The following is a 144,179-nucleotide window of genomic DNA, read 5'->3' on the forward strand; positions in this document are numbered from 1 at the left end:
GCATCTAACAAAACCGACTGCAGTCTCACAGGTTAAACCGAGGAAGGGAACATTAAGTTATATCAGAACAGCATCCTCTGTGTGAGCTCATACAAGTACATACACATTGGAATGTGTGTTGGTAAGAGGCATTTGTATCAGACTATTTTAGAAACAAATATGGAATACTTAACCAAACTGCAAAGAACTGGCCAGAAAATCCTTTACAGCAAGTAAAAATAGAGCTAGCACTATATTCATACTGCTTTCAAATCCACTGCAGCAAGATCATTAAATTCAACCAGGTTTCTAGTGAGCAGTAATAAGCTAGAAATATAGAAAATACACATTATGAACTGATGCAGCAATAACTTGTCACTGGTAAAGCAGATGTTCATCACATTGACAACTTAAAAATCAGTGCTCTTCTTACAACACAGGCAAAGTCTAGTATATCAACAATTTGTAATCAAATATTAAAGATGCTTTTATTATCCAAGAATTCAAATTTGAGACTCCAAGATCATAATAACAGCATCATATCTGATACATTTTAGACAAATATAGTGCAAAGACACAGAATCCCATAATTCTTCTGCACTCACCTTTTAAAGTGAAGCAGAAACATCAGAATAATCTTAAACTACTGCAAAGATGTACCCCCAGGCCTCTCCAGCAGTCCTGGCTGAGGTACTGTCACACACCAACAAGAGCACAACACAAAAGTGCTGTGGCTCAGCTGAAAGCCCCTCAGCCCAGCCCTCTATGTGGCAGAGACTGTAAGTATCTCAGGGAACACTACAAGGAGTGAACACACCACTTTTCTCCCCACCCTCCAACTCAGCACAGAATGTAATTGCTATGCATTTAGTAACACTCAATTGGTCAGGCTTTTCAACACTCAGCCACTATAACTAACCTTGAATTTACGTAAATTCTTAGCATCCACAAAACCCTTTACCAATGAGCTTGACTCCTCCCTGCAAGAACCACTGCTTGTTCAGTTTGAACCCGACTCCTGCATCTTGCATGGAAAAAGGCAGAAGTTACTTGTCCAATCCTCGTTTTTGCCTTTGACTTACCACATCTCTTTCAGCACAGAGTCTTGGCTTATTAGACAACTTTTTGCATCAAAGTTGTTCCATGTTTTTGATCACCCCCTGTTGCCCTCATCTCAAAACAGAGAGAGCTTTACTACATTTCTTGACAGGAGATAAGGACTGTAGCCTTCAAAATGTAGGTTCAAGCTGGACTTACACAGCGCTGTGGCAACCTTGTCTGGTTTACCCTTTATTCCTGTTAGTAGTTCACAACAATTACTTGTTGGACTCCATTGTATATTGGTGTACCACTAATTTCTCACTCCTGAACAGTTATGGTCATCCTCAATACATCTTCGTGTCATATATATCCATCTCCATGTCACCTTGAGAGCTGCAAGCCTTAAAGAGCTGTCTGGTTATTTGCTTCATTAGGTTTACGGTGTGTTTATTTGCTTTTTTCCTCCACCTGTACTTTTAAATAGCATCTTTTTGAATGAGAGACCTTGACACAACGTGTGATGTACGCATCAGAGATGCTTACACCTTTCTTAAAAAAAAAAAAACAACAACAAAACAAACCACCACCACCGAGTCTGCTCTCATCATTTCAGTCATTTTATGTGATGACAACTGTGTAGTAAGTGCAACGGGTATACAGTACTGGTGTTGCAAAGACACTTCTATTTATTCTTAAAAAATGTGCCTCAGCCCCTTAATAAAACAGGTCTGAAAATCCAAAGACGGAAAAACATGAATTTGATAAAGTTACTTTTATGGCTCTCAAAAACAATTTGGACAGCGATTTAAGTGGTAGCTGAACTTTATTGTCAGCCAACTCCCTACAATAGATCTAGTTCCCACATCAGTCATTTATATTTTAATTAGAACAGAACACCAACCCCAAACTCCACAGTCTGGGCTCCAGACAGTGGGGTACTTCGCTGAAAGCCAATACATTCGCACACATTGACATCTCCACGTAGACAGGCCCCAGGTGGATTTTTTTGACCAACTGCACAAACCCACAACTTTGTTTACAAACCCAACCTGCTACCAGGAAACAACTGCAGGACAGGAGTCTGCAACAGAGAAGTCAGCGAAAAGCAAACACAGCCCTTCTCTTCACCCTTCTGAAATGGAGACGTGAAAACTATCATCTTTTGGTGACTGCTACATCTGAGCACTAGTTAAAAAAACACATCACCACGACAGGAGACAAAAAGCAGTCCCACAAACAGCAATCCAGCACACAGACACCAGAGCTAGAGCCCAAACAACAGCCTGCATGAGGAGCTGGCAGCACACAATAGCTCCAGCTCAGGTGAACAGCTCACATTAATTACAGGCTGATAATCAAGTGCAGCTGTGAAACCATTTGTGTCCAGTATACTGCAGTTCCTGAGAGCAGACCACGTCCCTGCCAGTGCAAGAAACTCATTTTTCTTCCATGGTAAGTCTACCTTTTCATGGCATTCCTGACACTGATCAGCACCATGCATCCAAGAAGAGCAGGGCCCTCCTTCATCTTGCAGCCATACATCCATTAGCCAAGCCTCAAGCAGAGAGGACTCAGCATTGCACAACAGCAGGCAACTGGCCTTTAAAAAATAAACAAGGAAGTCAAGATCCTGGCTTAAACATACGAGAAGTCCAGGAGGGAGCAGACTATTAACATTTTCAGCAGACATTTGCCATATTTAACTCTGAAGATTAGATTTACACAGATTTTGAACTGAAGCATTTCCTAAAAGAATTAGTAGCTGCTCATCTTTAACCTGATCCTTTAATACGTACTGGCCCATATGCACAATTTTGCAGTTAAGTCTCTCCTGCACCTGAGGAGGTTTTTTTTGTTTTTTTTTTTTTTGTTTTTTTTTTTTTTTTTTTTTTTTTTTTTTTTTTTTGCTAAGAATACTTAAAATGGATTACTTAACAGATTTGAAAGTTACATAAATCAGTAATTTAAGTAAGCAAGATGAGGCTGTTTTACAACTAAAGCCGATGAGATACAAGTTACTTAACATTTTTATTTTGGTCAGATACTCTGAATAACTGATGTGAGCAGCAGAAACAAGAGGTAGGGGATGTAGTTCACACCAGTGCACAACATCTGGAACAATTCATGTACAGCCATACAGGACAGAAAAGCATAGCTCAATATTTTCCCAGTGTAATCACTGCAAAAAAAAAAAAAAAAAATCTTATAAAGTCTCACTGAAGATGCCTTAAAAAGCAAACCCTTAATGACATGTGCTGTACACACTGCAAGAAAAAAATCCTTTTTGCTAAGTCTTTTGGGAACACAGATACTTCAACTCAAAAACCAGCGCTGAACAGTAGTTAAGAGCTAGACAGGCCTGAACAGTGCCATGCCTCCACCGTGCACCACTTCTTACATAGAGAGGTAACGGTATGTATAGCACTCCATAACATTACATTTGTAATAGCTATAGAACTAGTTCCGTCAGTTTCTGGAATAAAGGTGCTCACAAAAAGGTTAATATATTTCAGAACAGTTTCTTACATATCCAGAGTTAGAAGGGCACTGTTTCACCCACTAGGCACAGAGGAGACTCACAAACACTAAAACCAAACAGTTTTTAAATCAAAGCCACCCCTCCCCTCCAAAAAAATCCAAAACTAACCCAGCATTTGAAATAAGATTCACAATATTTGGCACATTTAGCATACAAATAACATTCATGCTTGGCTTCCAAGTGTTAAGCATTTCTTCAGACAAGCAGTAGGACATTGATTTTAAGCCACACTGAAATAAACGTCCACACCGTGTTCACATCGAAACATCAAAGTCACTTAGTTGCATGTTTTTTCCAGTGACTGACAGAACGAAGCTCCCTTGTTTTCACCTCCTTTAGCCTTAGCTTTAATTGTCTTAGTCTCAATAGAAAATAGTTTTTCTAACCTCCCTGCACAACATGCATTCCCGTGGCCCTACCACACAGGATACTGCTTTGCACACCATCACCTCCCTTCACTGTACAACCTTGACTCACTCATCAAAATAAAAAATGCTGAGCAAAGAACCTTGTTCAGGGATGTATTGCTGTAGTCTCAGCAGAGGTGCAGTGGAGTTGAGCAGAGCTGAGCAGCCTGATCACACAAAAGCCTATCTACTCACCTCCAAAGCTAATTTGCAAGGCAACTCAGAAATTAATTTTACTAATCAGTGCAAGGATCAGAAGTCAGACCAGAAAGAAATGCAGTAATGAACCAGACAGATCTTTTTCATGAATAAAAAACCAGTTATTTAAAGGTCAGACCTCCACAATAAGATGGTACAGCCTATGTAACCATGCACTAAAACATGGCAACTTTATTGCAGATTTTAACATGTCTGAGGGAATGACAGGAGTAGTTTAACAATGCTGGAAACTACTTTATACAGTACAGTGACAGAACTGAGGTGATGATGCAATTACATACAAGTAATTGGGAACAAAAACTGAGCGAGAGCCATAAACCTAAACAAGTTTTCACATCATTCAGACATGCAAATTTTATTTCTTTTTAAAGAGAGCTTCATCTGAAGGCTCCTCAGACACTTGTCCTTACACAGATGTCCTTACAGGCCTGATGCATGCCCATTCACTTCATAGACACCTACATGTCCGCACCAGCTGCCTGAAATGTTTTCCAGAGACAGCATCACCTCACCTTTCATCGCTCCTGCATTCAATTAGATTGACTCCTTGACCTGACAATCCCTTCATGCAAGGAACTTCTAATACACTTCTACAAAGAGAGCTGAACTAATCCCACATCCATTCAGCAATCATGGCAGCACTCCTGCAGATGCTACAGTAATCTACTTCCCCCCTCTCCCAAACTAGTAATGATATCAGAATAAGAACCATTTGCAAGAATTTTCACAGGAAGGCACTTGTACATAACTACCTTCATCTTCGGCAGCAGCCTGACAAATCCTGTGTTTATTCTTTGGAGTCTGAAATTTTAAGTTTTGGGTCTGAAGTTCCCCATTTCTTGCAAATGAAGCAAAGAATAACATCATTCTGCTGCCTTGCTTTAATACGTTCTTCGCTTTATGGACGCATCCTGAAACGAGGGCTGGCCCCACCATTCCATTCTGTCACTGCCACTGCATCAGCAGTAGAACAGCTGGGACAATAACAGATCCAGCAGGCTCGCAGCCAACCTGCACAACCTACGTCCTGCCAAAGGCCAAGGATACACCACAATCCTACAACACCGAAATTTTTGTTTGCTTAAAGAGCTCATTATACCAGCAATAAAACAGAACAGACTTCATAACTAATGCAGCAGTGTTTGCTGGGAGGATTTCAGGCCGCTGACAAATATTTTAAAGCTTCTGAAATATCCAGGTTGTTTTGAGTGTGTGTGGCACCCAAAGAAACGTAATGCAGTGGGCTACATCCTCTCACTCAAACAGCACTGATATTTCAGCCCTTACTGTTCTTAACAGAGATAAGATCCACATCATATGGATACTGCATGCCTCACCCTTTGAGTATTAGAACAGGTTTTTAAATCAAATCTTAGTTTTAAGAACAAACACATTTTAACAGATAGAAATACGCAGACTAAGAGTCAGTGGCCATAGTTAAATTTAATCAAAATGCACTCTATTAGCACCTGGAAGTTTTCCAGCAGCCTCCTGAGTCCTTGGCCATCTGCCAAGACAGCTGACTGTGTTTCAAGCCTGCTGAAATTACCAGGCTGCATGTGAATATGCCACTCTCCAGTTTCAGTAGGGAATTTACAGTTCTGTTGCACATACCAGAAGTAGCTACCTCAGCACTGCTATTGCATTTGCACTTCACAGACACAGCCAGACATACTTTGTGTCACCTAGATTTCAAATGTTGAGAACATTTTGCAAAGCAGCAGCTATCCGTCATACTTCCAAGTTTCTTCAGCCATAGGAAAGCAAGGCATCAGGGACACCTAACATGAATAAACCATAGCTAGAACCAAGATCTGAATTCATTTATTCAGTATGACCTGAGAAGATAAAACTCGATTCCCTTCTACAAGTATACTATAGCCAAGCATCAAAATTCTTGTTTAACAACTTCATTCAAGTTTACTGCTTAGCAGATCCATAACATGTGACAAGAGACAGCTCTCAGGGTAGCACTGCATGGAAAATGCTGAAAGGAGGAAGCCTGGAAAACAATCACAATAACTGTATTATGATGCATCAAAATGAGGTAACATATCTCATCTGTATTCTGAGAACATCAGGAGTGTTATACCTCCCAAGAACACTTATACATGTATGCAGTTGCAATTCTCTCTGGAGACCTTCACATAAAAATATATTACTTATTAAAGATATCAGAGAATACTAAAGATACAAAGAAAAGCCTCCAGGTAGGCTCAAACAACTCTTGCAAGAACTATGGTAGAAAGGTTAGCAACAAAACAAGCAAAAAAAACAAAAAACAAACAAACAAAAAAAAAAACAGAAAACAACACCAAAGACAAAACAACTGAAAGACCAGCACTCTGGTCCTGAATACTCTGTATTGTACTCTGAATATTTGTTGCACAAATCCTATACAGAGCATTTTCAGCTCTGAAGATTCCTCAGGCCCAAACGAGGGTTTGCTGTCACTGAAACAGGAAGAGCTAGAACATTTGCACAGAGCAGATGCACCACAACTCATGCACAGCCTGAAATCTGCTGGTGAAAGCATGCTAGCACCTAAGTACTGCCAAGTATCAGGCTTGACGTATGGAAGCCTAACAGAGTAAGAAGTGAAAATGCTCACTGTCAGACCAATTCATTGTCAGAAGAATTCTAAACTCAGACTTTGCCATAGAACACAGTACTACAGCGTTCACTCTGCTCGTGCTCCACTCTGGCTGCAGCTCCAGGGCTGCCCAAGTCTGTGCAAGCACCATCCTGCACTCCCAGCCTGGCATTCATAGGTCCTTTCTGAGCCTGCTTGGTGGAACCAACCTGAGCAGCAGCCTGCATAGCCCTGGCTGGTGTTCTGCTGCCTTTTCCTACGTGGCTGAGCTGAACTACACAGCTTATTACTTAGCAAGTGGGGCAGCCTCCACCCCCTGCCTTTCTCCAACAACTCTGCTCTACCAGAAAATAAACTGGTCCCATCTATGATCCCAGGAAAGGCAAGAACAAAAAACTAAAGGTCAAACCAGCATTTTTACCAGATTAGTTTCTGGTCTTTTGGCAAGCTGAATTGATTTACTGGATGATCAGACAAACACTAGAGCCAGCATGAACTAAGCAGGAGGCACCAGGCCTCCTGTTATTAGAAACAGATGCAGCTGGGAAAGGCTCAACTGGAGGCATTTATCCCTTTACCTTCCATCATAGGTAGTGCTGTGACTGGCACTGACTGACATGTCTTGGTGGAAAGCCCACCTAAGAAAAGACCAGCTGCAAAAGCAGCTCACTAGCAGAGCAGTCACTTGAATTTAAGGTACATCTGCTGGAGTGGCAGATCAGAGTCTTACGCCAGCCTCAACAAACACAACTTAGTGCACTGGACAGCAGTAGGTGCAGAAGCAAAGTTTTCAGTAAGCTGATAAACCATTAAATGCACCACAAAGCACATGGCAGTGTATGGTCACCACACAAAAAAATGCATGCCATTTCAAGAAGAGATTTTTGCTCCTGCTTGCTTGAGACAACTATAGAATAGTACTACTGTGAGAGTTTGCAAGCGTATCGAGTGTAAGTGAGGTTAAAATTGGGAAGAATGAGGCTGAAGGAATACCATCCAAATCAAGCATCTGCTAACCTGGTGAGGGGACCGGACTCACTTCCAGCTGTTATCACACCCCCCAGGATTGCCCTGCTATGCCTTCTGCACCACCAGATTCCATCAGAAAACAACTACTTGCTTTCCTAGAAGTATCTCCTCCTCCCCAACGAGCTTTCCCCGCTGAACTTGTAAGTTAAACAGCTTGATCAGGGGCATGATACTGAGGACAATGAAAAAAATGAAAGAAAAAAACCTGAGCTACTGCTGCTGGAAGGGGACAGAAGTGAAGCAACACATCACAGCTGTATTAAAGTTACCCTCTCCAGAACTGCTATTGACACTCAGATTCCCACAGCACATGGAGATGCAAAAAAGCTACCAGTGTGTCTGGCAAATTGTTACTTAGCATAAGCAACACTCATCACTTGCAGGAAAGATTTCCTCCAGTAGTCACAGACCCAACAGAGCCACAGCCACAGAAGTAGAAAGCAATGCACATTCAAAACTAGAAGCAAGAGCTGCCATAAGCACGGAGAGAAGGGTACCGTATCATTTCTGTAAGGAAGACCTTCCACAGCCCAATATAATGCCAGGAAGGAGGCTCATACCAGAGAAATAAATGAAAAAAGTGGCATCTTCTAAGTTGTGGACAAAGATTCAGGAAAGCAGACTGAGGTTTCTGTACTACTGCTGCAAAAGCCACAGCACTAAATGCCGCAATCTAAGATGGATTAAGTTTAACACATTGACTGTTAGGTTCAGCAACAACTCCAGTGTCAGTCTCTATCACTGGTACAAACAGAAGCGTTTCCAAGATCCAGAACAGTTACTATGGATTTGGACCATCTGCAGTCCGGTTTAAAAATAACACAGACTGCACACCTCCATTTCCTCTCCATTTCTGTTTGGTTAACATTTGCAGCTAGGAAAAACCCTCAGCAGAAAGGAGTAACACAGCCGGACTCACAGCATGTTCTCCTGCCCACTAATTGCTACCACCAGTACTTAGAAAGGCCACGAGGAGAATTAAGTCATTTTGGAAGTTATTTTAAACTAAACCAACTTGCATCACGTCTCATATCTCTGTTCCCTCCCTGCTCCACACAATGCTAATTCCCAGGGACTGGAGCCATGCCTCATAGCCCCCATCTCAGGCAGACATCACAAAGCACATAACACCGCAGCTTCACATTCATACTGTGCTTCCTGAACTTGAGCTCTCCTTGGAGGGAGAAAAAAGCAAGATAATAGACATTTGAAATAGTTCATTAGTAAATGATTTTATTCTACAACTCTAAATCACCATGCAAAATTATCAACGTTAATTAAATGCCTTCGGTTTAACAGCACAGGAATTAAATGACAAGGAAAAAGCCACTGGTTTATATTAACACAAAATATTTTATATTTCCAATCAAGAAATGCAACTACTCCCTGGAAGTGTTCAAGGCCAGGCTGGATGTGGCTCTGAGCAGCCTGATCTAGTGTGGGTAACCCTCCTGGGTTGGAACTAGATCATCTCTGAGGTCCTTTTCAACCCAGGCCATTCAATGATTCTATGATATTCTGCAGCCACTGTCTGGATAGTTATAGATGATTAAAGAGATTAAAGTGAATTGTCATTAGTTGTTAGCTTAACTCAGAATTGAAGCAAGTCCTGCACTATTTTTTTGTTGCTCCCAAACTTCTGATGGGAATTACCCAAGAACTCCAAAATTTGAGATATCCACCTAAGCATCACTATCTGATATGTCACCTTGTAAACATTTAAGAGTGGATTTCACTACCCGTATCTTGAGCCAGCGTGACCAGCCCAAGCACAGTTACCTACCTTGGACTGTTTGACCATATACCAACTGCTAGCCATGCAGTGTGCCCAGAGGCAGCTGGCTACATGGCAGATCTCACTTTCCCATTAACATTACTCCAGCAAATATATGCAAATACACAGGACTAAGACCTCAGGAAGCACTTGACAAAGCAGTAGATTAATCAGACAGAAAATGAGCTACTCTGTCCTGGAGGGTACAATAAAATTCAACAATGCCAATCTTTTGACTAGTCTGTTTCTAAAAAAGAAAACAGAAAATTGCAAGCTGCCATCAGTTATGCAGCAGCAGTGCTATGACTCACAGCACACTATGTATTTTACAGTCAAAGAGTCTAATAGCTGAGCATTTTCATTCCTGGTTTGTCAGACTTGTTGGAAAAAAAAATAACCTCCAAAGCCTCAGTGGAAAAGCTATTGCAATGGCAAAACCCTCCAAGCCACAGCCAATGTGGCTGCACACTTCTGTCTGCTCCACCTCAAGCTCCAGGCTGATACATCTGAAAGCTTTGCCATTACTGGCAGATCTCTGAGAGACATGTGTGTTTTTAAAAAGATGAAGGTGGTTGGCACAAGTTGTAGCTATATACTGTATGACACAACTGCATCAACAGCAGGACTATGGCAGGTTTACACTTCCAGAGCTGAACTCTTCCACTTCTAAATGTTTACCTTCTCATCACTGTGCAAGATAAGAGTCTCAGTATTATTTCTTCTTACACAATCTGCCAGATTAACAGTGTTGTTCTCAGGATGCTAAGGTTCTTGAGGAATCTTTACAACAGCACACACAAAGTGCTTACTTGAACAGCAAAGTCCTTGAGTTGCCAAGACTAAAACATATTTCAGAGAAATGGAAGTGAAAATGGAAGGTAATACGCAACTTAAATGAAAAGCTTATTTCAGGGTTCACTTCCGTAGTCTATCAAATGCAGGGGGAAGATGCAAAACATAACTGGCAGAAACACGACAAACCAATTCTCAGACAAACTTGTCAGCTAGGAAGGTAATGGTAAATAATGTGAAGCATGAAGCTACATGCTCTGTCTCACTTCTCTCTTACTTCTTCCACCAACCTGAAGATGTAGGTATTAAATCTCTTCCAAGTGACACATGCCAGCTAGCATCAGTACTTGAATTAAGTAAAAGAAAAGCAGGGCGATCTTTGCACTTTCAAATCCTGTCTAGACATGTGGCTATATAATTTCCAATCTTGAGAACTATGCAATCAAATCTATATTCTTCCTTTAAAGAGCCCAGGCTTTTTAAAAAAATTATTCAGACAGTGCTTGCCATGGAAATATTAATTAGAAATGAATTAGCTTAGTCTCCCAAGTTAACTCTTCCCAAAGACCATGACCTGCAAGTTCAACAAGTAAACACAGAAGATCCATGTTCCTTTTTATATTAAAAACATCCCAACAGCTTCCAAGGAGAAACATGCAATATACCTTCTCTGAAAGAATGAGCAAGTACAAAGAATATTCTGAGAAGTAATTGGTTTGCTTTTCAAGAGAAGGTGACCACTGCTAACCACAGGTAATACAGTACTTGGGGAAAAAATCCCTGACAAGTGGTACTGGGAGATGTGGTAATGGAAATCTCACCACAAAGATGGTGCAGAACACAGACACAATTCAAGATGCTCCAGGTTTGAATGCTGTTTTGCCTTGCCACAGGCAGGGAAGCTAGGTTCAGTGGGAAGAGGGAAGGAGTGTGAGCCAAGAGACATCTGAACCATATTACATCCCTGCACCAGCACAGCCCTGGGGCACAGCATGCCCTAGTGAAAGAATCTGCCAGAGCCGCCTGCTGCTGTAGGTAGGAAGGAGAAAGCAGCATTGTTGAATCAGCTGAAGACCAAAATAACAGCTGGGGAAACTGCTGCATCAGGAGCTTGCAGCATCTATAAGAATGGACAAAGACTGCTGAGAACAGGGGTTATAAGACTTTGTCTGTGAGCTGCTGGCATTAACAAGCACCAAGATTCTGGAAATTATTCTCCCCCCAGCCTGTAAAAGACAAGTGGTAAACTCAGAAAGAGTTGCATGCATTTGGTTGCGCTTGCTGTGCACGAGCAGAAGGCTGCCTGGCTCACCGCAGGCCGCAAGTGCAGCATGAGTCAGACTGAAATCTCGCTGTGCTGATGATTCCGCTCAGGCCCAGGAAGAACAACTGTGCCAGAAAATCTCTTCTGCCCTCCTCCACCAACCTGATCTTTGCAACAGGGGAAAAAGCACTGGGTGTGAGAAGCAGCCAGCCCCCGGCCCACATGAGGCATCAGCAGGGCCTGGCGGGGTTTGGCTGCACCTCGGCCTTGAGTCACTCCCTGGGCTTCCATAGCTGGGCTGTGGGGCTGGACACGGGTTTTCCCAGTGAAGTCAGTGTGTTTTAGGCTGCTATCTTTCCCAGAAACACGACCGCATATTTCGAATAGCCAACAGAGAATAGGTTTAGTAAGTACTTCCTCTTGGAGGCCTTACAGTAAAAACCCTTACTTCAAGCAAGAGCTTTTAGATGCTACCACTACTTCTACCAGGCAGCCTCTAATATGTATTTCACAAATGGAGAACTGATTTGCCTACCATCTTAAAAATTGAAGTTGTGTATTCATAGGCTTTATAATCAAAGTCTGGAACAGACCATGTGATTTTTTTCACAATTGGAAAAGGCACAGGAAACCCCTGGAAACAGAACAGCACGTGACAAGTACAAACAACAGAGGAGAAACTATGAACAGGATCTGAGTGATGGCTTTTACGATCTGCTAAGGAAAATAATGCTTTCTGAAATAGGAACGATCTATTAAAGAGACATAAGTTTTAGGACTGATCATCTGAATCGAAGTGTTCATTCTGCTGCTCTCAAAATTACACAGAAGCAAAAAAGTAACTTCATCCACCACCAGCTGTTTACAATAAAGAATTCCTAGGATTGCAACGTACAAGTCTTTAAAAATATCCCAGTTCTCATTCAAACGCCCTCTCAATTTTTGGTAATTTGCAATTTGATCACCTAGATCTGGCTCTAGATTTAAATCAAAATACAGACATTTAAAAAGACAAGACTAGCAACCTCGCTTTTGTTACATAGATTGACTGGTTTTTCAGACACAGCCAACCATGTCTGATTCACACACCATGGCAATTGCATCCACGAGCTCCTCTAGGAAGATTTCATCCATAACCCAACCCATGCTTAGGGCTACACTACAGCAGAATACCATAAAATCCTTTCTAAATGCAGACAGTTCGCATCACTGAGAAAGAAAACCAGTACACAGAAGAAACTCAGCCTGTAACTACTGCAACATTTCTGGTACCCAAGTAATCTTGGAAGAAGTCTACAATACACTGGGCAATATGATCAAAGCAGAACCAACCACTGCAAAACAGCTGTAAGTCTACCTTGCACCATGATGCACTCCCCTAGATGAAGGGCACTGTAGCAGTGCTATCAGTTTTGGTAACAGAGTTATGGAGGCTTGGCACCAAGCTAATCAGATATTGCTCAGTTTCAGCTCAATATAATAAAACCCTTATTAAGCTGCCTTCTTCAGGCTAGTCTCAGGCTAACCAAGATTGTTCTCTCCTCCACCCAAGAAGAAGGACTGCTATAACCACAGCCTTGATATTGCTCAAGAGAATCTTTAAGATAGGACTCTCATGAAGTATTGCTGAGAAAGTCTTCTGGCCATTATCATTTACATCTAAGAGCAACTTCAAAAACTGCAGTCACTACGAAGCCACTGCAGCTTTTCTAAAGACATCTGTCATCTACCCAGATAGAAATTGAAAGCTTAGATGCCTCAGTGCCTTCCATAAGACCAAGGAAGCTGACAGGTATAACAAATTATTGCATCTCTTACAAAACACATGCCCACACGCATGCTTAAAAAGGTTAAAATAATTGGAAAGGCTTCCAGAGTGAGGGCTCTCAAGTACTTTGCCTAGACGCAACGGTTCACCTCCAAATGTGAAACTGAACTGCTGACAGGGAAACTGAAGAGCACAAACCAGAGCTAAGAGTCCCTCTGCTTGTCCTAAGCAACTAAGACAGTCTTCACCCTCCACTATTACACAGCATTTGCAGGTGCTCTTTTAAGCTGGGACTGACACTTCAGGATATGGCTTATTCAGCTACAAAACACACCCTAAAATAGAAACGTGAATAATGTAGTTTTCCCGCCTTAGCGTATTGTCCTAGATGAACTCAATACAGGATCAGCTCAGTGCCAAACAGCAGAAACAAGTCCAGCAACAGTTACAGAGGTTGTGGTTTGATTAACCTTATTGTAGTGTAAATTCACACTTCCTTACACAGCAACAGCTTTGTACCACCTTTTCTGCTTCACCGCAGTCTGTGATGGCACTGCTGTTTGAATGGCTACATGATGAATTCTGAGCATGATGGTACATCTAAGAATTGAATGTATATTTTTGCTAGGCTATTAGTTAGTAGCTGAATAATTACTGATCGGGAAAAGCAGATACGGCTGAGCCTGTCAACCAGGAAAGCTGGAACAGCAAAGACATGATTGATAAGATGCACAAACAGGAACAGCAGGATTGTGAGAGGTGAGCTAGCACATAGCAGGGACAATAAGAGGGGAGCCTGGGAAAAATGGGACTCAGCGAGTTAGTTCCGATAGTAACAGCGTCGTTCTGCAAATCCCAGCCCCACCGGGGAGTTCCACAGGCTTTCCAGTAAGGCAACAAATGGAATTTTTCGTTTGTTTTAAGTTTTCTCTTAGAATCTAAAAGGATCATGTATATACTCACAGCCATGTTATTAAGGTTGCCTTGGGAACTTAAAATGCTCCCCCCAAAGAGCTGGATTAGACTAATTATCTTGTCTCAGTACACAAGGTGGTAGTTCACCAAGTGAGATGAAAAATAAGTATTCCAAAAGGTGCATGGCCAGAAGTATTTCCATTGCAAGCAATTCAGCTCTGCTCTTTGATGATAGATCCAATGTTTCCTTTTCAGTTTGTGACATCCATCACTACAGCATTCAGCTGCTTCCAACAATTTTCACAACACCATTATTAAGCACTCTCTCTCAGCACAAAACTAATTAACTTATGATCTTCCTACAGAGCCTGGATTCTACAATAAGACAGACATCCACATAGCAAACCACATTCAAGAAGTTACCATCCCAACAATTCAAAACTAGTCCATTTCACCATGGTTCCGGGATGCAAACCTTGAAAGCTAACAAGATTTCTCATTACCATTCCATAGCAGCTATGTTTTTTTAAACACTGTTGCAGCTCTTTTGCAAAAGAAGATGCACCTCACCAACAGTGAAAAGGAAGGAAGAAAAAGCAGGGCTTTTGTTAGACATCTAAATAGCAAGCATTATTCAATGATAACACCGACCTTTCAACAAATCAAGATATCTTTAAGCCAACATGACCACAAGCCTGAGAGGCTAGGCAAAATTAAACACAAGGTTAATAAGAGGTAGTTCCATCTTATTCCCAACGTCTGAGGTAGCTCCATACTGCACAGATGGAGCTCTGCATCACAAAGAATGCACAGAATGAGTGTGCACAGCAGGTACTGCACAACAGGTGAGAGTTACAGTAAACAAAGCTCATCACCATAAAGTGTAGGAGGTAAATAAGTGTTTACTAGTCTGTAGCCAAAAGGCATAACGCACTGCTTTAACGAACAAGAAGTCCTGAAACAATCCACCACAGAATTTCTTTCAAGTCATCACGATACTCAAATAAGATGACTCAGCTGAGTCAGCAAAACCAATTCGCATTGCCTGTTTGCTTTACTGAACATTGTCCAGCCCTCCTCATTGAGGTTAATGAAACCCAGTTTCAAAACCATGTAGGCAGAAGAACCTCCTCACCTCTGCAGTGCCATATTTTGTAGAGGGAAAGAAACCACAGAGCACAGTTTTGAAACTGCTACGAGATCTCTTTCCATCTCTCCTCCTAACAGCAGCTACTGCACATTTCCCTTTCAGTAGTTCAGAGGACACCCACACAAAGTATCACTCCCACCTTTATTTCATGTAAGACCATTTACTACCTTCAATCCAATCACAATAAATACTTGCAATTTGTATTTTTAGTAGTCTGTCTACACAGATGCAAAAAAAAAAAAAAAAAAAAAAAACAATATTCAGTGAACTTCAACAACACAGAGCTTAACACCCAAAAAAGAACCAAGTTCTCAGTAAATAGCTTTTCCTGTTCTACTTCCGTCTGTATACAAACATCTGGGCTGAGTGCCCAGATGACTTTTCAAAAATAGTTTTAATTGCTTTATTATCTCCTCTACTGTAATCAATGCTTTTTAATACGTAGTTTCTCATTGCTTCTTAGAAAGTGCCTTCTCCCACATAATCTACCACTACCTCCTTAAACAATTAATAAGAAGGGCTTTTTCCAGCTTGCTGTTAAAAAATCTTGAGTTTGGAGTTGACTCTAAGATCAATAACTCGAGCTTCATTACTTTGCCTCACTCACTTTGAAAACCCGCTATCAGAGCACATTTGCAGCAGTGATGCTCTGCGTTAATGTAAACACCAGCCACAGAGCTGACAACATCACCCATGGGCAGCCCTGCCCTTCTGCAGCTCCCAGCCAGTCTGCTGCGCTCACAGCTGATGCCACGAATCAGCCCCACAGTTCCGTATCCTCAGGGTTTAACTACTCTGTCATGTAAAAGCATACGAAAAATGTGGAGCCAGAAGTTGCAGTAAGTTCTGCAGATGTATAACCAGTAGTAAACGCTGTGTGGTTTCTTAGCTATGACAAACATAAGCCAATAGTTTTTACTCCAGAGAGCATAACCTATCCTGTAATTATTTTGTATCTCTGCAGAACTACAGGTTTCCTGATGTGATGGCACAGATACTAGGACACAGGAGGTGGAAAGTCACACCTCCATGTCACGCTGGTTTTATTCTCCCCTTGTTCAGCTCTAACAGTAGAGATGTCACACTGGCAGACAGCAGAGCTCCATAGCTTTCGCTCCTTTTGTTATGCCCTCATGTTGTTCCACTTTTCTTAAAAAGATCAAGCCAGATTACAGCTGAGAGTGCAACAGTAGCATCAGGCTTTAGGGTGCCTCATGTAAGCAGTTGAAGGCAATTTTGCAGTTGATTATCTGTTGAATTATTCGCCCACATAAAGTATAGTCTTTCTGATGTACTCCTCAAATGTGCTGGGGGAGAAAAAAGGCATTTGATCCATGCATTCTTGTTTCACTTGCTCATTACGCAGCAAGTGCCACTGCGAAGTCAAGCGCTGGCAAATTTTTAGATCAGCTTGTAATCATCCCAAAACAGATGGCGATTACAGATTCTAGAGGCTGAGTTTTAGTGCCCTTTTTTTTTTTTTTTTAAACTTGCACATTCATTATTCTCAAGAACTTCATTAGGTGTTCATTCTCTTCTGTGTTAATCACTAAACAGTCTGAAGGTGAGGCCTCCAATGTCTCACTCTTTACCTCAAAACTAGTTAGCCAAAATCCATTTTTATTATTCTATTTTCCCCATATTTGTGGGTGGTATGTTTTGAAGGAGCTAAGCACAGCTTTCTACAGATTTCCAGCCTTCCTAACCAGCTCCTAATAGAAGCAGACAGCCAACATGAGAGAGAAGACCCACCAATGCTGGGAACAGAACAACCACAACAGGTTGCAGAAAGCAGAGCCCGTCTTCCATTTCTGGCATTTCACTTTGTGAAAGTTTCATAACAGCATCTTTCAGCAAACCAAAAAAGTGAATGCCTTGCTCTCCATGTGAGCACATTTTCATGCTCCTTAGGATCTGAGTAATGTTTACATGTTGTGTTCCCTCAGGCGCCCTCTGAAATTATTCCTGAACCTGACTGCAATCTCAAGAAGGATTCTGCCATCTCTATCTCCCTCCTATTCAAAGGCTACCAAAACAATTTCCTCACAGCCTGCTGGGGAGGAGGTGCTGTGTTTAGGAGCCCTGGGTAGCACACCTCCCTGCAGACCTTCACACACTTGCTTTATGCCTTATCACTTTGTGATGCTGATGTGCAACACTTCCCTTTCTAGTCATATTTCCTTCTAGGAGGGATAGGTTAACAGCTCTTGTCACAGTTTCTTTGTATGGCTCTTCTTCACACTTGGATGATACTGGATTTTAAATTGAAAACTTGGCCATCAAGTGTATCAGCATTCTGGCCCTACATTCAAAAAGCCTACAGAAAAAAACTACTTTCCCCATTTTATCATCACCAAGTGCTTTATACCAGTGTAAGCCACATTCTGCTGAGATGTAGGAGCCACACTTCAGACCCCATCCTTATTCTTGAGCCCTTAAGGCTCAGAGACTATGTCATGAGTCGCTGCATGCAGCTCTGGAAGCAGTCTTAAAGTTTTTCAGATGAGTGCTACGTTCTAAGTTTATTTAATTACTATCGTCATTAACTATAATTTATGCTCATTTCCTAGTCTAACCTTTTCTTCTGTGGGTTTCTGTTTATTTTGTTAAGAAACATAAGCGTGCCTAATTCCTGACCTCAATGAGCGCACATAGGTGCTCTGTGCTTTTCCTGCACAAAGTTCTGACTGGAGCGGCTCCCATCACAGCAAGCACTCATTTTCATCTGTCAGCCACTGCTGCACTCAGTGTTACACACCAAAAGGGTGAGCACCTAACCTGGGATCCAGCAGCACTTCAATGCAGCGTTCCTAGCCAAAGAGATACCTGGATTTGCACACATCAAGTTATTTTTGCATGCTCCCTGACTTGGGGGGGAGACAGCTTCCACATGCTCAAAGCATTACTCATGGTTACACCTTGTTTGCAAGGTGAGGACATCAGAGAGCATCCACAGCACATACTCAATTCTACCACCTTCCTTCATACAAAATCATACATTCCTACATCTCTCCAAGCTTGCCATACTCCCCAGCTTGCCCTACCCTTCCAACCCCCCTCACCAACTCCAGGCCTTCTATTTGCCATTTTTAGCACTACACACAAAGGCAAAGTGTGCCTTTATGACATTTTCTAACTGGATCAGCCGTGCACTCCACAGCAGCACAGGATGGTAGGAATCACACAGCACTGTGCTGGTCCCAATTTGCTTTGTTATTTGGTACAACCCTTGGGAGGGCACAGGACTTCCCTCGGTGAGCACTGCTGTGCCCAGAGCAGACACACAGCAACAGCTGGGGCTGACGCACACAGCACTGCGGGCTCTGCTCCAAGAGCAGCTCTGCCCCATCCAGCAGCATCTCAGCTCGGTGTCACCAGCCTGCTGCCCTCCAATAGCTCTGCCTAGGAGATATCTCTATAAAATAATCACGTGCATTCAGAAGGGACAAGAAGATCCTGTAGGCCTAATTCCGGCAAGCAGCACCCCGTACACTTCCACAACCAGAGGTTTTAAGCAGCTCGCTCCTTCCCGGCCCGTGCCGCAGGATGCCACCGCTCGCACCGACCCACCGGCAGCGCTGCGCCACCGCCTTCGTGGGGTCACCCGACCGCAGCGACACCCGCGCCCGCACCGCCGAACCGCGCACAAAGAGAGGCGGCGGATTTGGATGGGTAGGAAACAAAGGCAACACCGAGGCGACGCGTCGCCCCTACAAAACCGGCCTCATTTAAAGGACACACTGACAACTACGCGTAGAGCTCCGGCACGGAACGATGCGAGAACACATCTGGAGACGGCGGCTCCGCAGCGGGGCGGGCGCCGCGCACGAGTTGGGCTCAGCGGCTGCCGGCGGCAGAAGGGCTGCGGGAACGCCGGAGCCCGCCGCGCCGATCCGCACCGCCGCAGCGCCGCGCGCCCGTACCGCCGCCCGCGGCCATGTGACGCTCCTCCGGGCGCGGGCGGGCAGGGAGCGGGGGGCAGAGCCGCGCACCGCCCCGCCGGAGCCGGCCGCGGGAGGACGGGGAACTTCGCCGCGCTATGTACTTCTTCCATCATCGTCGCTTCACAATTTTTGGTGGAGGGGTGAGGTGGGGGGGAGGGAACTGCAGTGCATTTCCGCACCGCCGCCCGGGAGGGGCCGGGGCAGCTCCCGCCGCCCGCGGGCACCGCGGCACCGCCACCCCCGGTCCCGCCCGGCCCCGTCGCTTACCGAGTGGTTCACCCCCCACATGAGGACGCTGAGCAGCGGGTCGCTGGCCCGGAACAACTTCACTTTTTGCGCCACGAAGTGTTTCTTCTTGGTCTTGGTCTTACTCGCCATGACGGAGGCGACGGTGCCGGGGGCCGCCATGGCGCGGCAGGCGGGACGGGAGGCGCGACAGGCGCGGGCTCAGCACGGCAGCCCCGAGGGCGGCTCGGCGCGGCGGACGGACTGACTGCCGCGGAGCGCCGCGCGCATCCCGGCCTCTGCCGCGCCGAAATGGCCCCGCTCGCGCGCCGCGGCCCCGCCCGCCGCGGGGGAGCCGCCCCCGCCACGCACGGCGGCGCCCCGCCCCTCCGGGCCGGCGCGGGAACGAGCACCGAGTTTCGGTTCTCGGCGCCCCGTTGCGCACGCGCCGCGGGCTCGGGCCTGCGCGGTGCCTTCAGCGCTGCGAGGGGAGCGGCTGCAGAACGCGGCTGCTCGAGCGTAGTGCGGTTCCCTGGTTGGAAATGGATTGCAAAGCGCGTCCATCGCGCTAATCGCTCACATCTCCGCCATAAATGGACGCCTCAGGAAACGACCTGAGACAGGACCGCACACCGTCTCCTGACGTAGCCCTAGCCTGCAAGCTAAGCTGTCCTAGCTGACAGAAAGCAAATTCTCCTTGAAAATAGCACTCTCCGGCAGACTCTGTGCAGCAGTTTAACTGTTTAGTGAAGTCCATACACCCCACAGGCTGCATTTGCCAGCTGTACCCAAAGCAAAAATTTTGAAGCGTTTCTTATCTGGCTCGGTGATCACACAGGATGTGGTCAGAGCCATAAGACACCCTGCAGAGGCTGCATTCCCAACTTAGAAACACTGCGCACAAAATACACTTCTCCTGGCACACAGGGCTTTATGGGCAGCCCCAGCTGTACTAGAACCAACTCAGAGACAGCCGAGAGTCACAGAATCATGATGGTTGGAAAAGACCACTTAGATCATCTAGTCCAACCCCTATCCATCCCCACTGTGCCCCCTAATCACATCCCTCAGTACCACATCTGCACAGTTCCTCCACGCCTCCAGGGACATTGAGTGACTCCACCACCTTCCAGGGCAGCCTGAGCCAATGCACCACCACTCTATGTGAGAAGGAACTTCTCCTACCATCCAACCTGAACCTCCCCTAGCACAACTTGAAGTCATTCCCTCTCACCCTATTGCTGTTACCTGGGAAAAGAGACCAACCCCCACCTCACCACAGCCTCCTTTCAGGAGGTTGTAGAGAGCTATAAGGTCTCCCTGAGCCTCCTCGGGACTAAACAATCCCAGTTCCCTCAGCCACTCACCATTAAACTTGTGCTCTAGACTCTGCACCAGCCCAGTTACCCTTCCTTGGGCACACACAGCATTTGCAGTAGGTCCCCCACTGACTTCTTAACTATTCAGGTGTACCTGCCTGCTGTAGTCCTGGCTGCATGCACAGGCTAATCGTGAAGCAAGATGACCTTCAGGGAGCAGCAGCAGCAGGGCTGCTTTACGAGGACAGACAAGTGAGAGATGATGGCAATCCCAATCTAGGCAGCGCCCCCACCAGTGGGACCTGGTGCCATAAAGGTTGAGTGCAGGAGCCAGCATACATCAGCAGTCCCACAGAGGCATTGAACCAGATCCATCCAGAAAACAGAAGCACAAGGTCCATCTGCAAAGTAAGCTACTTTTGGAGAAGGGCCAAGGTGACCTAAAAGACAAGTTTACAAACACACTTACAGCACAGCTCAAGCAAAGAGCAGGCCTAACTCCATCTCTGAACTTAAATAGAGGTCCTGGCCAGAGGCTGGGGCTGGTCCTTCCAGGTGAGGCTGCTCATTAGGGTCTGCAGGTGGGCTTAGGGCCCTCCAACCCAGACCTACACTGGTGCTCATGGATTGAGAATCTTGTTGCACCTAGCTCAGTGGTTGTTTCATGTTCTCTGCTCTTTGGCTGTTGTGATTGCAGTAGCAAAGTTATCTAAACTGGTAGTGCTTTATATTTCTGCTTGCATTTGTTATACAGTCTTTTTTTCTTCAGCTTACTGAGAACAGGAGAGAACAGATAAGCCATATTTCATTTTTAGTTACTTTTATTTTTAGAGCGTAAATTTATTTAGGAGTTATAGAAGGATTCTAAGTGATAGCTTTTGTTCTTGGGGGAAAAAAAATCTTAAAACAAAAATTCCTGCCCGTTCTGCAGTCAATGGAAGCAGCTGAATAGTCAGCACCTCTGACTAAAAGCAGGTCACTTAGATGTCTAAATATAGATTTGAAGTCAGATTTTTAGGAGAGATCAGAACCCATTTATTCCTTACATTATGCTTAGAACATGACATCTGATCACTGCACACAATGCTGCACACATCGGTGTGACATCTGTCACATATTTGTCTGCCATCTTCTTTCCAGAATAAATCCGTATAGTGAAGCATTTTGCTTTTTAAGTATGTAACATGCAACAAATATTTTGGTAGGTTTATTATAGGGAAGGGGAGTCTTGGGCAAGAAGTTGTTCTTTTCTTTCTTCCAGGAGACTTTGCTGTCTTCTTGGCCTAGATTCTGAAGAGCTCTTTCCTGCGAATGTGAAACCTTTCTAAGGAAGACTGGGTTTTATCAGTGGATAAAAGTGGTAAAAGTTTCTCCTGCAGATTTGTTACGTTCTCGACTTCCATTTTAAAACCCTTTGAGTTGGAACTTTGGGCTTTCCCTTTCCTCCACCCCTAACAGTAACCCTGAGAATAAGCCTCAGAATAATAAGTTCTACGCTAAACCTCCACGCACGGTCCCAACCAGTGTCTGCATCAAAACCTTCTCAAAGCCACCTTCTTTTCAAAGTCCACCTTTTCCTTTGGCACGCTCCCTGCATCCACCTGCGGTTCTAGGCTGTCCCTGCCTGAATACTGGGCTTAACACAGATCTAAGGACCAGGACTCCCAGCCAGCGCTCATAGTAACATGTTCCTTTTGCTGTGTTTTCTCTACACTGTGCCTTTTCTCTTCAAGTTTCCTTTCTAGCTCCAGCCCAGCTGCAACTCCAGGCTCCCTCTTTCAGCCCTAACCTTACCCCTCACGCAAACCCTCGCCCTTGGTCATGCTCCCCTGCCAGTGCCTGCACCAGGAGGTTCTTGTGGCCAAGTTTTCCTTGCAGCCTACACTTCCCTGTGACAGCCACTTTCTAGCCCCAAGCCAGCTGCAGCTCTTGGCTTTCTCCTTCTCTTAACCACAGACTCAGACCTCACCCTACCCCTGACAGTATGCCAAGCCTTAAACTAAGCCCCTCAGCCTGTGCAAACACCCACGTGTTCTTGCAGCCCATTTATTTTTGTGGCTCAGCCTTTCCTCCAGTGAAAGCTTTCAAGATCCCTTCCAGCTGGAGCTCTGGGCTCCCTCTTTTTCGCAGCACTGACCCTACCACTCACATCAGCTTCATGCCAAGACCAGGACTGCCAGGCAGAATAGTTTTATTTCAGTCCATTGACAACGTTGGTGTTTTTTGTTGTAATATGACGCTGTCAGTATATGTTGCTGGTTCATGGTGCATATACAGTGGTGGAAGATGAAAGATATTCTGGGATGGTACTGAAAAGCTTCAGAAAAACTAAACCTAGTGCATGCTGTGTGTGATGCCTCTGGAGAGGTCTCTCTTGGTCAATGCAGCTCCACAATTGCATTCATGTTCCATTGTAAGTCAGGATCTGTAGGTTCCAATCTGGTAAGAACAGTTTCTGAGAACAGGAGATTAATTCTCTGAGCTACCGCGTATGTCAAGTCCTGAGCAGCACTTCCCACTTGACTTTAAAGAAATCCACCCCCCACAGATTTATAGCATTTAAGACTCCTTCAGTGCATCCAGAACTTTTTGATGGCTGAATATAAAGCTTTTGAACTGCATAAGGACTGAATAGGAGGGCACGGTCAGGGTCAATTCACAGTGTTTGGGAACTCTGTTAAATGTATGCTGGTGGACTAAACTGAATGTACTCAGCTCCTGGTGAAGCAGTTTACTATTGCCAGCAGCACTGAACAGTTTTTAGAAGCTCCAGTGGAGAGGAAACTGTTTTGTTTTGTCATGCCTGTATAAATTGTTTTCTGCCACTGGTAAAAGTCCTTCTTCCTACATCTGCTACAAGATGCTCAGCTGGAGCTGGTGCACGAGGGAAAGCAAAGGAGAAAATGAGCTACCAGGCCCATGCTAATGAAGGCTTGTCTTTAACTGACTTCATCAACAGTATATATTGAAACACAGGTGCTAGCCCTCTCATTAGCATTTAAGAAAAGCCTGGGATGAGCAAGCTCACTGTTAAAGACTATTTACTCTTACTGGTACCTCCAGCAAGGTTTTGTTTAGCCTTATTGTCTAAACATAACGTTTTCTAATTTGACACTTTATTTCAGCATGTATAGGAATGACTTGGTTTTTGTTTCACTGGTCATTAAGAGCAGTTCCAGTGGTGAGTTAGGCTCACTGCTTTTAGGAGAAGGGATATCACAGTTTGTAATTGAGGCTTTGCCTAGCTACTGGAAGGTAATATTCCCCTTTACAATTATTTTCTGCAGCTGCAAAGAACAGAAGGCCCACAGAGTTTCCTTGGGAGAAACTAATTTCAGCTAAGGCAGACTCATAAATTGTTCCATTACTCTATAAATTGGTCTGAGCACATGTCACTTCAAGCCGAGCTGGGCTACTTTGAATCTAGCCCCTAGTTGTGAAATACTGCTGCTTTTTTAAAGAATGCATCTTAAAGAGATGATGGAAATAATAACAGCAGTCCACACAGACAAAATATTTCATTTATTTTCAAAACAGAAAAGGAGAAATAGAAAAGCAGTAACTATCAACTACTTAACATGCAGATTCTTTAATTGCTCTGATTTTAGAAGAAGACATACATTCTGTATGTGGAAATGATTACTGGCTCTATGCACTTACAGGCAGAAAGCAATGCCTGCCAGCCTTCAGATGTGCCACCAAGAGTTAGAGAGTTCACAGAATGTCACATCATTGCAGAGGATTTCAAACAATCTCTGGAACATAACTAAAAATGCAAAACTAAAATTAATTTACAGAGATCAGTGCAATAATTCCTTAAGCAGAAAAGATTCTGACATTTCATTTTAAGCATTACCAATTTTCTTCTGTTTCTCAACAGGAAGCATAACACATAACCAGAGGCCTACAGAGAGGCCATCAGCCCTAATTAGGGACCAGGCATCTGTCCTAAGTGATGCTTTGGGGCTTTTTTTTTTTTTTGGAGGGGGGGAGGGGGGTGTGAAGGGGGTAGAGAGCAGGATGGGCTGAAAAACAGTAGACAGCTCACTCCAGTATAGGCTTAGGGAATTATTACAGCCAGAGGTAGCTTCTTTAGTCACCACCCTAAATGAGATGGAGGCCAGGACAGCTTCTTCTTCTCACCTTGTTTGACTCTCCATAAACAAGCCAACTAAAAGCCTTACTGCGATCAGCATCTAGCAGTAGCCATGCCCATTTTAGTTCAAACAAAGTAAATTCCCCCTAGTGAGAGAAACACTAAAACTCAGCTATCCCACTCCCTCTGGGGCCCTCTGCTTCCCTTTTATGACTTCCCCACTTAGGCTGCACAGCCGTCAGTTCCACCTCCCAGCAGTTTAACAAGCCACAACTGCCAGGTTTTGCAGCTTATATAGTCTTTAAGGGCTAACCTCTTCCTTCTTATTTAGCAAAGGCTTTTAACCCTTTCTAGGTTCATAGTGACTACTTGAGTTGTTTATGTGCAGTTTCCTGAAGAAGATGGGATTTTCTGAAGTCTCTGAGTTGATCCAAGCTTCTGTTTTATTGGGTGTAGTCAGCTGCAGAGTTGCAGAACTGCTCCTATGTGCTGTTGCTCCAGCTTAGGGGTAGAGAATCTGGACCAGCAAGAAGATAAAGATTGATAGATTCCATTACCAGAACTGTGGTATCTTATGAACAAGATTGAAAATGTATAATAAGGACAGTCTGTATATACATCTTCTTGTTCGTTCTTCAGCTTGAACTGTATTTTGGTCAACACTAAGTTTAATGTTCTGATAAATCCATTAATCATGTCTGTGTCTGTCTAAAAGCTGATGTTTTTCAAAATACTTTTTTTCTTACTGAAAAGGTGTTGTGCTTCCTGTATCTAGCTTTAATAACCTTTAAACATGCAGTCACATTTTAAACATATTTAAGAAATAAAATGTAGTATTTACTTTCTTTAACTGCATATCTTTTAGTAGATCCTGCTTGGTGCAGAGCTCATCTTATTTGATAACACGATTAAGTTCCATTTTGCAACAGCTGTATTTTTAATATTTGTAACATTTCAGGGACATTTTCCTTCCTGCTACAGGACTTCAGCAGCGTTATCAATTTCCAGCTGAGAAGCACAGCTTCCTTAGTATGTGCCATTTTAGAGTTTCTTGCTTGCTGTGGTTACTCACAGGAACTACCATAGGTGATGAACTGTTGAAGAACTGTGGTGGTTCCCACATGTTCTAATTTAGACAGCTACCACTATTACTAAGGGTTTTGTTTTAAAAGAATCTTTATGCTCTGTTTCAGTGTTGCTAAATAGCTTTCTGATATTTTTCTGCTGAAGATATTAAAAAGTACCACTAATGCCAATAGTGAGACATAGTTCCTAGAAAAGTATTGTGAAAGTGCAGAAAATAAGGGACAGTGTTTTCAGAGCTTAAAGTACAAAAACATCCTTCACTATTGGATGCCTCTGTTTTGGATGGAAAGCACCAGGTATGAAGACCCTGATCGATGATAAACCCAAGTGAACCCTGAACCTGTAGTGGCACAGTATTTGTGGAAAACAGATCTCCCAAGTATGGCATCTAAATAAAACAATCACACACATTGGCTTGCTCCATATCTTGTCGATTTGTGTTCTGAAATCTCCAAGGAACTTTACCAGATTTGGCCACCCCTGTGTTTTTTCTGTATTTCTGATAGGAATTCCCCTGCTCCATTTTGTTTGTGGCTGCTTGTCCCATCTCTGGAACAAAGCCCTACGAACAGCAGCCCTGTCCTCCTAGCATAGCAGCTGCTACCTCCAATGGCATCTACAAACTTGCTGAGAGTGCACTCCATCCATCATTCAGGTCATGAATAAAGATATTATGCAGTTTTATCTTCACCATGAATCCTTGAGGGATGCCACTTGTATGACCAGTCACCAGTTCTGCTTCGCATGGTTGATTACCACCCTTCGAGCTCACTGGCTCAGCTGATTTTCGACCCATGTTATCATCCACTTACACAATCCATATCGCACTAATTTGGCTTTAAGGAGATAATGGGAGACTGTATCAAAGAATACAGTCCTACTAGAATCAAAGCATACAACGCTCCTCCCTCCACCACTGAACAAGTCATCTCATCACAGAAGGCAATCAGGTTGCTCAGGCATAATTCGCCCTTGATCATTCTGAGCTGGCGGTTCCCAATCACCTTCTTATTTCTCCCATGTTTAGAAATGGCTTGTAGGAAAATTCTGCCCATAACTCTTGCAGAAAGTGCAGTTGAGCTTCTTGACCTTATTTCTCCAGATTCTTCTTCTTGCCTTCTTCAGGATGGATGTGAGTTTGCATTCTTTCTTCCTTATGGCTCAATCGTAGTATGTTTTTATTTTTATAAATACAAAATTGGCAATGGGACCTTAATAGAATCTATCAAATTCCTCCTTTAAAGGATATTTTATATCTACAGCGTAAAAAAAAAAAAAGCAATATTTAGGGTTCAGTAAAATACAATATGCCTCCGCTAAATACATTTTTACCGCATGTAAAACCAATTTCGCCTCAAGTTCTTCCAATTTACATATCAAATACACATTTTCTAAGAAATATTCTGTAAGAAAATGGAAATTAGAAAAGTCACTTCCTTAAAACTTTTTTTTTTTTTTTTTTCACTAAATCTCTTCCCTGCTGCTCACAAGAGCAGAAGTGAAAATGCTTTAGGAGTTGGTTAGACGTGAAATTACAACAAATCTCCAAGAAACTGCGTAAAATGCAGTAGACAAGAATCAAGAGAAAGGCTTCTCAGTGTGTGGCACTGTGCTGCATGCCCATGACTGTACCACCTCCGTGGGTTCAGGAGCTGCAGGCTGCAGCAGCACTGCCATTTTGTGTGCAGTGGGGGTTGGGCTGAGTTCCATTTAGGGAAGCTCTTCCCTCCTGTATGAGTTTGTTTGAAAATACATATGTAAGAGGCCTGATCTACACAGGTCTTTACTGTAAGTACATGAGCAGCGCTGTTTTAACATGAACAGTTACTCAAGTGCAGGCATTACTGCAGTTGTTTATGTTCAACAGCTGCACTGGTGAGAGTGGCCTGTTTCCTGCTCTTAGCAGAAACTATGCCATGAGAGCACCTTTGCACACGTATGACATCCTCCAGCTGTAAGATATTGTTGTGCATTGCTTGTTCTGGTGTTAAAAAGCAGGTTAAAAGCAGCAGCCCTATCTATTCCAGGCCTGAAGAGGGGCCTGTGCCCCAGCCTTTCTCTCTGATGCATGTAGCAGTGGGGGTGGCACTTCCTGATGATCTGGAGGCGATAAGGCACTGCTACTTCTTCATGTGTGGTTTGATGTTGTAACCAGAGTCCTGGCAGCTACTGAGGATTAGCAGAGCTGTTAAGAGTGCAATCTGTGTGCAGACAGGGCTTTGGTTGTTAGACACTGTCACTGAAAACTTCTTAGCAGTGTTCTCTCAGGTCCATTGCACATGAAGCAGGCTTGGAGATTAATTAATGGGAAAGAAAAAGAGATGGAAATGACACACAAGAAACTGATGTTTATGCCCAAAGCTCTCTCTAAACTATACAGTTACGTATGTGCGAGCTGTGCAGGATAAGAGTGGCAGAAAACTGAAGCAGAAGACAGACTGCAAACCTGCAGCTTTCTTCTGCTGTCACTGTTTCTGCATTTGCAAATGAGGTCACTACCACATTTCCTCTCAAGGTAGGCAGAAAGGGCAGATTAGAAGCTTGCAAACTGTAGAGTAAGTGTAGCACAGCAAGAGTTTTCCTGTTTAGATAGATGTTAGTTCTGTGATGTTAGGCACGGCACAGTCCTTGCAGAAATGCAGACTTTCCATCCTACGTGGAAGAATACAAGGAAGCCAAGTGGTTTTGCTTACCTTTGAGGTGAAGATGTATGAAGATTGCTTATAAATAAAAGATTTGTGTGTTCCAGCGTGTTTTTCAGTTTCTTGAACATCCAAGTTGAGCTTGATCTTCAGAAATGTCTTCAACAACTACCACACAGCAAGCCAGGCCTTCTAGACCTCACTGCTATGTTGAATATAAAGTCAAGGTATTGGTGAAACTGAACCAATGCCAAACTGACTGATATAGACCCCCCCTTTTCTGTTTAGAATCAGTATTGACTCACAGAATAGTATCAACAAAAAAAGATAAAACCCAGGCATGCTGACAGGTCTGCTATGGGGAAGGAGGCCATCTCCACGCTGCTCCCAGTGTGCTCACCACACAGCTTCTGTTCGGGTTCCTGCAGAAAGCAGGGGGGAGGAAAGAGAAACAGTGGCTCCCCTGTTTTCAAGACTGAGGAAACTCAGGAGACATAACCAAGACACCTGGTATTTGTGTTTGTTTCCCATTATTTTGGCTGCTGAATATTGCAGAGGAGGGGTGTTAGGTCTTCTCATATACAGTAAATGGGTGAGTTCTTCCCACTAACTGGCAGGCAGAACCTATTTTTCAGGGCTGCTATCTGACTACCTACCAATAGCATGAAGACACCATTTTAAAAATACGAGAAAGCATTATTCCTTGTCACTTCTTGATTGTGACAATATGCAGACACACACGCACCAGCCAGAAAGAAGGACTGGCACAGAAAAGAGCTGACAAAAAGGGAAATGGAGGAGAGTGTAAGAAACAAGGAAATAATAGAATGAAAAGGGAGGGAGGAAGCAGCGGGGGTTTGCTTTCGTCTTCCGCACACTCTCTGTGACAAGAAAATTACTCAGAGGTGCAGGCATTAGACGGATGTTTAAAAAGGAATAGCAGAGAAAGCTTGAATGAGACTGATCTTTTGAAACAAACAGTGCCTTATAGATGAAATCAAATAGCTTTTACTGGGACAGTAGGTCTAGGAAGACTGCCATCAAAGTGACCTGCTCAGTCAGATACTGTCATGTTTCTCCTTTCACTCAGAGCAAAGAAACAATTTGTATGACTTATCACTTCATTATTTTATTCATTTGCTTCTTCATCCATTGCTGGGATATTTTCTGTCAGTTACCAGGTTTCTCTTGGCTCTGTCTTCAGTCATGTTCACTGGCAGAAAGTGCTATTAGCTTGGAACAAATCTCTCAAGGAGAAAGATGTATTTCTCTATGCATCCCGGTAAGTCTGAAGTACTGCTGCTTCTAACGATCCCTAAGGAGAAGTAGGCAGAAAGCCAACTCTAAGCAACTTTTGCATGAGGAACTATTTAAAAATGCATGCAATCTTTTGTGTATTAATCTGGTTTTTAGGACAAAAATAATATTTGAATGTCAGCATAGAAAATAGTGAAGTCCATGCTGTGGTCAGCAATAACAAACTGGGCAGGGAAATGCAATCTTCCCTCTTCCATCCATGGGAAACTACACTGATATTTTCTTCATTGCATTTTGAAGTACCGCAGGCTTTGTCCCCAGGGCACCATTCCCTGTCAGTACCTGCTGTCTGTAGACTATCCCAGCTGGTACACAAGAAAATGACCTTCCTTTAAATTCATAGCATTCTTCCAACTGGCATACCACTTGTTAATTGACACCAGTAGTAATGCTTCAATAATAATTACTAATATAGTAAAACAAAAATTCAGAATATTTAGTAATTTAACAATTACTGAAGCAGTTAGCAAAGTATGGGAGAAAGTATTTTTTCTGTAGTGCAACTCAAATTATTCTTACGTGTAATTGTTTTAAGAACTATGCCTTAACCATTTAAGCAACAGGCTAACAAAAATAGATCAATTAAATATAAGATGAATATAGGATTTGGGTGACAATTTTCAACCATGTACTATGTCCTAACACACGAAGATAAGAGGATTAGGGTTGATGGCTGAACCAGTTAAAATCTCAGTTTTCTAAAATCTCTGCCACTGACCCATAGTGTTTCAGAACTGATTTTTACAGCTGCACAGTGCCTATATTTGAGGTTTTAGAATCCCACCCTGAAAATTGTCCATAAATTTGTCATCATTTTTTTTTTCTAGATGAAATCTAGGAATCCACTTCCTAGATGAGATCTGTCAAGTTTGCATGATCAATCTAAAAGTCAGTCTGGATTTTGAGAGTTTTTCATAGAATCATAGAATCCTTAGAGTTAGAAAGGGCCTTCGAGGGCCATCTAGTCCAACTCCCCTGCAATGAACAGGGACACCACAGCTACATCAGGTTGCCCAGGACCTTATCCGGCCTGCCCTTGAATGCCTCCAGGAATGGGGAATCAACCACCTCTCTGGGCAACCTGCTGCAGAGCCTCATCACCCTCACTGTAGAAGATTTTTTCCTTACATCTAACCTAAATCTGCCCTCTTTGAGTTTGAAATCATTTCACTTTATTCCATCACCATAGACCCTGCTAAAGAGTCTGTCCCCTTCTCTCCTGTTACTCTCCTTTAGATAAAGAAAGGCTATCAGGTATGTATATCAGGTGTATATCAGATATAATATCAGGTCACCTTACAGCCTTTTCTACTCCAGGCAGCACCAGCTTGCTCAGTAGAGAGAGCTGTCCTTGTAGGGGAGGTGTTCCATTCCATGGATCAATTCTGTGGCCCTTCTCTGGATGTACTCCAACAGCTCCGTGTCTCTCCTATACTGAGGACTCCACATCTGGATGCAGCACTTCAGATGAGGTCTCACTAGCTCAGAGTAGAGGGGCAGAATCACCTCCCTCACCCTGCTGGCCATGCTTCTGCTGCGGCGCAGGATACAGTTGGCTTTCTGCGCAGTGAGGGCACATTGCTGGCTCACAGCCAGCTTCCCATCCACCACCAGTACCCCAGGTCTTTTTTGGCAGGGCTGCTCTCAATCCTTTCAGCTCCCCGTTTGTATTGATAATGGGGTTTGCTTTGACCCAGGTGTAAGACCTTGCATTTGGATTTGTTGAACCTCATGAGGATCACCTGGGCCCAGTGCTCAAGCCTGTCTAGGTCCCTCTGGATGGCATCCTGTGCCTCTGGTGTGTTGATCGCACCCCACAGCCTCTTTATTTATTTTTATTTTTCACCTATCCTTTCTGATGCTGAAAGTTCAGCAGCGTAGATGATAGCCTCATTAATTTCACTTGGTCAGCTGACAGGGTTGGACCTTACCAAGAATCCCTGTGCCAAACATATGCACAAAACAGGGAACTGAGAAGTAGGAAAGCAGCACTTACAATATATTTATCACCAGATTAGAAGTGCAATCAAGAAACATTCAGATAAAAAGAACTACCTGAAAAATAACTAGCCTGCGGTAAAACTGCTTCAGACTGCTATCTGAAATGAAGAAAATGGGAATAATGAGATCTAAACATTCTTTGGGATTTCACTCAGGAGCATTCTACTTAAAAAAGCATGAGACCACTTGGGTGACTTGGCGTCTGCCTTGGTAAAAACATTTTTGCCTTGGAAATGAAAATGAATGGCCTAAAGAAAAAGCCTGAGAGGAATGGAGACCAGGAATTAGTATGGGACCAGGCAGAGGCAAAGCTAGGGACACAGCAAGGGGTCACATCATTGGAAACCACTGGAGGGGGAAGAGGAGAAGGGAGCAAGGCCCAGGCATCCTTTATGTCTGAAATGAAGTGAATGCATACACCTCTACTGCTAAGCCTAGAAACTACTATTTTGGACATTAACTCCCTGAAAGGAAGAAATTTCCAACATCTTGGCCTTTTCAAAGCAGATATTTTGGCTCCGTGGCCATGTTATACTAAGAGAAATCTGAAGTTTTAGCTGACAGCACATCCTTCCTTCCCTGGGCAGAACCTGCTATCTGGGAGAAGTTTTATGGAGTATCTGAAAGGAAGTTCCCAGTGTTATTCAACATTTCTGTATCAGATCAGGTTTTTGAAGTACAGAACAAATCACAGTTCACTTGTTAATTAACTGAATTTCAGCAGATGGGAAAAACAGACATGGAGAGGTTAGAATAAATTGGCCGTGCAAGTTAATGGCAGTCAGGAACATGAAGCAGTATCTCCTGGCAAACAGGGCTCAAATCTTTGCCAACTGTGCCACTGTGACAATATGGGTTTATCTGCTATCATGTGCTTTCTCTCCCCACGTGTGTCCCTTGCCAGAGGCACTGTGTAAGGCCACATGCCAGAACATCCCTCAGCCTGGCATGTAGCATGGCCCAGCCACAGCCACCGTCCTGCCCCAGCCTTCTTCCCTCAATGAAGAACTCTATTTTTCACAGACAGAAAATCTTTAACAGTCAACTTTTCACAGCTTCAAGCATCTTTCTTCACATCATTGTCAAAAGCCTTGCAGGCATGATCCACAGCAATTAGGTTTACTAGTGCATTTTAATCCTCAACGAATTTGGACGCTTTCTAAAAAGTCATCCAGTTTATGAGATTATACATGATTCAAATTATTAACTTTTTTGCAGCCTTTGAATTACAGCCAAGACATTTCAGGTACAATGGACAATTGTTCAATACAAACTTCTTCATTAGTTTATAATCTATGACTTAGTCTGCCATCCATTTGTTAAACGCTGTCAAATCTTCCTCTTTTAGAAGATTGCCCAGAATGAGACAATTCATTTTGCACATCTCTGTGAATGATGCACAACTTTTAAAAAAGGTTTAAAAACCCCTTTCTGATGCACTCCCCTACTCTGTAGAAGAGGCTCTCCTCATCCATGCCTGTGGATGCCAACAAAGAACCATCCTATCTGCCAGGAGGGCTGCTGTTTTCCAAAGTCAGCCTGTTGAGCTCAGCCAGCAACCGGGCATAAATACACCTACATGGGCAACTGCTGATAGAGGACTTAATTTAGGGTTCCTGAGCATTCATGTCTGGATTAAAATCTAGGTCCTTGGAAACAGTTATAAGTGCTCCAAGTATCTTTTCCATCTCCTAGCTTCTGCAAATCCCAGATCTGTACTTTCTGCAGGTATTCAAAACGTTTCTCTTATAACCACTTGGCCCATCCTCATTCTTGCCGAGGAATTAACTTGCCATGAATCTGTTGCTTCACATGAGTTTATCACTAGGGAGCTTAAAATGAAAACAACTGTTTATTTATTATTGTTTATAATTACAAAATAAAGGCAATTGCAAATATAAAATGTACCACTACCAATCCTTTGCCTTAACTTTACCTTAACTATGCTGCTGCAGTTCTGTCCCTTTACTTACTCTTCACCCTTCAGGCCTGCCTGTTTCCTGTTCCCTCCCGTGTGCAGTTACTGGTGTGTGTCTCAACTCAGAGTGATCCAGTTCAGAAAAATAGTAATTTTTCTGCTTGTTTAAGTCTGCAGACTGATATGCAGTGCTCAGATGAGTAGCAGCATCAGCATGAGAGAGGCAGGCCTGACTCAGAGCAGGATTAGTTTTAACCTATCTGGGAACGACATCCTTAGGGATGCTTTGAAGTACCTTTCGGCTGCAGTAGTCAGGAGATAAGTCAGCAGCATTTGCCTCTTAATTACTGCTTTTAAGAGTGGGATCTCTTGAAGGATACCACTTAGAGGTTTTCTGTATACCCTGAACATAGAGAGGGCCAACCTGTGTAAGATACTACTCAATATTAATAAATGAGTGAGAAGCTGGTCCCTGGCTCTTTGAACAGAGAAACTTGCTGTGGTGCTGGCTACAAAGACGTCAAAAGGCACTGAGAAACCATACTGCTACAGATCTAGCCAGAATCCCTTTAACCACATCAAAACAAAGTAGCTTTTCCATGTGTTATTTCAAATGGTACAGAGAAAGACAAATATTCTTTTCTCCACTCCACCTAATAATATTAATATCAAATGTTTTACCTCTTCTGGTTCTGAAAAAAAAAAAAAAAAAACAACAAACAAACCAACAACAACACTGAATGATTGGGTATTAACTGCCATACCACAGTGTGTTATTTACTGCTGCTGACCTGGCAGCTTACGGAGTAGATACTCAGACAAGCAATGGCACTGAGGAGTTACTCATAGGCCAACTGTGTTTTTTGCTTCGTTTTATCCTGTGCACCAGTCTGAAGCACTTAAGTCATACTTCATCCTTTTGCTCTGTTCAAGGCTGACCCTACTTTTTAAATGGAAAAATATATTAAGAGAGTCATAATCATAATGCTCCCTCTGGTTCCATTAGCTTCAGAGGAATTGCATTTTATACATTACATGTGACCAAATTAAAAGGCCCAAGTTTTTTGTGTGCAGTTCCTGACTTATAGAGGCTGGGTATAATTACTTCTTTTAGAATATTGCTATTATACTGTAATTTGCACAAGGGTCCAAAAGCCTTCCTATGTGCCAGCTGAGTCAAAAACTCCACCACTTTACAATCAAGAGCAGCACTGCTGCTTTGCTCATTTCAGCACAGGTGGACAATTAGGTAATTAGGGCAGAATTAACCCCTTCACCCCCAAATTATTGTACTGCATTGTACTGAAGTATAAAAAGAAATGCTGAGTTTGGAATATATATATTGATCCCATTTCATCAAAAGTGAGGAACATATATTAAACCACGTATGCAACAAGTATTTTTAAGTGTGCAGCTTGAAATGCTGAAAAGGCTCTACGTAAGATCTTCATACTGAGATTCATAAAACCATTCCCTCTGCAATCTTAAAGAAAAAGTCATTCTTCCTGTTCTGTACTAAAATGATGCACCATTAAGAAGCAGCCATCTCATTGAACAGAAACAATTGTTAGTACAACCTGAATACCCTCATATAAAGCATTTTAGTAACGTCATGATTTCAGGTATCAGCTTGACCTTCAGCTCAACAGAACAGAGACACTCACAAGGTGCTTTCAGTCACGTTTCGGCAATTTGACGAGCTAATGAATAATCAAATGATAATAGCTGAGATCAAACCAAAACATTTGCAGGACATCTCCAACTTACATTTATGTTATGGATTGCTATGGAAGTTTGAAGACTGAGTCTTTTTTTTTTTTTTTGGTCTGATTAAACCTTGACTGAAAACTGAATGTAACAAAAGCAAAAATTACAAAAGAAAACTCAACACATCAAAACACAAAACGCATCAAATCACTGCAGAGTTGGTATACATGGGCTCCCCGTTCATTTCCAACAAAACGCAGATACCTTGTTCTTTGCCCCACCAGCACTTTGAATAGTTTATTATAAAGTTCTCTTGTTCCACTGCTCCCATATAAAGCAGCACTTTCCCAAGACTGGATGAATTCAATGAATTGCCATTTTCAAGAGATCGGTTGAAATGGAAAAGATTTTGACAGATACATATTCTGAAATATTAACGAAGAAAAATAATGAAGGAAATTTTTTTGCTTTGAATTCTCAAACCAATTATTTAGACTCTCATTTCAGTATTTTTTAGTGCACTTTCCCAAGATACTCAGAAATTGATGGCAATTATTCTGCATTTGCCCCTTTTGTTGCATATGGCAAGTAAATGCTCTGTGAAGCTTATCCTATTTCATACCTTTAAATACATTATTTCACTGGTATTTTCTATTAATGTTATGATTTCAAATAGAATTTACTTTGTTAGTATCACTTTCAGGCTGTCCTGACATGCAAAATTAAAGCACATCACTGTAAGGAGTAGCTGTCATTCATTCTTTCTCTTGTTAGGGCACTGCTAACATTGGTATTACAAGTTGTTACATCTGTACTCTTAAGTACATTTTTTCAGATAATACCTGTTGGTTTTTTTTTTCCTTTAGAAGTGTTGAAAGCTAAATATATCGCTTACTCTTCTAATCTTTTAAATAAATGCAATCACTTTTGACAATTCAAAGAAACTTGATATCTCTTTAGTACTTGCCTCTGGCTCTCTTTCTTTTTCTTCTTTTTTTAATTTGTAAGAATGTAACTCACTAAAAATGTCTCTTTTGTGCTTAGAAGAAAATTGTTTTTAAAATCTGTACAATGGCAAGGAACGGGGAGATTTTCATCTCAGAAAAGCTTCTTTTTTCCAACTCAAAGGATTTGTCTTTTTTTTATCTAAACTATTCATCTGGAGTCCCTTCTAGGCACGGAAGATCCAGTCATCACATCCTGTGTCAGGATAGGTGAATCATCACCTGAAAGCGTCCGCTCCCTCTCAGCTGAAAATAGGAGCAGCTGGGGATGACTTGGTCTGACCATGAGCCAGCTCCTGCTGTGGCCATTCAGTGCTGGGGGGATGAATCCTACCCAAAGTCCCTATCTGCATATAAGCCATGGTAAAACTGTCAGCTAGAGACATGAGTGTATAATCAACAGATATTAAGATGCTACAGTCATAAAATAAACAAGGGAGTTAAGCAAAGTAGATTATGATAACAAAAGAGAATAAATGGAAGGCTTACCCTTAGTTGGACTCACCACAGAACACCAGAAGGAGGGATCTCCAGATGAGATCCTCCCCCCCCGGTAGCCAGCTCTTAAATAGGTCTAGGAGGAGCCAGGCTCCCCCCCCTTCCAGCAGCACAGCTGAATTGCCTTCACCTGTGCTCCCATGGCTGACTCAGTGCTCGCCTCAGGTGATCAATCAGAGGTTCAGGCCGTCACTCAGCAGTTCCCATACACATGAGGAAATATCAGCTTGCTTAAAAAATACATGGGAAAATTTGTTTCAGATGAGAAGACCTAGAAACAGTAATGCTATCAGACATCTGGCGTTCGGTACGGGCATCACAAATTCTATAACTATAGTTTTATTCTCACTATGAGAATAGTCTCCTAGTTTCATGGAGTTATTTTCCAACTCGTTTTTGTCTCTCACATCCCTGCATTAGCTCAGTTAGTCTTTTTGTAAAGTTTTGTATTTTCAAGGCAGTTTGTTTCCAAGTATGCTAGGTATTACTGTTTATTGCAACCTGCATATCAGAACCATAGAGCTAGTAGAAAATTGTACTTGATTTAACCCTCCTCCCATACACAAAATTGCTTATGGAGAAGCAGTAATCTAAAGACACAATGAATTTTCTTCTTCTTGTACAGAAGCCTGCACAGCTCGCTAGTAAATGGAAAGCTTTAATCTGCATATGATTTCTTTAAACGCATCACTCTTGCAGTCTTTAGAATGCATGTTTGTCATAATAGAAAATCATAGTAAATTAAATTACTGACAATATGATGCCTTGTTTGCAGTCCATGCTCTGATAATATTTTATTTGGCATAAAACCTAAGTAAAACAGCTCTAAAGACTTAGCCAGATTCACCCAATATCTCAGTGAGTCTCAGCTTCAGACTTAGAATCAATAGCATTCTACCCAGGGAGAATATTATCCACTCCTTTCACTTTATTTGATATTAGTACTTAGTTAATAATAATATAATATGAAAGGATATAATTTACATTAATACAAATACGCTGGGTAAAAAGAAAGAAATGGTGATGCAAGTACGTTAAGCTTTCTATCTTTCACAGATGAACAACCTTTCTTGGGTGGCAGAAGTCAGGAAAAATATGAAGCAGAACGTTTGTTCTTCAGCTTTGGACAGTGATAGCTTACTGCATTTATGAATAATTCCTTATAGTTTTTTTTTCACTTCCTACCCCGGAAGCTAAATTAGTTTTACAACTATTAATTGAATTGTCTAACTTCACTGCACTCTGTGAGATAGAAAGGATTATTAACTCCACTTTACAGATAAGGAAACTGAGACGGGGAGAGGAAACGATTAGCTAGAGGTCACACTGGGAATCAGAGACAGATAAATCTCAAATCTCTCAATCCAGTGCATTAAGTGTTGAACATCATTCCTTCTCCACACAAACAGACACTAGAAATGAGACACAATTCAAATAGAAGCAATTAAAACAAAATTTCATAAAAGATAAAAGCTTCAGAAATTCATCCTATGCTGATGATCCCAAACATTATTCTCTTCTGTCTCTGTTGCATGGTTCAAAGATCAGATTATCCCTGCTTCCTTCCTCCTTACACCACCAGTATGTGCAGCACATCAGATCACTTGATACAGTCACGTAGCCCTCCTGCAAATATCTGCCCTGCCTGCATGCTGTACAGTTTTATATGCATGCAATCACCATTGCCTTAGCAATTACATTTAATTCTGGATTTTTTTTAATTCAACAGATAGTTTTCCATTACTTTCCAAAGGAAAAAAGTCAGGATCTCTATGAAAACCATAGTATTATATGAGAGAAAATCAGGTCTCTATAAGATTCCAGTTTTGAAGCAACTTTAGTTTCTGGCTTTAGCACTTCTCTCCATTCTCCCTTCTCCACTGAATACCTGTACATAAGATATTTGGTCCATTTCTAATAGCGAAGGTGGTCTCATGTCAGTTTGTTGGGGCAGATATATCTCTAAAGAAGAAAACGGAGCTGTTACAGAGCAAACAGTAGGGCAGAAGTGCAGATTAGTACAAAACAAAATGCTTCAAATGTTGCCATTAATTGTTCCAAAAATCTTGTTCTAGCTACAACATTTTCACTGATAACAGCCTTTCTTAAGTTCTCTCGAGAAAGTTTGTAAAATAAAGAGTTTCTAAATAGTATCACAGACCAAAATCAATCTATTTTTAAACAAGTCTTAATTCAGACCTCTGCAAATTCGGAATAGAATTAGCCTTTAGATTTTTTAAAAGTAAAATAAACAATATATTTGCCTGTGCTGATTTCAGTGGAAACCCTGGGAATAGGATCTGAAGGATTTTATTAGAGGCACATGAAATCTAGAGCTTCAACACACAGCCTGGAATTCAAGAAAATGCAATTAAATACAATTAAAAGGACCTACTAATCATTATTGACACTATTACTGCTGCCCATTACTTTCTATAATTGCACATGATTTTCTACCTGATAGTCCTGATCACTCTTATGAGGCCCAGAATGCGAATGCATTGTAGTGTTCCTCTGACTCTCCTCAGCTAAATGTTATGATGAGTTAAATACTAAGATTTGGTCTAGTTGTAGAGAGAATATTTGTTTGGCTTGTGGATAGAACACTTCTTTTATTTACTTATGATTGTTCTTAGGACTGTATATATTTGACGAACAAAACTGTTCTGTAGAGTGATAGATGAATGTTTGAAAAACTGTCGGAGATCCTTCCCAGTATGGTTTCCACATAGCAACAAAACAAGTTCAGTTTATGACTTTTATTAAGAGTATCTAAGAAACAGATTTTATAATAAAAGTTTCCTGTTTGTTGATGACAAGTGTAACAGCTTTTTTAAACCTCAAATCGCGTATTTGAACTACAGCTACAGGGCATCAAATGCCTGTGACCTAAGGCAGCTGCACATTTAAAAAAAAAAAAAAATTGGGAAGGAGGGAAAAGGAAGAAACAGTCCTAAAAAACACTAGAATGAAGCACTGCCCCCATTTTTGACCAGAGGCACTCCACAGTGCAAATGTGCTCGGTTCATGATGCTCCCAAATGCCTGGGGCTGTGTAAGGGACAGGGATTGTCAGTGGCTCATGGACTGTCATGTCTGCACCCAGATTAATTTTCAAAACCATCCCCAGAAATTCCTCTAATACTCATTGTTGTCTCCTGAAATGCTGTGCAGAAGCTTCATCTGCTTCAGCTCCATTTTGGGTGCCAAGAGGAACGGAATGTTCTGCCACAAAATCCAGACTACAGCTGTCTGTTTAACTTTTTGTTTTGAGGCAATACAAATCCTGAGAGCCCCCATTTACTGCAGGTTGGTGCAGGCTGCAGAACAGTGCTTGCAGGCAGTAGGTTTCCTTTCAGAAGAGGCCAACCTGATGTCTGGTCTCCATATAGCCACCAATTGCATTTCAGTCCCTTATGGGAGCACATGAGCCTGTGACAGTGCTTACCACTTCAGGGTATGTTTGTGTTGCCGCTGCTCAGTCCAGATCAGAGGTGTGCACAGGAAGCAGATCTTGGGGCTGTTTGACCTGCTCTTCTGTTCACAATGCAGAGAAGTCTCAGAGAAACCTCAACTGGATTCTCTGAAGGCAGAACTAACCCAGAAGATGTATTCCAAGAGTTTCTCCTAACGTGCTGCAGTTACTAATGAGCATTCAGTGCCTGGGCCAAGATCTAATCTGCAGCAAACCCTCTGAAGTGCATATTGTGGATGTGAGGTTCTCAGCAGCAGCTGCTTCACTCTGCAGATCTGTTTTTCTCACAGCATGATGCTTTCTTACCTAAACAAAGCCTCAGATAGCTCCAAGCCACATGTAATGATAGTGGTGATGGTTTGGGGGGCCAAATTGAAACTAGTCTGAAGTAAAGGCCCTGAACTTCTCATAATGTAGAGTACTGATTAATTCATTGACTGTTGCTTTTTTGCACCAAATTTTTTGCCAACGTGGATGTAGAGCTCTTTGTGTTAGACAGTGGCTGCTGATGCTTAGCCATGCCAACCAGAAAACAGGTGTTCCAGCCCCTTCAAAAATATACTGTTTCTGAAAACTGAACATTTATGCACACCTCTCTGACGCTGTAACTCCATTGCATTCCTGAAGCTGAGACTGCAAGCAGGCAGAGCTGGGATATGTGCTACCACAAAGACCCTGCGATGGGCTGAGAAGGAATGCTGGTTTTCATAGCTCTGCTCAATTAAGATTTAAATTCCATCATACAGCCTTTTCTGATGGTTTATTTAAATCCTGCAAATGCAGTTTTATTTTATTAAAGTGCTCTACATCCGATTAAATTTTGTGTATTTTTTTTATCTCTCCATATCACCTAGCATTAAAAGTAGACTCACTGGAAAATAAATAAATACGTAAGTGAACTCAAATCCACCATAATTCTGCTGGGTCTGATTTCATGGTAGCATTAATCAGAACTGAAATCATTGAAAATGTCAGAGTGCTCTTGATAGCTAGTATCAAAAGGAAGTCCCCCAACTGCATTGCAGCTTCTGCTCTTGGAGACTGTAAACACCAAAGAGGATTTCATGATCGAGCCTAAAATTAATCCGACGCAAGGCCAAGACACGTCCTTCATAGTCCCTATGAAAAGGGAACGTGCAAGATTTGACCAAATGTCAGAACTGAAAAAGTGTAAATGAAAGTTTTGACACATCTCTACCTTCTGCCTTGTGGTTTCAGTCTGCTATAGAATTAACCTACAAAAGAATATAAATCATGGCAGGACTACAGACAGAGATCAAGGCTGCTTTAGATTAAGTTTTAGGTATATATCATGGTTCAGCACCACCTGTTTTGTATTGAAAAAGACTAATACTTAAGGGATATTTATTACAGTATAGTAAGAATCTTAAGAGCTTACATAGTCCTTTAAAGAATATACTGAAATTAAAGACAAAGTCCTACATGGGAAACTGACATTCCTTAGCATCTTTCAATAGACAGTCAACAGTTTTATGATAGTATCGTAAATAAAAACCATCCATAATATACATTATTTTTACCAGCATCCTGTAAAAATCATCACCATTACTTATATTGTGCTACTCACATATTTTACAGACATATCCTGTAAGTTACAAAGAATAAACTTAAATCATAATACTCGCTGACAAATTTCTGTTATGCATCTATATTTATGGAGACTTTTATAAAAAGAATGTATTTGCTTCTTTCTAGCCATGCTCGGATCTACTTAATTTTCCTGCACTAGACTTCAGATAAAGTGGATTTAAAATACATATAACTTCTTATTTATGCACTGTATATGAAATTCTTGCACAGTATTTCAGTTGTTGCTTTATGATTTTCTTCTTATTGTTTTGTTTTCTCAGTGTCCTCAGCAAACAAAGAACTTGATGAATAACCACATACTATCCTTGAGCCCTGCAGTTACCCATTCCTCTATACAGTTTCAGCCACTTTTCCATGCCAGGAGAACTCTCAGAACTTCACAGTTGGATTCATGATAGCTCACGCAAGGGCTCTGGAGGGATTGGAGATTTTTTAGTGATTCTTAAAATCCAGAATTACAAAGACCACATTACACAGACTCCTGTTTCCTGACTCTGGACACAGGAGCAGTAGCACTAATGGCATGCCAGGTACAGCCATGTAGCCAGCTGGCTGGCAAAAGTGATTTCTCCCTTCTTTTCATCTCTCATGTCCAGTTTTGGCAGTCCCAGCACAAGAAAGACATGGACTTGCTGTTCAGCCTGGTGAAGAAAAGGCTAAATGGAATCCAGCTGCTGCTTGTGTTGCCCAACTGGCACCTTTCTCTGAGCTGCACAGAGAAAGGACAAGAGACAAGAATCAGGTTGCAACAAAGGACATTTGGAGTGGACAGAGAAAAAAAGTCATCTATGGGAGTGCTTAAGCACAGAAACAGGTTGTCTTGAGGGTGTAGGAATCTGTCCATTTCATCAGGCACTGGAACAGGCTGCCCAGGGAGGTGGTTGAGCAGAGGTGTCCAGGAGATGTTTAGATGCTGTGCTGAGGGACATGATTTAGTGGGGAACTGTTGGTGGTAGGTGGACATTTGGACTAGATGAACTCAGAGGCTTTTTCCAACCTTGATGATTCTGTAATTCCATGATTTATCCTTGCAGACAGAATTTATCTGGAGAAGGCCCGCTGTGACTTGAACACTGACCCTGCTCTGAGCAAGGGACTGGATTTGATGATCTCCAGAAGAACTTTCCAACTCAATTCTAAGCCGACAAGCAAAGCTTGCTATCCTTCCACTGTACTGCCTCTCATATCTAGTTTTTCACCATCTATACACTAAATCTGTCATCTACATCCTCACAATCTTGCATCCTGATTAATTCAAAACTGCTGTTTTCAGGCCATCTGTTATGCATATCCCCCCCTCAACTGAGTATATGCGAAATATAGCAGCCACACTATTCCCTTACCACAATTTTGACATTACTGACTTTTTACGTCTCATCACACTGCTGCTTATTTCCCCACACAGCGCAGTGGGTTTGTTTGCCAATTTGTCAGATTCTGCCACTGGGATCTGCCTGTGCTGGCAGATCCATGCAGCAAACCATGCACTGTGACCTGCCCTCCCAAACTGGTGCTGGAACACCTTCCAGCCCTCCATTTCTTTCACACACAGTTCACTTACTGTGCTGTTTTTTCAAGAAGCTGTCAGATGATGTTGACCGAGAAAGGTCACAGTGTCTGTCTTTTTTTTTTTTAAATGATTACATACTCTGCATGTTCCCCAATACTTCCGCTGTGGTACGTCTTCAATTTCTAAGCAGACATTGGAAATTATTCACCTTCAGTAAAATAATTAGAGCAGTTTTTTCAAAGTGCATAGATTCCCAAACACACTAAGGGATGCGCTTCTTCCTAAATGCATATTCAGGGTAAATGCCTCTTTTCCAGAAATACCAATGAGAGGCAGGTGTGCCATCTTTCAGCACATTTACTTTCCATACTTACTTGCTAAGGTATTTTTCCGAGTCCACAGAAATCTACACATTTCTCAAGGCAAGTCTTGAAAATTTGGTTCTTAATATGACGCAAATACAATAGCAAAAACAAAAATATCACAAATGACCACGATAGATCTTCAGGCTGTTTTACAGTCCAGTATTGCTTATGAGTTTTTGCTGGATATGAAATTTAAAGTGAGAATGGAAAAGAAATTTCTGAAACGTATACAGTGTTTTTTATAATGCTTCTGTTTCTTTGATGGCTGTTCAATGGTAGTGGAAATCTGTAGTTGAAGTGGCAGTGCACACAGTGGAGAAGGACAGTGGTAACCTGGCAAGTAACCAGAAGTAGTCGTGAGTAATGAGGATGAATTAATTCCTAACAAAGCTAGCCTTGAAAAAAACCCAACAAAATATACCTTGAAAATACAAGGTAAAATACAATTGCACATATAAAACGTATGCAAACACAGCCAGGCAGCTGCACTCATCACAGGACTGTATGCTTATTTTCACCAGACTGCCCTGCCACAGCTTTATACTAGAAATGGAGCCACTGTATAGCTCTATGTCCTGAGTGGAATGGAGGTTAAATCCATCAGGCCTGCTAAGGTTTAATAAGTATGGGAATTATGTACCACTCAAAGAAGCTGCATTTCAGGGACAGTTTAAAAAAAAAAAAGTAAAAAAAATGAATCACACAGCTTCCAAAGCTCCAGCTACAGATGGGTGGAGATAGGTTCCTCCACTGGGCAGTTCAGAAAGGACCTCCAGCAGTCATAGAGCCCTAGAGTGGTTTGGGTTGGAAGGAATCTTAAATATCACCTAGCTCAAACCTTGCCCTATCCCTATAGGACCTGGTAAAAAGTCACACTCTGTCTTATAAAACCCTTTTAGATACTGAAATGCCTAAAAGCAGACTGTGAACAAAAGGGTGAAAATCATCCTGCATATTAGTATGCATAAATTTAGGTATATGCTTATAAATGTAACATGTCAGTTAGGTGCCTAAGCTCCCATCTGTATTGGTGATATATTCACCACAGCCACTGGAGTCTCTAAAACTATGCAGCTGAGTAAATGGACTCGTGCCATCATTTATACCCACGTTGTGCTTCTGCACAGATTCTCCTAGTGAGGATGTTGTCCTGGCCTCTGGCTGCTGTTCCAGAAGAACACTGTTCTCCACACATCTGCTCCAGAACTGCCAGCTACGCCTGAATACCTGATGGGATCTCAGATTGTGTAGGTGCTTGTGCTAAATGAATTGGCTTGTGCTGGTGGTGTTATGATGAGCTGAATTTTGTTCTAGCCTCCACTGGATGTACTAACTAGATTTGCCCCTAAGAATAACAACTTCAAGTGCAGTAACACATGCAGATTACCCTTTGTAGATACATCAACCTGCATACAAAACCCCTCCCAAAGGTTTGATTCATATGGTTATACACAGTCATCTGGTGATGTCACTTGAGATGTCCCATGGTCTTCAGCAGATCACTGCAAGAATAGCCAGTCCTAGGCCACGTTTGGCTGCTACCTGAGGGTATCTGAAATGTCATGTGGTAACTCCACGTGCAGGCAATCAAGTTACAATGAAAAATGAACTAATCTTATCAGATACACTGAAATGATTAAAAGAAAGTGATAAGAAATCCAGAGGAACAATAAAAAATCATCGTCAGTTATTCAGAATCAAACATGATGTGAATCAGTTCTTGGCACACTAGAGTGGAAAGGGCAGCCAGTACTGGTGAGTCCAGTCCATGCCACCCTTGACACGACATCCTAAAGCCCTCTCCAAAAACATAACTCCTGTCCTTGAGCAGGTATCTCCTACTGCTCTAACAGCCAAACGTGTTGATCAGGTATAGCTCAGAGGTATATGTAATAGTCAGACATGTCCAGTACTTTTCACTGGAAAGAACTATATTTTTGTTGTTTCTTATGCTCTTTCCTCTATAAGAGTTTAGACAGGGATATGAGACAAGCTGGATATCAAGCTGCAAATTATGGGATATCTGCCCTCAGCTCTCTGTTTACAACTCTGTTAGAGAAAGCTGATGCACTTACTGGATAACAACTCTGCATTTTTCATGTCTTCAGAAAAAAACTGCAAACAATTACATCATCTTTGGCACTGCCCCTGTCCATTTTGGACCAAGAATCAGATGTCTAGGTCATGATAATTTCGTCTATCTTATGCCAAATGAAAAAAGAAGAAATTCCAGACAAAACCTTTTTTTCCAAAGTGCTCTGAGAAATTACGCTACTTTAGGGAAGGATTATTAACATAAATAATGAATTTGTTTTGTACTGGATTGTCTGTGTAATGGGATGTCAGAAATGTTTGTGGCTGGACCCCAAACTGCACCGTCAACAGAACTTAACCTCACTAACTGGAACTGAGGTATAGATTTGGTTCTAAGTCAAAGGAAGCAAGCACTGGTCATTTCCTACATCTTTGTTCATTTTTGATTTGAAAATCTTTATGAGAAAATTCGATATAAAGTAGAGGAAGAATAATATGAATACCAACTTGGCGTTAAAATTTCACTGAAAAGAATCAATGCAGTGTACATCAAAATTATAGAAAACTTTGCCTGCCTGAAGACTAAGGAGTGCTAGATAATGAATGCATAATTTCTTGAATACAAATACAAACACCGGCAAAATCTTAAACAGTCCTGTTTCTGACAGTCAAAACATTTGTGTGCCTAGTGCACCAGAAATACCCCTCGATGCATCCACATCATCTTTATTTAGCACAATATATTACTTGCAGATTGAACTTGACAGCTATGACCAGTTTATAAAAGCAGTCCCACACAAAGTACAACCCCCAACGGTACTTATAGGAGGGATTATTTCCTGGTTTTAGATACTTGTTGTAACAGTATCTCTTTTTTTTTTTTTTTAACATTATTACAATATTCTGTCCTCTTTCAGTAGAGACTTTGCAAATATGTGACTTGTTTTCTTGCTGTTTGTTGCACGATGTGAGTAAAGCCGCCCATCTTTTTCATGTGAAAGACATGAGGGACTGCGCAAGACGTGAGTCCGTGGCAATCAGGTCCACCGCTGAGCTCAGCCTTCAGACCTGCCAAGCGTTTCCCACCGCTTGCAGAGCTCAGGCAGCTAGCTCCCGCCCGGCATTCTCTTGCAGCTGGGGCTCCGACACGCACATCGATTCAGCATTTACACAGCTCCTTTGATTTGACGCATGAGATCATGGAGCAGGAATGAAGCTGTTGCACAGCCGTGCTGCCGCAGCGGAGCCTCGTGCTCGCAGGGGTCCTGCTGAGGGATGCGTGCCGTCTGGCTGCAGCCCGATTCCCCAGCTCCGTGCCAGCCCACCGCGCCGTGCTGCCTGTCCCCTGACCTAGGGCAGCATTCTTGCAGGTACCGAAATAAACTGGACCCGGGAGCACTGCTACCTGAGATCGTGCGATGCACAGAACTTGGAGTTTAGAATAAAGCAGACAGTGCAATAAATCCCCCAGTATTATATTTAGTAATGTTATCATTTGTGTCATTCGGGAAAGCGCTCTCGATTCGTAAAACCCCACAGCTCTGAATAAATCACTTCTATAGTGGAGTGTTTGACTGATGAGACACTAACTGTCCTATAGTGAGAAAATTATTCAGACTGGGAAGATGACAGGTTCCGAGCATGAAAAACAATAAGCCACAGAGAAGCTGGAAAGAACAGCGTGTACAAAAGACCAAAGGGCAATTGTCACTATCCCTGAGTAATGACCATAACAACAGGTGCTAAAACATACAATACAACTATATAGCGCTAGCCAATTTCTGGAGTGGCAGAAAGTTCAATAGCCAAGTGAAACCCTTTATAAGCGAGAGCGCCTCATTAGCACAATGAAAGGGACCAATAAAAATCGGTAGAGATCTTGTTTGCAGCGCCCACGGGCCTGCAGTGTGAAAAAGCTTACTGGTTTCCCTTTGCGCCTCATCTCTCTATGCTGCAGTTAATACAATAGCTGCCAAGTGGAAGAATAAGCTAAAATTTTCTACAGCCTTGAAATTGTTACAATTTCCTTCCTTGTCTTTTTTGCCAACAAGATTCCTGTCTTACCAAGTACAGCATATAATTATTCCAATTTTTACTCGTGAAGACCCACACCTTTGCTTATCTGGCCTGCCTGTCATATCTTCTTATAGCTTACAGAAATTGAAAATATGCTCTTCTGATAAACTGACAGAATAATAACAGAAATATGTATAGTTAATAACTGTGATAGGGTTTCCACATTATTCTGAGAAAGACAGAAGTGAATATTATGAATAACATTCTAAATGTAATTTATATGAAAGTATAAATCCCTACCAGCTGTTTCAGTTTACTAACAGTCCTGAAATATTATCAGGTATTAATTGCTAATAAGCATGATTCATTGTGACTTACTGTGCTCTGATTTACTGCTCTCAGTAGTGAAGCAAGCAAAGAGAAATTGGCAAGGAGCAGTTGTGAAAATTAAAAATATTTTTACTTATCCATAGGCCTGCCAAATATGAATTAATGCTTGTTGTAGAGCATGTCAGTACTTGTGCTGATATTCAGTACCTGTGTCATGCGGAGCCTTTCTTTTTTTTCCTCTAAATTTACAAACACTTCACACAGGAGAATAAAGGAGCTCTATTGTAACACTGTGCTGCAGAGCTCAGCCAGCTGCAGATATGAAGTGGTACCAAGCTGTCATTTGGGGAAATGCTGCATCCAGATTTGTTAGGTCCAGTCAGAGAGACCTGAAGGGATATTTAGTGGAATATTCTCCCGTATAATTGCTAATGACTTCAATGGTGAATTCAAGAGGTCTGAGAACAGGAAGCATAAGCCCCAGAGAATGATTTTCTGTTTGAAAGGCACATTAGCTTTAATCCCAAGCATATGTCCCTGCCTCCTGCATGAATACAGGAAAATCCAACAGAATAAGCAATACCATCCTTTGATTTATTTCTCTGACTGCTCGCACTTCAGCTTTGTCATCGAGCGATCCATTTCAGCCTCATCTGGGCACCTTGCATCTCTTTCATTCTGCTGTTTCTCAAGGCAGTTCTTGCTGCTGCTGCTGCCTCCCTAGTAATGCACAAAGAGATTTTGGCATGAACATCTAATGACAAAGGCCTTTGAAAATTACAGAACTCATTTTTAAAAATCCTATTGTCTGGTCAGTAGCTTGCAGCACCACGCCAAACAGAATCGTCAAATGGCTCAGTGGACTGAGATCAAAGATGGGCACCTGTGAGCAGAATCCTCTATTATCCTTTCAGTGTCAACAGTAATTGTTGCTAATTGAACAAGTTTGTTTAATAGTAATTCAGCCCAAGAGACCATATTCTGAGCTGATGGAAATAGATCTGGTTCTGCTGAAGTCAGCTCTGCTAATCCATACCAAGTGAGGAACTGACACAAGGAGGAGAACAGTTAACCCATTGCTTAACCTTATGAGCTGTGTGACCAGCTGCTGGAACTGAAGTATGTCTCACAACTTGGCCTGATAAAGAAAAAAAAAAAAGATTTTTCTTTGTCTAATTTTAACAGAGAAGCTATTAAGTATACACTTTGACATCAGTAGTCTAGAATATGTCCAATAGGACTTTAAGATGATAAAAACTAAAAGGTTAGGACACAATAAGCTAGCCATCATTTTCTAAATGCTTTTACAAACTGGTTTTCCTTTGCAAGAATCAAAGCTCCTCTTCTCCCCACCTGAATTTAACACACAACTCCAGTCAATCAGCAAGCAGCAAAACCACAGTTCTAGTGTATAGACTTAAACGTTAAAAAAGTAAATAAACAAAAATTCAGCACATCTTCAAAGCAGGCATTTTTATAAAAAGAGCTTGATTTAGAGTGTGAGTCTATCAGATACATTTTAAATCCTGGCACAGTAAACGGGGGGAAAAAAATAACAACAAAAAAAACCAAACAGCAACACAAAGGGCAAGCAATCATTAAAAATAACTTCCTGTAATAGTAAATTAGATAGAGCTTTAAGATGTATCTATTAAATGCACCACACCAGCTTGACTGTCAACAGCAAAATTATATACAAGCAATGCTTTCTGGAGTAGCAGTTCGTGTTAAAAATGAAATAATGTTATTTAGGGAGATACTAAAAATAATTGTGATTGTAAACATAAATACTTTTCATTTCAGAGTCGGCGCTGGTTCCTTCACTCAGCCTAGTCATGAGAGCCTACCAATGGCTCCAAAGCCCACCCTGTGCTGTCTGGCTACCTGGCAATTCACGCACACCTGATTTATTAGTGCTTGCAGCAGTGCCCAGCAGTGTCACAACGCCAACGCGACGCTGAGCTGCTGTGCAGATTGTGAGGTAAATGTCTAAAGCAGTGCATGCTTTCAAGGCTGACCCAGCTGCGGTCTGAGCAGAGGAAGGTCGGTGTGGCTCTGCAGGTACAGACGCACAGGATGTCGCACTGCGTGTGCTGCTGAGCACAGGGCTGACTAACACTCGGCCCTGGTGGTAAATCCAGCACTATCGACTTACAATGCTTCTATTATTATTATTACTTTTGCTTCAGCTATGCTAACTCTCCCATTACATTTAGCACTTATTACATTGCACTTACATTATTAAAAATAACAATGAAAAAAATCTATAAACAGCCAAAGAAACAAACACATTATGAAAAGAACTTACAAAAACTCACTTGTCTAAATGCACTGCCATGAGAGCAGCCATATATTCAGCATGAACATAAAGAGTCCAAGCCCTTTCTTTGCAGTGAGAAGCTTTCTAAAACAGACACTCAGTGGGAGCCATTGCCCTGCGTACGGGACAGAGCCAGGTGGGTACCAGGCACTGCCATCCAGAACTGGTGCCAGTACTGGGGGCTGTAGAATGGGGAAATGGACTGAGGCTCCAAATCATGTACAGAAAGCAGGGCAAATTACAATGTGTCGTAATATTGTAGCCATGGGATGAACAGTTCTGAGATGGCTGTCTGGAAAGAGAAGTTGGGAACTACCAGCAAAGAAACTTAGCTGATGTGGAAAGAGGAAATGACTTACACTGCCTCTAAATAAACATTATATTGTAACTGTGTGTCTCTCTTTTGATTTCACTGATATTAGCTAAATGTGTGTGTATTACAGTGAAGAAAATATAGAAAAAAACACAAACCACATGCAAAACCAGCAGCGTTTGAACACTGGCTGGTAATTGTACATTGGCTGTGATAACATCTCTTACTTCGTGGTAAGCACAGCAGAAAATGAATCAGTAATGTCTGGCCTTAAAAAAACTTCTAGATACAGAATTGTTCATTTGCTGGTGGCTTCTTGCACCACTAGTGAAGACGTGGTGTGGATTATGGAAATACCATTACTGCATTTATCTCTTTAGTTTATCTCAGATAACCTGCAAAAGCTTACAGGTTGAGATGTGACACCATGAAACTGTGTTGTGTGCGGTAACACATCTGTAAAAGCCGGTCTATTAAGAGTACATGGCATATGGAGACACTATTTTAAATGATCACCAAAGCACAGTGGCACGAAGTCAGTAGGCAACCTTTCAGAGTGTAATCTATATTTCTGGAAAAGGAAGTTGCTCAACACCACATTCCCCAAAAGAAAAGCCTTGGCAACCAACAGGAACCAAATCTGCATTAACTGAAAACTGCAGGCCCAGGAGTGCTCCCAGGCTCTGTGCTTTGTGTGTGCTGAGCTGCATGCATCCTGCATCAGAGACCAAAACCCAGAGACTCTCCAGTTTGCATCTTCCCCTTTCTCATCCCCATTTTGGTTTGTACAAGAAGGTCCCAGGCTCTGGTAGGTGAAGAAAACAAGATCTCTGAGTGCCCCACAGAAGCAGCCTGGGTACACTGAGTACAGCTTCATTCAGTCTGGGTGTAGTAATTTGTGTGTCTGCCTAATTATAAGGAAGGCAACAGAAAAACCCAACTATACAGTCTAAAAACTTTGTTCAATACCTTTACTCTCTGCATTGGAGACCACACCCTCAAGCTGTTGTCCAAGGGTCTGTCCATGTTTGGAAAGTTTTTACTGTGTTCATATGAGCCATCAATGAGCCATGTAATGCAACAGAACACGTGTTATTACTATTCTGGACAACAGCAATTCTGCAAAACCACACAGCACTTAGCCCTGTTCTGATCTAAGCACAGCAAAGGATGGTCCTGGGCACTCTGCTCTGGGTGGCCCTGCTCGACCAGGGGTTGGACCAGATGGACCCAGAGGCCCCTTCCAACCTCAACCATTCTGGGATTTAGTGAAACATTCATCAGTATGTTTCTACTCAGAGCTAGGCAAGTAGCAAATGTGTACTTTTACTAAAGGCAGAGGGAGCGCAAGAACCTCTAACTTAACAGAAAAAGCAGAAGACAAAGGACAGCGGTGTTGCACAGCATGTTATGCAGCTCTCTGCACACAGCTCTGTAACATTCATGCAGATGCCCTACAAACACTCCTGAACATGCTCTGCCAAACACCCAAAATGGTTGGGCTGAGGACCAATTTCTTAATATCCAGAAATAGGAAATGTTTTGGTAGGCTGACAGCAAGCCAAGATAATTTCCAAAACAAGTGATGCCAAAACAGTAATTGGATGGTAATAAAGCTAGGAAAGAGGGAGGAAATTAAAAATAAGTTCCAGCTAAAACATGAGCCTCAGTGCTATGCAGTTTCAGGGTCACTGTCCTAAAGCACAGCTAGACTCACTTCTTGTGCTCAAATTTCATCTTGCCTAGCTTTTAGAGGAGCAAAAAGGCAAGAGCTTGGCTGGTTTAGATCTATATGCAAGCTGTGAATTACATGATTCTGACAATAAGGCCTGGCACCGCAAACAGCCTTTGGAGACAGCAGTGCTGGCATGCTTCAAGCTACCCATGGGTTCATTAAGCTGCTGGCCAGGAAGATGCTGGATTCTCATCTCTAGTCTGAGTCTGGCAAAACCCCTCCACAACAGGTGTTTCCTTTAAGATTAGGAGGCAGGGTGTGTGAATAAACAGATGCTCTGAGCTCCTGCAAAAATTCCCCTGCCTGTGAAGAGGCAAGAAAGAAAACAGTTTGAAGATACTTCATTAGCTCTAAATATGTTTGTCTGACTTTAAAATAGTTCAGAAATAAAGGATGCTTACACACACTCACAGCTAAGCATTAGAAAGCACGATAGATGTATCCCAGCTAAAATTAAGGAATGTGATAACATTTAATAGCAATATATTACCTGTTAATTTAAATAACTTTTAAATATATATTTCATCTCTGAACCAATATTCTAAACCAAGAGGTTATTTTCAGTTGATAAAAAATAACAGCTTTCATTGAAACTAGTATCTTTTTCAGCAAATATTATCTGTATGACTTTTGTTCACGTAACTACAACCTTAGAAATGTTTGTTGTTGCTTTCTGGATTTCCAAATTCAGAAGAAAAATCTCTACAGGGAAACCTTGTCTCTTTCTCAGTTGCAGACCTATTTTGCCTCAACTTTTTTAAGCAAAAGGAAAATAAAAATGTAATACTGTACCCTGTACTGTTTTCAGAGTTGAAAAAGTGATGTAAATTACAGAGTAGATCAATGAAGAGGAACGAAAGAAAAAGGAAAAAATTGCTCATTTTCCCCTCCAAACAAGAAACAAAGGGAGGAATACAAAAGAAGTATAACATCCAAACGATGAACAAGAAATGAGAATTCTAAATCTATAATTAAAAGAGCAGACTTTGACCAAGAGAAATTTATGTTTTGAATATGATAGCAGTGAAACAACTTAAAAATATTCATTAAACTATCTCCTATATTTTGCAAGTTTAGTAGTCTTCAAAGCCAAAATAAGGACAAAGCTGTCATTCCTTTGGCAAGGCTCACCAGGACAAATTATGCTGCTGTAAGAATGGAAATGAAACAGCATAATTTGTCCTGAGGACACTACAAAGTGTTCTATTTTTGAAGGCTAAAGTTGTGAATTGAAATGTAGGCAAAACAATTTCTTTATTAAAGCACAATTTCATCAGCACAAGGCTCTGAGAACATCTGATTTCAAACTTAACATGTCCAGGAAGACACTTAATATCCTCAAAAAAACAATTCAGTTTAGCCTTAAAAAGAATGAATCTCTTGAGAAAGCAAGAAATGCTTTGAATACTTTTGCTGACATGCTGTGAAAATATCTAGGCAGAAGTATCTGTTCTGTTAGATAGATGGTGAAAAAGGTGATTCCTTCAGTCATCCCTTCCTTCAATCATTTCCTACACTCACTCCTTAACATCTCTGACAATACGCAGTTTTCAAATACCACCTTCAGCAACAAACACAGGTCTTTATTGCCATCCACGTTAGCTAACATGCTTGTTTTTAAAAAACAGAAGTACAATAGCAAGGTAATTTAAAACACAATCTCATTTTCTTAAGATACACATGCCCTAAGAAACAAGCATGTCACCTGCTGATTCACCAGATACCACTTAGGGATACCCTGCCTAATTTTGCATTGCTTATATGTTTCAGCAGCAGTACCTGAGGACATAAATGAAATCCAGCACAAAATACTTTTTACGACAGGGGCTTCCGAAGTGCCATGTCTCACAGGCAGAAATTCAAATATAGAAATATTGAGGTATTTTCTAAGTTATTTAGTCATGCCAGTTAAACAACAAAATCAGTTTTGTTTGATCATCTTGTTCAGGGTTATGCAGGAAGCCTATGGCAGAGCTGAGATCTCTGTTCCAGGCTTAAAACTTGCACTGCTGCACAACCTGTTCCTTTCCATGTGTCTCTGAAGACGTTAAATACAGATGCAGAAGTACAATGGTGTGACACACCATTATCAAGCAATCAGATCCAGGCAGTTCCCAGATCTAGGTGCAGTTTCTAAATGAAAGTTCTAAGCACTTTGCCATTTCAAAACTAGGACTAATACATTCACGAGAAATAATCACCTATTAATTTAGCTTTAATGTGGTGTAGAAGGCAAGCCGACTAGAGAATACTACTACAAAGGCAGGGCATTTTTCAGTATGCCCAGTCCATATCTGGTGAAGGAAGGGTGCCTGCAGAAAAGCCCACTTGCAAGCCAAAATAATGAAAGTTCACTGTGTTGATTTCCCCTTTTTTTTTTTTCCCCCTGAAGAGGTAATTGACACTGATATCGGGTATTTTAATGTTGAAGTAATATACCAAACTGAAATGCAAAGTAGATACACTGTAAATCATAACTCCAAAAGCCAGCTGCTTTTTGTCAGAAAAGGAAAGTTTCTTTTAACTGTTTTCTGAGACTGATATAAAACAATTTACATGACAAAAAATTTTTTGTACCATATGTTATCAGGTATTTCTTAAAGCATAAATTATGACAAATTTCTTTTTTTCTTTTTTTAATGGAAAAGAAGAATTATTCCAGACAAGCAATCCAGCTAACAATAATTCGACTTCTGATGTTTCAGGAAATGAGAAATGACTCCCCCAGTGGTGCTTTCAGTAACACTAGGAAGATCATTTGGAACACCTCGACATGCAAATTTCTAACACACTCAACAAATACTTGGATTTTGCACTAGCTTATGTGCTTAAACCCTTATGACATTAAAAATTAAAAATGTTGTTTCATAATATTCTTTCAAATATGTTTTTAATCCACACTTGATTTATTTTTGCAAAAGCCTTAATTTCATCAAATTGATAGGACATTTGGCCCCGTTCCTTCATAGGAAAGTGTACAAATTCTATAGTGGCTTTGTCATAAGCTAAAACATCAGAAGAAATTTCATTAAAATGTGTAGTGAATAAACTCCTTATTCAGTCTATTAGATATTTAGTCTCTAGAAAGCTCTTTAATTTCATAATCTCCTAACTTTAATGGTTTGTATTATTCTGTTTTGTATATATTTTTGTGTTATTATAAATTATATTTCAATAAAATATTTCTGTCATTTGTGAATATTTTTCAGAGTTATAAATTCTCATGGCATGTTGTAACGATTCTCCTTAGTCCCCTTCCTTTGCTTCCTCATTAGTATGTTGTTCTTAATGACAGTGTTGGACTATTTTCACAAAAATAAATTAAACATAATTTTATTCTTGATCTATCTGTGATTAAGACAAAGAACAATAAAAAAAATCCTGCATTTATATGGCTGTCACGGTGCTTGACTGCCTCTACCCATGGCAAACAGATAAAAACAAAGACAAAAGATAATCTCTGCAAAATTCATTTCCACAGTATAGTAATACCCCATTTATTTAGACTGTGGAGCAGGTAAGTGCCCACAGTGTGCTCATAGCGCTTACCTTCCAACCGCACAACCAAATAGAAAATGACACTGGACTGAGGAACACGGAAGGGATGTGCTCAAATCTCACCCGGCATGGAGTCAAAATGCCACACAAGCACACGCTCCTGGAGGTGCTTCTGGCTGCTGAAGGCTAGGCATGTAATCATGGCATGAATAACATCTGGGCAAGAGAGAAGAGTGCTCATCTCTCTCCAGGTCATCTGCTCTTGTCCTTGCTCCCTACTGCCTGTATGCTAGTCACAGTACAGATGCACATTCATAATTTTTGTGAGATGGTGCTGGTTATGAGCATGAGAATCTTTAACCTTCAAGTAACTGAACATGTTGTTCCAGGACTGCCTTGAAATAGTGATCATGGACCTCATTACCACAACCCTCTTCTTTCACATTCTTCGTTAACAATTATCATTTATTTGACTGTTCATGTGGAAATAAAGAAAAATACAACGAAGAAGGGAGACTGGCTGTTTCCAATACAATTCTGATCATAAAAATCACCACCACTGAAGATAAGAAGCTATCGTCATGGAGACCATTTTGTTTCTGGCTAGCTCATCCCAGATAGCAACTGAGCATCCACCAGCTCCGTGCTTATTACACGCTGCCAGTGGGATGGGAGAATGCATTGGAAAAGCATACAGATACAGATAGTTCAGCAAGTGAAGGCAGAAAAGTCAAAAATCAATGCAAAAACAATAATTCAGCACCTCTCACAGGGGGACCAGCCAGTTTGCAGGCCAATTTCAGACAGAAATCATGCAGTTCAGTGTGATTGCTCCTGTTAGACCCAGGTCAGTATGAAAGGCTCTCACTTGCTTTCCAGTGGCGGTGCTGATCAGTCTCAATACATTTTCAGTGGGAGTGGTGATGCTAGAAGTGGATGAGGAAAAATAAATCACAGGAGGGAGTTAATAGCGGCTATAATTTCTTTACATACGATTACCTAATTTTTAGTTCTAAAAAGAATTACATTCGCCCATTTCCGCTTGCTGTCCACCAACAACCTGGAGCGGTCCAACGGGCAGACACGAAGCGGGAAGCGCCATCGGACTCCTCAGCGGCCGTCCCGCCTTCCCGCCCTCCGCAGCGCGCATGCGCCGCAGCCATCTCCTAGCAACGGGGAAACAGCGGCGCGGGCCGCTGCGGCGCGATCGCCCCCGGGCGGTGCGAGGGGCCGGGGCGCCCGAGGGCAGAAGGGCGGAGCGGCGGAAAACGGCCCGCTAAGGCTCGGGCGTCTTCAGCTCCAAGTAAGCGGAAATAACGCGTTTGTGGAAGTAGCGGTGAGAGTCTTAAAGTCGGAACAGCAACGGGGGAGGTTTTGGCCCGGCTACGTCTTGCACTCAGGCCGCCGTTGGGGGCGGCGGAGTGCGGAGCTCCGGGCGGCAGCCTGGTTCGAGCCCGCCTCGACACGGCCGGGAGCCTCCAGAAATTACGGGACAGAGTTTAAAAACACCGAAGCCTGGGTTAGTTTTTAGCTTGAGAGCGTAGGTTAAAGTTCCTTCAGCCACAGCCGAAACCGGCAGCTCAGTGCCTGCTTGGGCAGCACCTCTCCTGGAAGGAAAGCGGGCGCTGTTGCAAGATTTACAACGGAGCTGTAGAGCTATATAGCTATCGGACTTATGTAGAATTCCTCTGAAACAGTAACGTGACAGGCATGAGGTCTGAAATAGCATGGGCAGTAAACGAGAGGGGAAAAAAAAGTAGAATAAAACTTCACATACAGAAGATTTACCCAAAAGAACGCTAACAGGTTGTTAGGGAGAAAATCTCAGCCTGTTTGATGGTGCTTCAGAGGTATGGGATGTATCTGCAGGCAGGACCTCCAAGACCCAGTGAGGGTTTGCTCACAGAGGAGCATCACTTGTGTGAGAGAACTCTTGTAACCTTACTGCTGATTGGAATTATCATCTATATAACACTTTAAATGCTGTATTATCTTAACCAGTGGAAGGTAAGCACAGCTGCTTTCTGTTGTTTGTTGGCTGTGTGCAAGCTATCTTTCTCACCTTTGCTGATGGAAATACCAGCATGTTTAGGATTTTTATCGCTGCTGCCATTTTCTGATTATCTCATGTTCTGCTGCTATGGCGAATGCCAAGATGGGTCTCTGAATCCTTACAGCTCCTACTGCTGTCTGCGTACCTACTGTGTGTACTTCTATCTTACACTGTAATAGACCTTTTGTTTTACCTCTCTATTAAAATATTACAGGCTAATTAGTGAGGATTTAAAATTAAATAACACTCTATTTTTCTAAACTTAAAGATCACAAGTGCGGTAATGACACCATTGAGATGCTTCCAATGCATGCAGGGAGGTGTAAGTACAATCTTGTACAACACAGGAGAGGCTTCATCTCAGGTGCTGTGGTCAGCTGAGGCCAGCTGTGCTTTCAAGAGGTTCTGTTATAATAAATTTGGGAAGGATTTCATAATTAAAAGAGGGGAGATTTAGATTGGATATAAAGAAGAAGGTGGTTTTTTTTTTTTTACAATAAGAGTGGTGTGGCACTGGCACAGGTTGCCCAGGGAGGTGGTGGATGCCCCATCCCTGGAGACACCCAAGGTCAGGCTGGATGGGGCTCTGAGCATCTGATCCAGTGTAGGTGTCCCTGTTCATTGCAGGGGAGTTGGGCCAGGTGATCTTCAAGTTGGCTTTTTCAACTCAAATGATTCTATGAAAAGACTTGCAAGGACGATGTGGGTAAGAGTTGGGTGTTTTGGAGGACATTAGAAGAGCTCCATAACCTGACCAAATGAAGGTAGAATAGAGTTATATTTGTCATCTTTAAATCTATTTTGTTTGTACTGCATATGAATGTTATAGTATGTAGTATGAGTAGAGTATAGGTAATATATGATATGTAGTAGAATTATTTAGGACTATATAGGATGTATAGAATATAGTAAATATATACTGTGTAGTACAAATATTTAGTAATCTACAAAAATATTTTGTCATGTGCTAGGAAAGTGAGAAATTGACGAAAGCTCAAACACAACACAGATACACAGTAAACTATACTAAAACAAACAAAAAAATATCTGTAATTGTCTGAGGAATAACTTGTGCAGCAGCTTTTCAATGAGAGGAGTAGGAACAAAATACCCACTTTTTTTTTTTTTTTTTTTTAGATTAAGTCAATTTTTCTTAGACAGTTTCTCAGGGGATGAGGGATTTCACTGAGTCTCAGCGAGACATTTAAAATCACACACATAATTTCTAAAAATCTCCTTCACAGGAGTTGTCACAGCTTGGATTCTCCAAGGATAGACCCCAGGTTTGATATTACTTAATATGTTCGTTATTACTTGGAAATGAGCAATAACATGGAGAAATCAAAATTTTCTGCTGAGATAAGATAGTTTCTGTTAATTAAGATGATTGCTAGAAATGTCTGAGAGCTATTCTGCAGTTAGGTGAATGGATAAAACTGCAACAGATGAAATTAGTTGTTGATACATGGAATGTAATTTGCACAGGCAGGAATATTTGGAACAATGCACTTTTCAGTAGTAAACCTGAATTAACTATAATCTGTTGAGGGAATGACCTGTTTACCATATGTGGATAGCTTAGTGAAAATCTTCACTGAAGAAATTGGGTAATAATTAATCCTCAAAAAAGGCGTAATGTCAGTGTAATAAATCAGTAGTGTTCTAGAATTGATTGTGGTATTCCAGATTAGGTTAATCATATCTGAGAAGGAAAGATTTAACAGTCACAGAGGGGCTCTGGGACAAGAAACAAATACGTCTGGAAAAGCTATATGGAAAAAATAATTAAGACAGCTTAGAAAGGTGATAAATCAGAATGTACAGGGAACCATAAAAGAAAGTAGAGAGGATCAAGGCAGGGCATCTTTGTGACTAAATTTGTACTACAAGAATGTGGGACTGTTGTACTGAATTGAGTAACACATTTATCCTGTTTGCATATTTTTTAAGCCTGAGGAGTAGTTGCTTATGAAGTACACTTGACAATCGGACCGGCGCCACAGTGTGCCACAGAATGAAGAGCAGAGGTTTAGACATTTAGGTGGTCACTAAAAATAGGTACTATTGGTAGAAAGAGCATACCAACTTGTTGTCTGAACATCTTACTGTAGGGAAATAAAAACCCATAACAGATGGAGAAAAACTGACTTTTGGGATTGATTTCACGCGTTTATCAGATATGTATCTGGAAGTAGCAGACTGATCTACCATGGAAAACTTACCAGTGTATTTTATTCTGAGTCCTGTCAGTTGCTTTGTGATTTGCTATCATGTTTGTTAATTCCTGTTACTTCATTTTATGCACATTCATGCACTGTCTCTTGCATTGTATAAATTGATAATACACTGTGTCTCTTCAGCTTAGAGTCACAACAGGAGGGAAATACTCCTTATACTCCTTAGGGCGCCTCTGACCGGACACCAAGCAGTTAAGCTTTAGAAAACAGCAAGTGTGGTTCTTGGACAGCACAAAAACAGGTAGTTTTGTTGGAGTCTGACAGGCCTGGTATCTCTCTTTAGTTCTTTTTCTTTCCTCTGGCTGAGAGGAATAGGATAAATAGGAATAAGGAGATGTGATAGTACTTGCAGGAATGCAAAGCTAGACATTCTGTTCTACCTCCTAAAGGGAGATGTTAAAGCTTCTATGATTTGGAAAAAAAGCAAGTGTTGAAAAGCCGGGGAAGATCTCATCATTGTCTATAAATACCTAAAGGGAGGGTGCAAACAAGTCGTGTTTAGACTCTTTTTAGTGGTGCCCAAAGCCAGAACAAGAGGCAGCGAACACAAACTGGAATAAAAGGTGTTCTGTTTACATCAGGAAGTACTTCTGTGCTGTGTGGGTGGCAGAGCACTGGCATGGTCTGCCCATAGAGGCTGTGGGTTCTCCTCCTCAGGACTTGGCTGGACACAAGCCTGAGCATTCTGCTTTGGATGGCCCTGCTCCAGCAGGGTTTTGGGCCAGATGGACACAGAGGGCCTGCGGATCTTGGCCATGCTGTGTTTCTATGACCGTGCACAGATAGTAGTAATGCAGCTTCAGACTTAGAGCCTAAGTCCAGAGTCTGTCAAATCCCAAAGTGGATCACGTAATAAGTAACTAATTGGAAACTATTCTTAAATCCTTCTTTGCTCTGCTTTTCCATGGGAGCAATTGTTTTCAGAAGGGAAAAAAGCCCTTGCTTCCTTGACAAAAGAGATTGGTTCCACAGCTGTCTATGTCTTGAACTTAGTCTTGTACATCTCATATCTTCCTAGCATTTGGTGTGTATCAGGTCTTCAGTTGTTGTGTCAGTTATTTAAGATTTTAGAAGGCAGAAGATGCAAATGGATCATGTAATGTTTTGTAAATGCTTTGTTTGACTTAAAAATCACAAAATAATATGACCTCTACTTGTATGTAGCAGGACTGTGACAGTGTCAATATGTACCCCATGCAGTAAAGGAAGCATTCATAGGATTTTAATATTTTGACCAGTACAACCACCGTAAGATTTTTCTCATATTTCAAAGTGTGATCTATGTTATAAAATAAATCTTTTGTTAATTGCTTTACCTTTTTTATTTATACTATCCATATAATCCATAATCTGGTGATTAAAGTAGCCCAACACCTCACTGGTGAACAAGTGTATTGATGGAAAACAAGTTGAGTCCAGTGATACTCCTGTTGTATTGTTTCTGTGGTGTTTTTTTGTTTTGTGGTGTTTTGTTTTTTATTTATTTTTTTTAGAAAAGTCAATTGTCAAAGAACTTGGTTAATCACGTTGGGTAATGCTGCTTCTCTGAAAGAGTGGTCAGGCACTGCAATGGGCTGCCCAGGGAGGTGCTGGAGTCACCAACCCTGGAGGCGTTCAAGGAACATTTGGACGTTGTGTAGAGGGACATGGTTGGTGAGGACTATTGGTGATTGGTGGATGGTTGGACTGGATGGTCTTGTAGGTCTTTTTCAACCTTGTTGTTTCTGTGATTCTGTAATCCAATAAAGCAGTTATCTGTAGTTAAAAGCAGCAATGCTTAATGTCTTGGAAGCCTAATTTATTTATCTTAGTATAGTGACTAGAAATAGGTGGCTACTTTAGGTTTGTGGTGTAGGAAGCAATTCACACTAGCAGGGAAGTTCCTAGAGTAAACCAATGAAAGGAAGTAAGCACAGGAATAATGGTCATCATTATCTGAAGATCTGATGCTTAAAATCTGCTCTACTGGGCTTCTGCAAGAAATCTTATGAAAAATGAAGTAACTTTTCCTTATTTTGTTTGAAGTGCTGGGTCAACATGCAACAGCCAGAAGGTTTGAGGGTTCAGCTTTTGAACTAAAAAGTCCACATTCATGACCTTCCTTTGAATCATTTTCCACTCATGGGTCAAATGTTACAGAGTCACAGAGACGTCATCAGAAACTGTTCCTTCAGCCACGTTCAATAATACAAGGCAGCTGTGTTATATCACGTGCCTAGTTCTGCTCGTGCACAGTCTACTGTGATAGCATCAACCAGACCTGGCTTGGCATGTGGATTCATGTGGAGAAACAGGGTGAAATATTTATCTCACTCATTTGAGTTGTCAGCAGCATAAATGTCAATATATGAGCTAGCAACTCTAGGTTTCCTTTTTTGGTCGGAGGAAACAACGGTCATTTTTGAAGGTGTGATTCACCTGACCAATTTTAGACACTGACCTTAGGATGATCTGCCTTAACGGCTGTTGGATGTACAGGCTAGATCTCCATCCAGTATTAAGGAGAGTGACTAGCTTAAGTACTGATGCCTAATTTAGTTCTGGTCCTACAAAAAAGCTGGAGGCCCTTCTGAAATTTGGAGTGAACAGTGGGAGAGTTTTGGGGACTGTCATTTTGGAAAGAAGATGTACTTAGACCTCATGTCTGCCTTAATGGCTGGGAGACAGCATCTGATCGTATTGCTGCACTGAGGAGGGCTGGGAGCAGAGAAAAACAGGGCTGTTTATCTGGCACTGAAATCAGTACATTCCAGGTGAAGGACGGGAAGTGGCACTGAATGATAGCTCCATAGACTGCTCAGCTGGGCACTGCCTACACCTGTTTAGTCAAAGTCCTTTATTACCTCTAGCTCTATATGATTTAAACAATCAACCCTTTCATCTCAAGGCATGTGGAAAAACTACACTCCTAGTAATGAACACAAAGTAGAGAACACTACTCAAATAAGAATATTATTTATTTTGTCCTAAAGATTTAACTAACTGCATTTAATCAGATGTAAATAGAGTTTTAGGTTTTAAAGCATTTTCAGGTAGCATAAACCCAACATTTAATTGCATTAAAAATACAAATCCCACTAAAAATTTTGTCTGATTTAAAAATCTTTAGAATAATAAACTGAGTGAATGATATGCATTCTATACGCAGTTATAGAGAGAAGTTGACTTATGGACCATAACCTTTAAGTACGTGTATTCAATACAGAAGATGCATTTCTAGTGTTTAATATATTCTAGAATACTGTTGCCTCATAGCAGTTGTCTCACTGAAGGCAGAATACAAAGAGCTTTATGGGGAGCAAGCTCAACTACAGTTGTTGGCAGAGTACATTGAAATCCAGCACAGAACTGCAGTAGAGAAATAGACTGAAAGGCATAATCCATGCTAATTATCCAGTTCCCCGTGCTTGTTGCTGCATGTGATATGCCCTTTTCAGTATTACTGAGGAACCAAATGCTTCTGAGCATGGGGAGCAACACGCAAATTCCTTGAAAGTATCTTTGGAAGTTGGATGCGCTTATAAAGCATGAAGAAATGCTGCTAAGAGTTCACAGTGTTAGAATACGTACAGTATTTGAATCTGTGAACATTAGTTGCACAACACTTCCTCTTATATGTTAATTGGTCTCTAGCCAAAACTGCAATTTTGAAACACTGAATTGTTCTGTGTCTGTGCGTTCGTACTTGCATGTGTGCATGAGTGGAAAGGAGATTGGAACTGAAAAATCTCCGGTCTTATGAGTCTTCCAATCAAGGCTACAATTAGTGACCTGCCTACAAAGTTCTAAACTTCAGATCCATGTTTAGGATGTGCTTCTCAGCTGGATTCATTACTGCTGTGCTGTAGTTTGTTGGGGAGGCCAGTAGAGGACCAGCACCTGAAAAAGTCCAGAGGATTCAAGAGCTCCAAAGTTTCAGGAACCACAATAAACTGTAGCCCTGACTTTTGTAATCAGCCAAGCTACAGATCTTGTTGTGCTAGATGATTATCTCTTGTTGCACTGCAAGAAGCTGTCAGGCTAGGACTGGCTACAGGTGATAGCGTGCTTTCCCCTTGTGAACTACCGAGTTGTTTTTAAGGGATATTAAGAGTGCACGTTTTGTTTTTACATGGTGTTAAAACAAACCTAAGTTTGGCATAACTTGGGCTATGTTCTCTGCAATGTTAGTGCTAGAGGGTCACTTTGTGCTTTACTTTTTGCCTGCAGCTTAACTGGAAGGCTCTCAGATGAAGTTTTGCAAGCCACGTGAAATTAGGTCCACATGGGGTTATTACATCCATATGCTTCAGAAGCTGCTATTAGTTGCAGCTGAGAAGGTCTTCTAGGTTCACTTGCGCGTGTGCTAATACGAAAAAAGCAGAAGACAGAACCTGCTGTAATATTTTTTTAAAAAAGTTGTATTAAAATCAGTGAAAATCATACCATGCAAAACTGTTCCTTTGTGCCCACAGACCTGATTTTTGTCCTCTGTTAAATATGGACAGAGAATTTGAATTGAATTTGAAATCCTTTTTCAAGGTAGAGCTCATCTGTTCATTCTACAGCTGTATAGAATGTTGGCCAGCATATAATGTATAGGCAAACATAGGGAAATAGCCTGTTCTTGTGTGATTTATAGATGCAGTCAAAACTGACTTACAAAAGTGCACGTCTTGTTTATCTGTACCACATGACAGCTTGAGCCTGGGATGTCTTGCATCTTTCCTTTTAGCTAGGTGTTTTTTGATAGATACCTTTTAGCAAATGTGTTCAAGCATTAGAAAGTTTGTTGTGTTGCACAAATGAAACGTTACTGTTTGAAGGCATGGCTTTCTGTACAGAAATTACGGTGTCAGTGAATTGTTCCAGTTGATTAGATGGGGCAAATGAATGCAAAGGTCAGTCTTAAAGTTTTCCTAAAGCACTGGTAAACTGATTTGTGAAGCAGGTGAAAGTTTGTCTGTTTTATTTTTCATTTTTGTGTTTTTGTTTTTAGAATGGGTAAAAAAGTGAGGAAGGAAGTAGAGCCTCCACCCAAGGATGTGGTAAGTATATAAACTACAGCATGCTATAAAATAAACATTGCACAATTATAAGCCCAGCTCTACCATCCTTACGTAGTTCCTTACTCTCCTAGCTTGCCCACATTATTCTGACTATGTCCTTTAAAGATAATTCTGTTACTGCTTTTTTTGGACAGCATACAAACCAAACTGACTGATGTGTAGTTCTTTGAGGAGATTGTTGTCTTTGGCAGGCTTTGCAAGTAATAATATATGTAACAATCCAGGCTTCTTTTTATTTGAGGAGCAGTATTAGTTTTCCATTTGTAAAAATCAGAAGAAGGTGGGAGAGACCTGAAATGTGCTTCTCTTTTGAACTGTGGAACCATTCCCAAGGATGAAAGAGTTAAAAGCCTATATAAATAAGCAGGGTTGTTTTGTTTGTTTTTTTTTAAATACAAGAGTTTTACAGATACTTTGAATGTATGTAGTATATATTCTGCATCTCTTGCAAAGGTATATGGTCTCAAGGAGTAGTTCAGGGTTTTGTTTTTTTGTATCATTGAAAATTGGCACAGCAAGAAGTACTTAGATTTGAAGCCAAATATGGAATAATGATGGTATATGACTACCTTTTTCCCCAAAAAACTGGAGATTAAAGATCTGACACTAGCTAATGAACACTTTCTGAGGGATTCTCTGATGCTGCGAGGTACAGGGAGATCCAAAAAGAGGTAGAAATTTAAAATATAGAAGTCTTATAAATCTTACTGGTTTATTCAGAAAGAAGTAAGACTGAAACACTGAACAAACAAAACACAAATTCAGCACCAGGTACTGAATTAGTTAATGAAGAATTGTTTCATTGGATATTCCCAGAAAGAGCACAAAATTAAAGGCAAAGCTTAGTATGTGTGGTTTTGTTTTGTTTGTTTTTAAACAACAACAAAAAAAAGGGCTTTCTGAGAGTAAAGGAACTGGAAAAGGTTTTTCAAATGTCATAGCAAAGTTGATCAGCAAAAATGACGTCATGGTGTCAGTGCTAGTTCAACATAAATGATTTTGACCAAGGCAGTAGAAGTAGCCATTATGGTTGAATTCAAATGTTCAAAGCCATGATGTCACTGAGGTTTAGTCTGATCTTACACAACGTATGGGAACTGCTGGATCACGGCCCGAACCTCTGATTGATCACCTGAGGCGAGCGCTGAGTCAGCCATGGAGCACAGGTGAAGGCAATTCTCCTGTGCTGCCGGAAGGGTGGAGCCTGGCTGCACCTCTCCTAAGGCCCATTTAAGAGCTGACTGCCAGCGGGGAAGGAGCTCTTCTGGAGATCTCTCCCCTGGAGTTTTGTGGTGAGCCCAGGATATGGGTAAGCATTCTGCCTATTCTGTTTTGTGTAATAACCTGCTTAGCCAAACTCTCTGGTATGATTCGTAATTATAACATCTATGCATTCATTGATTATACACACGACTATTCTGTGGAAAGCTTAATATTACAAATGTAGTTCATAAGCTCCAATCAATTGTAGATGCTTATGAATGGAGACTTGAGTTAAAACTGTAACATGAGGTGTTAAATTGGCCTAACACTAACCCAAAAAACAAGGAGACAAAAGAAGATACATATATCTAAGGCTAATTAAAGCAGACTTGAATAATTAAACTGAATATCTTTTCAGTCTAATAAGAAAGTGGAAAGGCATAATAATGGATGTAGGGCCTACAGATATGCTACCCCCTTCAAAAATAGCAGAAAGAGACTAGTAATCATCTAGAAAATCAATTAGAAACAGGACTTTGGCTCCTGTATTCGGAAGCCACCGTTTAGAGTTTCTGAAGAAAAGACTGGTGCAGCCTTCTACCAGTGCAGTCAACTGTGAATAATGTTAGGAAAGATATTAAACAATTGGGAAAAAAAAGTAAACTTACGAAAAAGGTTAATAAAACCACTGAAAGGGAAAGCGTTAGAAAGAGTGAAGTCCAGATGGCATCTGTGGTTTCTGGCTTAGATACTTACTCTTATTGTACTTCAGGCTAGCATTTCTCTTCTAGCAGTACTATCAGGAGAAAACAACTGAATGTTGAATAGCAAAACAGTATTAAATATGAATATAGATCCTTGATTAGTTTTTACTATCAGCCAGGAAAATCTTCTAGCTGTGAGAGTATTGTTGACACCAATCATGTCAAATCAAATTTCAAACCTTTAAATTTCACCTGGCAGGAAATGAGATGCAGACAAATCACCTGATATATTGGCTATTATTTTCTGATTGATAAACTGCTTATGGGAATGTTACATCTGAGAAAAGAAGCCTTGAGAAATATGGACAGGTTTATGTAAGAGGGTATTGCGTAATTCTCTGAGAATACATGATACTGCAGATGGTAGCTGATCTTTATAGATTTCTAGGAATAGGTAGAAAATACATCTCTTAGCCTAGCCAGTGCTTAGCTGCTTCAGAGAGTACTTCTGAGAACACTTTTTTCTCCATCTTTTGTATATTGCTTTTTGCTATTATCTGTTTTGGGGGCTGGGTTTCTCCAAGAAAAACAATCATTTGGATGTCCCTCTCGCTATGGGTGACCTCAGATGATATTGTAAGCAGAAAAATTGTGTTAGCTTTGGCATAGGTCAGTAAGAACTTTTCATAACCAAAGGCTGCTCCAAAAGTAGTGCCTCCTATTTTATGATGTTGGCCCACAGTGTCAGAGGTAGATGTTGGTGGTATGGAAGTAGAGGTTGAGTCTTCCTACCAGTATCCTGTTATGTTTTGTTGCCATGTGACAGATGGCAGCAGAGGGACAGTCTGACAAAATGACATCTGATGTGGTAGTGTGAATGAAGCAAAGGTGTGGAATTGAATTCCTCCATGTGCAGAAAATTGCACCCATTGGCATTCATTGACGCTTGCTGAAGATTTATGGAGACCCAAGAGCGAATGTTAGCACGGTGAGTAGGAGGCTGCTGTATTTCAGCAGGGGTGGCAGTGATATGAAAGACAAGCTGTGTTCTGGGCGACCGTGAAGAGTTTTACAAGCACAGCATGCAGACTCTTGTTTATTGCTGGTGATCATACATAGCTAATGGTGGTGTCTGTGTTGAAAAATAGTGTTTTGTAGCTGAAAACTTTCTTTATCAAGTAGTGCTATTGTGCTCTTTATATCTGATGTAGTTTCCATGAAAATAAGTAGGAAGTATTACTTTCAGAGCAACCTATGTAGATAGTGTTTTAAGTTTGTTCTAGTCAACACTGTTATTTGTTCATCAGCTAGGGCACTTGTGTTAGTAGAAAGCCTAAGGTTGCCACTAGAGAAAATACTGAGATAAAAGAAAGATGTAGCTATCTGTGGATTTTTGAAAATAGCTTCACTTGTGACACTGATGTTAAAAATCAAAGTATGAAGGAACAGAAGTGGTACTGTCAGCTCTGGATGGGAACACCTTTTGAGGAATCAATACCTAAATATTAATTTGACTGGACTTTACTAAGGCATTCAACACTATCTTTCATAACATCCCCATAGACAAACTGATGAAGCGTGGACAAGATAAACAGACAGTGATGTGAATTAAAAACTGGCTGAGCTGCTGAACTCTGAGGGTTGTGATCAGCAACGTGAAGCCCAGCTGGAGGCCAGTTGCTCCTTTTGTGCCCCAGAGGTTAACCTCTTCATTAGTGACTTGAGTGACAGGACAGAGTGCATTTGCGGCAAGTTTACAGACAATATGAAATTGCTGGGAGTGACTGATGCACCGATTGGTTGTGCTGCCACTCAAAAGGTCCTCAAGAGATCAGAGGAATAGAGAAAACAAGAATTTCAGTAAGTTCATTAAAAGCGGGTGCAAAGTAGTAATCTGTACAGACTGGGTGATGACCAGCTGCAAAGCAGCTTTGCAGAAAAGCACTTGGCAGGCAGTAAGTTGACCATGCGCTAGTAATGTACACTTGTGGCAAAGAAGGCCAGTAACACTGTAGGGTGCAGTAGGCAACATTGGCTTGGCAACTTGTGGGACATGACTGCTATCTTTCACTCAACTTTGAGATCAAATCTGGAGTGCCATGTCCAGTTTGGCGTTCATCCAGTACAGCAGTCACGTGGACTCACTGCAGCAAATCTGGCGAAGGGCCACAAAGATGCTGAAGGGCTTGAAACGTTTGTCTTCTGAGGAGAGGCTGAGAGCTACAACTGTTCAGTGTCGAGAGAAGGCTCTGAGGGGTCTTGTCAATGTGTATGAACAGCTGATGGAAGGGAACGAAGAACTGAGCCACACTCTTCTCAATGGCGCTTTCTAGAAGGGTGAAAGGCAATAGGTACAAACTGAAACTCAGGAGATTCTGTTTAAAGATGAAAAAAAAAGCACATCTCTTTTACTAATGGATGATGGAACACCGGTTCATTTCGTTCAAAAACAGCTTTTAAAGGATATTTTAGAAAAATAGCATGATTGAACAATAGAACAAGAAGAGATGCATCTTTCAAAAGGTGGGATCGGCCCAAAAATGAGTCTAATAAGAAGGTGCTGTCACATTTCTCAGAGAGTAGGAATGAATCTAATACCTATACAAATGTATAGATGTAAGACCAGTTCGATTCTGCCTATATGCCAACCTGCAATTAATGTCTAGGACTTATCAATGAATTGTAGTTTATACAATTACCTGTAACATGGGAGGCAAAGAAAATAGGACAACATAGTAATATTTTTATTATTAGATCAATGTAAATAAATAACTGAGATTTAAAACTCTTACTTCATATTTCATTTCTTATTAACCTTTATCTGAGATCAATCTTTAAGTTTAATTTATGTTTCCCTGAAAGAGTATCATCCTTTAATAAAAATTAAAGTTTCATACTATCACCAAGTGTTTGGCCAGACATGGCCCTGCTGTTGCCAGTGAAGTTTCTGCAGGGTTGGATTTAACTTTGCCTCTTTATATATCACTTTTCATTCAGAGCTTAATGTAATTAAATTGTCTGCAATTGCCTGGGAGAGCTATTAGGAATCCATTTTGAACTGTAATATAGAAAATGTATGGTAACTTATTCTTTTATTATTTATATTTTTACCTTATAGAAGAATAACCAAGCCCTACAACCAATAGAGATAGAGAACATCTTCATCAGTGCAAAGGAAAAAGGGCACGCAAGGTGTGGCAAGGATTCTGCTCTGTGGCAGACTGCTTTGTGAATACCCTTCTCATAGCTTCAGCCCTTGAAGTGCCGTACCAGATGTGTACCCTTGTGGAGCAGCTGGAAGGGAATAGAAAATTGTAGCTGGGAAAAAAAAATAAATTCTCTTGCTAGAATAAAAAACTGCCCCAAGAAGCTTATATCCTGCACATATTTAAGAAATATTGACAATATATCTTTGTTGGTCATAGAGAAGTAAAATGTATTCAGCTAAGCTGAACAGACATGAATTTAGCATCAAAAAGATATGACCTATTTGGCCTCTTAGTGGTTATTTTTTTGTTTGTTTGTTTGTTTAATTGAAAAAGGTTCTGCTCTATATGTTTAACTGTATCCATGTCAGTACCAATTTGCTGGTAGAGCTTACCCACCCTGATAAAGCAGTGAGAGTTTAGATATAGTCCTAATGTCTTCTGCTAATGAAAAATCTAAAAGCAAAAATTCAGTCTAGATATGTGTGCACTCAGTTTTCCTCTTCTTGTACTGGAGAGGTAGCATGTGTTCATCTGAGTTTAGTTAATGACTTCCTCAACTTGTCCCGTGCCTTCACCTTGTCACAACAAGCATGAAGAGGGACAGATCTGCGTATTTCCAAGACCTGCTTGGGGTTAGGGAGAGCAGTTAAGCACATGAGCCAGGTAACCGTTTTGCTATTAGGGAAACATGGATCTTCATAGAATCGTAGAATCCTTAGAGTTGGAAGGGACCTCTAAAAGTCTCATCTAATCTAATTCTTCTGCAATCAACAGGGATGTCCAGAGTTAGATTGGGTGCTCAGAGCCTGGTTCATTCTGGTCTTTAGTGTCTCCAGAGATGGGGCTTCCACCACCATCCTGGGCAACCTGTTCCAGTGCCTCACCACCCTGACTGTAAAAGACTTGTACCTTAGAACCAACCTAAAGATCATCAGGGATTATCATGGAAATGCTTCAGTGTGTGCAAGATTGTGGTAAGCTAGTGTTCAGCAAGTGAAATGAGTTGATGAAGGCACAGGAAGAGTCATTTTAATTTATTTATTTCTAATTACTCCCACTAAGTAGTAGTGCCACAGAGTAACCAAATCTTACGCCTCCCCATATTTGATTTGGAAGCTGTAGGATGTTCTTTTAGGTGTAACAGAATTGTGTAGTCTTTATCCTTCAAAGAGATATACAGGGAACTGTCAGGGTTTTCCCCAAATCTTCATACGACATGAAATGAGATGATTGTATTAAGTCAATTATTCTTAGTTATTTTTCAAAAGCATTTCAAATTGTTACTGAAAGTTAAAATTCTCCATTTATTGATGAAATGTGGAAGTCTACTGCAGCTCACTGCTATTCTTCCTTTTTTTGTTTTTGCTTTTTTCCTAGTTTGAGCCTTTACTGATTGAAAGCAAAGCAGCAGCAACAGTTGTACTAATGCTTGATTCTCCAGAAGAGGAAGTTTTGGCCAAAGCATGTGATGCTATATATAAATTTGCATCAAAAGGTCAGTCCTCAACTCAGTAAGCTTTCTTCTGCCTTGCTCATGTTTTGCCAGCCGTTCAGAACTTTTTGGTTTCCTCACACTAACGTTTTGAACCTCTGTCAAAGTGTTGTTTTGTTTTTCCCTCAGAAATATGTCACTCCTGTATTTGCAGTAAAAAAGAAGCCCTATGGTTTGTATGGAGGTTTCTAACATTTTATTGTAGAAATTTATATTCTCAGAGAAATGGTTGTTTGAAAGTTCTTGTATCTCAATGAGATGCATATTCTGAAAGGGAGGGAAGTAGCTATAAACTGCATATCCTAAACTCTTGCTGGCTCTCTCCCTGCTGTCCACAGTAACACAGAAAAGATAGGCAGCTTCCCCCTTAGTTCATTTTAAAATGAATTATAAAAGGAAGGAAGAATACAAGTTGATCTTGGATTTTGTTTCTTTTTGTTTTTTTTTTTTTAATTCACTTTTGCATGTGCGCTTCTTTTTCTTCTTTTCTTTGAGTGAGCAAGGAACGGAAGGCTGTAATCGTATGAAACACTTCTGTTGGTAGAAATCTCAGGTAGAAGTTAGTGATTCAAATCATGGTAGTTACTTCAGGAAAGTAAATTTGGAAGGCAAAAAAATAGGAAGGTTCACAACATAATTCACCTGTACTTCACCAAATAGAAAGCTATCTGTTGTACTGCTATGGTAGTCGCTAGTAAATGTGCGGGTGGCCAACAGACAGGCATCCTTTGCTTTAAAAATAGGAATTAATCCTAGAGAACTGTTCCTATGCATTGAATTAGAAATCCAAAGTGTGTGATGATGTTAGACTATCCATTACACATATTATGAAGAGTTTGATTTGAATAGCCAATTTTAGTACTGGAACTTCTGGCTTCTGAATGCTTTTTCTTTCTTCAATGTTTCTTAAAATAATTTTTTTTTTCACTTTTTATTATCACTGTTTATTTTATCACTTTTATATTAAGTATCCAGATTGAGACAAATTCTGTTGTAACTGGTGTAGCTTGTGAAAGGCATGCGAAAAGAGATTAAACAGATTAATGGTCCTTGATAATGTGATGGTGAAAAGCCAACCTATATCCTTCCCCATCACTTGGCACAGTAGGAACAGGTTCTTCCTTATTTCTCTCCAGAGATGTATGGGATCACCGTTTCTCCTGGTGATCTGCTGTGTAGTAATGTTATCTGTCCAGTTACCATGCTAGCGAAGCACCTAACTTTCAAGGCAGTCATTTTGGATTATCTGTAAATTCATTTAACAGCAAGTGTTGCCAAAACTAGCAAAAATAGTCTCTGCTGCTACATAGCAGCAGGGGCAGGTTGCTCTGCAAGGCAAAGGAAAGCAGGAGTCAGTGACAGCAGAGCACACAAGGGCTCATGGCCTCCAAAATGGGTGCAGTCCCATGAGTACAGTGAGAACACATCCCACAGTGGTAACCAGTCAGTCAATGGTCCAGTGGTCACCGAGCAGTCTGTAGTGTGGTGAGGCAGGTTTGAGGTCAAGCCAAGCAGTCACATCTGTGGTCAGGGTCTGGATCAGTGGATACATGTATGAAATGAAGAGCAGGGGCTTGACTTAAATGCAGTTCCTGATAGAAGTGGAGAGTCCTCGTGTAAGGCTTTTTTCAGAAGGCAGTGAGTCCTGATACATGTTTTCAAACTTTTTAAGATAATATTGAGACCTAGAAGTTACTTTTGTTCTGTTGGAGACCGAGATTCTGTTTTACTGTTATGATCCAAGAAGGAGATCAATGTGACATCACATCCATGAACTACGTTTTTAAAGTGTGTGTTTGGTATATTTTGTTTGATACTTTAAGATCTTAAGATCTTTTTGATGATATTATTGATGTATTCTGACAAATTCATGTTCTACCTATTATATTTTAGGTCACTGAAATACTGTTATACTTTGTTACATTAGAACTATGAGCTTGTTGCTTTTTTTTTTTTTTTAACCTAACTCTTAACGTATTTACTCTTCAGGTGATGAAAACAAAGTGGCACTTCTTGGTCTTGGAGCAGTGGAACGTTTGTATAAACTCATCTCACATGAAGATCCAATAGTACGCAGAAATGCCATGATGGTATTTGGTATCATGGCTTCTAATCGTAAGAGTCTCTGTATTTTTCCATGTATATGGTTGTAGCTGTTACAGCAGTAGGTGGCTCATATAAAATAAATAAATGTTAAATAAAAAAAAAATCCTAAATCAGTAACTCAAAAGAGTTACTGATAAAAAAACTCAAAAGAAGAGATTTCAGAAAAAAGAAAAAAAAAAATTGAAAGATAAGTGTAATTTCTTCCAGTCATTATTTTTGCTTTGCCAGGATGAAACTGGAAGAGTTTACTATTGGAATTCTGCCTATCTGAGAATGCCTGACTACTTATGATACCCAGCTAATGTGGATATGAAACATTCTGAACTTTTACAAAAGTTGGAAATGAGGGATAAAATGCTATTTATCACATACAGAAAATGCTGCATTTACTGAAGGCATTGGTATAGCTGCAACAGTACGAGAGAAAATGCGTTAGATTCATAACATCTAACTCGGGTATCAGCAAAAAGAAATCCTGAACTTTGAAGCACTGATATGCATATTTGCCCAACTTCTTTGGAAGCTGCTGTAGGTGTTCATTATCTGTATCTGAGCTACTGAAGTGGAACTATCTCAGACATCTCTCAAACATTTCAGTTATGGCAAACTTGCATATCTATTATAGCAGTACCATTATTAGATGTATTAACCACAATCTAATGTTGCATTGGACCTTATGCAGAAAAACAGGTAGTGATGGCTTGAAAATTAAATAAAGGATGGATTGTTTTTAGTTTGATTACTGTAAGCAAAAATATTTTATCTATTCACGTGTAACTTGACAACTAAAACTATGTAATGTATAGCAAGAACCTCCTAGGTGCAAGTATTTTCAGTGGGAAGTATTGAGGAACTTTTCAGCTACAAAATAACAAAGAATGTCATTTGGTACTTTAAAATCTCCTGTGTGTTTTCTGGGCCCGTTTTCTTTGTTTAACTTTGGTTACATGTCAGTCTCAATCAAGTCTTTTTGTCACTCGTGGAGTAACCTGAAGTACATTTCCCTTGGAGCAAAATCTGTTTTTTTACTTGCTTGCCAGATAAAAGACCTCACAAATTTATTTCATTGTAGATGATGTCAAGAAGTTACTGAGGGAACTGGATGTCACAAGTTCACTTCTGTCACACCTGGTACCAGAAGGTAACTTCCAGTATTCCTTGTGCAAAAATACTCTCAAAAAGCATTTGCTATTGCTATTTGACCAAGCAGTTTAATAAAATTCTTCTCTTATGATTTGCCATAATACATATTAAATAGATGATCACTTTTATAGGCAGAGATCAGTAATTCATTGGGTAATGTTTTATGCTGTACAGATAGAGCAACATGTTCATGGAGAATTGAGATGCAATTAACAGCTAACATTTGTTTATTTTTTTACTGTATCTTAAACCACAGATTTGTGACCATGTACTGTGCTGAATAAACTTGAACAAAATTTTTTTTTTCTTATAGAAGATGTGGTTATTCATGAATTTGCTACTCTGTGTCTGGCACATATGGCTGTTGAATATACTACTAAAGTACAAATATTTGAGCAAGGTGGATTAGAACCACTTATAAGTCTACTAAGTAGTCCTGACCCTGATGTTACGAAGAATTCAGTTGAATGTATTTATCTCCTGGTACAGGTAAAGTTTATTGATTTAGGGAAAAATAAAAAATAAAAAAAATTAGAGGCAGATGAGCATTTCCCTATGGGGTCAGCAATTTTAAAATATTTGGTTCCTTTACTCTTCAGCACTCATCAGTGGGTATGAAAACTTCAGTTGTCGCATGAACTGTGAATATTACTGATTTGACCATACTTATGTCCAACTTAATGCAATTATGCATGCTGTACAGCAATGTGAGATCAGAATCAGATTCAGATGTTTTCAATTAAATATGTATTGTTTTCTTATTTGGAAAATAGTAGTCTTGGTAATGTGAGTTATAACCAGTCTATCTAAAAGGTTGGAATAATTCTAGAACTGTATTAGTGATTTCATTATGCCTTGTTTTGGCCAGTAAGTCCATAGTTACGCTTGTGAACATCTTTCTGATGATAGGTGGGTGCTGTCAGCAGCTACTTTCCATACTAGAGGGATAGATTCGTTATTGGCTACTTTCACACTCAGCACTAATGTCATCCATATGCTGCTTAGCAAAAGAATGGTGCATTTGTATGTCAGTTCTCCTGCAAAGCTTAAGCGAATCAATTCAATAATGGATTCCGTTTATAACTCTATCTCTTTTGGGGCATCAGAGCATGTCTATTCAGAATCACATTTTTACTATCTCGCTGTCTTTGTTGCAGGGTATATCTGGATAACTGCACCTGGTGCTTGCTTATATTGATAAGGATAATTGCATGCTGCACATGTGCAGTGAGCTATTTAAAAGCAAATTGTAATTTATTTATATTTTTTCTATTTTAATATAATCTACTACTTTCTTTTTATTAGGCAGTATATATATTGTGTAAATTCAAAAATTTTAATCATTGTTTTATAGTTATTGAAGGAAAAGATGTAACCAGGCAACCACAGCGTAGTGGGAAAAGTATTTTTCCTCTCATTGAAATAAATAAAAATTATGAAACTAAATTTTTAAAACTTTCTTAAAAAATAAGTATGTTGAGATAAACATGGCAAAACCAAGAGTAAACTGGCTTCTTTAGCTAGAGCTAAATATTGTAATGTATACCTCAGTAGCACAAAAAATGTGGATTTTAATGTAATGTGGGGGAGATTGTACTAAATTTGGTTCTTGGACAAAAAGAGAAGTCTTTAGAAATGCAGGTTCTTAAGTATTGACTCCTTTTTGTATTTTTGAAATTAGATTTTTGTTGTTCTTTCTGTAAATTCAGGAACTACTGTACTGATTTATTCTCTATTGCTAACATTCCTTGTTGAATATTTTACTGCAGGATTTTCAGAGCCGTGCTGCTGTTTGTGAACTGAATGTAATTCCACCGTTGCTGGATCTACTGAAATCTGAATATCCTGTTATTCAGTTGCTAGCCCTTAAAACCTTGGAAGTAATTAGCAAAGACAGAGAAACAAGGATAATACTGGGAGAAAATCAAGGATTAGATTGTCTTCTGAAGATACTGGAAACCAATGTATAGTTTACTTGCCACACAAGTTTTTTTGTTCCTTTGCTGCTAATGTTTGTGTGACTAATGAGAAATATTGTTCATGTTATGGAAGAAAGATAACAGAAGAAATAGCTCCTTACTTGGAGCTAGCTATAATGGAAACAAAATAAGCAAGGATGCCCAGCTTGCTATAAAAAGCAAAGGGATTCGAAAAAATGTTTGTGTTTGTTTTATTGCCTTATTTATGATACTCTTTTATGTTTGCTGTCCTTTCTCAAATGGTTGTAAATATCAGACAGATTTGCCATATACTTTTTCATATGATGTTTTCTCTAAAATCTTTATTAGATGCGAACTCTGGTGTGGTTTGCAGTTTGAATACTGACTTTGTTTGCTGACTTTCCCATGATATCCATACCTTTAAATATAATTTCCTTCCTTGGAAATGCCATTGTTTATGTTATTATGACACTCACTATAGTGCTTCTTGACTTCACGTGTCAGTCACCATGGGAAATACAATGCATAGAGAAATTTGTGAAGTTTTTGAAATTCTAAGATGTCAGATCCTTTCTGAATATTTGCCTAACCCACTTAGGTATAAATGAGAAACATTTTGGATTTTTTTAGAGTTTTTAATAAGCTGCGTCCTAAAGCACATCAAAGAAAGTATGTATACAAAAGGTACAAAAATGAAAAGATAAAATTTGTACTATAAGCAAACAGTCTAAGAGAAAGTTATGACAATTATCCTCCAAAGTTAAAAGCCAGAGATATTTTAATTGTGGTTTTAAGGATATTTGTCTGGGCTTTTTTCCTCACTAGGAATTCAACGATCTACATGTGGAAGCTCTTGCTGTGCTGGGAAATTGTCTTGAAGATGTGCATACTATGCAATTGATTCGGCAGACAGGAGGCCTTAAAAAGCTGCTTTCGTTTGTTGGAGTCTCTACTGTTCCTGATATTCAGAAGAATGCAGCGAAGGCAATTGCCAAAGCAGCTTGTGATTGTATGTGACTTTTAAAAAAATTATGTATGTGAATTTGTTTATTAAGTAAATTTTTATCCAGAATAAGGTGATCTTCCCTGGTTGAGGACAGTACTTTTGCAAGTACATTGGGTAATGTTCAGATATATATGTATACATTCAAAGATTAACTTATTTTAAGATTAACATTTTTAAATGTAATGTATTCTTGCAAAATGCTGTCTTCAAACAGGAAAATATGAAAAAATACGTAGATCTGAAAGTATGGCTTTTGTCTTTTGTTCAGTGATAACAGGTAACTTACATCTTAAAGCACCTCTACTGACTTAACTTCTCATTGATATCAATTAAGACGTAGCTGTAAGCTCAGTTCCCCTTGTGTGCAACTGCTCATCTAAGCATCAGGCAATTGGATTTTAGGATATCAAGATATTGGATATTAGGAAAAAAAATCTCAGAAAGTAATGGTAATGCATTGGAACAGGCTGTCCAGGAAAATGGAGTCACTGTCTTGGGATGTTAGGGACACAGTTTAGTGGGCATGATGTTGATGGGTATTTGTGATTTTAAGGAACTTTTCCATAATTCCATGATTCAATTTCAAGTACAAATTCCTTTAATGAGGACATGAAAAAAACATTTTGAATGGCTTGCAGATCAATATTTTCAGCAGAGTTAAATGGTTTCATTGTAATCTTTTTATAATTACTCATCCTATGTTTTTTTATAGACTTTTCTATAATTCACCAAGGAATCCTGAATTAGGTAGTACACACTCATCACTTTTTTTGCCCACAGTGATTCTTTTTAAATAAATCTGCTTTTGAATTTCCTTCTTTACACTGGTTTCTGAGTTGAAATTTATGCCTAGTACTGCTATGTAAGAAAATGCAGTGTAAGAAATATACTTCTATCTTCTGTAAATTTTATCGAGGGATTTTTGTAACAGTAACAATGACTGCAGAAGTTGAATATTTATATTTCTATCATTTCATTAAGTTATGGTTTTAATTTATGTGTATTTTACAAATATCTGATTTAATACACAGCTAAAATTATCTCTCCTTTTTACAGTTCAGACCTCCTTTCTTCTTCATCTTCTCTTTCCAATTCTTTTCTCACCTTCCTTAGTTTGACTTCCTGAATATTTGTAATTATGTGGATTGTAAATTATATATTAAAAGAGTAGAATCTACCTTTCCTAGTATTCTGTGTTTCAGTATGCTTTTATCTTTATCTGCTGGAAGCTTTGCAAATCACAAAAAATTATTTTCTTTAATGTTTAGATATCAAAGATAGGAAGGAATCTTCTTATGCCAGTGTTTTCTTTGTGTATTTTTCCAGCATTGTTATTTTATTATGCTACTTAGGACTGTCAGTATCATTTTTATAGTCCTGTGACAGTCTTGTAAGTCGTATGCTAAGCAGATTTATATTTGCTCCTACTACTTTCTATCACATCTTCATCCTTTTCCATATTTATTTTCAAATAAGCATAGCCTTCTCCCTCTTTCACTCCTTTTTCAGTTTTTGTGGCCTAATATTTTAGCAGCTGTTAGTAGAAGCATGTCTGAACACATTTTTAAAGTGCAGTGGCAAGAAGTACACATAATATATTGCAGTGTGGCATATGATCTTATATCATTGAATGTTACCGTCAGCAAAGATGCATCTTCTTGTCATATATCTTTACAAATGGAGTCAGCGTGGTTTCATTATAAAGGTTTGCTCTCTTCTTCAGCCTATGACAGTTGGTATGGATGGAGCAAGCTGGGGAAAATAGATCAGAAGATTTAAAATATTTTCTTCCAAGCTGCAGAGTTTTGGTGACAACCAGTTAGATAAAGGACAACATGTAGCGGTGCAGTATGAACACAATCCAGTTGCTGTTCAGCATGACCCCCAGAAATATTGAATTTATTTCAAATACCTTGAGCTTTTGAGGTTTAAAGTCAGCCTTCCAGTGGAAAGAAAAGTGATGCACTGAGGCTGTCTGAAAGAATACCGTAAAAGCAAAAAGAAAGCAAATATTTATCCCAATATGCAGATGGTGGGTTTTTCTTTTTTTTTTTTTTCTTTTTTTCCTGTTTGGGTCATGGTTGTAAATAAACCAAAAGGCCAGTCTAAACAGCAGCTCTTATTTTTACTGTGCTAATACTTGATTCATGGTAAATCCAATATGATAAAACATAACTCTTAAGTTCTTATATGATTTTTTCATTATACTAACAGTAGCTATAGAGAAGCCTCATTTTTTCAAGTTTGAAAATTGCATTTTATGAATATTTCTTGCATACTTGAGGGAAAAGACTGATCTTCATGAAATGAAAAACTGTACTTCTAGGATAGTGCATGACATTTTTAAAAATCGTATTGGCTGTGCATACAGTAGTGTCTGTTTTTGAAATGATTTGTTTTTTCCTAATGTGATCATAGCAAACAGTTTTGTTTTGTGTGCCTATCAGCCATTTAGAAAGGATTCCTGTAACTTTTGCTTGCTGTTCTTGATGTTGTAAGACAGGCTTAATCACTTTGGAGTTATTCTCTCTATCAGAATATCCTACATGCTACAAACACTATGTTCAATCCTAAGTTGTATCTTCAAGATGCTACTCTGTTTGAGTCTAAATTGATCACATTTCTGTACATGATTATCCCTTTGACACTGAAAATTAGTTTTGTTCTGCAGTGTTATTTTAAATTTAAAATGTGTTAACCTATCAACAGTTCTACTTTGCATACTGAGACTTATAGTGGTAAATTTTATTGTGATTCCTTCCTTGCCCAGCAAATAATGCAGTCACCTTGCAAAATATAGTTTAATGCTGTCAATTACTGAATGTCTGTAAGCAGGTTGTTTGGATTTGTTGATTAAGGAGTGCCTGACTTTCCTCTCACACACCACAATAGCAAAATGCTGTGGAGTGTACATGGAGAAACTGGTGACTGTGATCACTGAAGTTTAGCTTCACTCTGACAAACTATTGGTTTGAAGCTCTCCAAGTTCTTGCAGTTCTTTCTGAAGGGAGCTTATTAAATGTGTTCTGTAGCCCAATTAACATATGGTGTTTTATAATATTAGTTTTTATTTATATATTTTCTCAACTCAAGGTCAGTGGGAGTTTGTCATAATAGCTAATGTTAACTTTTTCCATTTGAAATTGATATAGCTAATTCCAATATTGACAGTGTGAGATGAATGGATAGTCAGTGGGACTCTTTGATCACAACTTTACAGTAAGAAACAGGAAAATACACTTAAAAACAAGTTAGCTTGTAATGGAGTCAATTCATGAAATGCTGGACACAAGTGTTAGTACTCCAGGCTCTTTTGGTTGGATGTGCCTAACTATTTTACTTAGCATTAAATAAATGCATTCAAATGACTTAGGGATCAAGTGATTCATCACTGTAAATGTTGGCATTGAACGTGAGAAATGCTTAAAGACAGGGTGCTATTTAGCTCTATATTCTTTCTGTTGTAAAAACCAAAGGGAACAAAGTGTCCAAACAGAGAGAAGGTCAGTATAAAATATTCTGAAGTAGAATTGGCACCTGAGTCTTAAAATCTTTATAATTTTCATCTATTCAGCTAGCTAGCTAAATATAGATGCATAATTCTTACAGTAGTTTCAAAATCTGTTTGTGTACATCCTTGAAAAGTTCTGTATTCTGCTTAAAATACCTTAAGCCATTGTTTTCATCCATTCAAATGAATTATTTTCGTATCATATAAACAAATTATCTTTAAAGTGTTACAGTGTTTACCATTGCCATAGTAGTTTTTAAAAACAAGAATAATTGTAAAAAATCTGTATAGTACTAAGTAACTCATTGTACAAGAACCAAATTACTGAGGCGTGAAGAACCTCTAGAGGTCATTATTAGGGATTATGGACTACTTTGGCAAGCAACAGGCCAGCAGCATACTTGATTACTTGTCAGAACGGTCTGTAATCCCAATTAAGGTCCTCTCTTGAGAGCTTGCTGATACACATCAGGGTTGTGGCCAAAGTTCTGCAGATGCTTGAAATTCTCTCTGTTTTGTCTGTTGCATCTTTTACTTTGTGACTTCAATTAAATATCTCTGATGATTCTGAAAGCAGTTAAAATTGAGCTAGAGAAGAAAAAACAGCCTTTTGAAGTACATGCATTGAGCCAATTTTTTTCACAAGCAAGTTTTTAATCACATTGTTTTTCCTTTGGGCTTGTGGACTTAGATTTGTTAGCATCCATTCACCATAGACTTAGTTTTATTTAAAAGAATACTTCCACTATTTTTCTTTTTTTTTCTGTTTGTTTTTCCTTCTAAATTTTCATTAGACAACAGGCCATACAGAGACGTTGATCCCTTAAAAAATTAGCAGGTATGAGTGCAGTTTCCAAATGTGCATATGGACTTCATGGCTCCTGAATTTCTTTGATACATTTTAAAATTTTACCATTTAACTATTACTCCAGGAATGTAATTATCTACTTCAGATTATGTGTATGGTTAAATGTTTACTGACCCTTGTAACTGTAGGATTTATATGCTGTTCAATGCTCTTGTAACAAAGTTTTAACTCAGGGCATTTTCTAACAAATACCCAGAAGAGAATGTTTGGACCTTTCCTCCAGACTTCTGATCTAATCCATTCTGGAATGAATGAGGCTTTTACCATGCTTGTCAGACTCCTGTGGATATATTTGATCTTTGTCAACATTAACTAAAGTAAATCTACTGAATGGAAAAAATCTCTATTAATCAAACCTGTAGCATTGCGTGGAACTTACAGCTATCAAAGTTTGCTTTCTGTTATGTAGGCTGTGTGTGTTTAAAGCTGTATTTAATAGACATCTCTTGGACTTCATTCAGAATTCACTGAAGTCTAATGGGTTTTGGATCATGTCCTTTGCGCACATTTCTTAATTGCTAGTGTGTCTGTTAGCAAAATGTTCTCATTTCCATGATATCAAAAGCAAGTGTTTTATAGGAAGAAGTGTATGAAATCAAATTCCTGTCCTCTCACTGATTGGTAAAATGAATGCAGGTTAATACTATTGTTCTTTTTTTGTTTAAAGCTGAAAATAGAAAAATCTTAAATGAGGAAAATGTTGAGAACTGTCTCATAAATCTTTTGGAAATTGATGATGATGGAGTTAAAGTTGCTGCTTCCCAAGCTATTTCTGCCATGTGTGAGAATTTGGCTAGCAAACGTGCGTTTGGACTCCAGGGTAAGTAAGGTGGGAAATGAGAATCTGTGGTTTTCCTTCTGTAAGGAACGTAATTTTGTAGATGATCTTGTTGGATTGTCATGGTTTACTTAAATGTTCATATATACAATTGTTTATTTTTAAGGGATTCCCCAGCTAGTGCAGTTGCTAAGCAGTGATGATGAAGAGGTAAAAGAAGCTGCAGTCATAGCATTAGCCAATTTGACAACAGCCAGTCCTAGTAATGCAAGGTGAGTCTGCAGCAACCAAATCATTATTTAAAAGACTAATCTGAATGCAAATGATAATGTTTGGATTTTTAATGAACGTCTCATCTTGTCCTTATCCTACAAAGCAGGACTCTTGAATTAGCCTGTAAGGCCTTCTGTGGTGCTCATGAGTCATCTGGAATTGGTTGGTTCTCATCAGGTTTACAAATGTTATGCTATCCTTGCTAATGTTTGCTCTATCACAGAGAGGTATGAAGCAGATGGAATGAAAGCAGAGGTATAGGTCATGTTTTGGAAACAACATATGACAAAAATATGCCTCATAATCTAAGAAATTTAATGTGGGGTATTTTTTTCAAAATTCACTCTCAGTAAGTTATCTTTTAAAATGTGATTGCTCAAGCAGTTTTTTTTACTGATTTGTGACAGTTGACACTCAGATATTCTAATATTGGCACTGTCATTCTCTTTTCTATTGCTTCCCAAGTTATAAAGAATGCTCATAGTGCATTCTCTAGAAGAAGTGTACTGTCAGTATCTAAAGTAATTAACAACGGTTGGTTAGTTGACTGTAAGTTCCAACATAATTGTACCAACTAAATTCTACTGTCAGTTGCAGAGTTGTGTTATCCCAACTCTATTAAAATTTCTGTTCAAGGAAAAGAAACAGAGCAGTCTGACATATATGAGCAATCACATGTAACCAACAAACCATAAAATAAAATTCCTTAAAAGTTTCCTGGAATATACTCAAGGAAGTTGTAATCCATTCACAACCATTCTTTGAAGTGAAAAAGTAAAATAATGCACCAAATAAATTATTTGTTTCAATTTATTGATTCAGCTCTAATAGTCACCAGTATTCACTTAATGTTGCCAGATGAAGTTGTAATTTGACACAAGGGAATAATATTCTGTTTTCAGATTCACATAGTAGATTTTTTTTGGTCTGATTTTCTGCTCTCCTCATGTGCATGGCTTCACTTGGTGTCAGTGGGAGTCATACACACATAAAAAGAGCACAGAACTGGAGTCCAGGGGTCAAGCTCTCAGCTCTGCTACAGCTGTTTTTCGTAGTGCAACCCTTTGAGGTTTCACATTGTGAAAAAGGAATCTCTGGAGAGTTTTGAGTTGGTATAACAGCTTTTGCCAACTTGGTCAATGTCTTTTGCCAAGGAGATAGTCATGACATTGTTTAGCTCAACTGCTAGAACAATTCTCTGAGACTTCAGGCAGGGAAGTAGCTGTCTCTGTTCCTCTGAATTATAACTGGGGCTGTTTTTTTTTTCCTGCTGGGCAGTCAGGAAATTGTAAAGGTGGCTTGCATATACTTCTCTCTCCTTGCTATCCAGCTCCAACTACAATATGGAAGTACCAGATAATCTAATCACAGGTCTTCTGTGAAAATCAGGAAGCAATAATTTACATTAAATATGTATATTGGATGAATGCCATGTGACTATATAATTACTTCAAAGCTTCTTTTCTAAATCAAAACCATTAATAAGTCATAGATGGCTCCAAGTGCGACTGGGATCTACAAATGAATATATAGAATTGAACCCTCAGCTGACAGGAGTTGGTATAGTTCCAGCTCACTGACCGACTGCCTGGCCCATACTTATTCTACATCCACATAACTGAGGAAAAAAAAGTAGTTTGGAAAAAATGCATTGCAGATTGGGTTACCGTACTCATATTATTCATTCCAGAATATTTTGTATGTCTATCTTGTAAATCACTGAAAATAAGTGTATATATAATGAAGATGCTGATATACTTTTAAATGATGTGACCTTGGTGTATAATTATGTTGACAGTATTCAGGTCCCAAATTGGACTAATGAGACTAGTGCTCTTTTATTGGCTGTGTATTAGATTCTTGTTAAAAACCTTCAAAGAACATTAAATCATAAAGCTAGTAGTATCAGGAAGACCTTGCAGGGAAAGCACAAGAAAATGGCTGCAGCAGAAGAGAAAACTATTTACTATAAATGTGTTTTCACTGTCTACCATCCAGCCAGATCACAAAATTTGTTCTTGTTGAACATACATACTTGTGTTCTGCTGTATTTATTTTTATGACTGTTATGTTGATTGAAGGATGTGTACCTTGCTCATTCATTGTGTACAGTATATATTAAGAGAATGCAAATAGTAGACAAAACACTTTTTTTTTTTCTGGAGAATCGTTGTTTTTAGGAATATTTGATGAAGAAAAGTTACTTTCCTTATAATATGGGAGAAAATACAAGTTAAAACAATATGTGTTACTTGAGGCTCCAACAATAGCTGTCTTATTAGGAGAGTCTTCCATTGATTAATAACAGAAGAGCAGCATAGGCAATGGGCAATACTGCTCCCCACTAATATGTATTAACCTTGACCTCTAGGTGCTTCCCCACAGCAATGAAAGGCTAGTTCTGCACTCCTGCCCAATCAATCCTTTCTTTCTCAACTGAGACAGCTAATAAAGGTGTCAAATATGGTAGAGCTTTTGTAATTAGAACACCTCTTCACAATGTATGGGACAGAGACTATGTTGTCATCTTATGTCAGTCCCCAAGCAACTGTTATTTGGCAAAAATAAATAAACTGATCAATGACACCAGCCCACGTAGTATTTTAACAAAAGGTCTAGAGCAGAAGAGTCCAATACTAACAATTTTACTGGAGAACGTGGATTTTCAGGATGATCTCCACTAGAATACATAAAAATTACTGTAACTTCTAGTGTATTCCATTGTTCAACCTTCTGCTGCATACCTGATGTGTCATGCTTCAGTAGCACATTAAAAAAAATAGTCAAATGCCTCATTAATTCAAAAACTGATATCCTCAGATTATAATTTTATTAGAATTTTATCATAAAGTAGGATGGAATTTTAGTTGTTCTGTATATTCATTATAAGGTCTTTGTGAAACAGAAAACACTTGGCAAATAAAAATAAAATTTCAAAGATTTGAAGCACTCTGCAGTTTAGAATCTCATGTATTTATTCTAGCATATGGTAGGAAAAAAAAGAAAAAGAAAAAAGGCCTGGGATTGTTACTGTGTGCATTGCTCCAAGACCACACTTGTGATATATGCCAGAATTGGTTTCTGTTTCCCTGCTTCTGGGGAGAAAAAAAATTATGTTCAAATATTTGCATCCATTTAAAATTTTGAAATCCAGTACACTAACTTGCATTGTTGAAAGCCATATACAGTTATATGGATGGCTGAATGCCATTTTATAGAATCCACGAAATCTGTCCTTTTCTGATATGTCCAGGCATCAGGAAATGTAGGTACAGTCACTTCAATGATGTTCATTATGCTCGGATTGAAGAATCACGTACAAATGAAGAAGCAGCAGTGCCATCTATTGGACAGAAACACGAGTCATTCTGTGTTACACAAACCCTGCCTTCAGAACAAACGTTTTACTTTCTCTTCTGCCGACATTTTCCTGTTTGAAGTATAGCCGATTATTTTTACTCTTTACGTATTTATGGTAAGCTAATCATGTTAAATGTAGATCTGACATCCGTTAGAAGTAACAAATAGAAATAAGGTATGGAATGTACCAGTTAGCTATTAGTTAACTTGACCGGCCATTTCCTTCAGTATTGTCTTAGCACAAATGCCATTTCTAATAGCTGCCTTCATAAATCTGGCGCTGTCAGAATGCTGGTTATCTGCTAGAATTACCGCTAAAGGAAAACATCTACTCTGAAATTTGCTGCTTTGTACTAACTAACTAACAGCCTCCATAATATTTGTCTAAAATTGTTTATTTTAAGTGCAAAATTTATAGCATTCAGTTAGTTTGGTCTGGGGGCAGAAAGGAAAGTATGGATTTTCTTTGTCTGTACTAAAAACTGCAGGAAATTGTGGTACCCTTTGGACTGACAATCTGGCAAAATATTTCTCCTGGGGTTTGTAATTTGTGTCATGCCACACATTTCTTAGCATCCTATCCGGACTCAAGATAGTAAATCAGCAAAGCTTGATGTTACGTGATTTTCTAATTCTTGAATTCTTCAGAGGAATCTCTGGACCTATTTATATCAAGAAAACTACATTCACATAGGCAGCTATAGGTATTATTACAGAATCTGGATATGTGCTTTGTGATATGCATGAAGATTTCCGTGATTTGTGAGTAGATTGAGAACAGGAAGCTAGGCTGGGAAATCATGGCTTATAGGCAGCGCCCAGTGAGGAGAAAATGTGTTTCTCCTTTGACTTAAACCAATGTTGCATCTATTCCAACTGTAACTCGTTCTCATCTAATGATTCAAAATATGTCCTTAGTCCTCTGTGTGGATAGTGCTCACCTGTAGTGAGAGTCTCTCATCTTCTTAAGAAGAGATTTTCATTATCCACAGGAGGTTTTATTATTTTTTAGAAGAGTTTGGCTGTCAAGGAACAGATTGAAAGACTGTCTGATTTTTTTTTTTTTATGTTTCAGATCTTGTTATTATCATTAAGAAGTAATGATTATTGGCATTAGGTATTAATATCATTAGATAGCAATCTGTCCTATTAGCAAATGGAAAAGAGTCATAAATTTTCTCTTTCAAGACTGTCAGTGGAACCTAATTCCCATAAACAGATGAAAATTGAAGAGCCAGAATTCCCTGAGATAATTTATTTACATGAATGCATGTGTTAATTTCTGAGAATCGATACGAAAATAATCGTAGTATATGAATGCTAAATTTAAAAACAGATGCGGGTAATAATCCGCAGTACAGCTTTTGTATTTTCATTGTTTAACATAAGTTTGGAAGGAGGAAATCAACAATGGAATTCCACTAGCTGTATTGAATAAAGGTAATATGTTTTAACACTGACCCCTAGTGACAAAATTATATTTTTGAGATACAGCTCAGCCATGAAAAGGAGAGTTTTGTGATTTGTGTTTCTATTTTTCACATTAGTGCCTGTTCTGCTGAGCTCTGTACAAATACAACCAGCTAACTCATGCCATGAATAAATTCCTGTTTTGACGTTCTCTTGCTGTATATCTGTAGTGTGATGGGGACTTTCTAAACAGAAAAGACAGGATGGTTATTACCTGTACAAGCTTTTCTGTACAAGTTACATATTGTTTTGATTGAAAACTTCAACATTTTTTATGGTAGATTTCTTTCTTGTCAAAAAAGCTGAATCAAAGCGTAATGCTGTGATGTCATGCAGAAATGGGTCTGCATTATGACTTTAGCATCATTATTTATCACATCATTTGACTGGTACGCAGCTCATGGACTGTACCCTAAATTATCTTCCACTGATAGGTGCAAAATGTTTCATACAACCACCTGCTGTTCTTTCTTAGACTTGTGAATGTGTGGATATCGAATCTACAGACCCAGACACTATAGCTGCATTTTGCCCAACTCTTTTTTTTTTTTCCCGTGGAAGAAAAGTATTTTACTAGTTGTCATTTTATTTTAACTGTGTTGCTATCAGGAGTTAAATTGAAATCAGAGTCCAGTGTAAAGTATTCATGTCTAACACAAATTTCATGTACTGTATCCTGAGTCTCATGAGGATGCAAGAGTCCTCTGAAGTGTCCCTGCAGTCCCATTCAGTGGTACTCACTGAGATGAATTATACTTCCTATGAATTAAAGGAGGTAGAGAGTTGGAGTAAATTTCTGACAAATCCATTGATACTTTTACATATATATTTTCTTTGCTATTTACTTGTTATGAATCTAATTAAACATAAGTTAACTCGTATAATTAAATATTTTAGTCTAGTTTGAAATTATTTTAAGTGTATATAAGAAAAGAGCAGGTCTGATTATGCAAACTTCTGTGCTGCTGTGAATTTAAGCTGTGCACCAACTGTGCTTTATTATCTGATTAGAGGCTGCCGTATGCACGAGAGAATAAAATTAAGCTTTCACAAGTAACTTAAAACCTTTAGACTTGCAGTCTAGGTAATTTATGTTGACATAGTACTGTATGTGTACTTAGAGATTTAAATTTTAAGAAAGAGGAAAATGATGTAAGTTTCTCTGCTTTGAGTCATCTTGAGTGCTTGAACCGTTAGCAGGGCAAAACAGATTGCTGCCATTTGAGATAAGTTAGCGGTTGTCCAGAAGAGATTTAACCAGAAGGGACAGAGAGCTCAAGTTTCACAATCCGAGTACTATTTGTAGAAACAGTTTTGTCGTTCTCCTCATCTGGTGCTTTCAAAGATGGTGAGAAGCTGCTGGCAGCTCAGACACTGTTCCAAGCAGTTGGTATGGGGATTCTGCTCTGCCTCTTTCTTTGCTTTCATTACACCTCCATGAAGCTGCTCTGGCAATTCCTGAATGTTCTGTGTTGTTTTGCTTTTGTGACAATGTGAATTCCAGACTCTCAACACTTGTACTGTTATTGATTTTTCCATGTGCTGTTTTTTGTATTAGAAAAAAGAGAGAGGGGATATTGTCTGTTTCATGAACTTATCTGAGCTGAAGCTATGTGAGGTTTTCAAGGGATATTGCTGAATTTCATCCGTTCTTCTAACAGTGGAAGTGTCAGAACTTCTTTATAGAGATAGCAAATAAGACTGTAATTGAAAGGCTCAGTGATCAGGAACAGATATTTCATTATCCTGCAATATTTCAAATTCAAATTTGGTATATCGCGGTTCTAGTAGTGAGATCTTTGTCAGGAAAATTCGGTGACAGACATCAGAAAACATGAGTATATTTTCCAATGAGAGTCAGATATCACAGACTTCTAACCCAGACAGTGTAAGGTTTGATTGCTTCCAGACCATGACGTTTATTGAGTTTTGGGTTGGTTGATGTTTTAACAAGGTACTTGTCATTAAAAAATAGGAATGGAAGATTCTGTTCCTGAAATGAAAAATGAATATTGTTGATGTAATCAATACTTTATTGCACTACAAAGAGCTCCCACACCGTAGATCAGCTTCCCGTGTGCTAGATTCTTACTTGTAATAAATTTACTGATGTTAGTTTACTTTTGTGTAGTGAAGAAAACAGAAGTAATGGTAGTCGTTAAATAAAATAAGAGTGACTATATAAAACAGTCAGTTGGTTTTGAAAATAATTAAACTGCAAAGTGAACATTTTGCTAAATGGAGAAGATGTTTACCAAACATGATTACATAACAAGGTAAATAGAGAATTATCAAACTAATAGACTTAAGGGACAAAAAAGAATTTATTTCTTGAGGTTTTTCAACTTCTGGTTATGATGTTCTTTCTCAGTCTCTGGGGTTGCTTTCCACTCAGAAATTATGTAATAGAGCTGGATCAAAAACACCTTGTGTGAAGAAGTCACGCGATTTAACACAGATAGAGTTGATTTTAAAAAGTGTGTGTAATTAGATGCATAATTCTTATGCGTAATTTACATGCAATTATGTATGAAAATGAGATATGCACATGCATAAATGGCTAGCTAAGCACCTCACACACAATCACAGTAATTTTGCACAGAAATTAAACACGCAGTTGCAAATTCATTTTGGAAAATGAAGTCCATGAGGAGTCCAGTGGCCTTTGTGAGAAGGAAATTTTTTTTTTTTTTTTAACTAAGGAAAAAAAAAAATTTTTTTCTTCAGTCAAAAAAGGGAGAACTAAACAGCATAGAAGAGAATCAGCAGTAAATTTTAATACAAACCTATTTATTTTCAGTAGTAGTAGAAGGAACAGAAACAAACATCATCGTTTTTATGAACTGTCAATCTCCCAAGTGTTAATTAAACCAGAGCAAATCCAGAGCAAACAGTGGTGTGAAGCTGCACCACAGCTCTTCCGCTCCGTCTCTGCTCCACGTGAGGTGGCTCAGTTTAGCGGCTTGGGGGGCGGACTCCGTGGTTTCTGTCAGCAATTCAACACGGACAGTTGCTCTCTCCATTATGCTGAACCTTCTCTTCAGGGGGAAAAGCTAGCTGGATCTGTCCGTACGCACCGAGAGTCAATAATCCGTTCTCTTTCTTGCCGTGGCTGGGAGGCTTGGGCGGGGAGCAGAGCTATTATGCTTGATGCGGTGCCAACAAAGCCGTGGCTCTTGCCCCAGAGAATCTGCCCTCCTGAAAAAACAATAATCTGGATGTTTAGTCAGATTTTTACTGATGATTGCTTACACAACGCTCTCTACCAGTTTCTGAGCTTTCCTATGGCACCCCTGACGATTAAAACAATGACATATTTAGTTAAATGAAAATCATATGCATCCCCATCTTAACTGTTTAAAAATAGCTTGTATTGTGACAGTTTTGGTAACAATTTTATTGTCTGCTTTGAATTTAATTTGTGCAGTAAAAGACAGTGAACAAAACTTTTGGTTTCCTGAGGCTCTTAGCTTTTATTCTTTGAGTTCTCAGTGATGTTTCAGAGAATTTTCAAATAAATATCTTGTTACGAGGTATATTTAAAATTAATCCTGTAAGTTAAATATTTAATATCTGAACATTTAATGCTTGCTTTTCCATTGATGTGTATGAAAAATATTTTAGCTGCTGTTGAATGTAGGCATTTGAAACAATTCCACTGTAATCCTATTGTGCTGTGTTAAGGTAGATGCCTAACCCTGTTAATTTATACCCTAATGATCACAGCCGTGTAATTCTGTATCATAACACTTTAATTATTTTAACTCCAGTTTGAGTTCTTTGTGTTTGGGATTCAGATAGTCAGCTTTTACTTTTTGAAGAAATGTCGTGATGTTAAATGCAACATCCTCTTTTTTCCCCTTGTCACTGTCTTATTTTCTTTTCTCTCACCTCTCCTGAGGATCCATATAATTTTTTTCACATAAAGTTTACCTTCCCCCCACTTTTTTTTTTTTCCTCCCAAGCTAAACCAAGACTTACATCTTCCCTTCAGGATGAAGTCTTATACTGCGAGCACTGATGGAAGTGCGTCATTTCAGAAGGATGTGTCTGAAACAGAAATTCTGAGTTCTGGAGGCAGGGAGAGGCTAGCACTGATCTACGTTAGGCTAAGGCAGTGCTGGTAAAAGCTTCTTGCTCTCACTTCTGTTTCCTTGTAATAAAAAACTACACAGTGCATATCTTTGCCCAAGATGGAAGAGAATTTATTCCATACTTAAGTCTTGATGTTGTAGTATTTTGCAATCTTAAGAACTTATTTATATTCATTCTTTCAGTTCCCTGTTGAGGTCAGACACTGCTGTCTCTTTAGCACCTGGAGCTTTGTGGCCTTTTTGTATTTTCCAGAGGGCTGTGGGATAGGAGTGAGTAGAACTTTGGGTTTTCTGTTCCTCCCTCATACCTCTGCTGCAGACATCCTTTAGTAGGTCACAGTGCTTCCCAACGTGTTCCAGCCCCTCTGAAAATCTTATCCCCAAAGGTTACTTTCAAATCTCATTACCTGCTGTTGTCGTTTCTCTGAATTCCTGTTGCTGTGTGATCTGTTGTGCTCCTTGATTAAACTACTGTCATAAAATGATGATTCAGAATGAATCTGTGTGGAAGTAGAATGCAGGATTGAAATAAATATGTATGATTGTCTAAATCGGTGATTCTCAACCTTTTTGAAGTTGAGTGGCACTTGAGAAAATTGGCTGTGCTGTGTAGCTCTGAGGTCAGCTCTGAAAGCACGAGGAGCTGCACCTTGCTCTTTTGTTAAGTACCTGTGTACTTCTGTGCCTTATGCAGATTGTAGCAAATCTGCTTATAATGCAGTTGACTACCTGGCTCTGTTCTCTCTGTCAGTCAGTAGGGACTGTGTTTCTATTAAGATTTCCTACTGGAGAATCCGCATGCTCTGGGGTGTAGCATAGGAGTAGTAAGTCTGCCCTTTGGTGACATGCTGGATGCATTACACCTGTGAGATCCAGGGATGCAATCCATTAGCAGTAGCTCTGTCTCGTGCATCCTGGAAGCACCGGAATTTGCATGCATCCACTATGCAGGGAAAACCATTTGTTTAGTTTCTGGATAAAGTACATGTATATACTGTGCAATGCTGTAAATCTGATAGCTTACAGACATGCCTTGCTGTGCACGTGTGTGGTGAGTCTCTCCCACACTTTGCTGGTAGGTACATTAAATCACTGATGCATGTGTCACTGTGTAATGTGATTATATAGCAGGGTTTGCCTTGTGTTTGCTTTGTATACTTTGCAGAAATGATTGACCATCATCATTCCTCAGATTTTTGTGTTTTATCAACAATTTGACAGCCTTTGCTAGTGTAACTCCCTCTAGTTTATGCAGTAATTTTAAGCTTGTGTTTACTTTGTAAAATTTACCAAAAGGTGAATTAGATTTTTGGTAAGAAACCATTCCAGTGAATGTAGAATTTTCACATCCAACTTTCTCCTATTAATGTGCTGCCAGAAAGTTAGTAAAACTTATGAAGTCTGTGTGATTTTTTTGTTGTGAAAGTGCTCAGGTATGCCTGTACAGGGAGGCTTCATTGTCTTTTTGATAGAAAGAGTACTAAAGAGATAATATAAAAAAGCAGTTGCATGGAAAATTCAAATTGCCACCTGTGTATTTCCTTTGCTAACAACATTACCAACTTTTGTTTAACAAACAGATGAGCCCAATATAAAATTACTAAGGGCAGACAATACATTGGGCATATGCCTGAAATCATTTGATCAAATTTTATGTACAAACCCAGTGGGAAGACAATTCAGTTTTTATGGTGTGCTGTTTTATAGTGACATTAGAAAAATTACCACTGAAATGAACTAAGATAATACAGATGTAAGACGATGCAGACAAAAAAATGAGTCTGTTCTTTAGTAGAAAGAAAAGCCTTGGCAAGAAGGTTAACAAGAATCTTAAATTATGGAATATCTTATGGTGTTTGAAGAATATAAACCATATTTGTATCAGTAGTCTCTTTTGCCTCTGGCAAAGAAACCAAGGAATACATAATGAGGTGGTAACTCCAAGCATGTGCCTATCCAGCATTTGAGATACAGATTTGTTAGAGCACAGTAGTTTCCTCTAAGCTAAAACCAACCTCTCTTTTCTAGGGTCTGCATCAATTGTAGTCTAGAGCTTACTGTCATTTAGGAGAGACATCATCAGCTGCTTTCAAACATATTCTATATCCCACATATTAGGTATGAAGTTGATTTGTGGGGGGGAAGGGGGGGAAAGGAAGCACTGTTCAGGTGAATGCCAGCAGCAGAATAGCAGAGTTAAGGTGAAGTGCTCATAGGCCAGTTCCTTCTGCTGTGACTTAGTTCTGTTGTCAAGTAGAAGTTAGTTTTGCAGTGCATCAGATTTAGATCCTCCAGATGTGGCCTCCAATAGTACAGTTGCCCACATCTGCTGTCTTCTGCCTTAATTTACTGCTTCCTCACCAGTGCGTGGCTGTTCTCTCACCTAGCTCTATGAAGGGATCCTCAAAAGTGTCCCAGCATTTGCCCCCCAGTTTGTTTGTTTGTTTGTTTGTTTGTTTGTTGCAAACAAGCTATTTTGCTGGTCTAACTCAGAACTTGGCCACAGCAGCAGCCTTCAGGCACAGGCTGCACATATGGGAGCAAGGAGAATGCTTGTTTGCTACTGATTGGCTGGTGATGTGCAACCATGAAACTTGGTACTAGTGCATGAGTGTCCAGCCTTCTGGCTTGCGTGGGCCACACTGAGTGAGGAGGAATTGTCCTGGGATGCATATAAGTTGCTCTGAAAGTAATGCCTCCTATTTATTTCCATGGAAACTACAGCAGATACAAAGAGCAGGATAACACTATTTGATAGGGCAAATTCTCAGCTACAAAACATTATTTTTCAATATGGTCACCACCATTAGCTATACATTTTCACCAGCCATGAACAAGAGCCTGCATGCCATGCTTTTAAAATCTGCACCAGTGAAGATGACTCATTGTTGCTGCTGCTGAAGTGCACCGCCCAGTGCCTCACTGTGCTCATAACCACTGGTTGGTCTCCATAAACGTTCAGCAAGCATCAATATATGTCAGTGCATGCCATTTTTTCCTCATGGAGAAATTCCACACCTTTGCTTCATTTGCACTTCCATGTCAGACATCGTTCTATCAGACTACCTCTCTGCTTCACCTGTCCCATGGCAACAGAATGTAACAGAATATTGGTGGGAAGGTTCTGCTTCTGCTGCCACACCACTAACATCCACCTCTGACGTCGTGGACCAACGTAATAAAACCAGAAACTTCTGAAAGAATCAGTGTCCTAATAAGTTGAAGAATCCAGGAATTTCTGGCTTGGTTTACTTTCTTAAGTTGTGACTTCTGAGCGGCGCTTCACTCTCTGAGTCAGATCTAGGTAAGGCATCAGAAGGAGGGCTTTCACGATTCAACTTTTAGTTTCTATTTCACACTGTGATTTAGAACATAAACATCGGCCTTTCAAATTATTTCAGGTAAACAACATTTTACATTCTTGAAATACAAGACTAATTTTATTGGTAAATATAACACAGTAAGTGGAAATAAATGTCATAAAAATAACTAAGATTTTTTTCTTCATTTTCTTAGCGCTGTTGCAGAAGCTGAAGGAATTGAGCCTTTAGTGAAGACCTTAAACACCGAGAGACACGAAGCTGTTGCTAATGCTGCTGCAGTGCTAACAAATATGGCCATGCAAGAGCCTTTGCGCTTATGTATTCAGAGCCACGGCGTGATGAGTGTGCTCACAGAGCCGCTACGTTCTGCCAGCAGCCGGGTACAAAGCAGGGCAGCACTCACTGTGGCTGCCTTTGGTTGTGATGCTAACGCAAGAAGTGAGGTAAAAGTCTTCTCCAAGATTGGGATTGTTTGTAAGAATTCTGAATCCTTTTTGTTACACTTACTGAGGATTCCTGTGTTTTGTTTGTCTGCTCTAAAAGTTGGTTTCTAGATAGGAATTAATTTTGCATGGTTACTCATTCAGGTGAGTTCACCTCTGTTTGTTATGAAGACTTGGAAAAGGTTTTCCTCAATTTTTATTTTTACTGTTGCGTTAGCCTGCACAAATTCATCCTATGCAGCTTTTCTGTAGCTTTAATGAGTTTGAGCCAGGACTGTATCTTAATCCCTATGTTTATGAGTATTAAGCATTAAAGTTTCTTTCAGCTGCAACTGACAGCTGTATTTTGAAGATGATAAGTTCTAATCGCTCCCCTCAGTGTTTAATACTGCCCACTTTCAGGGCCTGAATGGCAGTGCCTAATTTTGATTTGAGGTACTGAATGTGCACAGAATAAATGCAATTCAAACAAAACTCAAATTGTAATTAGTTCCTCCATGAGTATCATCCAGCTAGTTGAACTTTTCCCTGTTTATCAATGGTCATATTATTTTCATAAATAGGGATGGTGCACTGTGCATTCATAGATCATAAGCTGGAGATCTCTCAAGGGTCAAAGCTGTTACTTAGGTCATGAATCAGGGAGTGGGTAATCCATCCACCTCTTTCAGTGTCCTTAAAAATGTCTTTATCTTCAGAAATCCAAATGAGCAATATTTTTTCCAGCATTTATAGGAAAGATAGTAGCACATGAGAGAATGGAATGTTAATAAGATTGCCATACATGTAGTACTATACAAATTCAGATAGATTGTGATGTAAATTAGTTGCTAGGAAGCAACAGAAAGCAGAAAAAGGTGTATAACTCTCCATGGCAGTCCTGGGCTGCATCGTCTCTTCATCTTCAATTTCTACTTTGTAATCTTATAACTGAAAAGGAGAGTCAGAAAGGATGTGTGCCACTTTTGAACCTCACTTCAGCTCAGAGCAGCTCAGAAGCAGAGAACTACCATAAATGGCCTTTCTGCCAGCCCAGCATTGCTTGTCTACAAGTCTTGAATCAAGCTTTGGATGGAGAATTTAATATGTTGTTCTTTCTGGAATGAAGTAGGTGAAATATGTCAGCATCTGTGTCTTCGTGTTCTTATAGTTAAGAGATGCAGGTGGATTGGGACCACTTGTTGAGCTACTACATTCGAAGGATAAAGAAGTCAGAAGAAATGCCTGTTGGGCTGTCATGGTCTGTGCAAGCGATGAACTAACTGCTGTCGAACTGTGCAGGCTAGGGTGAGTAGAAATGATATCAAGGAGCAGAGGGAGGATTTTAATGAGATAACTCTATTAAACTTGATCTTTCTGTATTAATAACAGAAGGACAAAATTAAGTTGTGCTTTTTGGTAAACAAACTATTTTTGTATTGCCAGTGGTACAGCTGAAATGGTCCTGATTTTACAGAAGAAAAACTGCAAGCCTGAAGAAAGAACTGTCAGGAATTATAAATATGTTTATTGTTTCTTTAATCAAATTAGGCTTTCTATTGAAGATGTACTTAGATTAGTAAAAAATGGGGGCTACAAATGCCCCATAAACTTGAAACCGAAGTTCAGATTTCAGGCTAGGTTCAGCATACAGTGAACTGTGCTTTATTACACAAGGGCTAATTTTTGTTAAAGAGAAGTTGGACTGAACTGTCATTTTAAAGAGAATCTGTCATATTCCTTCTTGAAAACTCCAAGTTCCATATATTACTATTTGAATTAGAAAAGCTGTTTTGGCTATAAGTCGCAAGACTCGTATATTAGGTGACTCTTATTGTTAAAGTGAAATATATGTAATTGCCCTGCTCCCTCTGCTGGACATTTCTCTGGCTGCTGCACAGATGCTTGGAGCCCATATGTGAGGGAATTGTGCAGTCAGACCTCAAAAATAGATCTGGAGGAGACCTCAGATGTAGTGCTGTCTGTCTGCCTACTGTGACTGAATCAGTTATAGTGATATATTTCAGCTTGTCCAGTGTGATTGTTAGTACTCTTTCTGAAAGGGTTTGACAGCTTCTGAGGTAACCTCTTCTGGTGCTGAGATATCTTTATAATTAGAAAGATTTTTAGTTTTAAATATCCCTTACAGCAGTTCTGTCCAATTATATCTTGTCCTAATTTCAGTGGAATTTAATAATACCTTTTGATAGCATTTTATTTTTTAAATTAACTGAATTTTGTATCAAAAATAGCATTGCCAGCAGGAGCAGGGAGATAATTGTCCCCCTATACTCAGCTCTAGTGAAGCTGCATCTTGAATACTGTGTTCAGTTTTGCATCCCTCACTACAAGAAAGACATCAAGGCCCTGGAGCGTGTCCAGAGAAGGGTGAGGGGTCTGGAGCATAAGTCTCATGAGGGGTGGCTGAGGGAAATGGGATTGTTCAGTCTGGAGAAGAGAAGGCTCAGAGGAGACCGTATCACTCTCTATAACTGCCTGAAAGGAGGTAGTGGGTGAGCTGGGGGTCTGCCACTTGTCCCAGGTAATAGCCAAGGACAAGAGAGAATGGCCTCAAATTGTGCCAGGGGAGGTTCAGGTTGGATACTAAGAAAAACTTCTCATGAAAAGTGGTCAGACACTGGAATGGGCTGCCCGTGGAGGTGGTGAGGTCATCATTCCTGAAGGTGTTCAAGAACTGTGTAGATGTGGTACTAAGGAACGTAATGAACAACATTGGTGTTAGGTGGACAATTGGACAAGCTGATCTTAGAGGTCTTTTCCAACCTTAATAATTCAATGAGTGTGTGCAATTTCTCATGCTTCATGTAAATTTCTCGATTTCCTTTTCATGCCAAAGCAAAAGCATTGAACTGCTTTTTGTTTTGAAGTCTGATATCATTCTGTCACACATCTCTAAATCTCAGTTATTTACACTGTTTTGAAGTGTTATCTTCCAGCCTGGATGAGGTATTTCAGCTGAGGTCATACAACCATCAACTAAATCTCAGTAATTATTTTCCATATCTTGCATATAGCACTGTTCTTATTTAATCTCTTCTTTCTGGTTGCATCGGAGTAGGACTCTAATTTATATGTCCTTCTAGTTTGACAGCATATTATTGATAATTATACATTAAGAATAGTTTTTCAACCAATCAGGCACTACTTCATGTTATTTTCATATAGATCGTATTTCTCTGTCTTGCTGGTGACTATTCAAATAGGAATGTTTGAAAAGACTTATTGAAGTCGCAACATATCTTAAAGTCAAGACGTATCTCACATCTACTCCTTGTGCCTGTACATTAAGTCAGTTACCCTATCACAGAAAGAATTAAATTGGCCTTAAGTGATTTGTTTATAACCATACGTAATGGCTATTACAAGCCGCCTTATCTCTTGCATGCTTCCAAATTGATTGTTTAGTATTCTGATATAATATTCTTCGGACACTTAAATTTGGCTGGATGATCTCCACCATTTCCTTGCTCATTCTTTTTAAATCTAGATACTATCTATGCCCTTCTCACTCTTCTGGCTCCTCACCTGGTCTCCTCAGATTTTCAAAGATAATTACAAATACTTTAAAAGTTGCTTTTGCCATTTCAAAACGCGGTATGAGGTAAGTCTCAGGCATTGCCACCTTTGTCCTCTGAAGCTTTAGTGTTAAGCCTACTGCTTCCACCTTCTTATTAAAATTGCTGTTAGGCATCTGTTTGCAACCATTTTATCAAAACTGAAGCAAGAAAGGCAGCAGATGCTTCGGTCTTTTCTATGCCATCTGTTATGAGTTTTCTTCCCACACTGAGTCATAAACTTACATTTTTCTCTTTGATTTGTAGTATATGAAACATTTATTTTAGTTTTGGGTCCCTGAATGGTTGTATCTCAATTTGCCTGTAGGCTTTTTGGTTTTGTCTCTTACTTTTTCTTCCCTGTTGGAAGTCTTCATATTTCCATTTCTGGGTTTTCAGGTAGTCACAGTATTGTTAGTGCTTCTGCACTTTCTCCCTTTTTGGCTTGTCCTTCCTTCATGTGAGGCCATTATGCCTCTAATGCCATGTTTTAGACATTGCTATACTCACTAGACTCAATTTTCCCTGTGGAAATCCCTTTGTTATCTTACATTCTGATTGCCTGATCTTGTTGAGATTTGCTTTATGACAAATAGTCTGAATGGTGGTTGTTTTCTCCCAGTGCTCTCTTATAAAAGAGATGGTTGCCACTTGCCTTGTCTGCAAAGCTTGTTATCTGGATTTCATCTGACACACTTTCAGAAGTCTATCTTGTACGTGTGCAGAGCTGAGGCACCTTCTGCTCAGAGAGAGAAATGGACCGGCCAACTGTGGAGTCCATTTTATATATACAAATATATATTAAAAATATATATATATATATTCCTTAGAATATGAAGAATTTCTGCGTGTATATTGACATACACATACAAATTTGACACATGAATACATCTTCCTCTTTTTTTCCTGATGTGTTTTTTTTAATTCCTAAACAGTTTCAAAACTGAACTGTGTTTCTCCTGATTCAACTTTCTTTCTCTTCCTAGTAAGTTTTTCCTAAGTTTCACAGGCTAGAAGCTATCAGTATGTGGATTTCAGAGCCAAGGAATAAATCTCTGCCCTCCAGTATACCCGTGATCATTTGTTTCTGCTTCCATGCTGCAGAACTATCGCCAGCCTGGTTCTGCTTCCACAACTGCTTATGTTTCCATGCTAAGCTGAGCTCAGCTCATCTCTGTCAGTTTCTTTCGCAAGCACAGGAGCAGCCCTAAACCAGGATTCACACCTTGCCTGACTGGGAGCTGGAGTCTGCCAGTTGCTACAGTTGTTACAAGATGGAGAGGGATTCCTGAACTATATGCTGCAGTCAGCTCTGAACAGAACTTCTTTTACTTGGCTTTGACATTCTTCTTTTCTCCAGTTCTCTGTAGTACCCAGCATCTTTCTCATAAAAGGTTGTGGCACCCTGTTAGCATTTTTTTATGTAACAGTTTAACTGCTGAAAAGAATTTGGTTTTGCTTTTGAGCACTGCAAGGCATTTTTTCTCCTCTAGAAAAAGACTTGATCGTAGCACAGCAAGCTCCTTGCTGGTCTAAACAGCATTAGGCTAGCTCTTAGAATTAAGTCCATGTCTTGGTAATTCTGAAAACTGTGTAATGACAATGAATGGGTACCTAATGATGAATTAGCCATTGTGTTTCGTCTAACAGTGCGCTAGACATCCTAGAAGAAATTAATCAGTCAACAGGGCGCAGAAATAACTTTAGTGAAGCTGCTCTGGAAAGGCTACTTGATAACAATCTTTCCCAGAAGTACAGCCAAATGGGATATTTATCATCAAGTAATGTCATTACTGATGGATTCTATGATTATGGGAAGGTAAGCTACTTTAAATTACTTTTCTTAGAAACAGTAAAATTTTCTTCTTCATTTTGAAAAAAAAGAAAGAAGACTGTAACGGAAGCCAGCATCTGGCTACCTAAAATAACTTTGCTTGTTTTCTTGTTATGCTGTCTCCTGGGTTTTATAATAATTTCTTTCGTTTATCTTTCTTTATGGTGAAATCTTATCATCTTTATGCTATCCCCTAGTTACAGTCTTCTTCCCAATCTCCTTACAATCCTGTGTAATCTGCTGAGCTCCTAGTTCCTTACCAGGGACTTTCTCAGAAGTTAGTTCTTCTGGTGTCTTTCACTGCAGTATATTTGATAGCAATCTGACTCTGAATGACCTATGGACTTTTCGTTTATTTTTACATAAAGAAGGGTTCATATTTTCACCTTGGTCATGACCTTTTCTCTCACACAGCACTGCTGATATATGAAGACTGGCTCCACTATGTATCACAAGTTAGTATTTTCAGTTTAAATTAGGGAAGTACTTTACAAAATGCCCAAATAAATTAAAAATATTATTCTTACTGAGAGATCAGTGAAATGCATGCCTTTAAAGCTTTTACTTACTTTTGAAAATTCCATCCTGAATTGCAGTGTCTTCAAAGTCAGGAATGTTACCTTATCCTAGATTTTAGAATGACACAGTAACAATAATTACAAGCTAGATTATTTATAAATGATATTTTCTAAGAAAATTGAAGAAGGAAAATGCAAATAGGGAGAATACTGTTTTTGTATATTTAGAATGATTCTTATAAGTTCTCATGCAAGTCTTCTGTTGAAGATAAGAAATGTTATATGACTCTTAAACTATTTTTTGTCTTCACTTCTAACTGAGAACACCACTGAATCTTTTGCTGTAATTTTCTTGTAGATAAAACCCGGTGTAAAACTTCTGTCTTTGGAGGAACTGAGTATGCAAGAGCTTGCTGACCGTCGGGCCATCATCTTCATTAATGCTAAGCCGCAAGAAGAGTGAGTAATGTAGTAATATTTATTTCAGTAATTCATTTTTCCATCCATTCCACTGTTTCCAATATGAAAGTACTACGTAGTTTGTACTGTGAGAGATCTATTTCAATTTCAACAGAGTGCTACCTGTCCTACAAGGCAAGAGATTTGTATTTCATAAAAGAAAAATTTGTAAAATCACTATTTTTTCCCTTCAGACAGAAAATATTTATTCGCTTGATTTGCTCTGTTTTCTGTTAGAAAACTTAGTGAAGAAGACTCGTTCACTGAGCACCCTTTGGTTTCTCATGGTGGAACACTCATTTTATTAATAGCTATAACAGAGCTTGTCATCTGCTGTAATAATTATGCCATCAAAACAGAACATCAACACGCAACAATTAAACCTATGATTTGATTATCTTTGTGTGCAGACAAATGCATGGAATTTTAAGCACAACGTCCCAGGAAGCAGCACAAGGCTTTTGGGCTTGATAGAGAATCAATGTCAATTCCTTCTCTGTTTAAGCTGAAACCAGCCTAACAAATCTAAGATTTGAATGCAGGAAGTTGGTATTGGCCTTGTTTAACTGGGAGTCATTTTGTATAAACAGTCCCACAGATCAAAGAATCCTCTACCAGTATTTTGCAAATCCAAAATCTTCTTCTCTGTCAACACATCACATATTTAGTTTACAATATCAGAAGCTTCCCTTTTAAGCTTGTATACGACACCATAAAGATGTCTGAGAATATCTATGACAAATTAACCTTTTGTGCTCTTTGTTGATCTCTATGCTTGTCTTTTAACTATTGGGTTTTCTTTCTTTGACTTTCATACAGCTTATTGCCTTTGCACCTTAGTTTCAATCCTACTACTCAGTTACTTGTCCATCATTGGTATCCTGTGCTTTATATTTGATCTCTGAATCAATATTGTGTTTATTTCTATTATTTCTTCCTCTTATATATTTCTTATTAATATATTTAATGTCCTTTAAATTAAAGCTCTATTTTCATAATTTAACATGCAAATACTATCTTCTTTGCAGTGTCCTTGCGGTAGAGGAAAAGCCACAGCATTTATCTTATGAACAGACTACTTTGTCACCTTTTACTTCAAGAAAAAGTAGTAGAGAAAAAGTAAGGTATGGTATTGCAATTTACTAGTTATCAGTGTTCTGTTATTGTGCTGAAGTTAAAAATATAATTCTGATTGAAAATAGTAATACACAGTTTCCTAACAGAGTACGATAGCTCAAATACAATTTTAAATAGGTTTTCAGGGTCTTTCTTTCACAACCTAATAGCAGTAATCTTCATTTGTCTATCTAGGTAGTTATTAGTCCTCCCCATACTGTATTTGAACATCTCTCATTTATTTGGCTGTTTTTCCTTTCAGTATCCATAGGAGGCAGTGAAATGCAATAATTTTCCAACTTGACAATTAAGCAACAGGGAAATTAGGGTAGTTCTTTCTCAATAAAAAACCTACACCTATGAGTAAGAAGTCCCTCTACTGCTCACATCCATCCTTTTTCATAGAGTAAATTTCTTCCAGTGAAATTCTACAAGTGACTGAAAGCAGTGAAGAGTGTGTTCAGTACTATCTCAATTTTGACAGCAATAAGCCTAAAAATGCCTCGCTCTGGAGAGCTCCCTCTGATCCATACAGTACATCAGGTACAGTCTTACTAGTCCTTTTTGTGGGTCTGATCTAGTGAGCAGGTCGTCTTCTACCAAATAGATACAAATCTCTAATCTCATTGTGGAAAATTCATTCTGTTCTTCTATAGAAAAAGTATTTGAGCCTGACCCTGCTTGATGCTTGGGGATTACCAGTCTTATTCTGGTTTGTTGCAGTTTCACTAGCTTTCCTAGAAAGGCAAAACAGATATAGTAGAAAGCTCTGTCTGTGAAGGCGTTTTTTCTGTCCTTGTCTTAATGACTTATAAATTAAGTATTTCAATTAAATTTTGTTACTGTGGAAAAGTGAACCATAGTCTTCCAGCTGGACTGACTCACCTTCAGTTCAGTTCACCTGAACTGAGCAGCTGCACAGTTGCTGCTGCAGGGGTGCCTTTTAGAGAAGGCAGGAGTACATCTCTAGTTCCAGGGGAATGCTCAGGACTGCAAAGCCAGTCCAAATGGACCTCCTTGCAATCTGGGGGATGGTGTCTAATTCTTGATAGGAACACGATACAGCCTACAACTGTACTCAGATTTTATGTTTGCTAACTTAGGGGTACAACCATTTATTATGTTGGTTTCTGTGGGTCTCAGTCCTGACTTCCAAATTTATCTAGTTTTGTAGTATAGAGGTCCTTAGCCACTTCTAAGGGCTGTGAATTCTCATCACTGATAGTATTACAGAATACTAATAGTTTCAGGGTTGCAAAAAGGCGAGTGTCTGTCTTAGGAACAAGGGCACCACGGTTGCAATTTTCAGCTTGGAGTTCATCCGTGAACTGTGATATGCTACTATTTATACAGACCTTTTATTGATAGAGGTAATTGCTGATTTCTTGCACTGCTGTGTATTTCTGTGCTTGTATGAGTTTGTGCCTGGGAGATTAAATGTGCTGTAAAGAAAGACAAGGGAAAATTGGAACTTGCTTTGTGATCTCAATAGCTTAATGGTATCTCCAGTGGAGGAAAAACGGGAGCTATATGGAAGGTCTTTTGGTCTGCACAACCCGCAGTAGAGAAAAAGCTTTAAGGTGTTACATTCTGAATTATATTCATTTAGAAATGAAATCAAATTTTTGATAGATAATAGCTGCTGATGGTCAAGTGTTGCAGTTCTGACTTCAAACCAAATTGCGGGATTAAGCTAGCCAAAAGTTACTGAGTCACAATTTGGCTAGTAATTCTGTATGTACTTCTGGAATTCAGTTTAAATCATTTCATATTAAATACCTGAAATGAGTTTGTTGTGGTTTAACCTAGTAGCAGCTCAGCACCACACAGCTGTTTGCTCACTTCCTCCCAGTCAAGAGAAAGGGAGAGATTGGAAACAAAAAAGAACTCATGGGTTGAGATAACAACTGTTTGCTAAGACAGAGAAAAGAAAAGGAAAAAGAAGACAAAAGAAAAAAGAACTACTTGCCACCTGGATGTTGTGCAAGGTTCTTGGATTGGGATGCAAAGGAAGCATCTTTAGTCTCTTACCAGGCCTACTGTAACATCTGCTGATTTGGATGGTCCTCCTGATGTCCATCCCATGTTTATGACAGTTTACTTAAAGGGAGCAGAAGTGATGGGGGAGTACAAAGCCAATAATATTTGCTCTGTACTTGTGGGCATTTGTCATTTCTGGAGAGGCTCTAGAGACTGAGATTATTTTGCACAGTCTTAAAGTGCAGAGCTTAGAGACCTGTTCTGACGAGAAAGTGTGTTTATTTCTGTGACGGAACCCTTAGGTAGTTGCTTTTTAATGTACAAGGGCTGCTCCAGACATAATGCCTCCTATTTTGTAGTTTTGGCCCACAGTGTCAGAAGCGAATGTTGGTGGTATGGCAGTAGAGGCTGAACCTTCTCGCCAATATCCTATTCCAGATGACAGCAGAGGGGCAGTTTGACAAAATGGTGTCTCACTTGAAAGGATATGTGAAGCAAAGGTGTGGAATTGAATTCCTCCAAGTGGAAAAAATTGCACCCATTGATGTTCACTGATGCTTGCTGAATGTTTCTGGAGACCAGAACATAAATGTGAGCCCAGTGAGTAGTGGGTGATGCATTTCAGCAGTGGTGACAGTGACATGAGAGACAAACCATGTTCTGGGCAGCGATGCAGACTTCTGTGAGCACAGCATGCAGGCTCTTGTTCATTGCTGGTGAAAATGCATAGCTAGTGGTGGTGACTATACTGAAAAATAGTGTTCTATAGCTGAGAATTTTCTCTATCAAATAGCGTTACTGTGCTCTTCATATCTGTTGCAGTTTCCATGGAAATATACAGGAGGCATTACTTGTGAAATGACCAATATAATTTGTATCAATTACACAGTAAATAAATAACTGCATTGTTAGCAATCTTAACTCTTGTGGAAAGCAGAAATTTTCATTAAGAAAAAACAAATGCCTGGCTCAATTTCCCAATAGTGAACTTGCATGGATACAAAGACTTCTTTCTTCAAGTATAAAATAATTGCTTTTGAATGTCATAATCAAGTTGCATGATTTATAACCCCATTGTCATTCATTTTGAATCCATAATTCATACATCATTATTACTATTAATTTGTGAGATATATGGAAGTTACTTGGAGGTCAGTGGCTGACTCCAAGTCTTAAACATGCTTATACTTTTTTCTACATATTTTTTTCCTTTGATCATACGTTTCTGTTCAACATTATTTTGCAAAGTACCACTGAACACAGTTTAAAACCACTGTTTTTGAAAAGTGATACTGGTTTATATAAACTGTAGTTGAAAGCTAAGAGAAAGGAGAATTATAGTTGTCTGCTGGAAGTGTTTGAATTAGATGTAGAGAAGGTGCCTCGCTGATAGTTTGACATGTATTTGCATAGGCAGATAGCAACATTTTTGATCAAGCAGTTGCATATCTGATATATACAGTGACTGAACTAAAATGTTAACTTTAACATAGACTGATAAACGTGTATCTCTTGCATGCTGTATACTTACAGAGCATTCAAAGAATATACTTTCCAATGCTCATATTTACTCCTTTTTGAAAGACAGGCAAGAGATTTTATTGCGCACAAAAGAAAACAAAAAAGGAGCAATTGCTGTTCTTTGGTGGCAGTGTAGTGCATTGGCTGCTGTCTTCCTCATGCTCGCTCTCTGGTGTTCTACAGGACATTTGTCCTGAACTTGCAAAACAGGAATCCTAGCAGCCTGAAAACTATTTACCGTGGTTAATTCTCCTCTGCAGTACTGCTTTGCATTTGTAGCATGTCATAGAATCATAGAATGGCTTGGGCTGGGAGGGGCCCTGAGGATGATCAGGTTCCAGCCCCCCTGCCACAGGCAGGGCTACCAACCTCCAGATCTGGCATTAGAGCAGATTGTCCAAGGCCCCATCCAACCTGGTCTTGAACACCTTCAGGGATGGGGCATCTACACCCCTGGGCAGCCTGTGCCAGCACCTCACCACTTTCTCTCTGAACAACTTCATCATGAGCAGTAAGGCAATTTTCAGAAATAGGAGTGGTTTTTTTTTTTCCTCTGATGTCATAATTCTCATAACAAAATGGGGATAAAAAGAGAGGATATGAAAAGGTTAGTAGAAGCCTACTGCAACGGCCACTGTTCATTTTACAGCCTTCAGCTGTAAGATGCAGTTCTTTATGAGACAAATTTTTAGACACATATAATGGACTGTTGAGGAGCAGGACAGAGACAGATGTAGAAGACGTTAAAACAGCCACTTCACCAAGGAGCAGAATGGAGTCGTACCTCCAGGAAATAAGCAGCAAGAAAACAAACCAGTAAGAGAAGGGTGGGCACCCTTCTATTGAGTTTTTTCTTCCTGAAAAATTGGGATGAAGGAGAATAAAAGCGATCCAACCATCATTTGAGTAAAAAAGATTGTGTTCCTCTTGTAGCATAATCACTTGGCACACTTCCCATTGGGAAGAGAATGTTTTAAGAGGATAAAGGGGAGGAGCAGGGAAAAAAACAGTCAAAGAGCAAGAAATATGCTATCTATAGATGTCTATTATTTTGAAAAGCTGGTAAATCAGATACTGGACAGGTGAGAGTCCATTCTGATATTGTTCCCTTTAACAAGTTATTTTTAAGCATAATACCTAAGTGCATAAATTGAGTAGTAGTTGTTTGTTCTACTATTATAAGGACCCCTGGCTATAGGGTCAAAATAGGTAACAAAAACAGTTTGCCTGCTTTTTTGGAGTGCAAGTGTAATTAGGAACAGTTTATTTAAGACAGTGGTGAATTTTCTATATTTTGAAGATTAAATCTTAATTGGTTGTCCTTCTAAAAAATGTACTTTTTTGAAACCTATGAAAAGGACTTTTTGTGAATATGATAAATCTTAATAGGTAAAAGTTCAAAAATATTCTGAAGGCAAATTGCTTGAATTAGACTGCTGATAATGGTAAATGCCTTTCTGCTTTGTACAATGCCTTCTTAAGTCTTAAGAGTGCCATTCATTGTAAAAATTTTAAGAATAATTTGAAGAGCATACAGTAATTATATTGTACCCTGAAGCACACTCTCTTGTGGCCCTTTGTTTCTTTTCTTTTTCTTCCAAGAATGATGGCAGTATTATGGATTTAAAAAAAAAAGAAAGGAATTTTGTCATATTTCCTTGTAGAATTACTCAAGATGCATGCTGAAAAAAGACATAATGCTTATAAAACACAAGTTCTATGCATTCCCACAAATAAAAAATCCTAAAATATCTGATTCTATGGACCTTAATAATAGCCCCTGTGAGATGCTGATTTTTGTAGTTCCTACGAAACTTGTGAAATGCACAGTGTTTAATCTGAGCAAAGCAAGCATTTCATTTAGTCTTCTGCTAGTTGGTTATGGGACCTGTTCAGGATTTGGACCTTAGAAGTAACAGTACTCTAATGTATTTTTTTTTCTATGTAAGAAAAGGGAAAGGGAAGAAAGAAGAAGAAAAAATGAAAGAAGTTGAGATTATGTCTGAAGTCCAGGATGAAATAAATCTGGAAGATGTCCAGTGGCAACCACCACCCGACTTCATGTTAATGAATTATATTAATGATGCTTCTAAAACAATTCTACCACTCACCACTACTCGGGAACAGGTTGTGGCTCTTGCACAGTGAGTACCTAATTATATTTCTATAAATAATGCAACAAAGTTGATTTGGTAAAATAACAGTTTTCTTTTCACAGGACAACTTTTTCAAGTTTGTTCTTTTTCCCACCCATAATTGGAATCAAAAAACAGCTTTGGCCTGGTATTTTAATATGATTTTTGATTTTGTTTCTTTCTTATTATTTTATTATAATTAGTTTAAAGTAATTAAAGTATCATTTGCAACAAAGGGGTATAATTTTCTCATTCTGAAAATACTCATGTTGGCAGCTTCAGGTTTTTGACATCTGTACATCTGTAATGAGCCTTTCCATTGAGCATTTCTGATAAGTCAGGATTTCCAGCGTTTTACTGTAAACTTTCCTGTTTGTTCTCCAAATGAATGCACAATGAAGACTGTCTTTAAAGTATTTAAAATATTTTAATTCTGAGAATTTCCTTTTATTAGAGAGCTTGTTTCATGAAATATATCCCCTCTCATTCCTCTTCACACTGCACATATTTTGTGATAATGCAGATGACCCTTATTCTTACTTGTCATCTTGGCTGTGATAATGCCCTGAAGGTTGTTGAACAGCAATCAAACATTAGGAGAGAAACTAATGTTTTTTTTCCCCCTGGATTTTAAAGCAAACAACTAGAAAGAAGCATTACTTGCCATTATTTACTCACAGCCCCAAAATTGCTGTGAACATTCTGTTGACTCCAGTGGGTTTTGGATGAGGGTTTAAAAAAAAACTGACCCAAATGCAAAAATTTTGTGTTCTGCAAGAGGGGGTCCAGATTCCCAGGAGGTGCCCTTTTAATTCCCTGTATGTAGAACTTTGTGCAGTTGCTGCTGTCTATGCATGCACCCAGTTAGTGGGATGTAACCATTGCAGAAAAAAAGTCTGTAATTAACCAAGCATTGTCAGTGAAGAAAAAACTGCACAATGGTTGAGACTGTTGCAACTTATGTCTGTTCCTTGTCTTAGGATCCTTCTTGCGCTGTAAGTTTAAAAATACCTTGGGGTAAGAACTCTCTTGTATTTTGTTTTCTGTACCAAAAGCACAGGACAGTTTTAAAAGGAGTTTTCAGGTGCTACTATAATTAACATCCTGATGATTTAATAGTGCCAGAACATTGCAATGATGTGTGTACACACACTTGTTATCAATGTGTGATTCATTAGTAGTGCTGGCCACTCAGCCTAGGCACCAATCACTGTCATTTCCAAGCAGTGTGGTTTCTTTCATCTTCTCCTTAGTTTAACCTTTCCTATCTTAGCAGTTTCCTGGAGAGTTCGGTGTCAGATCCCACTGAGTCTCTCAAAATTTGTTTATTTCTTTCTACTAACCTCTTTTTTAACCAAGCAGTCCACTACGATATGAGGACTGTCTTCTCTGTTGATTGCAAAATTAGACGAGTATTCATTCTTAACTATCTAGCTGTGTATAAACTACACCGTCTTTCTCAAGGTGGAACTCATAAAATACTCCTTCAAATCCACTCTTCAGACATACAGATGAAATATTTGCAAATACACAAGCTGGTGAAACGATTATCAAGAACTGAAGTAGAATGTTTTCTGCAGGGATTTGTATTCATATGCTGCGTTTTCTGTGTGTGTCTGGATAGCATGTGCTGAATTATCAGGGAAGAAGGAGGCAGCTGCAGGAGCCCAGGCACATCCATACTGTCTTTGCTGGGAGGAAACTGGCATGGGTTGGGGAATGCACCATGGTACTGGCTGCCTCCTTTTAAACAAGTGCAGCACATCTTTGTGCATGTGCAGGAGTGGTGTGCATGTAAGCTGAGGGGCCTTCACTCCCTTTATTGAGAGCTGGCTGTAGGCAAGAGCAGCACAAGAGATTATTTTGGACCCCTTTGCTTCTTCAGGCTCATGCTGTAATTCCTAGCTTCACATTACCACATCCAGTCTGCTCCGCAATAACTCCTGTGCTGCTGCTACCAGCACCTCCCTAAACCCTGGATTTTGAGAAATAAGACCCCTTGAATTGTTTTGCATGCATGTGAGACTAAAACCTGTTTGCATAGGTTTACTATGGAGGCAGTGATGCAAAAGTTTGCTCCCAGTCTGAGGTAGTGACTGTCATGTTAGCTCTGCAGCACCTTGTTCACAGCCCTCAATAATACCCATGCTTTCATCTGAGGACACCGAGAGGAACAAAGCTCTGTGCATAGAGGAGCTGTGGCAGAGGGGAGGTGAAGATGTGTGTGAGAGGAGGTAGGGATGTACAAATCAGAGTTGGATCCTGTTTGTGCACAGTCACCCAGAAGGCACTCTCTTGGCAGTGTTTGCATAGCTTGTGGGTTCTGATTTTCTTTCTTTATTTAAACTATTTATTTATTTATTTTTAAGGATAAAGATAACCTCCTGCCCAAATGTTGGCTTTGGCATAAGAAAACACATGTAGAGATTGAGGTACCCTTTCTGGGTGTAGTTACTTTCCATGTTGTGAATGTTGTCTATGATTATTTTTGTCACATATTCTCATGCTTTAATTAAAATTTCAAATGCCAGGGCTGGGGGTTGCACTACATTGCTCAAATAATCTGTTATCTGCAGAGGTGAACATTAGTTTCTGAACTATTTACTCACTGATTTCAGTTTTGATGAGGATGTTCTCTGAGTATTTGGTGCCCACGCTAGACCTCTCCAGAATCACCGCTGGCAGCTTTGTCTTTGGTCTGTGATATTTATGTTTACAGTAATGTTTAACTGTAGATAATATTATAAATAAAAAAAAGGCTACTAAATAAAACAATTACAGCATTCAGAGCAACAGTGTTAGAGTTGTATATATCATTCTCTTATTGCTTCTGTACCTTCTATTTTATGATAAATTCAAGAGGCATTGTAGGTTTAATTGATCCTGGTGTGCATTGGAACAGGTTTGTTGCAGACAAAATGGGTGGTGCAATTGAAAGAGACAAACTACACGATTTCAGCTGGGAGCTACACATAAGTGAAATAAAATTTGAACTGAAATCCAACATTGTGCCTATTGGGAAAGTTAAAAAAGGAACATTTTACCACAGGGCTTTACTTTTCAAGGTATGTTAACATTTACTTTATAACGTAATGTTATTTTTGCTAAACGGATATTAAAACTAGAGTATGTTTGCATCAGTGTAATCTAAAGTAATCTAATATTTATATTAATGTAATATCTTGTGTATATGTCTAAGTCTACAGAAGTGTATACATATTTTACTGGCAAAATTGATTTCCCAGTGAACGAAAGCCAGCATTGCTTCTTTTTGTAAACATTCTTTTTCTCATTAAATTGTCTTAAGTGATATCAGCAGAACACTTGATAAACGGCAAAAAGTCAAGATATTTGTTTGGTAGTCAAAACATTTTATATTTTCTGTAAACTGTAAAATATTGAATTATGCAGTTTCCTGGGGGATTTTTGGATGCTGCAAATGTAAATATGCTGGGACCATTTCTATTCATTATCTGTCCAGTATTCTGTGACAATGCATAACAGCTTTTATGTTCCAGTTGCATAGACTAGAAAGCTTTGTTTCTTCCTCTGTCTTCATGTCAGCCTGTTTATCTGTGCTCTCCTTTTTCCTCGGCTATTGGGTAGCTGGCCTCTTCTCCTTGGATGAAAAGAAAAAGAGAAGAAGGGCTTAGACACTAAGTGGGGAGGACCTAGGAAATAATATAGAGGGAGAAAGAGTACAATGCAAAATATATGACATTCATGGGGAGAGAAAGTTCCTGACATGCATTGTGGAGGTATGAGAGAAGGAATTAATTGTGCTGAAGCAGTACTGAAGTTCTCTTACCATCCACTGTCCTCTCACCATTATGTTTCCAAAGAAACATTTGTAGGGACAAATCCTCTCTCTTAAAGCCTCCACAATCTCAGTCTGGAATATCTTTGTTTGTAAAAGTAAAAATCTTTCAGAATTTTATTTCTTCACAGCAGATGCATTCTGAGAAAGTGAGGTTTTTTTGTATCTGGAAGCCCTTGCAGCACTGCTGGGGACAACGTAGAGCTGAGGCCATGGAGGTGTTCTATCTAGTTCACCTCATGTTTCATTGCTTCATACACTGAAGGTGCTGAAGAGCAAAGAGCATGCTTTGGAGTGAAGCAGCGACCTTAAATTTAACACTGATAAAAATGTTACCTTTCTACACTTAACAGTGCATACAAAATATGCAAGGTACACATATCATTACTTTGTGTTAATGGTTCTTCAGAATATTGTGCAAAACAGAGTCTTCCAGGAAAAAGAATACCTTTCAGTGCAGTGTGGATTCTGTTCTTCATTTGAGATCTGAAAGACAGGCTGATGCATGAATATGTTGGTGTCTGAGAAGAGTAAAAATGAATAGTTTTTATGCAGTGCATATAATGTAGTAGAAACAGCATCTATAAGCAGTCTGTCTAAGCACAACCAACAGTAAATATTTGCAGTTTGGAAACCCCACAGATATTTACACAGACTGTATCAAGAAAGCTCTTTTTAAGCATCACTCGCTATCACACAAGCCAATTGTATTAAATGATTAACACCTTTTCTTTCTCTTTTAGGTGATAGCAGACAGACTTGGAATTGGCTGTAGTTTAGTTCGTGGCGAGTATAACAGAGGTTGGAATGAAGTTAAATTGGTTGATGACTCTCCTCAAGGAGTAACTGGGCTTCTGCTTCCTCCTCAAGAGTATATTGTAGATCTGATGTTTGTACCGGGCTTTCTGATGAAACAAGAAAGTGTAGAGGCTGATCAGTACAAATATATTTAATCACACCCAAATTTCTCAAAAATAAGCGTTTTAAGATGATTATATGCTGTAATCTATGAAACAAAAGGGGGTTGCAGTCCAAAGGAAATGCATACATTTCTACAGACGTTTGCTGAAAGACGCTCTTCATTTTCTTAGAATTTACTTTAGATATCTGTATTTGGTATGTTGTTCTAAACATGGAATTAATCATATTTTACATAGCCAGCCTCAGTTCTTAGAAATTAGGGAGGGAGTGGAGGCTGTTAGTGTTGGTACTACATTAAGACTAAAATTAAAATTTAGTAGATCAAGCATATTTGATATATTGTGCTTATTATATAGATTTAAATTATTTCCAAACTACTTTTTTTTTTTTTTTTTTTTTTTTAACTTGTGGTTCTTCAACAGTGCGCTTTGCTTCTGGGGAAAACATTCCATTTATATTTCTTGGAACTTGCTATAATTATGGATAATATACTCTATGTAAAAGTAAATAGTTTGTCCTGCCACAGAGGAGAGAGATGATTTATAAATTAGTGCTTGCAATCTCCCTTTAATTTCTAAGTCTAAGGATTATGTGATTCTGTGATTTCTACCTTTCTAATGAATGTGAACCAGCAAAGCGGCAGACTGAAGATAATGGTGCTGTCAGTGGGATTTTGATATGGGAGGACCTAATGCCTTGACCAGCATACTTCTGTCTGCTTGTTCTGCATGTATAGAGACTGTTATGGCAAACAGGATTCTAAGTGGATTATTTCAGTCTTTTTAGATCAGCTTGCTGGCTCAGAGACATTTCTGAGGGGTGCTTCTGTAGCTACACGTGGCTACAGAGAAGGATTCTTCTATTTTCCCCAAAGTATATGCAGAGGCAGTACAGATTGCTGGCAGCAGCATACCAATGTTTCCATGCTTCCCCTCTATCGCCCTTGGTCTCTGATCAGTAGTTGAGCATCCAGGTTAATTTCCACTTGTTTTATCTTTTCCAGCAAGGGACAACTGCTGTCTAATTCATGGAATTAATGCATTTCATATATTTTCTGATTTTACTAAACAACAGCAATAGCAGAAGACTTCTAGCATGTCACTCCTTCAAACTCTATGCTCCCTTGCATTGTAGAAACTGAACACTTTCCCCAGTAAACATCAGTAACTATTTAACTCTGGACCCTGAGAAGGATCCAGAACTTATGGAGCAAAACAAATATTTCTTTTCAAATCCAACAGGAACTTTCAAAATCTTATATATATATATATATATATTTGTGTGTGTGTGTATAACTTGGCTTCAGGCAAAAACAAATAAATCTTTTGTTGGTGAATATGAATTTGGGATGATGGTGTACTAATTCATCAACAGGTCCTCTGCATGAATCTGAACCTCTTCTATTACGTGACTCCCTTCTCCAAAAATCCAACTTGTTATCAACACAGTGTCAAAATGGAGGCTGTGCAGAGGCAATAGGCTTTTACTGGCTAACGTGCCAACTTGGTTAAAATAGAAAAGTGCATTAATACTCATATTCATAGCTCTCGTGGTGGTTTTTACAAGAGCCATTTCCCCCCATAATTCATGCAGTACCTATTTTCCTCAGAAAACTTGAAAATAAGCAAAAAATTCCCCAGACGATGCAAAGCCCCAAAACAGCATGCATAGAAACCGTTGTATATGCCATCACAGCAAAGCAGAAGAATGAAGGATGGCAAGAGTCTGTCTGCCCAGGTAGCCTATCTCCAGTAATGATCGATAAAGCAAAGGTTAAGAACATGGCACAAATACATTTCTACATTTCCAGAGCAGTTTGCAGTTCAGGGGCTATGCCTCACGCAGATGTCACCCAGGGGAGGATCACAGGGCTCTGCTCCAGTGCCTTTCCATGGGCTTTGCTAGACTGCTCTGTGGCTGTGGGGTGTGATTGTTTCCTGCTCTTTACCAGTGTGGCCATTAGAGCAGGACTTTGCTGATAAATGAAAAGCTCCTTAGACCTCTTAATGAGCTAATTATTTTTCTATTATAAAAATGCTACCTCTGACACTGAAAGATATCGGTTATATTGGGATGACTTTACCTGGCCTTCCTTGTCCAGTGTTACCAGGCAGGATTCACACTTCAGATACAGGTGGTGTATGTGCAGCAATGCCAGCAATGTGGGGGCAAAAATGTGCTCATGTGTGTCTTTGACCTATAAAAATGTTATTTGTAGGACATAGCAGGAACTCATGTGTTGGGGGCTCAGTGAGCTAGTAAAAGCTTCTTTCTCATTAAGGAGGGAGCCTATTTGCATGCTAATTAACCAGCCTGCTCTTCCAGCTCATTGATGTTTCACTGACATGCTGAGATGCCATCTATGAAAACTGTGCGCAAAGCAGAACCAAAGAAGCTCCTGCTTGAAGCTGAATAAATGCCGAGGGACATTTATTGAAGGCAAATGGCCGGCTGGAAGGTCTGACCTCCTCAGGCTGGGCAGCCACAGCCAAAGGCCTGTTTTAGGCTATGAGACAAAAAGCTCACAACTCTTTAGTAAAAGGCTCTCCTAAAAAGTGCAGCGCTGTTTGGTTGTGCAGCATTTTCTAGTCTTCCAAAATCTGCCTACTGCTCCCCATCACTCCCTTGTGACTGCTGCAGAAAACTGCCGAATACAACAAATCCCTATATGGATTCCATAGCATGCAACACGCTCCCCTTTGAGGTGCTAGCATCACGCAGGCTTGCTCCAGAGCACAGTGCAGCCTTCCTGTGGAGCAGAAGCTGCTCCGGGGAGCCCACACCCTGCTGCAATGGGCTGAGCAGTGGGGCACCAGGGAGCTCCCGGCCTGCAGGCCCTGTCTATGCTGCTTTGTTCTTCTCGTGCTGTCTCCATTAGATGTCCCTAAGCTATCTCATTGTTTCTGATATTAGTTTTTTGTGTTAACCTATGTTCTTCAACAAATGAGCAGCTCTTTCTAGATATAAAAGGGTGTAAGGATTTGGTGGGGAAAATTAAAAAAAAAAAAAAAAAAATCATCAAAAAGTGTAATAGCAATGGAGTGTACTAAATTCCTTTTTAATTCAGCTTCTCTGCACAGGAAGCTTTTAGTGACAGAGCTTGAAAGAAGAGTCCTTAAAGGCCAACTGTGTCAAAAGGATATTCTAGAGTCAAAAGGATTTTCAAAATGTCATTAATTTTAATTGGTGTTAGGGAACAAATTAGAAAGGATACAGGTGAAGTTTCTGCTCTGTGTCCCAAGATACAAGAGATTTTGTTCATGACATCTAATATCTAAAGTTGAGAAACTAGCATGTTTTGTGATAAATAGGCTCTCTTCAGACACAATTTATCCATGGTAGATTGCTGCTGTCATACAGCCTCTTCTCCCGGGTAACAGCAATAGGATGAGAGGGAATGGCCTTAAGTTGCACCAAGTGAGGTTCAGGTTGGATGGTAGGAGAAGTTCCTTCTCACTAAGAGTGGTGGTGCATTGGCACAGGCTGCCCAGGGAGGTGGTGGAGTCACTGTCCCTGGAGGAGCTGTGCAGATGTGGCCCTGAGGGATGTGGGTGTGGTGAGAGTTGGGGTGGGGTTGGACTAGGTGATCTCAGTGTTTTTTTCCAGCCCTGATGGTTCTATGATTCTATCTGTGAATCAACTTCTCATACTGCTCCGCTCTCTGACACAGTTCTTACTTCTCAAGTAACAAATGCACTTGAGGAAATCACAGTCTGTTTCTAGATAGCTGGAAAAAAAGTTTTCCAAAGCCCAGGGCCAAGCAACTCATTTTGAGATACTCCCATCTTCCTGACCTGACCTATGTGCTATGAATTGGTCCTTCTCAGTAGATTGGTTCCTGGGCAGTGGCAACGGGCGCTCAGCCCCTGCTCTCGCAAGCCAGCAGCACTAAGGTGGGGATGAGTGAGCAGCACAAAGCCAGGCGCTGGCTCCACGTGTCTGCAGTGAGTGAAGGGGTTTCACTGTGAATTGGAGGAAATGAAGAGTTTTAGGGTATTTTTCATCAGCTTCATTTTGTGCTTCTCCTGATTAGAAAATGCATTACGTGTTTTGGGGATCATCTGAGAGAGAAGGAAAGGTTTGTAACAGCGTTTATGTGAATCCCAGATTTAACGATACAACCAAATGAATGAGAGGGAACAAAACCTGTTCTGGTGAGCCCCGTTCCTCAGGAGTTGCCACTCACTAGGGAAGAGGAGAGCTGTTGTTGGGGAGCACAACCCACTGGAGGGAGGAGCAGAGCTTACCCTGCTCCTCAATCATTTCTATTTCACTTTTTTATGATGCAGTCGTGAATTAGTTCTTTCTGCATTTGTAATTAGAGAGTAGAGCAGATGGTCAGGGTTTAGTTCAGGGCGATAAATCCATTAAGATAACCTACAGGAAGCTGCTGCTGCAGCAGTTGCCAAATAATTACTTGATGTTTCGTTCAGGCTTTGGGCACTGGGTGGAAGGAGAAGCAGCACGGTTTTTTACTGCCTGAGCTACAAGGGGTGAGAAAACACACACATGGCTGTAGGGAATGTGTTATTCCTGGCCATGCGGCTCAAGAAGGATGAGTGGGAACGGACTCAAGTTTACCAGTGGTGGTTCAGGTTGGGCATTAGGAAAATCTTCTCTGAAAGAGTGGTGAAGCACTGGAATGGGCTGCCCACAGAGGTGGTGGAGTTACCATCCCTGGAGGTGTTCAAAAAAAAGGGTAGATGTAGTACTAAGAGGGATACGGTCTAGTGGGCAGGGTGGTGGTAGTTGGACAAGATGATCTTAAAGGTCTTTTTCAACCTTCATGCTTGTATGATTCTATGAACAAAAACTGCATAAGCATGGATTTGGGTTTGCAGAAGGATATTTGTGTGATTTCTGTACCTCAGAGCTCCCTGCCTGGCTGGATAGTGACACTCCACTTGTCTCCAGAGCTGGTAGCTGAGGCAGAGCTGGGCTGGGACGTAATCAGAGCTATGATGAACATAAGCACTCTGTGCACCCCCTTAAGTAGACACTGAGCTTTCTAGGAGGGACCCATTCCTCAGCTCAGTGTGTCCATGCACCACAGTCAGAAGGCATTTGTAGCAATAAGCCAGCTGAATCACTGGGGATAATTTACTTTAAATTTTACATACTGTTGCTAGGGGAGACTTTCAGCTGCTTCCCCTTGTGTGTAATGGGGAAAAAAAAAAAAATGAGGAAAATTAAGTAACAACTTAATTGGCTTTTATAGCAGTCTGCAGGGGAAGTGCAGGCCTGTTCTCTGCCTAGCTACAAAGCACGGTGTGTGCCGTAACCAGGGGAGGCCGTATTACTGGCATGACAGCACAATGATTTTTTATTAAAAAAAAAAAATCAGAAAAACAAAATGTCTCCATTTGGGGGCTGCTTTCTGCTTGGGAAGGACTTGTGAAGTGGTTGGGGGTTGGCAGGTTGGGCACTGGGTGGAGAAGAGGCTGGCAGCAGCCGAGGAGCTGCTGTTCTGCTGCCTCCTCTCACCTGTGCCTCCTCTCACCCAGAGAGCAGGGCTGGCAGCCAGTGGAGTGCAGGGCCAGGGGGGTGCAGCGATGGGCCCTGCAGCAATGGGTCCTGCAGCAATGGGTCCCACAGTGATGGGCCCTGCAGTGATGTGTGCTGCAGAGGGTGACACAGCTCTGACTGCAAGATCTCAAATGTGAAATGAAGATGTTGGCATTAGCTGGATCTGCATGTCCTACCTTTGTGCTCACAGTGATCAACAAGCAGCTTGCAACGTTCTGGGCAGTAAAGAGGTTGGTGATGCCAGGGCTGATGAGCATGGTACCTTCTGCTCCCGCTGCTGCCCTGCTTGCACAGCCCAAGTGCTGCAATGCCACGCAGAGCACGAGGAAGAGGGCACAGCAACAGATCTGCCTTGTTTCATTTCTCACTGCCTCCAAGTTGTTGCATTTTGCAGTAGAATCAGCAACAGACAGCAGTAAGAAAGATATCGACAGTCCATTTTTTATTGAATTTTGTCTTCAAAAATTCAACCAGCGGTTAAATCAATGTCAATTACATTAAAGCGCATACGTTTCAAGACCAATCACTTTCTCTTACTCTTCTTCATTTCCTGGTACCTAAGCCAGAGCTGCACTGACCTGCCTGCTGGGGGTTGGGGGCCAGTGGCAGGGAGATGCAGATAGCACATCACCTTCAAAATTACTTGATCAATATAGCAAAGAGCAATGCTTGTAATGTGCATTTAAGAGAGAAAAAGCATGAGCATTTCTGCATGCAGACCCTGGCCTTGCTCTCTGTAAAACCAATCCATAACAGCCACCAAACAAATGTCTTGACAGGATTTTTTTCCCTGGCACCAATTAGTGTGCACACTACATCTTCTGACTGCAGCACAAATTCAGTTGTAATCCGACAGCAGCGAGAGGTGACTGACACCTGCCCAGCTCACTGCTTTGGATGCCCCACTCCGGACCAGAGTGTGTTCAAACAGAACTGTTTTGAGTAGTATAGTAGCTCAATAGCTGCTGGTCACAATGCTGATCTTTTTGTTCACAGCGTGATTTTATTTGCTTTCAGAGTTTTTCTTAACTCTATCCATGTTTTTTATCCTCTCTGAGGACTGACTTAGGATTCTTTATGGTTCTGTCTGTATATTGCATGTGCTCATGTTACACTTGTCATGGATGTAATTTGATTCTTGTACTAGTAGTGCCATCATTCTCAGTCTTCAGGAACCTCATTCTACTCTACTGCAGGCAAACTAAAATTATTGTTGAAAAATTTTAATATAAGGACACTTTGTGGAGCCCTGTACCAGGGGTTTGGTGCTTGGAATCCTGAGTGTTCTGTACGTTCCTCGGAGGTGGTGACTCCAGCACTGAAATCTGGGTGGTTTATGTCTGACTGGTCTCCTAGTTTCTGGGGCAGGGAAAAGTCTTCCCTATCAATCCAAAGGCATCCCTCCTTCATTTCTTTAAGGTTGCTAATAGTTATTATTCAAAGCCCCACTGGGAAGCCCTTGTTTTATGGATTTTTGCATGTTTTCAATCTGATTCCTACATGCTTGATCAGAATGGTGATTGATCTTTAAAGACCTACACTATTGACTTATCTTTTTTTTCCTGGGATCTATCTGAAGAACGTGGAACCAGGAACACACTGCCATGTGTGCAGTGCACCCTGCCCAGGTAACATCCCCTTGGTCTCTCAGCATCCTGGCCACATCCTGACTGTGCCAGGAGGAGCTGTGTCTACTCATGGGAGGAATGGAAAGCTGAGTTAGCAGAGAGGAGCAGTCCCTTGGTGCTGGAGTGCTACTGGTGAGATTTCCAGGGTGCCACAGCTGCATGCTGTGCCTTTTCCCCACTGCTGAAAGTCTCCAGCAGCCAGCAGTGACTGCACCAGGATCTGCATTTTTCTCCTGCTGCACTCGCTGCTCTCTCTGGCTTACAATAGTTCTCCATTTAAGAGGTCCCCGAGTTACAGACTGCCACAAAACCCATGTGTCTGTGCTGGGTATCGCTGCATGCTCCCTCTGGTTTTGTGTTTCCCATTGCCATCTCCTTGTGCTCAGGCCTTTCCTCTGCCTCAGCACAGCTCTCGCTGTTGTCATTGCTGCCCTCCTTGTACCAGATCTTGAGACCTTGCAGCCCCTCCTCCTTCTTGCTCCCTAAATTAATTTCCACTATTTTTGCCTTTTTACTTGCATTTACTTTTAAAAACCTGCCTGCGAATGACTGTGCCATTAACCTCTGTGCTCTTCGCAATACTGTATACTTTGCAACTTCATTAAAGTCTGAGTAAAAGGAAATAGAGTGCCTCAGTGTAGGACATACAGATGGTGTTCTGTTCTCTGTAACTGAACCGGAAAGGACAGTTCCTCATTTTTGATCCAGAAAACAACCTTTGTACCTTTCCAACTAAGATGTTAGTGAAATATGGCCGATATGCCCTTGTTTTGGTGATTCTTGTGTGACTACTTTAAAGGATGCGTCATACATCAGAATATCAGATGGAAAGCTGAGGGGTAAGATATGTGGATAGTAATTGGGGGAAACAAGCAGTGGCTGTATTAAAAATAAAGCTAAAAAATATATAAAAATAAAAATATATAAATATATATATAAGAGAAATAATGTTAAAATTAGAGGCTGATAACTGTAGATAGTTTGTTGTTGCTATACAAACAAATTCCCACTGAGGGGAATTGCTTCTGCCGCTAAACTAATAACCATCCACCACTATAACTCCAACAGCCATGCTGCTTTTTGCAGCATCCTGCTCTCAGAAGATACAGCTACTTTGTCTAAAGCATGAAATAATGCAAAATCTTGCAGGCTGATATAGGGGATTTAAAGAAAAAGGAAAGAAAGGCCTCTTAAGGAAATTGAAAATGGTTAAGTGTGCAAAGTGGCCTGAAAATATTTTTTTTCTCACGAATGCATTAGGTTGCAAAGGACACCAACAATCAGGGGAAAATGGTATTTGATAAGAGATTCATTCAAAGTGCATTAAAAATGTCCTTTCTTTTTGAAATGCATTAGATCGTTAGCTACAGGTAAACATGAAGCGCTTCCTACTCTCCTTCCAACTATATACGGGTTTGTATGTATTTATACCTTAATTTATCACCTTCTGCTACCAGATTTTCATTTGAAAGAGTTAGAAATACATGCAAAAAACCTCTAGCCTAGTAGAGATAGCAAATTGCAGTGCTTTAATGAAATCTCAAACCTTCCCTGAGCCATAAACCTACAGCTGAGATTCATACAGCAAAAAGTGCTTTTTAGAATTATCTGGATTCCATCCAGGATGACTGAAATAGGGATCAAAGTAAATGACATGTGCTGGAGGAATGGTGTGTTGAAGGCTAATCTAATGCATATGTTTAGGGAAAGTCCATTTATCCATAAATTAAGTGGAGAAATACTTCAAAGGGCAAATATGATCTTGAACAGCAATATTTTGGGATACTAAAATGTTTCTATTAAGGAATCTAAGGGATGTTACCGTTCATAAAACCACACGGAGACCATTTCCATGCAGACTGGTTCAACAGCTCTGAAGATCGATCCGTTAGCAGAGGAAAACACCTACAATGGAGCCAGGTAGTGTGAGTGACAAGTAAGGGATGAAGTCAGCCAGGGTCAGATGCAAAACCCGCAGAGTTACAGCAGAAAGAGCTTTCTGGGCTTTGCAGGGTTTCAGAGGGAGCCTGGTGTGTCTTCCCTATGTCTGAATCAGCAGAAGGGTCCTTGTGTCAGCAAATGAAGAATTCCTTTTGAACGTAAAAGGAGGATTATGCAAGTATGCACCAGGGAAATTCAGGGCATGTGGGTGTGTCAGTTCTGCCAGGTTACCATTTGGAAACCTGTGCCTGCTGGGCACAGGGTCTGAGGGATTTTGAAGAGCAGAGAGACCGCTTTGGCTGAAAGAAATAGGTTGGACACAAGGACGAGAATGCGCAGAGCGTGTCTGCTCAGTGCAGCCTGCTCCGTGTTCTATTTCTCCCTGGTTTCATGGAGAGGGGCAGGGAGCGGGATATTTCTCATGTGTCTTCACAGATCAGTGTAACAGCCTGCACAGGAGCGCCCACAGAAACCAGCCCTTGGTCACCTCTGTTTGCAAATCCTCTTTTATCTCCATAGTTACACTGCTCCAAGAAAGCCACATCCGGTAATTACAAAATGCACACTGAAGCTGTAATGCTGTTCTCTGGGTTGCATTTGTTAAGCTTGTTGGCCAGCTTGTTCATCGCGTCTCTCTAAAAGGCTCTTTTAGAGAAGATTCTAAGACTTGTCTCCACTCTATTAGGACCCCACCAAAATACGCGTGTTTCTTTTCACTGTTGCTGTAAATCGTACATGAGTGATGTAATAACCTCCTCTCACATCAAGGCTCCCGCTGATGTCTCCGTCCACCACTAGGTGCCAGTAGGAGCATTGCTTTTGGAAGACGGGAGGCTGAGATGGGCGATCTGGAGGGGCCGGCTGTGCCTCTGCATCCATTTCTCGTAATGGTGTGTGACTCTTCATTTCTGTCTCTACGTCATCTTACAGCAGGGAGAAGGGAAGAATAACTCTTTGCTTGCAATTCGCTTACCGCTATCAGTATCTTTAAATTGATGGGATTTTCACATTTCTGCCACCCAAACCCCCAAAATATTTTCTGATCCTATTTACGATATGCTTTAGGTTTTAACATGCAGCTGAGCAGGGTTGGTAATCCTGCACATTAACAGGAGGCACCCACCAGGGGACAATCTGTAGTGCTTTTTCTCATGGCAATGGATATCTCTTGGCAAAGCAAATCTTGTGCTGACAGGATTTTCCCATCGGTGGGTTAAGCTTTGAGCAAGGCCCTGTTTTAATTACCAGCTGGGCAGTGGCACACTGCTGGCTGTACGCAAAAGCCACCATTCCCCACGGAGCTGGCTTGGTGGGCCAGCACAGCCGCTCTCCATACTCACTTTGGTTTTGTGTCACATTTTGTTTCTCATCATAAACTCTGCTCTCAGAGGTTGTGCTCTGTTGTGCCAGGCTTTGAGCTGCAGCTTCACAGGTGCAGTTCAGCTACAGATGTATTTAGGTACTGGAAGAAAAGAAAACCAAAAACTACTTTCAAGCTTTGTAACATACCAAACTGTCAGTGAAACAGAAATGGCAAAAGCTCCTGCTGTGGGTTGGTTGAGAATTCCCTTTGGAAAAGAGATTCCAACACAGTTCAGTGCCAGTGAGAAAACTTTGACAGTGCCAAATATTGTTAATATTAGTACATGATGAGGAAAGAAGCTAGAGCTCTTATCAGAAGCAGATGGTTTTGTGGCATCTCTGTTCTTAATCAACAAGAAAGTCTGGTTTCCACTATAGTTCAGAAAATAAGTACAATTATGGGAGTGGATGGCTATTGTTTTCTAAGACATATGGTACTTGTGGCAGACACGAAAGCAATACCAATACTGGGATATGACCAGACAATGTGCTGAGATCTACAGGAACACAGGTTGTCTTCTTTGTGACAAGGAATGAATCCACCTGAACGCAGGGAACGGTGGCACTGTTGGAAACATTCTCTCCCCCTTCCTGATATAAAATATGTACATGAGTAGAGTTCTAAGTATGAAGAGCATACGGTTGGTTTTGACTGGAGAAAATGATGAGACTGGTGAGAGTGTAGCTGTTCAAACAGAGCTGAAGGCTGGAACTCAGAAAATTTATTCAGAGAACCTCAGGTGAGCTGCTGGAAGGGATTTAGTCCAACCATTCATCCCATTACACAGTCAGTGCTTCCTAATGCAGTCCAACCAAATATTTGCTTAAGACGTTCTTAAAATCCACATCCTCATGATGTGATGAGGTGGATTGCTTAGGTCTTTCAACCGCTGGTTAGGCCCTGGGGAAAAGGCTGGGTTCTCTTTGCAGCAGTGCAAGTTTTTTGCTGTTTGCCCTGCAAACATTGTTCTCTCATTTCATAGCAGCTGCCCTTCTAGGACACTGTCTTTATTCCCTCAGTCATCTCCCTGCTAGACTAGAAAGGGCCAACCCCTTCAATCCTTCTACTTTATGTGGTGTTTTGCAGAGCTTGATCCTTCTGCTGCCCTGTTTTCTCTCCTTTCAGTCAATCCTTTTTCTTGAAGCACAGTACAAAGCTGGACATCATGCAGCAGCTGGGCCCAACCTGCCTCAGCAATTAGAGACTGTGTGGGTGCTCCTGCCTACACACCTTCACCTTTCCACAGCCCATGACCCATACATGCATTGTGACCTGCTGTAACACCAGGGGCTTTCATAAAGAACTTGCCACCACAGCCCTAAATCTCTGCTGTTTATTACTTGTTAAGGTGTGAAAGTATGCAGTTGAGTTCAAGGAATTGCATCTTCAGGGGACTGATCTACTTGCCTAACCAGCTGTTAATTAAGGTTACTTTTTATTCTGTTACTCTCCTCCAGTGGTCTTGTAACCCCTTCTAGAAGCATTAGGTATCACTGTGAACATCAGAGGTGCTCTCTATAGTCAGTTACTACAGTAGTTCATTGCAGTAATAACCAGTTTGGGGTTTATTTTCCCATGATGCAAGAGACCTTTAGCCAAAGCAGTCCTTTCTGTGAACCATAAAGGCAGAGCCCTGAAGAAGAGCCTAACTAAAACTCTTTCAGGAAATGGAACTTGTGGAAACATGGAGTCTTTCTTCTTTTAAATCAGTGTCTTGCATTCTGTGTCCAGTAGCAGAGCTGAAGTAGGATTTGCTCCAGGAACTTCCTCTTATAAAAATAATACTATAATAATGTAACGATCTGCGTAGTATTATCAGACTTCTGTTATCACTTGTGTGTTTCAGAATCTGAAAATATAAATGAATGTGAAGTTTTCTGTGTTTAGGGAAAAGAAAAAAGAAACAGAACCAAAGCAACAACATTAAAATACATATTCAGTAATGTGACCCTTTTGTTGAAAACATGCCCAGCCTGTTCTTCCTTGTACAAGTTTGTAAATACTTTGTATTCCTCCAAGCATTGTCACTGTGGTTTGCAGTAACAGGAAAATAAATCATGTTTGTTAAATTGAGCTTTCCTGCTTTCAGATTTTTTTTCAGCAAAAATAATCTCTAAGTCAGAACATCAGCTTCATGAAACTGGCTGGGCTTAAATGCCTCCCTGCTGAGAGTTACTAGGCAACATCTCATTTGGCTTCACCTATAACAGGCTGTTTCCATTCTCCCTGGCTCTGCTGCCTCAGTAATAAAAAGGGTGCGTTCACTTACTTAGACTTCTGCGTGCTGGTGTAGTCTTGAAAGTGCTTAATGTCTTTAGAAAGCTCTAGTGCACTGAATTTACCTTTCCTCTTAATCTTGTGTCTTTGGAGCTCTGCATTTTTTCTCATTCTCCCTGTGCTTTCTAAGCTATTTCATAACTCTTTTACAAACATCAAGCAGGCATGGTGATTATCATAGCCGGCCTAAAACAGAGCTGCACCAGAACCCTGGAAGGTGTGAAGCAGCAAGAAGAGCTGCAGCTACTGCTGTGGCACAGTGTCACAGCTAGCAATGGCTGCATTGCCATCAGAGGTGGCTGGGCTTCAATGTGCAGCCAGGTGCTGGCAAATCAGGCAACACCTGCCTGAGTACTGAGATTTTGGCTGGGATATCAAGCTGAAGTGTTCCTCGTAGCTGCACATGCATCCTGTCATGTGTTAACACAGAGTCTCACTTATCTGGGTGGGATTACTGCAGGGTAATGACAGTGGTTTTAAACTTCTCTGAAGTTTTCCTTAAGGCATGCACAGTCTTTGTGAAGATCAGCATAGATCAACATAGGTGGGATGAGAACTGGCAAAATAAACACTTCCTACCTGTGCTCAGGGACACCAGATCTCGCTGACACCTTCTGAAGGTGAACACCATACCAACAAAATAGACAACGGAGCAAAGAAACCACATGCCCACAAACACTGGAGTGCAAATTGCGCTCAGTTTACCACCTTGAATGTACACAGCCAGCAGAGACCACCTGTAGTGAACTGTCACGTCAGTATTGGCTGGGAAGCTTGCCTGAGCAAGAGAGCACTTACACCTGTAAACATCATAGTGCACAACTGGTGCTGGAGGAAGCAACTGCTGGAGCCTCTTTACTCCTGAGAAAGTCCTGTAAGGCTTGGGTTTGGTTTGTGCAGTGTTAATTACAGGTATGTAAATACATGCACAGTCCCATTCCTTCACAGAGAGCACCTGGCCTACAGGGTACTGGTACATCACCTAGCAGCAATGTAAAGCATAACTCTGTTGGCCCAGAGAAATCAGTGAGCTAAGCAACTTTATTCTTTTTATTCAAATTGCAGTAGTAGAAGAAGGTTTGGCTCTCACTATATTTGTAAAATTAGAGTGAGGGCACACTGCCTTTCAGAGTGGCTCTGCCCTGTGGTTTGAAGGAGCTGGAGCTGTACTGAGAGACATTCTATATCCCACCCTGAACACTTCACTGTACCTCACAACATGTTTAGATGTCTGCAGGTACCCATGTGTATATGCCAGTAGCTGAATAGGGAAAATGATCTTTCTTTGTAAGCGTGGTCATCCTTTCTACTAAAATGCAACCACATGAATAAATGTGAAAAATTGAGATGGTAGGTAAGGGAGGTAAGAGTACAAATTTCTTGAATTAGCTCTCCAGATGTTTTGTTTGTTTGGGTTGGGATGTTTTGGTGGTTTTGTTTGTTTGCTTGTTTGTTTTGGCAACCTGCCTCTCATTCTGTGCTGCATCACTGATTGGAAGTGGTTGCACAGTGACCTCGTGTAGCATTGGGGGTATAAGACATGGCTTTCTTCATCCCTCTTTTTGCTAAATTATCACTTGCAAAAAATTATCTGGATCAAATGCGGTACTGTTTAGTACTCCTTTATAAAATCATCTTGTATTTGAGCATGTCTCCTACAAAGATGCATTTACACAATCTAGTTTTTTGCCTATAAACAGAGCTGTTGACTTTGATGGTCTCAATCCCCGTGTGATGCTGGACATTCAAGACCTCTGATCCTGAGATCTTTGGGATGGAAATGGGATTATTTTCTGTGCCTACAGTACCAATCCCAGCATGACAGACCCAGCTAAAGGCCCAAGGTGTTACGAAACACTAAAAGACCATCATAGGCTGGAAGAATTCCCTTGTGCATCTTCATGAATTCGTTCCATGATAGCAAATAAAGAACATTTGCTTCTCTGAGTTGAATATAATCTGCCAGGCAACTGTAAATCAATGTTCCATCCTTTACATGCGAGAAGTCTTTCAACATTACTACTTCATTAATTAGTTTCAATGATGATACTTTTTCTCCCATTGTGTTTTTAAATAACCTCTTAACAAACCCTAATTTATTTTTCTATATAATTCTCAAGAGATTTTAACTCCTTAAATAAACAATCTCAGACCTTCCTTGGTCCTTGCAGCATCTCTGCAAGTAAGTAATTATTCTCAGTTTTGCTGAGGGAAGACTCAATAACTTCACTGACTTGCTGAAGACTGCAGCCAAGCCAGAATTAGACTGTGCAACTCCTAATGGTGTCCAGATTTTCAGACATTATTTTTCTAAAACTTTTTTGGCACTTAATTGTTTGGAGAGGATGAATTATTGAAAGAGAGGAGGAATAATTTAGTACATATTTTTCTAACTGTGGTATCAAAACTACACAGCTAAGCCAAATAGGGCAATGTTGGCATATAAAGAGCAACACTTGATGTCTTTTTCAGAGCAGAGGTGATACAGGCTTGGTTAGGAAATAGGTGGCTGGAGCTCTAGCTGTACTGTGTATTTGCATGCAGCCCAAAATGTATTTTATGTCCTTTATGTATTTTATGTACCAAGAAGATGTGCTTTATAATGATGTACTTTATGTTCCAAGCCAGCTTTAGATAGAAATGGTATGAAGCAGATTGAAAACAGTATTTTTAGTATTGCCTTTCAGAGGCAGCGTGGCTTTCTTTGTGAGCTCAAAGAGAGACAAGGAGAGAAGGAGTAGATTACTCTTGTGTTACTAGCAGCTTCACCCTCTTTTCACCAGAAACATCCATTATGTTATCTATGTATCCACAGAACTGCACTGATGCTCTGTCCTGTGGCAACATGCTGCAAACCATTTGGATTTTCCTTCAAGCTTGTTGACAACCTAGTCTGATTGTGGTTAGAACTGGAGAAGGAAGACTTCTTGCTTTTGAGCAAGATGGTGAGGGCTTAGCTAGTCCTCATGTTGTATTTCCTCGTCTTCAACATCAGTAGAAGAAACAAATCCTGCCAGCACACAACTGAACTGCCTCTTTCTCCACTCAGAACTTAATGACTTTTTGCACTGGGAAGCCAAGTGTTTTACAGCCATACTCCTGTGCCTTTCCCACTTCCTGCCTTACCCATGCCATGAGCTGTGGAAACACTACACCCATAGCATGCCATGTGCTGCTCAGTACCCCATCACCTCACGGATTTCACAGCTCTTTATGCATAAATAACGCCTAGCCCCAGCCTTTGAGGCAGTGATAAGCCACACGTCACAGAATAGGAAGCTGAGGGACAGCTGTGGGAAGTGACTCGCCCACAGTCCCCCGGGGCAGGGCAGGGCAATCTAATTACAGAAAGGATTCTCAAAGGCTCTCCAAGTGTGAGCTGCTGCCAAAATTCACAAAGGCAAAATAGCTTAAAAGCAAAGCCCTTATTGAAGAAGTGGCCAGATTTTGTCAAGACTGAAAGAATTTGTCTCAAGGCAGGTGTGTCCATGGGGACTGGCTTTAGTAGCGCTGAGGAATGTATGTGGAAGGGATTGGCAGTTTGCCACAGGGCAGAAGAAAGAGAAATTCATGCTCATTATTATCATTCATTTTGCTGTCTTCTCTCTTTCTCTCCCCCCGCCTCCCTTTAGCTCTGTGGTATCCTTCCTCTCTCCTCTCTAGAAATCTCTTTGTAATATCCTCCCAAATCTGTCTTTGTTGACTGAACTCACCCTCATCCTACGTTGGATCTGCCTTAGCCTCCATCCCTCAGTCCACAGCCCTTAGTGCCAGAGATGACCAAACACACAGCCAAGCGCTCACACCTGAGTCAGCAGCTACTTGCATGCACTGTGGGTGGCTGTGGGGACCTGGCCTTCAGGTTGCAGAGGGGCTGGTGGAGCAGGTATCAGATGTGCTGCTTCAGATCCTCTTCTCTGCACAGTTTGTCAGTGATTAAAAAGCGATTTCCTGAAAAAATGTCATTTACAGAGAAGCTGCTACAGAAATTGGGGAAAAAGGTACAATTCCCCAGTGATGCTTGAGTATCCTGCTCAGTTCTGGAAACCAAGACTCTGCTGTCCTGAGGCACCACTGAAATACAGAAACGTGGATCAGAGCTGGGCTCAAATGTTATTTCTGAAAGACCAAAAGGCAGATCAGGACATTCATAATAGGAAGAAGGAACAGGAGAAGATATTTTGCACAATTCATAGAATCTAAGAATCATAGAATTGTTTGAATTCGTAGAGACCTTTAAGTGTCATCTGGTCCAACTCCCCTGCAATGAACAGGGACACCTACACTGGATCAGGTGCTCAGAGCTCCATCCAGCCTGACCTTGAGTGTCTCCAGGGATGGGGCATCCACCACCTCACTGGGCAACCTGTGCCAGTGCCACACCACCCTTATTGTTAAAAACTTCTTCCTCATACCCAATCTAAAATCTCCCTTGGTTTAGTTTGAAACCATTTCCCCTTGTCCTACCATCACAGATCCTGCTAAAGAGTCTGTCCTCTTCTTTCTTACAGCCCCCTTGTAGATACTGACAGGCCATCATCAGCTCTCCCCAGAGCCTTCTCCAGGCTGCACAGCCCCAGCTCTCTCAGCCTGTCCTTGCAGGGAGGTGTTCCTTCCCTGGGATCATTTTTGTGGCCATTCTCTGGATGTGCTCCAACAGCTCCATGTCTCCCCTGTACAGAGGACTCCATATCTGGACACAGTACTGCAGGCAAGATCTCACAGTGCAGAGTAGAGGAGCAGGATCACCTCGCTGACCTGCTGACCATGCTTCATTTGATGCAGCCTGTGCCCAGGGCACAGTTGGCTGTCTGAGCTGTTAGGGCACATTGCTGGCTCATGACCAGTACTTGTTAGGGAAGGGTCAAACATAGCACAAAGGAAGGCATTAAAGTCCAAAAGAGATCATGAGAATTAGTGGTTTCATTTCAAGGAGTCAGAACTCATGGATGATGAGATGGCCAGTAAGAGTGATTGTTGGCAGCTACAGAGTGAGCTCTCAGGAATGGGGTGCTGAGATCAATCCTTCCTGATGTGACAGTCCCTTGGGGAAATTTTAGACAGAGCTATGAGATACCTTCACATTTTCTTGGATTGCTGAAGGACAAAGCTTTGTGAAGGGCTAGGATTGGAGCAAGCTAGAAGCAGGTGTTCCTGCTTGATTGACCACACTGTTAATCAGAATACCAGGTGCAAAATGAACCCTCACACATCCACTGCCCCAGGAATGACCCTAATCCTAATCCAGAAAATCTTCACTCCCTATTTTAGGCTTTACATTACCTCTTAGTCCTGGGCCTCTCCTGAATGCACTTGGGTATTCATGCTTGGGTCCATTATGAACAAAGGTCATTAAACCTTGTCATGTACAATGTCTAGCTGGAGTTTCCTTAGGCCCCCAGAGAAGGAAAAAAGGGGCTCCATGACACTTCCCCTTGGCAATAGTCCAAACAGCCGCTTGCCTCTGGGCTTGGGCTGTAAGAAGGGCATTTTCCAAAAACTGATCACATGTAACTTTCAGTGACCTTGTAGCCTTCACTTTACGTTTATGAATGAATCTCTATTAAAAGCAGGGGGTAAATGTTTTTTCTTTGTCCCTCTTTCAGTTTACAAATTTGTCTTCTCCTATAGCCAGCTGTTAAAAGATTGGTTCTGCCCCTGCTTTCACCTTTCCTGTTTTATCAGCTAAGACGTCAAACTGAGGCCTGACCACTTGGTGTTAAAGATCCATGGCTCTTTTTGTAAGGCAGTGGCCTGGCCAACTCTAGACTCTAAATGCTGCCTTGTCTTACAGTTTGAGTTAGCCTCTCACACCCTGAATTGCTAGGCGTTGTTGCTTTGAGCAGTGAACAGCTTCTGTGTCCTTATTCAGGGGGGACAGCAGTTAGGCAGTAGGTGAAAGAAACTGCGTGTACTTCTGACTTCCTAGAGTTGCTAAGAGGCTTAACTTTTTTAGCTCCTGCAATTTGTTTGTTTGACACCCACTGTTGAGAAGGGCTGTAGAAATTCCTATGACGACTGATTATTTTGGCTCTGTTCTATTACCCTATCACCCTTGTTTCAATTTATCTTCTTTTCTGCAAGATTTCACCTTCTTGCACTTCACCTGCCTCAAGAACAGGCAGAAAGTGCTAATAAGAAAACACTGCCTAGAACAGACAGTGAACAAATCACACCAAAAAGGCATAACAAAACTTCTCCACTCTGCCCATGCAGTGGTATTTAACAGGTCACTGAGCACCTCCCCACTGATAACTACAGCTGAGCAGAGGGGTTCAGCTCTGCTTGTGATGACTTCGTAGCCTGCAGCAACCACAGTGGTTGCTGCAAAGGCCTGTCTGCTATCAGGCTGTCCTACTGACTGGAGAAGGACAAATGAGACCATTTATTGGGACTGTGGAGGGTCAGCAGCTTGTGGGTGTTGGGGTGATGCAGACATGATTATGGGGTTGACATGCACCAGAGCATGAAGACCTTGTGGAGTGAGGTGTGGTGTAGGGAGTAAGTGGGAATGGAGGTGGTATTCTTCTTAAGAAAAACAACATGGGATGTTTGGGGATACTGCTCTGTAGAGGTACGTGAATGCATGGATGGTTTTGGAGAAGAGTGGATGGTGACTTCTCAGGATTATCTGCAAATACTGTTTTTAAAACTTTACTTTTATATTCCAGAATAATCTGGTAATTTTATTTTAGAACACAGAGCAGCTCAGATGGCTGCTCTGCAGTGATGTCTGAGGCGTTTGCTTTCCTGCTACAACCCGAGATCATCTAGAAAAAGCTGCTCCCCACAAATAGATTATACAGACCTACTTTCTCTCTCCAAGTCTTTCTCCACACAGTGCTTTAGGTAGGTCATGTATTGAGAGGGGAGGCTTGTTATCTGCAGTTTGCTGTTGCATCAAAGGAAGTTGCAGATGCTCGGCATGGATCTGATCCAATGCTCTTTGAAGTCAATGCAAAGCCTTCCTTTTCCATTCAGTTCCCCTCTCTCAGTAGCTCCTTATGCAAATCATAGTCTATTTTGTGTATCTCTCAAATAGAACCAACACGTTTCTCCCAAACATATCCCTTTGTGGAACTGGATAGCAAACCTTTCAAAATTCTTGGCATTCTCTTTTTCTGATGAAGCGTGACTTGAAAGCAAATTGGAACCAACCAAAGCAGGGGAAGAAGCAAGCCCTGACCCCACAAACCTGTGGAAGTACCAATTACTGGGAGCTATTATCACGCTGACTGCAGTAGGACTGCTCACCTGGGTAACAGCCAGGAGAAATAGGCCTCAGAGGGGGACCTGCTGAAAATCAGACACAACGCAGATGAATGCAGGCCACTTGACAGCAGAAGGCTGTCAGGAAGCCAAACGGGAAAGAGCTGCCCAAACCTAAAATAAAATCACCTACATTTTCAAAATAAATAAATGAAATCACATATGGAACTATGTATGGAGCATAGAAATCCTAGAAAGTTGAGGGCAAACTGATGAAAACTGAGGCCAAAATTCAGAGTAGAGGCTAAAACTACAACCTGGGGCAGCCCCACTCATGATGGCAGGGATGCATCCTAACGCTTTGCCTTTTAAGATAGTCCTCGTGCATTCATGTGCCAACAGCCCTCTTACAATTAGAAATCCAGGATGCAGATTAAAGCAATAGCAGGTGGCAATGTAATTGCTATCAGCCTTACATCTGAACCTCTCGTTTGCCACATAAGCTCCCTACAGCTGGCTCTCAGCCCTGTGGCTTAGGACACTTCTGAAGAAGGGTTGGAAGTCCACACGCTGCCCAGGGTGGGTGGTGCCATTTGGAGGAAGGGAGGAGAGGGGCTGCTGCCCTTTTTCCATTTGCCAGGGCAAGAGTGCAAACGTCAGCCACTTGCAGGGAGCTTTTGTGACATTACGAATCTGGAAAGGCAGAGCTAGACCCTAGGCTGAGGTGCTGAGGCGCCGGGCGGCGGGGCGCAGCGCCATGCCGGGCCGCTGCCGTTCTGCGCGACGTCACAAGATGGCGGCAGCGAGCCGAGGCGCGGCCGGGCCTGCAGTGCGGCGTCGGGTTTTGCGGGCAAACTGGCGATGGAGCGCGAGGCTGCTGCGCGCACAGCGCCTGTAGCATGAGGGGGATCCTCAGGGCTTCGTGGAGCTCCGCTGCAAAACCGGCCTGTGGGTTTGGCTGCCATCTCCGGAGGAGCTGGTGTGAAGCCAAAAGCTGTTTTAAACCTCTCTCCGTTGTGCTGTGGTGTTTTGCTGACCGCTGGTGTGTTCCCTCAGACACTGCCAACAAGTGCGCCTACAGAACACACTTCAGCCCAGAACTGAAAGGTCTGGCAGATTTATTTGCAGTTCATTTTCCTGTCTCCAGAAGTCTCTGTGGCATTGGCCTCCAGGCAGGAATGGTGGAAAGCTGCCAGCTCTCTGCTGGTATTTTGGTGATAGACAAAAACATTTGACTTGAAATGCAGAAAGGCAGAACTTGAGGGAGCAGCATAGCTTGCGAAAGGAGATGGCAACTCTGGGCACTGGAGCAGGCAGCCCAGAGAGGTGGTGGATGCCCCATCCCTGGGGACATTTCACTGTCAGGCTGGATGGGGCCCTGAGCACCCTGATCTCGCTGTAGGCGTCCTTGTTCGCTGCAGGGGAGTTGGACTTGATGGCCTTTAAAAGGTCCCTTCCCACTCCAACAATTCTATGATTCTGTGACAGGCAAGGGAATCAGGCACTCGCCAAAATGAGGTGACATGGATATGAAATTTGCTAAGTAACTGGGATAGATGATGGAAGAAATTTGGGTTGCACCCACTGTGAGCATTCAAAACATGAACAACCTGGGTGATTTCTATGGCTTAGGCTGTATTTATTAACATGACACTTCAAAGCAGGTGTGAAGGTATGTTCACCATATAAACTCAATTTGGTTCTGGTGGCAGGAGAGAACTGGTGGTGCCATAGCCAACAATGCATCCTAAATGTATTCTTGCCCCACAACAGCTATTCCTAAAGAATTGAAACCTCACAGAACCTAAAATATAGGGAGGCAGCATCTCTACATTCTAAGGAAAGGAAAATCCACTGTATGGTTCCCAGGCAGACGTCCTGGGAATGCAGGAGCTGAGCTGTAAGGACCTGCAGAGGATTTGAAATGAATGTTGGCATGGCATACAGAGGGCAGTGAATTCACACGCGTTCCCCTAAGCCTTTGTGTGCCAGCCCACAGGGCCAGCTCTCACTGCCCAGCCCCACTGCGTTAATTAAGGGATTCCCACTGCCCAGGAACAGGTGCAGCCCCACCCAAACAGCAACGCTACAGACAAAAGATTATAAATAAGGGCTAAATCCCTCTACTGTACATTGCAGTGGTGAGCAGGGACAGGTGGCCTAGGGTAATTCGGGTTCCGTCCTCATGCTAGGGTGGGAAACTGTAGCAGCTCATTTGGATCTGATAACTCCTTGTGGGCTGTATTGATGTGGAAGCTGGTGAAGGCATGGATTAAATCAAACAGCCTGTGTGTAACTGGCAATGGAATTATTCCTGCAGATTTTTGACAGCTTGCAAATAAAGGCAGAAACACTTGATTGTTTAGCCATAACTGATGATAGAGATCTTGCACGTGAGATGAGTACATGCACAGAGCTAAAACCCACGAGTAACAGTTCTCATGAACCCTTGGGACTGATGATATCCAGAAGAGACCTTGAGCATTTCAATAACAAAAACGAGGCTTTTGTCATCCAATTTGATCTTTGATGTGCTTCTTTTTTTTTTTTTTCTAATTTACTGCATTTGCTGTTGTCATTAGCTGTGTCATGACATTAGTGTAGATAATTACACTGTAGATCTGGGGGAAGGTCACACTACATCTTGAGCTGTGGGCAGCACAGATGATCTTTCTTCTCTGCATTCTATACTAATGGATATATCAAAGCCTTGTGTCTTGAGTATATGTGGCTCTGCTGCTACAGATCTTGCAAGCTTTCATGTGGTCAAAAGTCTGTTTTCTGCACTTAATAGATAGGGCTGAGTTATAAAACCTTGAATTCCTCTCAATGAACAGAAACCCCAAAACTAAGGTTTAATCAGTGCAGATTCTCTTGGTAATTGTTAAAAGGCTATAAGCATATAAAGAGGCTATTCCAGATTTCAGGATGCTTTGGACTAATCTTCCTACCTTAGATATCTTGAGTAGAATTGAAAATCAGAGAAAATAAACATGGACCACTCTAGGTGCTAGGCACTTAAATACTACACTTAGATACTTTGAGGAGGCATTTGAATCTTTAAGTGTCACAGTGCCCTTTAAAACATGTAGCTTCCTAAATATGAGATCTCTAGCCTGAAGCTAATTTTTTTTTTAGTTCCTTCTATTGCCTGTGAAAAGGAAATGGAGTCTCCAAAGGCCAATTGACTTCATCTTAAGGAAGTTCCCTCCTGAAGGTGGTTTGTTACAACCATTATTTTCCTCTCGACTATTTATGAAAAACTTATATTCAGGGATTCAGTCACTTCAACACAGATGTTCTGTCCCATCATCAGTGATTTCATAGTCTCCAACGAAACTTGCAGAAAGCTGGGTCTTGTGTCATATCAGCAAACTCCAGGAAATGTCTTGGCTGCTGTTTAGTACTTAATGTGACGTCGTGTTCCTGTGTGCAAAGAACTGAATCAATCTTCTAGCTCATATCCAGCTTTTGAGTGGCTGTTATTGGCAATAATGACTCACTCTCTAAGTCACTTTCTTGAGGTCACAGGACACTGATGCCAGAACCATGTGTTTACATGCACAAAAAAAGAGCAAAGGAGAGGATCCTGGGAAGTATAAGACTATCAGCATAACCATGATAATGAGAGTCAATTATTAATCAATGTGTAAGCACATAAGTGATAAGAAGGCAGTAGCACATATCGAAATGGATTAATCAGGAACATATCACTTCAAATTAATTCAGGGTCCTTATTTGAAGGACTGGCTAGCCAAGTGCACAGTGGGATAGATGTGCATGTTGACTTTGTTAGTGTCAAATTACTTGCTCTTATAAACAAAACTGTGTAATGAGATCAAAATGAAATAGGGATTAGAATGAGAACATAATGTTTGAATCATGTGGAAGCACCGATGCCAAAGCTGGACATGCCAATTGGGTCCTGCATGCATCTGCTGCAGTCTCAATGTTGTCAACAGTAAATTGTCTACTGGGAAAGGGGGAACATAAAACAGTTCCTGCAAGCACTGGCTGGGACAGACCAGGAGAGGCTGATTCAGAGAACAGGATCAGGACTCAAATTGATCTTCACAGATTGGAGAGCTTGTCTGAAATCAATAAGCCTCACTGTGATAAAGACAAGTACAAAATGCACTTTTAGGACAAAAGACAGTTCAAATGCACAGTGTGTGAAATGGGAAATAACTGATAAGGGAGCAGTGCTACAGGAATGGATCGACTGGCTATTGTGAACCACTCGCAAGTTAAAGCTAGGTTAAAGCTTATACAGAAAAGCAAATGTTGTTTGGCGACATATTAGCAGCAGCATCTTGGGTAAAACACTGAGGTAATTATTCTGCTCTACTTGGCACTGTTGAGGCTTAGCTTGAGTACAGTGTCCAGTTTTGGACATTACATTTGAAGAAAAGCTGCAGGGAAATAGTGAACAACAGCAATATAAAGGTGTTTTAAAAGTACACACTGAAGCTAAATGGGTTTGTGTAGCCTCAGGAAGTGATCTTTGGTAGATGACATGGTAAAAATTCTCATTCTGAGAAAGGTGCTTAGAGAGTGGAATGAACAGTATTCTCCCATGCCTACCAGAAGGTGAGAATAGGAGAAGAGGTACCAGGATAGGTAAAACAGAGCAATGCAATGCATGTGTGGACCGTTTCCAAAGAAAGTGCAGCATCTCCTTGTGCAGATGTTTTTTCATGTCCCTGACTTAGTTAATAATTGGCCACAAAGATAAACGCCTCAGGGCTAAAAGATGCAGAGATGTGGTTTTGCAATGCCTGAATAGTAGGTGCTGGGCACCCAGCCTCAAGGCTCTGAGTATGGCGAGAGGCAGGCGATCAACAAAGAGTGCAGGAGCAAGCCAGTGAGCTCAGCAAGAAGCCAACAGGTGCTATAAGACATCTCTGGGCTGGAGAACACCCTGACTGCACCTGCAAATGCAGACTGGAGGATTTCCTCTGGGTATCCTTTCTTGGAACTGAACAATCAAGGCAGCTCAGGTCTTCAGAGCTAAAAGTCATCAGAATAGCTTTCGTGTCTTATTGCAGCGACACAGCAGCCATGCAGCATGCTTTCTCAGGAGAGACACTGGTGGGTTTAGACAGTAGCTGAAGAGAGATTTGTGGGAGCGTGGGCCCACAGGTGCTTTGAGCTGTGTGGTTCTACCTGCACCTCTAAGTCTTGCGCCTTCAAAACAGGAATCTTTTGCTCAAAACTCAGCTCTAATGAAGAGTATCTATAAATTTTAATAAAATGACTCACTGCTTGGGTTCTAAAAGCTATTAGACAAGTTCATAGAAAAGACAGAGAAAACTGTTGGCTCTTAGACTCGCAGGAATAGTGTCTGGCAAAAGAAATCGCTGGGCTCCTTCCACTGTCACAGTGAGTGAAGGAACTGGATGGACCTGTGCCATGGCCCAGGACAGTCACAGGTGCCTCCTTGTTCATACAGAGCCAATGGGAAATTTTTGTGAAGAGTTTTATAACAGAAGAAGGAATCTTGTAACAACATCTGACAAAGTCACAGAGCAAGAAAGGCATCTTGGCACTGGGGAGGCTTGAAAGATCATCAGGGGGAAGCCTACAAGTGGAAGTAGTAGAATGAGAAAGAAGGAATTAAGTCCAGTGTGAAGAGGCCGTGCAATCAGGGAGTATTGTAAGAGCACGTACTGTGCTGTGATCTCAGTAGTCCTTGCCAAATAGAGAAGAAGAAGGACCTTGGTCACTAGTTAATGACCAAGTGGTTACAAACCACTGAAGGAACATGGCCATGGAAAGAGTAAAAATCACCGTAACAGTATGACTTGAGGGCTTTTGGCAGAAGGGTGAGGGCTGACGATGCTCTCCAAGGAGCCACGAGGACTCTCCTGGATGAAAGTGTGCAGTCACGGTTCTGGTTGTCCTAGAAGATTAATTCTTGTTGAGAAAAGGTCAGGGAAAGGTGATTTGGACCTGTCTGACACTGAGTTTCAGTTGCATATGCTGGCAAAAAGAGAGCCAGGAAGGAATGTGGAAACTGTATATAAACCTAAGGGAAAATCCCATGAAGAGAGAGATCTTTAATGGGCACCCGCTCTTGCACAAGAACGAACAGTCATAACCCAGAAGGAAGAAATAAAGGGAGGGAATTAGGAAACAGAGGGATTCTCTGACCACAAAGGAGCGACGAGAGGCAAAACTTCATTCCGGACCATTCCCTCACCCCACGAGTGCTTGTGTGTACTGGCAACCGGGACTTCTTATCACACTGTGCTTGTTAAGTTCTGCTTTCCTCCGGTGGCCTTGAGCACGAGCCCTCGGGGGGAGCGGGCTCCCTGCCGCCGCTACCTGCGGCTCGGGGCCGCCTCGGCCTCCGGGGCCGCCGGGAGGTGCTGTGGCGGCGCTCACACCTGAGCCGCTCCCGCACACGGCCGCAGGCTGCTCGTCGGCCCGGGGCTCGGCCGGCTCCCCTGATTTAAATGGTATTAGCGTTGCACCCCGCTATTGTCAGGGCAATTTAGGAGGTGATGAAACAGTAAATTGTTGATGGTTGAAACGTAGGCAGCTTTGTGCTCTGCCAAGCAGGTGCCTGGCGGTTTTAGTCAAGGATTGGTAAATTTACAAGAGCGCAGTGGACGTGCCCTCCCCGGGCTATTGTGAAATTCAGGAGGGAACAAAGGAGAACGTGAATATTCACACAGTCGCCTTTCAGCGTGTGGCATTTCTCCGCAATGTTTAAAGCTTTTTTTTTTTTTGGTTCAAAAAAAAAAAGAGGAAAAAAAAATCAGAAAGTACCTGTTTGCGTTTTAAAGCGCATGGAAATCACCCGTGAGCAACCATATAATTTGATTTGCTAAGCAATCTGCGAGGCGATTGCACATCATTTATAATGTTCATTGAGCATTTTGCTTAATTGTGTCTCTTTTTGTAAAGGAAGCACAGCCCCCTCCCGGCTGCGGCCGGCACAAGTGGCGAGATTCCCATGGACGGCAGCTTTGCCGCAGACAAACGCCCGCCTCGCGCGAGGCTTTTCCCAAGCGGAACGGCCGGCGCGGTGCCGACGCGCACGTCTGGGAGCCGAGAATGGGGCGCAGGTACGAGCTCGCCGCTGGAAGCCTCTCCATTCAGGATGCGGGCAGGTGCTGCCCGGCCGGCGGCGGAGGCGCGGCTGCGGGCGCGGTGCCCTCCGGCCGGCCGTCGCTCGACGGGGCGCTGCGGGGCGGGGGAGAGGCGTCGGGCCGGGCCGCGCGCTGCGGGTTCTGCGGAGCGATCGCGGCCGCCACCAGCCCGGCAAGGGAGCGCGCTCCGAGCGCGGCCTCCCCTCCGCCGAGCCCGGGGCTGGCGCCGGTCCCGCTCCGGTCGGGGCAAAGCCGGCAGCCGGAGCCTCGCCCGTCCGCCCGCCCGCACCTCGCCGGCCTCGGCCGCCCAGCCGCACCATATAATTTGATTTTCCCCCGTGCCCGCAGATCGATTGCAGCTCATTTGTTATATTCAGCGGCTCCTCGGGGCGGGAGAGCGGGGGAGAAAGGCGGGCCGGGGGAGCCCTCCCTCCGCCCCCCGCCCCCCACCCGCCGCCCGCCGCCGGCACAAGTGTTGGGATTCCCATGGGCTGCGCTGCTCTCCAGCTTGCCGTGCTGGCACCCCGGGCCGCGCGGCCGACAGAGGGGGGTTTGTAGACACGGTGACCTCCGCGATCTCGCCTTGAAAGAGCCTGAAAGGAGGCTCTTTACGCTGCATTACCAGCCAAGCGCCCAGGTACCGGCGCCGAGGGGAGCCCGACCCCGGCTGCAGGTGCCTCCCCCCCTCCCCACGGCGCCACGCTCGCCCCACGAGCGATGCCGAGGGCGGGGGGAGAAGCTCTCCCCGGCTTATTTATGGCCCCCACGTGGTGACGGGGCCGGGCCGAGCTCCCTGCGCAGAGCTGGTCGCCGCGTGGGATGCCCTGAGACAGCCCCGAGCGGGGCCGGGGGTCCCCCGCTTCGGGACAGGAACGGTGCAGGAGGTGCGGACATGGAGCGGGCAGCTCCCCACAGCTGCGTTGCACTTGGCTTCAGTCACCGCTTGTTGATTGTAAACAAAACGGAGGAGATGCTATTTTCCATCAGCTGAAACGCCGTTTGAAATCAAGGGTTCCAATAGGGCTGTCATGTTGTCCGCTTGCTTTTAATCTTTTCCTGCTAAAATATCATTCGTGCAGATGTTGGGCCAACTTTAGACCAGTTTTTAAAAGACTCCCTCTTCCTTTCTGCATCAAACACTGTATCTCTGAAAGGGCCCAACACACGAAGGAATCGCAGCAGGAGCCGGTGAGTTTTGTAATCTGATGGAAAAGAAAAAAAAACTTCACACTCTCTATTTGCCCCATTGTGTCTCTGTGGCCTCCAGACCTCTGCTTAAACAGAGACTGGCGGGGTGGAGATGGAGATTTGCAGAAGAACATTTGACACAAGGGAAGGGGGAACTCCCCCAGCTTGTCTCCTTGTGTATGTGGTTTCATGGCACTAGCTTAGCACCATGAGTTAGACAAAACATGCAGGTAACCTAGGAGTAAGAGCTGGAGTTTATGCTCTTTGTGGATAATCTATGGATAATCCCACAGACACCTCTTAGGGCACCTGAAGCATCTCATCTCTAAATAAGAGGTTTCGTTATTCTGAACGTCACATGCATTTGAAAATGCTTCAGAAGACTTTGGAGTGAAAGACAGCATATGGGACGTGGACCTTGGTTCTTCTTGACAAGACTTTGCCCATGCTCCTTTAACTCCCCCTCAGTGCTGACACGTGTCCCTACTTCCATCTTTGAGCAGTTTGGGACAGAATGCACAAAATGGGGAGTATGTGGTACACACAGTGGGGAGTCTCAGGAGCGTGCAGCATCCTCGAGCATGATTAGGGTTAGGGTTGAGTTAGGGCTCGCTTAAGGTTGAGCTAGGGCTCAGTTCAGGTTGGGTTAGGATTGGATTAGAGTTGGCTTGGGGCTTAGTTAAGGTGGGTTGGGGTTGGGTTAGGTTTAGACTAGAGTTGGCAACGGGGAGGGGGGGGGGGGTAGAGCTTCTTCCCTCCACTCTACTGGGGCTGGATTTGTCTCACTGTCTTCGAAGGGGAGGAAGTGTGGCCCTTGGTGCCCCCCTCTAGTTCCTGCCCTCGGGGAATAGGAATGATGCTCACTGGGAGCTACTCAGGCACTTCCCCGCTGGAGGTGCTGCCGGGATTGTCACTCCCGCACGCCGGCGGATGTCAGGGCGATCCCCGACGGGCGTTTGCGACACGGGCGGTGCTTGCCCAGGTGCTTGGCCGCGGTACTGCGACCGCCTCCATCTTGTCACAAGTTTCCTTTTCATGAAGTCTTGGGCAACGCTTGCGTCAGGCATCCCTAAGGGAGATGCGCGTTCCTTTTCCATGCGCAAATGCGCAGAGCGGAACAGTAGCGTTACAAAGCTCTGCCCCACGGGCACGGCTGCGTTCAGGCGATGTCCCTGAGCGGGGTGCCTGAGCTGAGCTGTCGTCCCGCCCCATCAGGAAGCCACCAGCAGTTTGTCCTCGCTTTCCAGCAGTCGGTCTCTGAAAACCTTCCGCTGGCAGCCCTGGAGTCCCGAGCTCGGGAAATCTCGTTCCCAATAGCTCTGCTGGTTCCCGAAATACCCCTCTGTCCTTCCAGCATCGTGATGCTGCGAGAGACCCACAAAAGGTCCCCAACGCCTATGG

At 40.9% G+C, this 144,179-nt stretch overlaps 2 protein-coding genes across 2 annotated transcripts in view; one reads left to right on the top strand and one right to left on the bottom strand.

Moving 5' to 3' along the window:
* The window catches only part of PIP4K2A (phosphatidylinositol-5-phosphate 4-kinase type 2 alpha), a 99,504-nt gene extending 79,659 nt beyond the window's left edge, over nucleotides 1–19,845 (bottom strand). Inside the window, exon 1 of the mRNA XM_042817071.1 lies at nucleotides 19,682–19,845. Coding sequence (XP_042673005.1) covers nucleotides 19,682–19,822 — 141 coding nt within the window. The 5' untranslated portion in view covers nucleotides 19,823–19,845. The remainder of the gene's footprint in view (nucleotides 1–19,681) is intronic.
* Nucleotides 19,846–57,680: 37,835 nt separating this feature from the next.
* On the top strand, nucleotides 57,681–114,830 carry ARMC3 (armadillo repeat containing 3). The gene is made up of 18 exons (XM_042817213.1): nucleotides 57,681–57,736; nucleotides 65,702–65,750; nucleotides 72,265–72,382; nucleotides 74,369–74,494; nucleotides 75,558–75,626; nucleotides 75,942–76,117; nucleotides 77,398–77,592; nucleotides 78,394–78,577; nucleotides 83,621–83,773; nucleotides 83,898–84,003; nucleotides 96,445–96,694; nucleotides 97,845–97,981; nucleotides 101,899–102,067; nucleotides 102,959–103,059; nucleotides 104,088–104,183; nucleotides 109,626–109,820; nucleotides 112,714–112,876; nucleotides 114,372–114,830. The coding sequence occupies exons 2-18, from the start codon at nucleotides 65,703–65,705 to the stop codon at nucleotides 114,579–114,581; spliced, it is 2,496 nt and encodes an 831-aa protein (XP_042673147.1). The 5' UTR covers nucleotides 57,681–57,736; nucleotide 65,702; the 3' UTR covers nucleotides 114,582–114,830.
* Nucleotides 114,831–144,179: the final 29,349 nt, after the last annotated feature.

This window comes from Centrocercus urophasianus, unplaced genomic scaffold (genome assembly GCF_019232065.1).
Source record: "Centrocercus urophasianus isolate 14NV4802_14NV808 unplaced genomic scaffold, USGS_Curo_1.0 seq_16, whole genome shotgun sequence".
NCBI classification, from domain to species: Eukaryota; Metazoa; Chordata; class Aves; order Galliformes; family Phasianidae; genus Centrocercus; species Centrocercus urophasianus.

What these genes read in the sequence shown, in the direction of transcription:
- ARMC3 (XM_042817213.1), top strand. Translation starts at nt 65,703, where the DNA reads ATGGGTAAAAAAGTGAGGAAGGAAGTAGAGCCTCCACCCAAGGATGTG. An exon ending in AGCCTCCACCCAAGGATGTG is followed by an intron (nt 65,751 to 72,264) that starts GTAAGTATATAA and finishes CTTTTTTCCTAG; the next exon opens with TTTGAGCCTTTACTGATTGA. An exon ending in GATTCTATGATTATGGGAAG is followed by an intron (nt 102,068 to 102,958) that starts GTAAGCTACTTT and finishes ATTTTCTTGTAG; the next exon opens with ATAAAACCCGGTGTAAAACT.